Source organism: Hordeum vulgare, chromosome 5H (genome assembly GCF_904849725.1).
Source record: "Hordeum vulgare subsp. vulgare chromosome 5H, MorexV3_pseudomolecules_assembly, whole genome shotgun sequence".
Classification (NCBI taxonomy): domain Eukaryota; kingdom Viridiplantae; phylum Streptophyta; class Magnoliopsida; order Poales; family Poaceae; genus Hordeum; species Hordeum vulgare.
This window is the reverse complement of record NC_058522.1, coordinates 135,961,613-136,105,791: the sequence shown is the minus strand read 5'-3', so window position 1 is coordinate 136,105,791 and position 144,179 is coordinate 135,961,613. Positions and strand designations below refer to the sequence as shown.

At 44.4% G+C, this 144,179-nt stretch overlaps 2 protein-coding genes across 2 annotated transcripts; one reads left to right on the top strand and one right to left on the bottom strand.

Annotated features, from left to right (window-relative positions):
* The first annotated feature begins 47,112 nt into the window (after nucleotides 1-47,112).
* On the top strand, nucleotides 47,113-87,534 carry LOC123396419 (far upstream element-binding protein 1-like). The gene is made up of 8 exons (XM_045091358.1): nucleotides 47,113-47,250; nucleotides 50,380-50,438; nucleotides 72,154-72,248; nucleotides 75,034-75,047; nucleotides 75,163-75,348; nucleotides 75,437-75,532; nucleotides 76,070-76,178; nucleotides 85,983-87,534. The coding sequence occupies exons 1-7, from the start codon at nucleotides 47,113-47,115 to the stop codon at nucleotides 76,175-76,177; spliced, it is 696 nt and encodes a 231-aa protein (XP_044947293.1). The 3' UTR covers nucleotide 76,178; nucleotides 85,983-87,534.
* Nucleotides 87,535-91,737: 4,203 nt separating this feature from the next.
* LOC123396418 (classical arabinogalactan protein 9-like) lies at nucleotides 91,738-94,313 on the bottom strand. Its single transcript, XM_045091357.1, has 4 exons — nucleotides 94,290-94,313; nucleotides 93,636-94,244; nucleotides 93,046-93,542; nucleotides 91,738-92,778 (listed from the first exon to the last, which is right to left on the bottom strand). Exons 1-3 carry the CDS (start codon nucleotides 94,311-94,313, stop codon nucleotides 93,456-93,458), a joined length of 720 nt encoding a protein of 239 aa, XP_044947292.1. The 3' UTR covers nucleotides 91,738-92,778; nucleotides 93,046-93,455.
* Between the last annotated feature and the right edge of the window lie 49,866 nt (nucleotides 94,314-144,179).

Below are 144,179 nucleotides of genomic sequence, written 5' to 3'. Positions count from 1 at the left end.
CCCCTCTCCGACAGGGTACTGGAACATCTCCAAATTGTTTTTTGTTTATACAGTGAGTTGCGGCGATATAGCGGAACTTCTCTCTTTATTTCTAGAGTTTCTTGTATATATAGGATTTTTTAGTGTTAGAATCATGCCGAACGGAGCCATGTGGGCACCAGAAGCTATCAGGGTGCAACCTAAGGTGTGTGTGCCCTGTTAGCTTGTGGCCCATAGGTGGCTCTTCTCCGGCGGTTCTTCGCTCAAATATTTCTTATTTCCACCAAGAAAATTATAAAAAAGTTTTGGGAGATTCTGAGAACTTTCATTTTCTACACAAAACAACACCGCGGTAATTTGTTGAAAACAACATCACTCCGGGTTAGTTCTAAATAAATCACGAAAAGTGCATCAAAGCCATAAATTTTTTTGTAAACATAGGTGAAAATGCATGAATACTTCACAAATTATCGATACGTTGGAGATGTATCAGTTACCAACCCATCTCCGTACCCTCGCCGCCTTGAATTTCTTAGATGGCGCGTGCTAAACACCCCCTTCCTTGTAGATCCCATCCCCCACAACAGACCATCGCAACCTAATCCGTGTCAGACTTCCACGGCAGCTCGAGGAGTGAATGGCCAAAAGGAGGTATATCACGGCATGGCCACTGGACGATGTCGAGGTGACCGTTGAGGTCACCGGGGAAGTTGCCTACGGTGAATAGGTGGCCTCCAAAGCTTGTCGGGAATCTAACGATGTCATGTCTGCAAGACAGCGGGCTCCCATATGGATTCATATTGACGCTGCCAGCGACGACATCAAGTTCATCAACCGTGACGGCTTAACGCAGGCTATCTCGTAGGTTAAGTGTCCCACCCAAAACCCTCGGATTCAAACCCTGTCGACCTCATGCAAGGCCCAGCCGTTGATCACCTCTGCTTCACTCTCAAGAATTTGCCTTCCTTTATCGCCATGGAGCCTCTTTCTTCATGTCTGAAGGACACGTTCTATGGCGGTAGCTCGGCATCGTCAGCTGACAAGTCAGTCCTCATCGACTACACCAATAAGGGCACCCTATCCATCTCTTCCAAGGGGAAGATCCCATCCATGACAGGGAGGGCACCCTGCAGCCGTGCTCTTCCAAGACGAAGGATCCCATCCGCGACATCAAGGAGGGTACCCTGCATCCATACTCTTCCAAGAGGAAGGAGCACATGTGCGACAACAAGGAGCACACCCAGAATCCGTGCTCTTCTAATGGGAAGGAGCCCATCTATGACAGGTAAGGAAGCCCATGTCATGCTTAATTATTTCACCCATGCTAAATGTATGGACTGTGAAGTTGATTTCATCAATACCTATTTCACTTCTATCACATGTGATGTTCAGTTATACAATTTGATCTTTAAGCACCACCTATGATCTATGCAATTTCAACATTACAATATGAAGGCCTATTTTTGGTTGCTATTAAGCCTGTTGTAGTGAGCACATGTCTTATTTAAATGTTTTTCGTTGCTCGGTTGTTTGTCGTGGGCATATGTCCAAATTCAATTGCTATATAGTATGCCTTGTTTATTTTAGTTATTTCACATTGTGAAGTTCTATATGTGCAAGTATGAACTTTCCAGCCCTATTTCATCGTACCAGTTTCAACCGCCATATGTGGTTCCTGTTAAGCCTGGCGTAGTTAACACCCCCACTGTTTATTTCAGTGTCTCCATAATGTGATGCTCAATGACACAGTTTGATGTTTAAGCACCAATGCCCCCCCCCCCCAATGATTTTAGTTCAAGCTCCGCCACTGGGTGGGAGTACTATATATTTTCCCCAGCTACATTATATCCAATTTTAAGAGTACCATTATGATTGACTATATTTCTTGTTGTTAAGCTTGTTTTAGTGAGCATATGCCTTTCCATTTTTATGTAACAATAACTAGTGTGCTTCCTAGTTTGAATGACTATATTTTGTTATTGTTAAATGTTAAGCCTATTGTAGTTAACACACCTCTCCACTTCTTATTGGCTTAGCTAGCATGCTTAAACCTACACGCTGAAGCTATCATATTGTGATCATGTTGTTTACCATGCATATATTTGGTTGATGTTTAGATTGTCTTACTTAACATGCCTTTCGATGTACTTACCCAGTACAATGTTGGGAACGACTCTTGTTCTCCATCGAAGTTAGTTTCATCACATGGTTTATATATACTCCCTCGACCCCATAGTATAAATACATCAAATATGTGAGTATTTTGGATGTAATAAGATCTTACATACTGGGAAAAGGAATACTCTACTACATCATTGTGCAATTTCAGTTTACCTTCTAATATTAACTTGTTGCTTGTAGGTACGTATGTTAGTGGTAAGATCCACGCGTTGACCTTTTTTGCGTATGGGGTAGTGAGATATTCATGAACCAGCCTCAAGTGAGGAAACTAACAAAGATTGTTAATAAAATGGTACAAAATTGGCCAATTAAACTATTTATGTATACCTTATCCAAGACAACAGTAAACTGCAGGATGGTAACTAAGAACTCTCTACCCTTCTTTTACTATCCATAATGAGTCATCACCTTCCAAATTTACAATGTCTGAAACTTTTTTGTTTGTAGTGGTACCCAAAGCAGTTTACTCAAGATTACCTCTTAAGCTACATGATTAGTGGACGTGTACAATTTAAAGTATATCTACCACGCCACGATAACTATCGAGATGTCCTCATCAATATAGTGAAGGATGGGCGGTCCAACATCACAAGGGGCTGGCCTCGAGTGGTGTATGCATTCTGCATGGTTGAGTACACAATATAGGCATTCCGCTTCACCATGTATAGCTCCGAGAATGTCTTTCGCCTCTTTTTTTACCATATTTAATACAAGTATGCAACAGAGGTTCATCATTCTTTATTTGGTTATCACGTAGTTAATATTTCTTAATGTAATTCTTGAACATATGTACTTGTGAATGGAATAATGCATTGGTTGTTGAACCTATATCTACATCAGATGGATATGAAAAAAATTTATAGACTCTTTCTGTCACACCATTTTTTCACATCACTTTGTCTCTGTTGTCTTCTTTCAAAAATTGGTATAAATTAAAAAACTTGAAGTACATGTCATGAGTGCCTTGATTGTCATTGTTTGTATGTGTGTTTGTGAGTAGATCTCTAAAAACAGTTTTTATAAAATATTATTTCCATAAAAATCATTTTTAATTATTTTTAATAACCCAAATTAAAACCTTGCTTTGGGATTGCACTACAAGTCCGTGAATAAAAGCGGGTGCTTTCACCCAAAGATTGTATTTTGTTTCTAATATTAAAATAACTCTTCAAAATCATAAAATATTATTTTATAAGTTATTCTTCTATTTTATTTATATGTCCTTTTCTAAGGCCAGGAATGGTATTTCTGGGTGAAAATTTATTTTTCTACCTTAGAAAATCTATGAAAACTTGGGAATACTCGCAGGACATATATTTTCCATACAGAAGAGTTTCAACCCTTAGTCTTGTTCTAAATATTAGAGCAAAGCCTTGAAAACCAATTCTATGAGTTTTGACATTTTGAAATATTTACAAAGGAATTATTCTCAATAAATTTCCAGAAAATTCTAGCATGTCCCACATGCTATATTTGGTGACTATGCCAAGTTTCACCTCCATCCAATGTGATTTGATTCACCAAATAATCTAGAAACCCTCTCTGATCACAATCAAGTTGGACCAACTCTACATTGCCAAGTTTGTCCATTTGGTATCAAACTTTGCAGGAGTGCTCCATACCAAAAATAAGGAGATCATGCCAAGATTTGGATTTGTGGGAGTTGATTTGCTCACATCTTCTCACAAGATGGCAGGTCTACCGATTTGGAGGTATTTTCAAGTTTACATTGTAAAACTTGTCCAATGGAGCTCAAATTTGGTAGAGCCTCCTAATTATATCCAAAACTAAATCATGTTAATTTTCAAAGCCATTGGAGGAGGTTAACTTCCCCAAACCAGCATCAAACACCTTCTCCCAGAATTGAAAACCAACACCTAGCACCCTCTAGGCTTACTCCCTTCACTCCAAACTCTTGACACACACTTCCTGTGACCCCCCTTAGCTGCAGACGAGAGGCCCAACATTGGTTCAATGAGAGGGAGACAAAGTCCCCATTTCAGCTCCTCGATGAAGACTGACTGCATCAGTTTATCTCTCTCTCTCTCTCTTTGGCCAGCTTGATTCCTCTCGGTCCCTAGCATCGAAGGAGCATCTCCCCCATCTCCAAGAAACCCCCAGGCACGGCCAAGATGCGCTAGAGCTCGCTAGCATGTCGTGGCAGGCCAAAACTTCACTCTAGACGCGCTACAGGGCGCACACGTGTCCAAGGGGGGCAGCGCCGGCCAGATCATGCCTCCCCCCGTTGCCCCTCCTTCACCACACCAACGACCAAGCTCAGGGCAGCGTCGGGCACAGCTGCCCCCGCTCCTCCCGAAGATGTTGCACAGTCCTAAACCACGTTCTCAAAACCCCGGTTTCACTCCCGAGCCCTCTCTCCCTCTCCTTCCGCCGTAGCAAAACCACCGGCTCACCACCACTCGGTGACTCGTCTCCAGCCTATAAATAGGGCACCCCCGACTCTCCCATCACATCAAGCCTCTCCCTCCTACCTCCAATCGACCACCCGAGTGCCCCATTTGAGCTAAGAGAGCCCGGGTACTCGAGATTGACCGAGGCGCCGCCGCGTCGAGGCTCCGTCGATCTCGGGCTACAGGCACGCTCCAAAGCCCCATTCAAACCCCTTGTGACCGCAAAGACCTCCCGAGCCTTCTCCACCACTCCCCCATCCTTCTCCCTTCTCGGAGCACCGATTCCTACACCTTCCCGAAAGGTTTTCATCGCGGCTTCGTCGTCGCCGACAACACAGGCCACCTCTGTCGTCCCTTCGACCATCATCTGGTAGGCGGAGGAGCCATGAGTCCATTCCCATACTAGTCTGACCTCGAGAGCCTTGGAGGTGTCGCCGGTGAGCTTTCCCTCCTCTTTGCCCATAGGTAGAAGACGACCCCGACACGGGGACCCCACCTGTCGGCGGCTGTCTCGTCCCTCTCTGTCTCCCCACACATGCTGGCCACACGGCCCCGCGCGTCAGGTTTAAACCTGACGGCACCCGCCGAGCCAGGCCAGTGAGCTGGTCTTTTCCCATTTATGTTCTTCTGGATTTTAAAATAAATCCACACGATAAATTCTTCATCCAAATTTAAATATTTTTCCATCATAGTTCTTGTATAATTATGTAGTATTTAACAGTACTGTTTGTGGAATTTTTATAACAACTTTTATGCATAGATTTATTTTAAAACCTAGTTTAAGTATTTTTAACTTTTGTTAAGAAGACTTTAAAAATACTTTTTCACTCCAAAACCAGAAACAAATAGTTTTATAAATAATAATTGGATCTTACAGAATAGGGTAACATTTTTCATGTGAGTTGTACTCTGTTTTGGTTGTGGTCCTTATTATTATTATTATTATTATTATTATTATTATTATTATTATTATTATTATTGCTATTACGACGATAGGTCACATGTTTGACAAAGGACTTAGACCCGAAGACCTCGAAGACCCCAGATACCTAGCTGATCAAGGCAAGCAGCCCTTTCACCATGTCTCAGAAAATATTTTTGCATGCCATGTTGATTACTTTAGTCTGATACGTGTGATCATGATTAATCGGTAATCCTTCGAGGCGGTGTGACCCATGGCTCCTCTGGTGCACTTGCATTTTAGCATAACCTTACCACCTATGAGGGTCATGCAAATGAAAGTTGACAAGCAGTAGTAGTGCTACGTATAGGATGAGCATATGCATGGTGATGGTAACACAGAGGAGATATGGATGACCACTAATACCCGTCGGGTGCCACTAATACCCGAGGGTGATGGTGTTGAGCTGGATGACCACTTGAGAAAGAAGTGGTGTGCGAGGAAAGGTTTTGTGTGAGTGGTTTCGGAAATGGGATTAGATTTAAGATTTGTCGACCGTCCCAACCTTACATGTGACACCACGATACCTTTTTTATGGGACGGGGCTTTGTTGATTACTGCGGTCGTGCTAGCAATGAGCACGCATTACTAGTGGCGGGAGTGATATAGTCACTCTCATGACGGGGTCGTGCCAGGTAGGGCGACTATGCCGTTTTTATGTGTTCCAGGCACACTATTGGTCCTTGCATGGATGATACGGTCTAGAGTTAGTGCTCGTAAGACATACATCATGTGGGATGGTACCAATCGAGTGGACTCTTTGTTTAGCTTCGTTAGGGGAAAGACAACGATCCGATAGTTACCTCGGGTATGTTATATACCGCGAGTCGTGGATGACACGGAAGTTTCCCGGATCTCATGGGTACAACATACAACCTCTGTAGAGTGTAAAACTATTCGCATAGTCGTGTCCATGGTCAAGGACAGTTGGGTGGTGCTGCTTAAACTACGTCTAGTAGTTTCCACATAAACCAAGTGTGTGTGTGTATAAAGGTGTTAGATGAGAAAATGATTACCTGGGTCAAGTCTGGTGACTTGGCATGGAGGGTGAACATGAGGTGTTCAGCCCTCGGAATTTTCGTGTTGATGCTTGTAACCTATTTTCGTGGTTACTTCATGCCTAGGAATGTGTGACCATCTAAACACTTGACCATGTTCATGCATTAATAAAATATGCTTTCCCCAAAGGCTACATTATACTTCATATTGCACTCTATTACATAATCCAAAATATGGGCTGTTTGCGAGTACATTCAAAGCACTCATTGGCTTGCCACTGGTTATTTTATTGACCAGACATGGAGGAACCAAAATATGGAGAATAATTTGTCGTCGGAGACAGACACGCGAACTAGGATGCTTCCTAGTCAGAATGCCTATTGGTTAAGGCTGATGGCATGGGTTCACATTTCTACCAAGATTTCCGCTAGTAGTTGAGTTGGTGTGATTAGCCTTCATGGCCCTATCTTTGTAAGACTTGACCATAATGGTCCTTGTTTCTATCAAACATTATTCATGGATGTAAGACTCTTGTTATTCAGTATTTGTGTGTTCATTGAGCATTGATCTCTAGGATCACTGTACACGTTCATTCCGCGATCTCGACTCGTAAGTCGGGGTCCCCAAAGAGCTGGTATCAGAGGCATCCTGAATGTAAGAAGCCTTAGGTAGCATGGATGCTAGCCGGGACGAATAGCACACTTAGTCCTTACACTTGGGATTTTATACACCCTTACTACCTTTCCATACCATTCACAACTTTCTGACCCTCTCCTAAAACCTTGTAGATGGTCGTCGTACCTAAGACACTCTTGGAAACTGCCTTTCCCCTCCTTTTGGGGGACAACTTGGAGAAGTGTCGAGTACGCCGAACCCCCGTTTACCTCTACCACGAGTAGTGGGTCAATGCCAGCACAAAAGAATATCACGTGGATGTGATTGTGAAGGCAAATGACTCTCCAACTAGTTGGTTCTTTGAAGGGCCACAAATGGAGACTCTGGTATTGGCAGTTGAGACGGCAACACGAGAGGCGCTCGTTCACCTCCGTGACTTCCTTCCAGAGATTGCCGACGAGCCGGCTACCCACCACCTGCCTTTTGTTAAGGATGAGGCTGATGAGATTTGGACGCTAGATCCATCTCCAAACGAAGGGACGCCACTTAGGTTTCAGACCTAATTCAGCCTTTGTGCTGAAAGCCTAGCTCACAACCTGAGTAAGGACTTAGTGATGCTTCGCCAAGAACTCCATCATGTCCAAGAGATGTTATGCCAAGATAATATGAAGACAAGCAAGATCAAGAAGGAAGGAGCAATCAGTGGACAGACTGCTATCACATACAGAGGAGGAATACCACCACTTAAGGTCACCCCTCTTCGGAGTCGCCACATGACCGCCGAGGAGTATAGGGAACTCCTCACTGCTTCTCCGACGAAGCGTCGTCATAATGGACCTCTTTGTTCCCCCACACCCTTCACAAGAGATGATGCTGGTACAGATGACGATGAGGAGGAAGACCCTGAGGAGCGTGAGTATGAGACCGAGCAGTCCGCCACTTAGGATGGACGTCTTAGGGAAAGTTAGGAGTCCTTGTGCGAAGTCGAGTCTGTGTAATGGTTCACATGAAACCATGCGTTCTTGTTGTGTGTCTTTCTGTTTGTGTCTCGATGCAAACCGTGCTTTCGCCTTAGGCAACATTTAAGCGACTACATCGCATCTTAAGTAATGTATTTTCCTAGGGTTCTTCGACCCTTCTTATTTGACACACTTGCACCATACCCCAAAACCCCCTATGTAGGGACGTTTTCCCCTTTTATACTTTTCTCTCTACCATTTTGGAGTATTGACCTAACTGCTCCAAACAGGATGGTGGCTGCTACTCGCACCATTACCTTCGGCAACCCCGGCACCGGCGAATCTAGCCAGTAGCCAGGAGTCGGTGAGTCTGCCCAAGCTAGAGTTCACCAGGAGCCGCAGCAAGGCGACATTCCCCCGCCACTGCCTCCTTTGGAGAACCTGACTGTGGATTAGTTCATCCAGGCTCTCTGGGAGGAACGCCAAGCCAACAACGCTGCTATCTAGCAGATAGCTCATGCCTTAGTGAACAACCCGCCGCAGGGCAGAAATGGCAATGGTCGCTCTACGCTATCGGAGTTCATGATGACTACGCCTCCAATATTCACTGAGACAACTAAGCCCATGGATGTCGATGACTCGATCCACACCATTGAAGACCTCTTCGCACTGGTTAATTGCACTGACGACCATGGAAAGGTTCTCTATGCCTCTCACTGTCTTGGAGGCACTACCAGGGCTTGGTGGGACAGATTCCAGATTATGTAAGGGGCAGAGGTTATCACTTGGGCTGCCTTCAAGGACAAGTTCTGCGCTCACATTCCCCCAGGGATGATGACTATCAAGAAGAGGTAGTTTCGTGCACTTAAGAAAGGCATCGGCTGTTGGAGAACGTCGCATGGGAAACAAAACTTTTCCTACGCACACGAAGACCTATCGTGGTGATGTCCTTCTACGAGAGGAGATTAGATCTACGTACCTTTGTAGATTGCTAAGCGGGAAGCGTCAAAAACGCTGTTGATGTAGTGGTGCGGCTTCGTGATTCAAATCACCTTCGTCCCATGATCCGTCCCACGATCTGTTCCGATCTAGCGCTGAATGAATGTCACCTCCGCGTTCAGCACACGTACAGCTCGATGACAATCTCGGCCTTCTTGATCTAGCAAGAGAGACGGAGAAGTAGATGAGTTCTCCGGCAGCATGACGGCGCTCCGGTGGTGGTGATGATCTACTCCTGCAGGGCTCCGCCCGAGCTCCGCAGAAATCCGATCTAGAGGTAAAACTGCGTGGTATAGGTTTGAGTTGTACGTGGCAAAGTTGTGTCTCAAAAACCCTAAAAACCACCAGTATATATAGGAGGAGGGGAGGCGCTAGCCTTGGGGCTCAAGGATCCCCTTGGTGCGCCGTCCGAAGTGGAGAGGAGGACTCCTACTCTAATTCGGTTTGGGGAAGGAGGAGTCCTCCTCTCCCTTCCCACCTCCCTCTTTCCATTTTTTTCTTTCCTTTGGTGTTTTCCACTTGTGGCGCCAGGGCCGTATTTGGCTGGCCTCAACAGCCTACTAAGGGATGGTGCGCCACCCTAGGGTCACTGGTCTCACTCCTGGGTGGGTGGGCCCCTCCCGGTGAACACCCGGAACCCATTCGTCACACCTGGTACACTGCCGCAAATGCCCGAAACTTTCTAGTGACCAAATGAAACCATCCTATATATCAATCTTCGTTTCCGGACCATTCCAGAAACCCTCGTGATGTCCGTGATCTCATCCGGTACTCCGAACAACATTCGGTAACCACACATATAACTCAACTATACTAAAACATCGAACCTTAAGTGTGCAAACCCTGCGGGTTCGAGAACTATGTAGACATGACCCGAGACACTCCTCGGTCAATATCCAATAGCGGGACCTAGATGCCCATATTGGATCCTACATATTCTCTGAAGATCTTATCGGTTGAACCTCACTGCCAAGGATTCATATAATCTCGTATGTCATTACCTTTGTCCTTTGGTATGTAACTTGCCCGAGATTCGATCGTCGGTATCCGCATACCTATTTCAATCTCTTTACCGTCAAGTATCTTTACTCGTTCCGTAATACAAGATCCCGTGACTTACACTTAGTCATATTGCTTGCTAGGCTTGTGTGTGATGTTGTATTACCGAGTGGGCCCCGAGATACCTCTCCGTCACACGGAATGACAAATCCCAGTCTTGATCCATACTAACTCAACGGACACCTTCGGAGATACCTGTAGAGCACCTTTATAGTCACCCAGTTACGTTGCGACGTTTGATACACACAAGGTATTCCTCCGGTGCAAGTGAGTTATATGATCTCATGGTCATAGGAATAAATACTTGACACGCGGAAAACAATAGCAACAAAATGACACGATCACATGCTATGTTCAAAGTTTGGGTCTAGTCCATCACATGATTCTCCTAATGATGTGATCTAGTTATCAAGCGATAACACTTGCATATAGTGAGAAAACCTTGACTATCCTTGATCAATTAGCTAACCAACTAGAGGATTGCTAGGGACATTGTTTTGTCTATATATCCACACGTGTATCTATGTTTTCATTCAGTACAATTATAGCATGGATAATAAATGATTATCTTGAAATAGGAAATATAATAATAACTATTTTATCATTGCCTCTAGGGCATATTACCAACAGTCTCCCACTTGCACTAGAGTCAATAATCTAGTCTTCACATCGCCATGCGATTTACATTGTAATAAATCCAACACCCATACAGTTCTCGTGTTGATCATGTTTTCCCCGTGGAAGAGGTTTAGTCAGCGGATCTGCTACATTCAGATTCGTGTGCACTTTGCAAATATTTACGACCTCTCCTTCGACGTAGTCATGGATGAGGTTGAAGCGACGTTTGATGTGCGTGGTCTTCTTGTGAAACCTTGGTTCCTTTGCTAAAGCAATGGCACCAGTGTTGTCACAGAACAGAGTTACTGGATTTAGTGCGCTCGGCACAACTCCAAGATCCGCCATCAACTACTTCAACCAGACACCCTCCTTTGCTGCCTCCGAGGCAACCATGTACTCCGCTTCACATGTAGAATCTGCTACGACGCTTTGCTTGGAACTGCATCGGCTTACCGCACCCCCATTAAGAATAAATACATATCCGGTTTGAGACTTAGAGTCATCCGGATCAGGTACAAAGCTTGTGTCGACGTAACCCTTTACGACGAGCTCTTCGTCACCTCCATAAATGAGAAACATTTCCTTAGTCCTTTTCATGTACTTCAGAATATTCTTGACCGTCGTCCAGTGATCCACTCCTGGATTACTTTGAAACAAGCCTGCCATACTTATGGCCAAGCTGACGTCTGGTCTAGTGCACAACATTGCATACATGATAGAACCTATGGCTGAAGCATAGGGGACGGAACTCATTTGTTCTCTATCTTCCGCAATTGCTGGGCACTGAGTCTTACTCAATTTTATACCTTGTAACACTGGCAAGAACCCTTTCTTGGATTGTTCCATTTTGAACTTCTTCAAAACTTTATTAAGGTATGTGCTTTGTCAAAGTCCTATCAGGCGTCTCGATCTATCCCTATAGATCTTAATGCCTAGTATGTAAGCAGTTTCTCCTAGGTCCTTCATAGAGAAACTTTTATTCAAGTAATCCTTTACGCTCTCCAAAAACTCCACGTTGTTTCCAATCAGCAATATGCCATCCACATATAATATTAGAAATGCCACAGAGCTCCCACTCACTTTCTTGTAAATACAAGATTCTCCAACCACTTGTATAAACCCAAATGCTTTGATCACCTCATCAAAGCACTTATTCCAACTCCGAGATGCTTGCACTAGTCCATAAATGGATCGCTGGAGCTTGCATACTTTGTTAGCATTCTTTGGATCGACAAAACCTTCGGGTTCCATCATATACAACTATTCCTTCAGAAAACTGTTACGGAATGCCGTTTTGACATCCATCTGCCAGATTTCATAATCGAAAAATGCAGCTATTACTAACATGATTCGGACGGACTTAAGCATCGCTACCGGTGAGAACGTCTCATCATAGTCAACTCCTTGAACTTGTGAAAAACCCTTTGCCACAAGTCGAGCTTTATAAACGGTCACATTACCGTCCGCGTCCGTCTTCTTCTTAAAGATCCATTTGTTCTGAATAGCCTTGCGGCCTTTAGGTAATACTTCCAAAGACCACACATTGTTTTCATATATAGATCCTATCTCGGACTTCATGGCCTCCAGCCATTTGTTAGAATCTGGGCCCACCATTGCTTCTTCATAATTTGCAGGTTCATTGTTGTCTAACAACATGATTGATAAGACAGGATTAACGTACCACTCAGGAGTAGTACGTGATCTTGTCGACCTACGAGGTCCGATAGGAACTTGATCCGAAGTTTCATGATCATCATCATTAAGTTCCTCCTCAACCAGCATCACTTCGACAGAGGTTTGCCCCTGCCCTGCGCCACCATCTAGAGGGATTAGAGGTTCGACAACCTCATCAAGTTCTATCTTCCTCCCACTCAATTCTTTCGAGAGAAACTCCTTCTCAAGAAAAGCTCTGTTCTTACAAACAAACACTTTGCCCTCGGATTTTGATAGAAGGTGTACCCAACTGTCTCCTTTGGGTAACCTATGAAGATGCACTTTTCCGCTTTGGGTTCTAGATTTTCAGGCTGAAGCTTTTTGACATAAGCATCACATCCCCAAACTTTAAGAAACAACAACTTTGGTCTTTTGCCATACCACAGCTCGTATGGCGTCATCTCAACGGATTTTGATGGTGCCCTTTTTAAAGTGAATGCAACTGTCTCTAATGCATAACCCCAAAACGATAACGACAAATCGGTAAGAGACATCATAGATCGCACCATTTCTAACAAAGTATGATTACGATGTTTGGACACACCATTATGTTGTGGTGTTCCAGGCGGTGTTAACTGTGAAACAAATCCACATTGTCTTAAGTGAGCACTAAACTTGAAACTCAGATACTCACCTCCACGATCAGAACGTAGGAACTTGATCTTCTTGTTACAATGATTTTCAACTTCACTCTGAAATTTCCTGAACTTTTCACACGTTTAAGACTTGTGCTTCATCAGTTAGATATATCCATACCTACTCAAATCGTCAGTGAAGGTGAGAAAATAACGATATCCGCCGCACGCCTCCACACTCATCGGACTGCACACATCGGTATGTATGATTTCCAACAAGTCACTTGCATGCTCCATTGTTCTGGAGAACGGAGTCTTAGTCATCTTGCCCATGAGGCATGGTTCGCACGTGTCAAGTGATTCAAAATCAAGTGACTCCAAAAGCCCATCGGAATGGAGTTTCTTCATGCGCTTTACACTAATATGACCTAAGCGGCAGTACTACAAAAACATGGCGCTATCATTGTTAACTCTACATCTTTTGGTCTCAATGTTATGTATATGTGTATCATCGCTATCAAGATTCAATATGAACAATCCTCTCACATTGGGTGTATGACCATAAAAGATATTACTCATAGAAATAGAATAACCATTATTCTCTGACTTAAACGAGTAACCGTCTCGCAATAAACAGGATCCAGATATAATGTTCATGCTTAACGCACGCACTAAATAACAATTATTTAAGTTCATAACTAATCCTGATGGTAACTAAAGTGAGACTGTGTCGACGGCGATTGCGTCAACCTTGGAACCATTTCCCACGTGCATCGTCACTTCATCCTTCGCCAGCCTTCGTTTATTCCGCAGTTCCTGCTTCGAGTTGCAAATATGAGCAACAGAGCCGGTATCGAATACCCACGCACTAGTACGAGAGTTGGTTAAGTACACATCAATAACATGTATATCAAATATACCTGATTTTTCCTTGGCCGCCTTCTTATCAGCCAAATACTTGGGGCAGTTGTGCTTCTAGTAACCCAGTCCCTTGCAATAACAACACTTTGTTTCAGGCTTAGGTCCAGCCTTGGGTTTCTTCGTCGGCTTGGCAACAGGCTTGCCGCACTTCTTGGAGTTACCCTTCTTGCCTTTGCCGTTTCTCTTGAAACCAGTGGTCTTATTGACCATCAACACTTTATGCTCTTTCTGGAGTTCTGACTCTGCGATTTTCGGCATCGTGAATAACTCGTCGGGTGACTTGTTCATCCCTTGCATGTTATAGTTCAACACAAAGATCTTTTTTTGACCGGCTACTGTAGGGAAAACCCCGCCACAGCCTTTTTAATTTTATTCCCATATGCAAGAGCTATATGTACAAGAAGAGGTTAGAATGTACAAAGGGGTTGGGTAGCTGTGGATACAAACCTCAAGGAGGCAAAAAGGAAATCCATTTAAGGAGATCATCCCTGAAACTAGCCTTATTTCTATGAGCTAACAAGGAAATGTCATGGATGAAGCTGGATCTCCATTTTCTGAACCTTGGCTGCTCCTGGTGAAACACCTTGGCATTCCTGATAGTCCAGATGTTCCAACATGCAGTGAAGACCACCTCAGCAAAAAAGGGGTTGTGGAAGTCTCTCTTAGCAGCTAAAGCAGAGCTCCACATGGATTGACCCTGCCATGTGATTTGCAGGTAGGTCCAAACCCTGGTGCTGAAAAGACAGTTGAAAAATAAGTGATCTCTGTCTTCTTTAACTCTGGCATGGCATAGAACACAGAGATTAGAGTCTGAAACATTCCAGTGACGCCGTTCAAGCATGTCTTGGGTGTTAAGCCTATCCATGATAAGCATCCAGGCAAACATCTTGATCTTCATTGTACAACAGCTCTTCCAGATCCAATTCAGCAAGGGGTTTGGGGTAATAGTGTTGTGAATATGAGTATAGTATCTCTTGGCTGTGTAGGCCTTAGCATCTTTACCCCATACCCATCTATCACAGGCCTGGGGATTGATTTCCAGGTCTTGAATCAGGGAGTTGACCGAAAGTAGCTCCTGGTAAGCTTATCACAGAGGGGCAAGTGGAACATGGAGAGCATACTTTCATCGTGAAAGCTTTAAAAACCTCCTCAGCTGTGCAGAAAGGATCAGTAACAAAGGAGAATAGCCTTTGGTATCTAGCAGTCAGAGGCCTAGTAGAGTTTCCAACCAACCAGGAGTCAGACCAAAACAAGAAAGTGTCACCCTTGTTAGGCTGAACATATGTAACTGATCTGAACTTGTCAAGCCTTTTGCAGATATCCTTCCACCAAAATGAACCACAAAGAGCAGTTCCCTGAGGGATTGTGTTATGGTAGTAAGAGTTCCAGATTAAGTGAACCCATGGGATATCAGCTTGATTCAGGAATTTATCAACATTCTTGAGCAGCAGGGCTTCATTCTGGATTGCCAGATTCATAATGCCTAAACCCCCTTTATGTTTGGGTCTGCACACCAGATCCCAGGCAGCAAGAGAGGGTGCATGATCTTGCCCATTTTTCCACCAGAGGCATTGCCTCTGAATTCTTTCTAGCTGTTTTAGTATGCCTGGTGGGATATCCAAACTGCATAGAAAGAAAATAGGAACAGATGACAGTGTTGAGTTTAAATATTATAACCTTCCCCCTGGGCCAGGAAAGATGAACTAGCACTTAGTCTTCTTTCCATGTTGTCTACCAGTGGCATGAGATCAATAATTCTTGGTTTAGTTGTCCCAACTGGAAGGCCAAGGTATGTGAAGGGCAAAGATCCTACTTTACGGCCAATGGAGTCAGCTAGGTCTTGGAGATGCTGTGGAGAAATGTTGACAGGCAGAAGGGCAGATTTATGATAATTCACTTGTAGTCCAGTGGATTGGGAGAAGAGCAAGAGCATTTTCTTGAACTGCAACAGCTGAGTTTCATCAGCAGGGAGGATGGTAAGGGTACCATCAGGATATTGGACTATAGGGAAATCCTTATCATGGCAAGGGATGGGCAGCTGACCAGTCCCTCCACCAGCAGCTTGTTAACCAAGGTCTGCAAAAAATCAGCAGCAATTGCAAAAAGCAGTGGGGACATGGGATCTCCCTACCTGACCCCTTTCTTGCACATAAATTTCTTTCCAGGCACACCATTGACCAGGACAAAAGAAGAGCCAGAAGTTAGGAGCTGTTGTACCCAAAGTATCCATTTATCATTGAATCCTTTGTGTTTGAGAATCTGAAAGATGAACTCATGTTCCATAGAATCAAATTCCTTTTCAAAATCCAGCTTGAGTATAACTATAGGTTTCTTGGATTGATGACATTAATGCAGGTATTCCAGAGTCCAGCCAACACAATCTTGAATGGTTCTAGACTTGATAAAGCCATACTGATTCTTCTGAATACACTTCATGATCTACAACTGCAACCTGTTGGGTATCATTTTAGACAGAAACTTGAGGCCCATCCCAGTGAGGGAGATGGGTCTATAGTCTCCCACTTGCGCAGGTGATCTCTTTTTGGGAATTAGAGTAATATATGAAGAATTCATGTTCTCCAGTTTAGCAGTACCAGCATCAAAGGCAGCAGCAAGTTGATAAAACTTAGGACAAATAATAGACCAGCATTTCTTAAAGAAAAGGCAGTTGAAACCATCAGGTCCAGGAGCTTTGTGAATGGGCATTTCCTGAACAGTTCTGTCCATTTCAGACTTAGAAAAAGGTTGTGTGAGAACATCAAGACCATCCACCTTCTGAATCAGAGATTGTAACTCAAAGGCCATGTTAATTACAAGGGAAGTTCCCATTCTATCCTTAAAGGATGCCCAAAAGCATGCAGCAATTTGATCATGGTCAGATATGATGGATCCATCATTTAACTTGAGAGAGGCAATGGAGTTCCTCCTATATCTGTCAGTTGCCATAGCATGGAAAAATCTGGTGTTTTCCTCACCAACTTTGACAAATCTGATAGTGGCTCTCTTTTTCCAGTACAGGAACTTAAGATGCAATAGGTGCTCCAGGTGCAACTTAATAATGCTCCTGAAGTTAGCTTCAGGTCTGAAAAGGGGCCTTAATTCCTCAAGTTCATCCAAACATAACACAGCTTGATTGCATCTGGAGATGAAAATCTTCAGCTGGGATAAGTTTGTCTGCCATCTCTTCAGAGCTGCCTGAGATGTTTCATCTTATGCATAATGACAGCAGTAATATGGGCCTTCTTAGAAGGAAAGACCCAGGACTGTTGGACACAGTCCATGAAGCCCTCCATTTCAACCCAGTAGTTTTCAAAACGAAAGATGTTGCACTTAGGGATGGAAGTGTTGACAGTGACCACACATGGAACATCATCAGAAGCTATCTTTGCAAGGGGGAGCACTTGTGTAAGAGGATATGAAGAGATCCAGTTGGCAGATGTGAAGAACCAGTCAAGTTGCTCAAGAAGAGGGGAATCTTGCATATTGGACCAAGCGAAAGATCTGCCCTTAATGGGTAGTTCCAGTAAGCCGAGATGACCAATAATTTCAGTGAAGATGAACATATCATTTACATCAGCCCCAGGGAGGTTTCTGTTGTCAGGTGATCTAATGAAATTAAAGTATCCAAGAAGCAACCAGTTAGCATCAGCAGGTATATGGAGATTATATAGCCAGCTAATAAAGAGATCTCTAGCTTCACCCTGACAAGGACCATAGACATTCATCAAAGTCCAGGATTCTCCAGTATGATTTGAGGTGAATGAGATGATTAATCCAAAAGGTGTGCATTCCACTAACAGACCAGTAAGAATGGATGAGTTCCAGAGTGTGATAAACCCCCAGATGCTCCCTTGGAGGGGGAGTAAGCAAATTGATCAAAACGTTTAGGACAGAAACACTTGACTGTCCGGAAATCAATGGACTGCATTTTGGTTTCTTGCAAGCACATGACAGCAGCCAGGTTCTCATCAATCTTGTTACGAACTGCACACTGTCTATGGTCAGAATTTAGGCCACGCACATTCCAACACAGCACACGCCAACTTCTCATAGAACGACTATCCATTGGACGATATATATAAAGCAAAAGCAGGGATATGTAATAGCCCTTGCAACCGAGGTTCAGTTATCCAAAAGACAGAGCAAACAGTAGTCTGACGGTACATGGAGCTAGTACAGCAACAAATAAACATAAGAAGACTAAACATCTGCAGATGATGGCTTGGAATCAGCTCGATCATCCATAAGACGATCCACAGTCAGCTTCTCAGGGGCGATGCGAAGCGTCTGACCGACAGCCTGAATCACCGGTATAGGAGTGGCAGGAGAAATTTGCTATTGTGGATCAGCAGACTCCTGCGCCGGAGAAGGCATTGATTTAAGAATTATGTCAGTGATAGCCTCTTGCGGGAGTTCAATCCCCAGCTCAGCTAGATGGTTTGAGTACCCAGACATTTTGAGCACATGTTCACTGACAGACGAATTCACCTCCATCTTGTAAGCATAGAATTTATCGGAGGTCTCATACCTCTCGATCCGGGCGTTCTTCTGAAAGATAAACTTCAATTCCTGGAACATCTCATATGCTCCATGACGCTCAAAGCGACGTTGAAGTCCCGGTTCCAAGCCATACAAGACTGCACATTGAACAACTGAGTAGTCCTCCTTACGTGTTAACCAGGCGTTCAAAACATCTTGGCTAGACGTAGCGGGTGGTTCATCTCCTAGCGCAGAATTATGGACATAATCCTTCTTCCCATCTTGCAGGAGCAGCTTTAGATTATGAGCCCAGTCTACAAAGTTGCTTCCATCATCTTTCAACTTAGCTTTCTCTAGGAACGTATTAAAATTCAAGGATGCTACTGCGTGAGCCATTGATCTACAACACAAATATTGCAAAGTGGACTTAGACTATGTTTAAGATAATTAGATTTTAACTAGTCAAATTACTGATAAACTCCCACTCAAAAAGTACATCTCTCTAGTCATTTGAGTGGTACAAGATCCAAATTCACTAACTCAAGTCTGATCATCACGTGAGTTGAGAATAGTTTCAGTGGTAAGCATCTCTATGCTAATCATATCAACTATACGATTCATGCTCGACCTTTCTGTCTCATGTGTACCGAGGCCATGTCTGGACATTCTAGGCTCGTCAAGTTTAACACCAGTGTTCCACGTGTGCAACTGTTTTGCACCCGTTGTATGTGAACGTTGAGTCTATCACACCCTATCATCACTTGGTGTCTCGAAACGACGAACTGTCACAACGGTGCACAGTTGGGGAGAACACAATTTCATCTTGAAATTTTAGTGAGAGATCACCTTATAATGCTACCATCATTCTAAGAAAAATAAGGTGCATAAAAGGATTAACATCACATGCAATTCACAAGTGACATGATATGTCCATCATCTTGTGCTTCTTGATCTCCATCACCAAAGCACCGGCATGATCTTCTTGTCACCAGCGCCACACCATGATCTCCATCATCGTGCCGCCATCGAGGTTGTCATGCTATCTATGCTATTACTACTAAAGCTACGACCTAGCAATATAGTAAACACATCTGCAAACACAAACGTTAGTTTAATGACAACCCTATGGCTCCTGCCGGTTGCCGTAGCATTGACGTGCAAGTTGGTATTAACTATTACAACATGATCATCTCATACATGCAATATATCACATCACGTCATTGGCCATATCATATCACAAGCATACCCTGCAAAAACAAGTTAGACGTCCTCTAATTTGTTGTTGCATGTTTTACGTGGCTCCTATGGGTATCTAGTATGATCGCATCTTACTTACAGAAAAACTACAACGGAGATGTGCAAATTGCTATTTAACCTCTCTCCAAGGACCGCCTTGGTCAAAACCAATTCAACTAAAGTTGAAGAAACCGACACCCGCCAGTCATCTTTATGCAACGAGTTGCATGTCAGTCGATGAACCCAGTCTCTCGTAAGCGTACGAGTAATGTTAGTCCGGGATGATTCAATCCAACAATACCCGCGAATTGAGAAAAGACTAAGGAGGGCAGCAAATTGAACATCAACGTCCACAAAACCTTTTGTGTTCTACTCAAGATAACATCTACGCATGAACCTAGCTCATGATGCACTGTTGGGGAACGTTGCATGGGAAACAAAAAAATTCCTACGCACACGAATACCTATCATGGTGATGTCCATCTACGAGAGGAGATTAGATCTACGTACCCTTGTAGATCGCTAAGTGGGAAGCATTAAGAAACGCAGTTGATGTAGTGGTACAGCTTCGTGATTCAAATCCCAGTCGTCCCACCATCCGTTCCGATCTAGTGCCGAACGGACGGCACCTCCGCGTTCAACACACGTACAGCTCGATGACGATCTCAGCCTTCTTGATCCAGCAAGAGAGACGAAGAAGTAGATGAGTTCTCCGGCAACGTGACGGCGCTCCGGTGGTGGTGATGATCTACTCCTGCAGGGCTCCGCCCGAGCTCCGCAGAAATCCGATCTAGAGGTAAAACTGTGTGGTATAGGTTTGAGTTGTACGTGGCAAACTTGTGTATCAAAAACCTTAAAACCACCAGTATATATAGGAGGAGGGGAGGGGCTAGCCTTGGGGCTCAAGGAGCCCCTTGGTGCGCCGGCCGAAGTGGAGAGGAGGACTCCTACTCCAATTTGGTTTGGGGAAGGAGTACTCCTCTCCCTTCCCACCTCCCTCTTTCCTTTTTTTTCTTTCCTTTGGTGTTTTCCACTTGTGGCGCCATGGCCCTATTGGGATGGCCTCACCAGCCCACTAAGGGATGGTGTGCCAAACTAGGGCCACTGGTATTACTCCCGGGTGGGTGGGACCCTCCCGGTGAACACCAGGAACCCATTCGTCACACCCGGTACACTGCCGGAAATTCCCAAAACTTTCCGGTGACCAAATGAAACCATCCCATATATCAATATTTGTTTCTGGACCATTCTGGAAACCCTCGTGACATCCGTGATCTCATCCGGGAGTCCAAACAACATTAGCTAACCACACATATAACTCAACTATACTAAAACATCATCGAACCTTAAGTGTGCAGACCGTGTGGGTTCGAGAACTATGTAGACATGACCCGAGACACTCCTCGGTCAATATCCAATAGCAGGACCTGGATGCCCATATTGGATCCTACATATTCTCCGAAGATCTTATCGGTTGAACCTCGGTGCAAAGGATTCATATAATCCCGTATGTCATTCCCTTTGTCCTTCGGTATGTTACTTGCCCGAGATTCGATCGTCGGTATCCGCATACCTATTTCAATCTCGTAACCAGCAAGTCTCTTTACTCGTTCCGTAATACAAGATCCCGTGACTTACACTTAGTCATATTGCTTGCAAGGCTTGTGTGTGATGTTGTATTACCGAGTGGGCCCTGAGATACCTCTCCGTCACATGGAGTGACAAATCCTAGTCTTGATCCATACTAACTCAACGGACACCTTCGGAGATACCTTTAGAGCACCTTTATAGTCACCCAGTTACGTTGCGACATTTGATACTTGACACGCAGAAAACAATAGCAACAAAATGACACGATCACATGCTATGTTCATAGTTTGGGTCTAGTCCATCACATGATTCTCCTAATGATGTGATCCAGTTATCTAGTGACAACACTTGCATATAGTCAGAAAACCTTGACTATCCTTGATCAACTGGCTAGCCAACTAAAGGCTTGCTAGGGACATTGTTTTGTCCATGTATCAACACATGTATGTATGTTTTCATTCAATACAATTATAGCATGGATAATAATCGATTATCTTGAAACGGGAAATATAATAATAACTATTTTATCATTGCCACTAGGGCATATTTCCAACAGTGGCATAGTCAAGGAGTACTTGCAGAAGTTTAACATCTTGTCGAGATATGCGTTGGATGATGTGAGGACTGAAGCCGCTAAGGTGGAACGCTTCATGGAAGGGCTTCAGCAGTTGCTGCAATATGAGTTTGTTGTCTATGACTGCGGACCATCTATGATCTTGTGAATAAGGCTCTCATGCTTGAAGACAAGCGTCGTGCTATGGATGATACTCACAAGCGCAAGCTGATGGGCAATGGTAGTTCCAGCAATCAGAAGGCTCGTCTGTGGCAGACGGCCCCGGCAAGGCCCAACTACCAGCAGCAGCAGTATAAAACTCATGCAACTTGGCCAAGCTTTCAGTGTCAGCAGTATGTCAACCCCAAACCGGGGAACAACCCACCCAACAACAGTGGGGGAAAGCCCAACAACCCTGGGAGGGTCACCTGCTTTGGGTGTGGTCAGCCTGGGCACTAATCCACGCAATGCCCCAACAAGAAGCCCAATACACCGCGCCCCAATGCGCCAAATCCAGGACAAGGTCTTAGAGAACCAAACAAGAATCAAGCTTTCCGCAACCAGCAATACCACAGCAGGGGACGCGTGAATCACATCTCCGCTGAGGAAGCCCAGGAAGACCCGGACTGCATTCTGGGTACGTTCCTCGTCAACTCCACTCCAGCAACAATATTGTTTGATTGTGGTGCTTCACATTCTTTTGTCACCCAAAATTTTGCTACAAAGAGTGGGTTGAAACCTACATTCCTAAATGGTCAAATGGCGGTACAGACCCCGGGTGCAGTATCAAGGACCAACATAGGATGTAGGGGGTTGGAATCAGCATTAACGGAGTAGACTTCATAGCAGATCTCATCGTTCTTATGTCGCAAGGCTTGGACGTGATCCTTGGCATGGACTAGTTGGCTAAGCACCAGAGCATACTGGACTACGCTAATAGGGCTATCTCCATGACCAGTGACCAAGGAATCAAAGTCAAGTATGTCCCTGAGCCTACCTCCGCTCAAATCCCTCAGGTTAACTGCTTTTTGGGAAATGGGTTGGACCAAGTACTAGTGGTATGTGAATATCCAGAAGTCTTTCCTGATGAACTGCCTGGGATACCACCTGATAGAGACATCGAGTTCATCACTGAACTCATGCCTAGATCAAGGCCTATCTATAAGAAGCCCTGTAGGATGGGATCCAACGAATTGGCAGAGTTCAAGAAGCAGCTAGCCGAGCAGCTCAGGAAGGGATTCATTCGTTCTAGTGCCTCTCCTTGGGGATCACCTGTTCTATTTATGTCCAAGAAGGATGGAACTATCAGGCTCTGTGTTGATTTCCATTTCCTCAATGAAGTCACAATAAAGAACAAGTATTCAGTCCCCAAGATTGAAGACTTATTCGACTAGTTGAATGGTGCCAAGGTAGTCTCCAAGATCAATCTCAGATCTGGGTACTACCAACAAAAGATTCGGCCCGAAGACATACCCAAGATGGCATTCGTGACCAGGTATGGCCTGTACGAGTGCACAATCATGTCATTTGGGTTAACCAATGCCCTAGACTACTTCATGTACCTCACGAACAAAGTCTTCATGGAATACCTGGACAAGTTTGTCGTCGTCTTGATCGACGACATACTCATCTTCTCCAAATCCGAAGAAGAGCATGAGCAACACTTGAGGATGGTGTTAGAAAAACTTCAAGAGCACCAACTTTATGCCAAGTTTATCAAGTGTGAATTTTGGCTACACGAAGTTGGATTATTGCGTCATACCATGACGGCAGATGGATTGGCCGTCGATCCCGCCAAGATTACTAAGGTAAACAACTGGGAGTCGCCAATCGATGTGAAGGAAGTTAGAATCTTTCTTGGACTCGCCGGATACTTTCGGAAGTTTGTGGAGGGGTTCTCCCGCATCGCCCGACCAATGACTCGGCTCCTGAAGAAGGGCAAAAAGTTTGAATGGACGCCGGAGTGCTAAGAAAGCTTCCAAGAACTGAAGAAGAGGTTAACCACAACGCCAGTACTGGCTACTCCAGATATCAACAAGGAGTTTGTGATATACTGTGACGCATCCAAGATCGGGCTCAGTGGCGTTCTGATGCAAGATGGCAGGGTCGTGGCTTATCTGTCACGGCGACTGTGCCCTCATGAAGAGAACTACACCACTCATGACCTCAAGTTGGCAGCCGTAGTTCATGCCTTGAAGACATGGCGGTATTACCTTTCGGGGAAGCGATGCAAAATATACACCGACCACAAGAGTGTGAAGTGTATTATTACCCAGAAGGAATTGAATATGAGGCAACAAATGTGGTTAGAATTGATTAAAGACTACGACATCAGCATTCAATACCATCCCGGTAAGGCCGATGTGGTAGCAGACGCCTTGAGCCGAAAGGCTTGCACCTTGAATGCTACGATCAAGGAAAGGCTACCGACACTATATAAAGAGTTGGAAAGCTTCGGGTTGGAGCTAGTTGAACAAGGATTCCTAGTGAACCTCGAAGACAAACGCACGTTGGTGGACGACATTAAAGATGCCCAGAGGGGACACGAGAGCATCAAAGGCATTAAGAGGAAGATCAAGGAAGGCAAGGCCCCAGGATTCTGAGTGGATGAACAGGGAGTTGTATGGCTTGGGAAACGCATATGCATACCCAACAAGGTGAACTCAAGAACCTAATCTTGCTAGAATCCCATGACACTCCGTACTCAATCCACCCTGGTGGGACCAGGATGTATCAAGACCTCAATGAAATATTCTGGTGGCATCGCATGAAGAGGGAAATAGCTTCATATGTCGCCAAATGCGACATGTGCCAGTGAGTCAAAGTTGAGCACTGGCGACCTGCTGGGCTACTACAACCCCTCGAGGTGTCTGAATGGAAGTGGGATAAAATCAGTATGGACTTCATCACTGGTCAGCCTAAGTCACGCAAGGGACACGACTCCATATGGGTCGTTGTTGACCATCTGATCTAGCTAGCCCACTTCATTCCTGTCATCACCACGTATGCTTGTAGCTAGATGGCCAACCTGTACATCCAGTGTATCGTGAGTCTTCATGGGGTTCCCAAAGAGTTGTGTCCGACCGAGGAACGCAGTTCACCTTGATAACCCACAAGTATAGGGGATCGCAACAGTTTTTGAGGGTAGAGTATTCAACCCAAATTTATTGATTCAACTCAAGGGGAAGCGAAAGAATATTCTCAAGTATTAGCAGTTGAGTTGTCAATTCAACCACACCTGAAAGACTTAGTATCTACATGAAAGTATCAATAGCAAAGTAGGGTGATAGCAGCAGTAGCAACAGTAACCAGTAGCAGCAAAGTAACAACAGTAGCAACAGAGTAACGTAGCAAGGACCAGTAGTAAAAGACTCGTAGGCATTGGATCGGTGATGGATGATTATGCGGGATGTGGTTCATCATGTAACATCTGTAACACGAAGTGATAAGTAACTAGCTCCAGTTCGTCAATCTAATGTAGGCATGTATTCCGTATGTAGTCATACGTGCTTAGGGAAAAGAACTTGCATGACATCTATTGTCCATCCCTCCCGTGGCAGCGGGGTCCTAATGGAAACTACGGGATATTAAGGTTCTCCTTTTAATAAAGAACCGGACCAACGCATTAACACTTGGTGAATACATGAACTCCTCATACTATGGTCATCTCCGGGAGTGGTTCCGGCTATTGTCACTCCGGGGTTGCCGGGTCATAACACATAGTAGGTGACTACAACTTGCAAGATAGGATCTAAAACACACATATATTGGCAAGAACATAATAGGTTCAGATCTGAAATCATGGCACTCGGGCCCTAGTGACAAGCATTAAGCATGGCAAAGTAGTAGCAACATCAATCTCAGAACATAGTGGATACTAGGGATCAATCCCCGTCAAAACTAACTCGATTACATGATAGATATCATCCAACCCATCACCATCCAGCAAGCCTACGATGAGATTACTCACGAACGGTGAAGAGCATCATGGAATTGGCAATGAAGGAAGGTTGATGATGACGATGGCGACGATTTCCCCTCTCCGGAGCCCAAAACGGACTCCAGATCTGCCATCCAGATGAAGAACAGGAGCTGGCGGCGCCTCCGTATCGTAAAACGCGGTGAACTCTTCTCCTTGATTTTTTTCCGAGCGAGACAAACTAAATAGAGCTGGATTTGGAGGCGGTGGAGCAACATGGGCCCCACAAGCCTGCCAGGCGTGGCCAGGGGGGCCGCGCCTGGTCGGCTTGTGGGCTCCACTCTCCACATCCTCCACTGATTCTTGCGCCAGTATTTTTCATTAATTCCAGAAAAATTCTCCGTAAATTTTCAGGTCATTCCGAGAACTTTTATTTCTGCGCAAAAACAGCACCATGGGAATTCTGGTGAAAACAGCGTTAGTCCGGGTTAGTTCCATTCAAATCATGCAAATTAGAGTCCAAAACAAGGGCAAAAGAGTTCGGAAAAGTAGATACGACGGAGACGTATCACACCTCAAGATTCAGGAAGAAGTTCCAAGAATCTCTGGGAACCAGACTCTCCTTCATCACCGCCTTCCACCCGCAGACCGACGGGCAGACAGAACGAGTAAATCTAATACTTGAGGATATGCTCTGCGCCTGTGTATTGGCACACGGAACCAAATGGGAAGACTGTCTGCCTTTCGCTGAGTTCTCTTACAACAACAACTATCAGTCCAGCCTCCAGATGGCCCCATTTGAGGTGTTGTATGGATGTAAGTGCCGCACTCCCCTCAACTGGTCTGAGACTGGTGAAGGATTGATATTTGGGCCATACATCCTGCGTGAAGCCGAGTAGAAGGTGCAACTCATCAAGGAACACCTAAAGGCTGCCAAGTCGCGACAAAAGAGCTACGTGGATTCCCACCGCCGAGAAGTGGTGCTTAACCCTGGAGACCACGTGTACCTCCACATCACGCCTCTCAAGGGGACAAAGCGTTTCCACATCAAGGGAAAACTTTCTCCAATGTACATTGGACCTTTTAAGATCACAAGAAGGCGTGGAGAAGTTGCTTACCAATTGGAGCTACCTCTCGAACTTTTGGGTGTGTAAAACGTCTTCCACATGTCACAACTCCGGAAGTGCCTTCAAGCGCCAAGATGTCCAGATCTTTATAAGGACATCGATCATCGAGCTATTGAACATCAACCAGACCTCACTTATCGCGAGAGACCGATCTGCATTCTCGACGAAGCCGAGCGTTGTACCCAAAGCCGCACCATCAAGTATTTCAAGGTCAAGTGGAACAACCACACCAAGGTGGAAGCAACATGGGAATGTAAGACTACCTTCGATCCGAGTTTCCATACCTTTTTAGCACCTAGCTTAGGAATCTCGGGGATGAGATTCTTGTAAGGGGCGTAGGCATGTCACACCATGTTTCCACATAACTTTGTCTGTGCTCTCTTGTTTTCAAAAATTGGTATAAATTAAAACTTTTTAAGTAAATTCCATAAGTGCCTTGATTGTCATTGTTTGTATGTGTGCTTGTGAGTAGATGTCTAAAAACAGTTTTTATAAAATATTATTTCCACAAAAATCCTTTTTAATTATTTTTAGTAACCCAAAACCTTGCTTTTGGATTGCACTACAAGTCCATAAATAAAAGGGGGTGCTTTCACCCAAAGATTGTATTTTGTTTCTAATATTAAAATAACTCTTCAAAATCATAAAATAATTATTTTATAAGTTATTTTTATATTTTATTTACATGTCCTTTTCTAAGGCTAGGAATGGTATTTCTGTGTGAAAAATTATTTTTCTACCTTATAAAAATATGAGAAAACTTGGGAATACTCACAGGACATATATTTTCCATACATAAGAGTTTCAACCCCTAGTCATGTTCAAAATAGGGAAACACTCCCGTATAGAAGTTTGACCAGAAGCATTGGTCAGACCAGTCCTACATCGTCGATTAGTTATTTATCTCACGGCTGAGAAATGCACTCAAATCATGCAATAGAATCCGACACCTCATGATTTTCTGGCCCATCCCCATAATATCTCATTGAATTAATTTCCTGAAACTACTCTCCACGACTCTCCTGCCCGTTGCGTAGAGATCGCCTAGCTCGCCATGCCCCGCGTTGTTCTTGCTTTCTCCTCTAACTGTATTACCTCGTCCGACAACCCCGTGGGGACTGACCCACCATCTACTCATCGACGGACACGTAAACTCCGTCGTCACCGTGTACTCCACTAGGATCAAGCCTGCTCCATCTGTAATTTTGGCCTTTGATCCGCCTTGCTGGAGGGATTCTCAGTTTGGGATAGGCTCTCATGACACCCAGGAGGGTGACTCTCAGCATCATATGCACAGGTAGGTGATGCGAGTGAAGCATATGTGAGGCCCGATTGATGCATTTACTTAAATCTGGATTACATCGTATCCTTCATTCGTCATGCAATGGAGGAACATTGCTTCTACCGATCCTTTTTTTCATTGGGAGATTTTCATTATTTTAAGCATTATAGATTTCTTCACTGCAGTCGCATGATCATGTCTTAGATTGTAGGAAGCAGAAAACAAGATAGTAAGATGCAGCACGTCTTTCCACAGTCCATGGTGCAGGAGACGATGTTTCGCTTGCGGTTCATGTCACTATCATAGGTGGTGCCGTGCTCCGAGATCACCATGAAAGCAAATTCTCCGTTTAACTGGGACAAAGGTTTCACCGTTGTGGAAACATATCCCCATGCAGTTGAAAATATCTATTTTTCCCCTTTCATGGAAACTAATATATGTTCTTATGGGAGCAATCATTTGATACATAAAATTTAGTATCATAATTATTTGGAAGCAAGATGTATATCTTTGGAAGCAAATCCTCATCATATGCATCATTTTGTTGTATGGAAGAAAATCTTCATTTTTTAGTATGCAAGTGCCAAATTCTTTGGAAACAATTTCCCATTTAGTTTCATGCAAATACCATATTCATTGGAAGCAAATTGCTAATTTAATTTGATTGATGGGAATTCCAAATTCCATGGCATTGCCAGCTTACCCTATGTTGCCGTTGCTGTTGTCAACCTACCTTGCCCAATTCTGGTTGTTGTGATCGTAGAAGCAATTTATTTGAGCTGTCGAACTATTAAATTCTAAATAGATTGAAACAATCACTGCTAACAATGGAAGCAATATTTTATGAACGACTGAAATACGCAAACTCTAACTAGATCGAAGTGATTGCCGGTTACCATGGAAGCACTTTGTGTGATCCATCGAAGCAAAATTTCGACCAGATGGAAGTAATTTCGCGTTGCTTCGGAAGCAAATTATAATCTTCTATTAAGAGCAGTTTGTAACGGAAACTAATTTTAATCTTGTCAAGATCTCTTTTATATGCTACACTCAATATAATTTTCTAGATGCTTGAAACTATTTTTGTTTGCGTACACTGGACACAAATACGATCTAACCAGATCAAAGTGATGGTCAATTGTCGTAGAAGCAAAATTTTCGGCTCACTAAAGCAAACATATCCTAAACTGCTGGAAGCAAAAGTTTCGGCTAACTGAAGCAAAGAAGTTCTAAGCCGATGGAAACAATCTCTATCAGCTTTCCATGGAAACAAATTCACAAGGTGAAAAAAAAGATCATGTATACGAGACGATTAACGTTCAATCTGAAATAAGGATTGGAAACAAATTTATGATAGCAAATCTCCTGCATGAAAAGCATGGAGCCTAATCAATTTCATATTCCCTGATTTACAGGAGTGGATGTTAGGAAACAAATTGATGACAATTAATGTGGAATCACGCAAGAAACATGCAAACTACGTTATAATGCACGGTAATGTATTGCCGGATCCGATGGTCACCGTGCTTTTCATCCTACGGTCAATGACTAGTTTGATACAACACAAGGGATCTATAGTCTGATCCTTAGCGATTCCCTTCAAAATATTAGAGCAAACCCTTGAAAACCAATTGTGTCTGTTTTGACCTTTTGAAATATTTCCAAAGGAAATATTCTCAATAAAGTCCCAGAAATTTCTAGCATGTCCCACTTGCTATATTTGGTGACTATGCCAAGTTTCACCTCCATCCAATGTGATTTCATTCAGCAAATAATCCACAAACCCTCTCTGTCCAGAATCAAGTTGGAGCAACTCTACATTGCCACGTTTTTCCATTTGGCCTCAAACTTTGCAGGAGTGCTCCATACCCTAATTAAGGAGATCATGCCAAGATTTGGATTTGTGGGAGTTGATTTGCTCACATCTTCTCACAAGATGGTAGATTTGCCCATTTGGGGGTATTTTCAATTTTACATTGTCGAACTTGTCCAATAGAGCTCAAATTATGTAGAGCCTCCTAATTATATCCAAAACCAAATCTCTTAATTTTCAAAGCCATTCGAGCAAGTTAACTCCCCCAAACCAGCATCAAACACCTTCTGCCAGAATTGAAAACCAGCACCTAGCACCCTCTACACTTACTCCCTTCAGTCCAAACTCTTGACACAGACTGCCTGTGCCCCCCCCCCTCAACTACAGACGAGAGGCCCAACATTGGTTCTATGAGAGGGAGCCAAAATCCTCATTTTAGCTCATGGATCAAGACTGACAGCTTCACTTTACCTCTCTCTCTTTGGCCAACTTGATTCCTCTCGGTCCCTAGCATCCAAGGAGTATCTCCCCCATCTCCCAAACACCCCAGGCACAGCCAAGACGCGCCAGAGCGCGCCAGCATGTCGTGGCATGCCAAAACCACGCTCTGGACATGCTACAGGGCACACCCGAGTCCAAGGGGGCCAGCGCCAACCAGATCATGCCTCCCTGTTGCCCCTCTTTGACCACATCGACGACCAAGCTCAAGGTAACATCGGGCCCCTCTTCTCCCCCTCTCCTTTGCCCCTGGCAACGCATACCCACGCGCGTCGGAACCGGCCAAAAGAGCTCGGCCCTGTGCTGGGCCAGCAGAGCTACCCCCTCCCCTCCTGAAGATGTTGTGTGGTCCTAAACCACGTCCGCAAACTCCAGTTTCACTCCCGAGCCCTCCCTCCCTCTCCTGCCGCCACAGCAAAACCACCAGCTCACCACCACTCGGTGACTCGTCACCAGTCTATAAATAGGCCACCCTCAACACTCCCAGCACCTCAAGCCTCTCCCTCCTACCTCCAATCGACCACACCAGTTGTAACGACTAAGGTGTGGTCCTTTCTGATTTAGGGAACGAGGCCCCAAAATGGAAAGAAGCGCATCTAAGCGTTTCGCAAGCACGGTAACATAGCACATACATAATAATAGAATGACAAATAGGGAATCATCTGTCATCTCATAGATAATATCAGAGTTTTACATCACACATTTATTCAGACAAGGTAGTTCCTCTACGGACTACATAACATGAGAAAAGGCTATGCTACCTTGCATGCTTGCCCATGATCACGACCACGCCTCAGTCTTCTGGATAGTTCACGTATAGGTTGTCGTTCTCCTCATCGTACTGCCACACCAGCTGCGTGCCGTCAGGAACACCTGTGTCGGGCGTACATGTACCTGTTGGTGTGTTGAAGTAATCTGTGAGTCACGGGGACTCAGCAATCTATGACCTCGGTGCCAGAACTAGTCAAGTTTTTAGGTAAGGAAGGTTCAGTGTTTAGGTTGCAGCATCCTAAGCTTTTATGGTGGCTAACTTACGTAGAACAAGTTATTGATGGTGGTCTATACTAGAGGGAGAAGACTAGCTGATCAATAAGTGATCCTGAACACCTACCTACGTCAATCATAACCCCACCGTGTTTCCGATCGAAGAGAGGTCTTCGAAGGGGACAGTCACGGTTACGCACACAGTTGGAAATTTTATTAGATTTGTTCAAGTTATCTATAATCGGATGTTAACAAATATTCCAAGTTGCCACAGAACCGCGGGCACGGCTTTCCGAAAGATTTAACCCTGTAGGGGTGCTCCAACTAGTCCATCACAAACAGTCACGGGCCGCAAAGTAATCCTCTATCACGAATCTCGTGATCTCGTCGAATTCCTTAGAGGAAAACCTCAACTCTGGGGAGAACCAAAGCCTCACCGAGATTCATATACGCAAGATATATCGCTAAGGAAAGACAACTCTAGCAGGACCTCCCGTCCTGTCGACGACCCCGATAAGAGCCGCGTATCTCAGTCTCAGGACACGACGGATGGAAAAGCCTACAGGAACCAAACCTCAAGTTTCACTGTGGTGGCCCCACAGTCTGTCCACTTTGGACCAACACTCATGAGGAGCACTGGCCCGGGTTGTTGATTAATTCCTCGGGGTATCTATTCCCTATGCAGATTATTATTAAGTGATTAGCAAATTAACACCAATGTTGGGTCCTGCCGGACAAGTCTTAACACTACGCGATTTATCAAGGGGGTCCCCATAACAACCCCGAACGTGTTAGGAGCGATCAGTTATGGAATCAAACACCGGTAGTCGGAAACTGTGGCAGAAATAACGAAACAAAACACCCGGCAAAAGGCTAGGCCTTCCGTTATTTACCAAGTATATAGGTGCATTAATTAATAACAGATTTAACATAATGATAACAAACTCATGTTATCACATGAGACAATTGCACCTGCAACTAGCAACGCTAACATTAGGAGCTGAGCAAAGCCTACTTAGCCATTCAATATTTGCTAGGAAGGGGTAAGTGTTTGGGTTTCGTGGCAATATCAGGAGGCAATTATTTAAGTGGTAGGCAGTGAGCATATGACGAAAGAAATGTGAATCTAGCATAACAAGTCTAGAGATGGAATCAAGGTCATATCATCTTGCCTTTGATGTCCTCAGCTTGGAACTGCTCTTGCTCGTCCTGCACGTACTCTCCCGGATCCATGTAATCGCTCTCCGATCCCAGTGCTACTCAACATAAAAAATTGCATCCAATGAACAACAGCACATCAAGATGCAACAAGCACATGATGCATGAGATGAAAATGAACATGCATCTCTATTCTAGTCACTTGCACATGCATGAGAAGACAATACAAGCTTCTGGATAGAAATGCACTCTAAGCTATCTTAACATGCATGAGAATGACATGAACAGATGCGTCACGCGAAAACGATGCGAAAACATATAAAGAACGTTATAGACGGAGCTACGGATCAACTGGAAACAACAGAACAAGAAATGGAGTCATGTGGATCAAATCCAACACAACACACTCCAATGGCATACTTCTGGTATTCCCAGGTTGCCAAAACACAAAACAACCAAGTATGGATGGGGTGGTGCAAGGAATATCACCACACCATCAACTATGCATTCACAAGCATCAAAACATCAAAACTACACATTCTGTCCTAAACAGCATCATAGCAGTTTGAGAGCTACATGCAAAGCATCTAAAGCCACCCAATTGTGCCAAATAAGATATGTGGCAGAAGCTATTCAAAATCTCTACAAGCATGAGCAAAAAGATAATACAAAGAAGTTTCACACAGAAAGATCTACAACTGCTAACTTGGACAAAAATATCAGTTTTCAGGGACTTAGTGAAAATATCAGATTCTCACTAGTTGTTCATGCTCTGAAGCATTTTGACAGCTCCCAAAACAATATCTACAGGAAGCCAAATGGAATGAAAATTGACAGAGAGCTAGACAAACACAAAATCTACAGCTTCTCAGTTGATTGCAGGGGCTGATTCCCAACACATAAACTTGTACAAGCACAACTACAAGGGAAGAAAATAACAGCAGTTTCTCACACTTAGAGAAAATCACAGATTTTCACTAAACTGAAATTTCCAGCCACATGCCTACTTTGACTAGGCACAACTTGCACATATGAACTCCTAAGCATGAAACAAACACAACATGCTATAGAGGGGTTCACCCTCTACTGCCACAACAAGGAATCAACCTCTTGGGCTCATCACATCACATGGAACCAAGCTCTAAACATTGAACAAAAGAGAAAAAATGACATTCCCAGAAAGTGTTCCAAAGTGGAATCTGATTCCACCATTGGATTCCTGGGATTATTCTACCCCAAAAACATATATAATACATAGGCACTTGCATAGAACAAATGGGCACAAACTTGAAAGGAAAATCTACATGGAATCACATTGAGGTGAATAGTGCATCACCACATGTGCTTTCACTAGATTAACACCTACACATCCACTTGCACACTATCAATACTACAATGGTGCACATGAGGGTTAGACCTCATGTTCATGTGCCTTAGCACACCACCACACACACACTTACATCATGCACACATATAACAAGCACCTACACATGCTAGTCATAACACACACACTATCTTACACTCATATCAAGCATTCCTACACATACAAACTTGCACATGTGCTTATCAAGGCACATCATGCCTTGGGCATGTGTGTGACACACACACACACAAACATCACATGATCATCTATGCACACATCAACAAGTATGTGGGGGGGATCCACACACACATACACACACTTGCACTAATTAGTGCTTGAGTTCATCACTCAAGCATATAAGTAACACACACACACATGCATGGGACATGCACCTACACATACATCCCTAGTGCATCACACACTTACCTACACATACACATACATGAGCTAGCTCACACCTATACACATGCACACAAAGCCTACACATGCATATTTACACTTACTAACAAAATAACTAGGCAACCTGCTGGTTGTGAGCTAAAAATAAATACCACATGAGGTGGCCAAGCATACCATAGCACTATGCAAGCAAACAAATACAAAACAGTAGAAGAAATGCAAAAGAAATAAAAGGGTTGTGGGAGGGATTCGAACCCAAGACCCCCTGGTCACCAACACACAAGCAAACCACTCTGCTACTGTCCACTTGCTCGACAGAACAGGGAATAGGGGTTCCCAGGGTTCCATTTTACTAACTATCATGCCACGAGACGGCCTACAGCTACGGCTCCTCGTTGCGCGGCGGCGCCGGCGACAGAAAGGGGAACGGCGACGAAGCTACGCCCTATGTGGTGGATCTATCGACGGGAAGGAGAAAGGAAGGCTTGGGCTCACCCACTGGACGAGGGCGTCGTGCCTCTCGGCGAGGACGTATAGGAAGGAGTGGAAGAAGCCATGTCGGGGAAGAACGTCGGGGAGGAAGCCGCCGTCGTCGAAGAAGGGGAAGCAGAGCAGACCCGCTTCTCCTAGCTGCGGTAATGGGTTCCTTGGAGGTCCCGCATGCACGCCGAGGGGTTGGAGAGGACGCAGGGGTACGACAGCGACGGCGAGGACCTCCTCAACTTGCGGCCATAGCGAAGGAGCTCATTCCCTTACCTGATGCCGACAAGAGAGAGGGAGGAGGAGATGGGGAAAGAGGTGGCGGCGCAAGGAAGGAACCCTAGCCTTGCACGGACACCAAGGGGGTTTATATGGAGAAGGAGGAGGCGAGGGACGCGCGGCCTCGACGTCCGTGAGACGGCGTTTCTTGTTGGCGCGCTGTCTCTGTCTCTCTGACGAAGTGACGGAGGAGGAGGAAGGGGAACGCCGTCTACAAGAAGGGGCTGCGCGCGAGGGAAGTTGGGCCAGCTTGTGGGAGGAAGCCCACTAGGTGGCGCCAGATAGGAAAAAGAAACCCTCTCGGGTTTTCTAATTTAAAACAAACAGAGAAAAGATATAAAAAATAGGCAAATCTGTTGGAGTTAAAAATAAAACAAAATACCCCTGGTCATAAGGGAATTATGACCCACTTAAATAAAATGGAAAAGGAATATTTGGAGCATATAAATATTTACAGAACAGAATTTAATAGACCTGTTTTGTGAATATTTGCACCACCAAAACATGGTTTCCAAAACAACAAATTCATAGCATCACATCCACCACAAATAATACCAAAGCATGGGCATTTTGAAACAGGGAAGGAGCAATTGAATCTTGAGCTTGAGATAAATAGAGAAAGGGAAAGTTTTGAATTCTATTGCAATCCACATAGTGCTTCCTACTTTCAAACCACACCCACCTCACTTGACATATCAACATCACATCATCACATGACACACCACAACATGGATCACAAGAACAACAAATACAAATAGGCATGGATGAATGGATGCATGAATGCAAAGGAAAACAAGACAAGGTGACACATGAAATAACACATGCATTGATCTCTCATGGCACTGACAAGATGGACCCACATAGAGAAGGTTCCAAATAAGGCAAGTTACACTCTTGGGGCATTACACCAGTGCCCCATTTGAGATAAGAGAGCCCCGGTACTCGAGATCGACCGAAGTGTCGACGCGTCGAGGCTCCGTCGATCTCGGGCTACAGGCATGCTCCAGAGCCCCATTCACTCCCCATGTGACCACAAAGACCTGCCAAGCCTTCTCCACTACTCCCTCGTCCTTCTCCCTGCTCGGAGCACCGACTGCGACACCTTTCCGAAAGGTCTCCGCCGCTGCTTCGTCGTCGCCGGCGACATAGGCCACCTCTGTTGTCCCTTCGACCATCATCTCGTAGGCGGAGGAGCCACGAGTCTGTTCCCGTACTCGCCTAACCTCCAGAGCCCCGGAGCTGCCGCCGGTGAGCTCTCCCTCCTCTCTTTCTAGAGGTAGAAGATGACCCCGACAGGGGGACCCCACCTGTCGGTGGTCGTCTCGTCCCTCTCTCTCTCCCCCACAGTCGTTGGCCACACGGCTGCGCGCGTCAGGTTTAAACCTGACGGCTCGCCCAGAGCCAGGCCAGTGAGTTGGCCTTTCCCCATTTATGTTTTTCTCGATTTTAAAAATAAATCCACACGATAAATTCTTTATCCAAATTATATATTTTTCCACCATAATCTTGTAAAATTATGTAGTATCTAACAGTACTGTTTGTGGAATTTTTATAACAACTTTTATGCATAGGTTTATTTTAAAACCTAGTTTAAGTATTTTTAACTTCTCTTAACAAGACTTTAAAAATACTTTTTCACTCCAAAACCAGAAACAAATATTTTTATAAATAATAATAGTATTTTACAGAATAGGGTAACATTTTTTATGTGAGTTGTACTCTGTTTTGATTGTGGTCATTATTATTATTGCTATTACGATGATAGATCGCGTGTTTGACGAAGGACTTGGACCCGAAGACCTCGAAGACCCCGAGTACCTAGCTGATCAAGGCAAGCAGCCCTTTGACCATGTCTGAGAAAATATTTTTGCATGCCATGTTGATTACTCTACTCCGATGCATCTGATCATGATTAATTAGTAATCCTTCGAGGCGATGTGACTGATGGCTCCTCTCGAGCACTTGCATTTGAGCATGACCTTACCACCTATGAGGGTCATACAAATGAAAGTGGACAAGTAGTAGTAGTGCTACGCATAGGGTGAGCATATGCATGGTGATGGTAACACAAAGGTGATATCAAAGGCTTTTTGAAAACCCCATCGGGTTCCACTAATGCCCGAGGGTGATGGTGTTGACCTGGATGGCCACTTGAGAAAGAAGTGGTGTGCCAAGAAAAGTTTTGTGTGAGTTGTTTTGGAAATGGGATTAGATTTAAGATTTGTCGATTGCCCCAACCTTACATGTGCGACCACGATACCCTTTTTATGGGACCGGGCTTTGTTGATTACTATGGTCGTCCTAGCAAAGAGCTCGCATTACTAGTGGCGGGAGTAATATGGTCACTTTCGTGACGGGGTCGTGCCAGGTAGGGCGAGTATGTCGTTTTAACGTGTTCCGGGCACACCGTTGGTCCGCGCATGGATGATACGGTCTAGAATTGGTGCTCGTAAGACGTACATCATGTGGGATGGGTACCAACCGAGTGTACTCTTTGTTTAGTGTCCTCACAGGAAAGGCAATGATCGGGTACTTACCACGGGTATGTTATATACCGTGAGTCGTGGATGACACGGAAGTTTCCCGGATCCCGTGGGTACAGCGTACAACCTCTGCAGGGTGTAAAACTATTCGAATAGTCGTGTCCACGGTCAAGAACAGTTGGGTGGTGCTGCTTAAACTACGTCTAGCCGTTTCCGCATAAACCAAGTGTGTGGGTATAAAGGTTTTACCTGATAAAATGATTACCTAGGTCAAGTCTGGTGACTTGGAATGTAGGGTGAACATGAGGTGTTCAGCCCTTGGAATATTCGTGTTGATGCGTGTAACCTGTTCCTATGGTTAATTCATGCCTAGTGATGTGTGATCATCTAAACACCTGATCATGTTCATGGATTAAGAAAATCTGCTTTCCGCAAAGGCTGCATTATACTTCATATTGCACTCTATTACATAATCCACATCATGGGCTATTAGCGAGTACATTCAAAGTACTCATTGGCTTGCCACTGGTTATTTTATTGACCAGACATGGAGGAACCGGAATATGGAGAAGAATTCGTCGTTGGAGACGGGCACACGAAGTAGCACGCTTCCTGGTCAGAATGTCGGTTGGTTAAGGCTGATGGCATGGTTTCACATTTCTACCAAGATCTCCGCTAGTAGTTGAGTTGGTGTGATTGACCTTCATGGCCCTATCTATGTAAGACTTGACCATAATGCTCCTTATTTGTATTAGACGTGATTCATGGATGTAAGACTCTTGTTATTCAGTATCTGTGTGTTTAGTGAGCATTGATCTGTGGGATCACCGTACATGTTCATTCGGCGATCTCGACTCATAAGTCGGAGTTCCCACACTTTCAAATTCAAATATGCAAAAATTTAAATTGCGGCGATTAAATTAAGAGGAGAATATGCTCCGAGGTCATTACACCCACACAGTTTATAAAGCAGAACGTGTGTGATATACCTCATGATTTGACACGTTTCAAATAGAAAAATCATGTGCGACAATGCACACAATTGTCATCTACAAAACTGTGTGTGATGTTAAACAATATCAGGAATGCTTAAACTGACCTAAATGTTTGTGATAGTATCCTTATCATACATGCTTTATAATGTTTCACTATTTGTTATGTCATATACATCCTACACAATTACGATAGTTCGACCGTTTGGGAATCTTGGTATATCGCAAATGACATCGTAGGACAAAATGTGTGTGATAGTGTCCTTATCATACACGGCTTACAGTTACAAACTGTTTGTGATGTGGCGCACATCATAAATGGTGCACCACAGAGTAGCGTGTGCGATGGTAATGCGATCTCACATGAGTTGCAAAGATGGGTTGTATGGGAAATATGACATATCTCAAACGGTTGTCTCATAACTCTCATTTTTGATATATGCGGACATCCCATATGTCTAGTTTTGTGAAACATTTACGCCCATAAATCACCATCACCGACGATTTTTCCATGTCGTGTGGGATGGACCCCCCTATCCCTCACACACGCAAGGCGACAGTTTAAAACTACGTCACGGAAAGGGGTTAAAACCCGTTTGTATAGCACATCACTGCACCGGTGTATTAACTCTAGTACGAATATAAGTGAAGAACGAGAGTGCAATTATTTCTTTGAAATATATGCGTTGTGTGCTCTAAAAGATATAAGTGGAGTACTAGAGCAACTGCTAAGCTCGTAAGATATAAGTGAAGCACAAAGAGTACTCTAAGAAATCATGGTGATCTTGTGTCTCTCTCAAGTGGATGTGTCTAGCAAACAATGATTGTAGGGAACTAAATAAGAAAAAATAAAATGAAAGCAAACGAGGCTCCAAGAAAAACTCATATCATGTGATGAATAAAAATACATCTCCAAGTGACATCCCGATGGATCGAGACGAAAAAGGAGACGCCGGGAGGGGCCTGCACATATCAGGGGATCAGCCACCCCCTGGGCGCACCCTTTTGTGTGATGCCTCTCTCCTGCATCCTCTAGTATCCACCTGAAGCTTCCATATCTTCTTTTGGTCTAGAAAAATTGTCAAAAAGTTTTGTGGCAATTGGACTTCGTTTAGTACTAGAACGTGAGAAGCCAAAAACATGCAGAAAACAACAACTGGCACTAAGCACTGGGTTAATAGGTTAGTGCTAAAATATAATATGAATTGGTAAATAAATACCCAAAAATTATCCTAGAATAATAATATTTCAGCATGGAACAATTAAAAATTATTGATACGTTGGAGAGGTATCAGAGCCGCCGCCGCTTGTTGGTTTTTCCTCAGAAGGGCTGATCTGGAGTACGTTTGGGGCTCCAAAGAGGGGGATTCGTTGCCATCGTCATCACCAACCCTTCTCCATCAAGAATTCATTGATTCTCACCATCGTGAGTGACTAATTCCTTTGTAGGCTTGTTGGACGGTGATGGGTTTTTGATGAGATTGATCATGTAATCGAGTTAATTGATAGGGCTTGATCCCTAGTATCCATTATGTTCTGAGATTGATATTGCTATAAATTATCTATGCTTAATGCTTGCACTAGGGCCCGGGTGCCATGATTTCAGATATGAACCTATTATATTTTCTCTGAACCAATATGAAACTTACCCAAAACGAGTGTGTGGGGAAAACTGAGTACGACTAAGGAACCAGGGGCATCTGAATAAAAATCCCTTCTGGTGAAGGTCGTAGTTTGAGGACTTCATGTATTTACCATGTGTTAATGCTTTCTTATAGTTATATATTAAAAGGAGGCCTTAATTTTGCTTAGTTTTCTTATGGACCCCGCTGCCACGGCAGGGTAAGACAAAAGATGTCATACAAGTTCTTACCGGAAGCATGTATGACTATATACGAAATACATTCCTACATTATATTTATGAATTGGAGCTAGTTCTTTGTCACTCTAGTGTGTAACTATTACATGATGAATGTCATCTATATCTATACATCGCTAATCTATGAGCTTACGCTTTACATATACTGAATCTTGCTAAAGTTACTACTACTATTGCTACTGTCACAACTGCTACAAATTGTTGCTATCACTGTTAGAGTTACTACTATTGCTTGTCGTGCTACTAAATCCTTGTGGCACAGAGCTATCCTAGCTGTGGTTGAATTGGCAACTCAATTACTAAGTCTGAAAAATATTCTTTGGCTCCCCTTGTGTCGAATCAATAAATCAGGGTGAAATACTACCTGCGAAGACTGTTGTGATCCCCTATGCTTGTGGGTTATTAGCAGCAAAGAGGAGGCCGGTGGCGAGGGTTTTCTGGGCAGTGGAGAGGAGGTGGGGAGTGGGAAGCCCGAAGCAACGCGAGAGGAAGTAGTGATGTGAGTGCTGAGTGGAGAGGTGGGTGTGTCTTAAACCTGCCCCGTGGAAATTGTACCGGCACAACAGAACACATCATGGGATTGCACTCCACGTATCTATGTAAGCTAGCTGGTAGCACTAGTACAAGTCACTAGTACTACCCCAATGGCATTACACCCATCGTTTCTATCGATAGGTCTTGGGTTAGAGACCCAGGCCAAACTTTTTGTGTTCTGTTTTTTAATTACTTTAGTATATTTTTTAATTAACTGGATATCACATATTCAGTCATTTAGTTTAAACAACTAATATCCAATAATTGAGGCCAAACTTTTTTCTCTTTTAATTATGTTTAATTTAACGGATATTCACAAATTCAGCTAACATCAAAATATCACATTCAGGCATTTAGTTAACATCAAATATGGACATTTGGACATTGCATCAAATCCATTCAAATATATTCAAACCATAGGTTGAGAAAGTGAATGAGCCACTGAATGAACCAAGTTTAAATTTTCAGTTTGCATCAGGCAACTGAATGAGCCACATTTTTAGTTTCAAACACTAAGATAGAAGTGTTTGCCAAAAATCACATAGGCACAAGTGCAAAGGCACTGGTTCATCTAAACTCATCAAACAAGTTCACTCTTTTGTGCTTCCTGGGCACGTACATATCCACGTGGCCCCTTTGATTGCTTACTGTGCTCATCTCTTATTATTTTTGCCTCTTCTTGTTGTTTCTTATTTGCTTCTTGATGTTCTTTCCTCTTCAGTGCTGCAATAGCTATCTTTGCTTCTTGATCTTCTTTTTCTTCAAGGCTGCTTCTGCTCTAGCTAGAATTGCTTCAATTGCACTAGGCTCTTTCTCTTGTTGCAGTGTTGCTTTTCTTCTTGTTGTACCTTCCTGCTTTGCAGTTGTTTCCTCAGCCTTCTTCTCTCTTGGTACTCTAATTGTTCTTGATGTCTACTCAGCTTTCATCATACTGATTTCTTGCCTTGTTGCCTATGCCTCCTCTGCTATCCCATTCAGTGCCTCAAGTGTTGCATCTCTTCTGGCTACCATCTGCCTTTCTTTGTCTCTTTTTATCTTCATCAACTTCATGGTCAGGTTGCCATCATTTTTAGCTATAGATGTTTGTGTTAAAGCTTGAGAGCTTGATGCCCGTGAGATGAAAGATGAATCTGGCACAGTGCCCTCGGCATTTTCTCTAGGAATAAGTCTGGAGAGCGGCATCCTATGAAGCATTGTACATCCAAAGTCATGAACATGTAGAAATCCATTCATCATCTAGTACAATCAGTACATTTTTCAATTTTTAAGTGCAAGTCAAAAGAAAGGGACAAAAGATTAGAATTTTCCTGGAAAATGACTCGTGTATCATAGTCATAATCATCCTGTTGGGCTTGTGCATCATCTTGTGTGACATGGACCTGCTCTTGAGTTACTTGGTCATCATATTGTGTGACATGGGCCTGCTCCTGAGTGAATTGGTCATCATCCAGTGTCACTTGGCCATCATCATCTGACACAGAATCAGGTATAGCCTTTGGCCCCCTTCTAACTTATAGCTTTGGCCTTGGCAAAATGCTAGCTTTTCTCTTGCCACATCCTTTCAAGTTGTGTTCTTGTTCATTGCAGTATGTACATTTTATTGTACCTCCTTGTCTAGTTCGTACCTTTGTTCCATCTTTTTTCTCAATATCGTAAGATTGCATTCTCTTGCTCTTGTTGGAAGGCCTCCCTACCTTTCTTTCATAGAGTGGTGGCTTGATTTCACACCCATTCATCTTCCCCAACTTACTCCTATCTCTATAAGGCTTGATAATGGGTTTGTAAGCTAGCTTGAGAGCTTCTATACTATAACAGGAGTGCACCAAAGTCTCACGTTCAATTCTCTCTTATCTGTAGCATGCAATTGCATGGTGACAAGGAACTCCACTTCATCCCACCTTTTACATGTGCAACTCTCCTCCTTTATGCCAACAATGTATGTCCTATTCTTGTTGTAAACCTGAAAAATGACATCACCAGCCCCTAAAACCATGCACGTAGTTGATAGCTCTATATTGTTTTCTATTATTTTCCTTATTTTTGGGCATATGGTTCCAAGACAGGTCTCTGCCTCTTTTCTCTTGTTGTAGAATCTGACCATTAGCTGGGTTTTGATCTTGTCAATCATTGATCTGAGGTGCATCTCCCTATCCTCAAGAATATATTCGTTGAAAACCTCAAAGTTGTTGTTTAGAAGGATATCACACTTGGGCGAGACTCTACCGAACCCTTTAACCCAAGTGTTTGGTGGAAGTTGCTCAAGCCACCTGTAGGATGCTAAGATGATGGCCTCATTTCTTCCATGTTTGCAGCCCACAGTTCTGATGTTGTGCTCCTTGCACACTTCCATAGTTGGTTCTTAAGCACATCTCCTTTGTGCGTCTGCTGGAAGTTTTGCGAGATATGCCTAACATAGTGTATGTCCTATGCATCAGGAAAGTGTTGCCTCACTCCCATGATAAGTCACTTTTGCTTGTATGACATTATAGTCCATGTCTCTGTATTCAGAATTCTCAAGTCACTCTTCAAAATTGACAAGAACCATTTCTATTTGTTAGTGTTCTCAACCTCCACAAGGGCAAATACTATAAGGTAGATGCAATCATTGGGATCCATCACTACAGCACACAACATAACACCTCCTTACTTGGTCTTCAAGTGGCATCCATCTAAACATATGACAGGCCTGCAAGCTAGCATGAAACCCCTTTTGCACGCATCTAGAGAGAAATAAAAACTTCCAAATATGCCATCATTGACTCTCACATAGAAAGAGTTGCATGGGTTTGATCTTCTAAATTCTTGTGCATAATCACACATACTATTGTACTTCTCTAACTCATCTCCTTCAGTGTCTTTCTTGACTAATCTCTTAGCCCTTTTCACTTTGATCCTTGATGATGTCATATTCAGTCCTAATGAAACACTCTTGAAAAAATCTTCATGTTCATATTTTCATCAGCTCTGAAGGAATCAAGGCATTTTCCAACCATAAAAGGAGCAGTGAATGACCTAACACTCCATTTCTTGATGCATGTATGCTTTGGTTGTATTTCTTGACCATGAATCAATTACTTTCGGTGTCATATGATGCAAACAGAGACCAAGGGCACCCATCTTCACAACTAGCCTCCATTCTTTTCCTATCATTTGTGGGGCACTTAATGTCAACTCTTTCCTGATAGTCGTACTCTCTGATTGCTTTCCTTAGTAACTCAACAGTGCCAAAGGTTTGACCAACTTGGAACTCAGGTTTAGTCAGGTCTTCATTTTTGAAAGATTTGAAATTCGGCTTAACCTTATCTTCATCAGAGTCTTGCAAACACATGTCCCCATCTTCACTAGGATCATCACGTTCTTCTTGGACTGCTTTACCTTTCTCAAAATCAACATTGTTGTCAAACAAGTCATTGTCATCTTGAAGATCAATGTGTGAATCAACAAGCTAGGGGTTATAATCATCATCTCAGTAATGAACTTCGAAATCAAAATATCCATGTTCGAAGCCGTGCAAGTTTTTCTGCCCCTATGCTCAAACTAAAATGAATGGACATAATATCCTTGTTGAAGTGGTCCTGGTATGTAATCATCTTTTGACTCTTCCTCACTTTCACATAGTGCATCTTCCTCACTTGGATCTTGATCACCCTGTTGGTTAGGCTGCTCCTCTTGCTATTTACCAGTGTGTTTCTCTATCTGGTGATGTGACTACTCCTCTTGAACTTGCTCCTTATTTGGTATCATGCCATTGAATTTGACCATAGGAGGATCCTCATCATCAGAATAATCAGGAATAGTACTAAGATATGATCTCAGGTTGTTATCATGATCGAGATAAATCTACTAGAACTGGGTCCCGTTAGAGCACAGTCTTTCATGTTTTCAGTCATAGTGTTATCCCCCATCTTAATATCTCGCAATCCATTCTTGTAGACTATAAATTCTGGAACACACCAGTAAGCCTTGATCCTTCCCTCAAACTCATAACCTATTTCCTCCACTAAACCAACAACAGTAGGTGTCCAGTTATCTATATCACAGTAGTGATATGAAATGGAGTGGCCCTTGTGGTAACCCCTATGCTTGCTTGAACAAAGGAAATAGCCACCATGTATGACTTCAATAGAGAAAAGGTTGATGTTGGCTTCTGCAAAACAGTCACATTGACATTGTTCAAACAAATAAATTACAAGCATATTCACGCGGTAGAATTATGCATTGCAATCTTCAAACATTTCTGACAGTAAAAACAGATAATGCAATCTTCAGACATTTCTGACATTTTCTTGCAAAACTCAATCTTTTGTAGAATAAAAGAGGGGAATTATGTCCTCCACTAGACAAATACATGATGTGTCAGGTCCAACATCAATTTTTTGGGTATCTAAGATGAACAAGAGACATTTGATCAACACAAGGTCGTATTAAAGCGCACATTTTTTGCGAATTTAAAAAGAATTGGCCTTTATCTCGCACTACACCCCTCTTGTTTAACCCTCTACCCCCCCCCCCCCCAAAAAAACCCTAATTTTGATTTGACGCTGCTAAAACCCTACTTGGAACAATCAAGTAGCTAAAACCCTACAAGAAGACAATTCGATCCAGGACGACACAACCAAAACCCTCACATGTGAGCGCAATTGAACCCAACACGGATTCATTCCAGGAGCTAGTATCAAAGGATCTAGCGCACAAGGGTGAGACTACGATGATGTACCGTAAAGGAGCAGGTCAGCATTGCATGGGACGCCATGTTGGAGCAAGAGGGGCGTTCCACAAGGCTCTCCCAAAGGGTGCGGACGGTGGCAGCTCGGCGGCCAATGACGAGCTCATGTCACCGTCGCCGCACGCGGGCACACCGGCAACCTTGAGGCCACCACCTCGGCAATAACAACAAGCAGGGGAGCGAGCGAGGAGGAACAGGGGAGCGAGCAAGGAGTAGCAGGGGAGCTAGCAGGTGCGGTCTAACCAGGTGCATCCGACTAGGTGGGGAGGTATTCTAATTCATCCGATTTTGCAAGAAAAACCATGGTTTACTTGCGTATTGCACCGGTCTAAGGGCCTAGAGCTGACTTGGCAGTAACCGCACACGTGGACACGTGAGTCAACCGCCAAATCAGGGTGTATGTAGACAAAACCGTAGAATGGACCTTATGTGAACTCCCAAGACAAGTTGTGTGTCGTATTTTGGGTATTTCTAACTACGTGGACAAAAGTGACCATCGTGAAAAGTTTGGGGACCTACATTAATCTTTCGTCTTTAGAAAATGTTGTCGATCCACAACAATGGAGGATAAAATCAGTTATTTTCCCTTACGAGGCATTTAACCGAATCACTGAACCGAATAGTAAAGGAAAACTTATCCCCTCCCACAAAAAAATCCTTCCCAATCTCCTAAAATAACCTTCCTCCCTCCACGGCCAAGTAAAAGTGACAGCCTTTCTTTCTCCCACCCTCTCATTGCCTTGTCTCCTACCACCTAGCCATTGTGCTTGACGGTCACCACCGGTGACCATCCCTCCAAACGAAATGGATACCTCGGACCCTTCCCTCGCCCCGCCGACCACTGCCGTTGGCTTGTCGCTGAAGGAAACCACCCACGCGTCGCCGCTTGCGCTGGAGAAAAGTTTGGGCATAAAAATCCACCGGGTTCAAGCTCCGCCTCTAGTCGAGGCAATGGCCTCTAGGGAGGCGACCGCCTCTCCAGCAACCCGCTCTCCTGTCGGAACCAAAATCACAAGAAAACCAATGGAAATGACGAAGACCCTCGTCGAGGAGTTTACGATGAAGACGAAGAAGAATAAGTTGCCGCCCCATCCAAGGTTGGCTCCTCGTGCAGCTACTATGACGGCCACTATAGCCACTGCTCCGATACTAGCGGCGGTAGCGGCCGACAATAAGTGTCACGGCTGCCAAGTGTTCGATGAAATTCCCACTCGATAAACTTCTAATCTTTTTTTAAATTGGGCAATGATTGTTGGTGGCCGATGGTGATGTAGTTTGTTTAGTTTCTTATAGTTGTGTGAATATAAACACAACTAAATTCTTACTATCTTTGGAGTCTTCGGCAACAATGGGACTTGATGAGCTCAACTACGACTCCATTTGGCATTCAAAGGTGGCCCAGGACATGGATCAAGAGGATGTGGCCAAAGAGGAGGAGGTGGTCAAGGAAGAGGAGTACGCCGAGGAGGTGGTGGATGATAAGGAGGTGGGTGATTAAGAGGAGGTTGTGGAGGTGACCAAAGCAAGCACGCGCTCGTCAAGGTCACACACCGCCAACTACAATTACAAACAAGATGTTTCTCTTTAAGATGCTTGGATGAACATCTCCATGGATGCAACAATTGACTCAAACCAAGACTATGTTTTGGGAGAGAATTACGGACCAGTACAACAACTCCATTGACGTGCAATCAAGTCGCACGCGAGATTTTGCAATAAGACATGTACGGGGTTTGGATATCTTAGAGAAATAAACAATGTATAGATCACTTCTACGGAAACCAGTAAAGACGATTTTATGATCGTCGCTGCAAAACACTTGGCATTCTACTTTCGTAAATAGCACATCGAAACCGAAGTCTGTTAGTCTACATAGAGAAAGGAGATTGTAGCCAAGAGATTCAACAAGCATGACATTCTGAATGGAACTATCATGAGATACGACCACCTTACCAAGACCAAGTACCTTACCCTTGGAGTTATTTCCAAAAGTTACATACCTTTGAGGTCCACGATTCAGTGTGATCTCATGGAACATGTCTTTATCTCGAGTCATGTGTGCATCCACTATCGAGAACCCACTCCTTATCACCGGCCATGTAGTCTCTAAGGTTTGCCATAAGTCTAAGGTTCCTCATGGTCTTATCATACTCGATATCAAAGTCACCATCTTCATTGTAGTAGCCACGCTCCACATAGTCATCATCGGATGAAGTTCCCTCATAAGAAACAAGAGTTTCATCGGAAATTTGACTATGACAATGTTCATGTTTATGCACTTGAATGGCTTCAACAATGATATTGTTAATAGTAATGACATCTCCTTTGTCACGCATGAGGTCACGAAGCTCAAATAGGCATTTATCAAAATTAGGATAAGCTGACTTCATTTTGTGAAAAAGCAATGTATTTGTGGACAAGGATATCAAGATTTTTCAAGGAATAATGTGGATATCTTTTCTATAGGTCTTTCCACAAGGTATGAGCACACTCAAAGTTTTGCAACTGATTAAGCACATTTCTTGGTAAACCTCTAATGATTAGATTGATAGTGTTAAGGTTACCAAGCATATCAACTTCATCATCATGAGAAGGATGTATGGGATCAATGGGAGGCGCATAGGGATATTCAACATACTTGCACAAATGTAACTCATCAAATATATCAAGCATTTCATTTTCCCATTGTCTAAAGTACTCCCCATCAAGAATAGGCACTCTACAACTAAAAATCCAGGAACTAGTCACATTCATCTTCCTCCAACGGTGATTAAACCAAGGTTTTGGAGACCTTGCTCTGATACCAGTTGAGGGATCGGTAGAAGATGTGTCTAGAGGGGGTGAATTGACTACTTGTCAAGATAAAATTTCTAGCCTAACCCAATTTCTAGGAGGGCATAAATTCAACAGTTCAAAGAAGTCTAGTACACCCTACACATGCATTTCTAAGAGTATAGCAGCGGAATGTAAAACATGCAAATGTAATGTAGAGGGGTAAGGTAGGGAGATCAAACGCATGAGGTTGACATGGGCATTTTTAGCATGGTGCCGATAGGTGACGCTATCGTACGTCCATGTTAGTGGAGACTTCAACCCACAGAGGGTAACGGTTGCGAGAGTCCATGGAGGGCTCCACCCATGGAGGGTCCACAAAGAAGCAACCTTGTCTATTCCACCATAGCTTCCGTCCACGGAGGACTAGCCTTACTCACGGTAGATCTTCACGAAGTAGGCGATCTCCTTGCCCTTACAAACATCTTGGTTCAACTCCACAACACGAAGTAGGAGGCTCCCAAGCCACCCCTAACCAATCTAGGAGGCACTACCCTCCAAAAGGTAATAGATGTGGTAGATCAATGAACTCCTTGCTCTTGTGCTTCTAAACATAGTCTCCTCAACACTAAATCACTCTCTCACAGAATATGCATGGGTAGGAGAGATTGATTTGGTCGAAAGCAGTTTGGGGACGCTAGAAATCAAGTTTCAAATGATTGGACTGGAATATCTTGGTCTCAACACATGAGTAGGTAGTTCTCTATCAGAAAATGGATCTGGCAGTGAAGTGTGTGTTCAGATTGCTTCTCCCACAAATGTGAGGTGGGTGAATGGGTATATATAGGAAGCACACAAAATCCAATTGTTACACACAAAGTGACAAACTCGGTGACACCAAAGTGAAGAACTCCATGGTACCAATTAGCACAACGGTAGAAAATTTTGAATCTCGGTGAGACCGATATATGAAACTCGGTGGCACCGAAAAGATGGCTAATGGTCAGATGGACAAACTCGGTGGCACCGATACTCAAACTCGGAAATTTCGATTTTGTGTATCGAGGCACACGAAATTTGGTCACCCAAACTCGGTAGCACCGACTTGGTTTCGGTTGCACCGATTTGGTGGGAATGGCTAGGGTTTCTATCTGAGGTCAAACTTGGTGGGCCCGATATGGAAATGTTGGTGACACCGAATTTGTGTATGTGGAATTTGATAGAGTGGATATGTGGGAAAATGACTGAGTATCTTGGTGACTAACTTTGAGCACTTTGAGCAATCAATTCATTTTACTACCTCACCCTTTTTAATAGTATTGGCTTTCCTATGGACTCAAAAGTGATTTCTCACAAATATAAAATGAAGAGTCTTCTAGCTTGAAGCTTGAGCCAATATCATTCCTTTCTTGCATCAAGGGCCATCTCCACGTAAACCTTTAACCATAGCTCTCCATGGACTATTCCTGAAATATCTAGGTAAAAGTGTTAGTCCAAGAGAAAATGTATGTTGTCATGAATTATAAAAATCACCAAGGGAGCATATGTTCTTTCATTCCTTTGTAGGGATCATTAGTTGTTCCCGAGGCATCTTCGGCTTAAACAAAGGTTATCGAGCATTTATCAAAGTATCTGTATTAAATGAAATGGCCAAGTAGCACCTATGGGCTTCCTCAAGAAGTTGTTCAATGTATTTGTTATACCTACTTATTTATGTATACACCTTGACTTAAAAGCATCGATTCTTGCCATTTTATGCAACAATTCAACTTTCGATTTTAGCAATGATGGGTTGCCTCGCTCTTGTGCTTACTCTCTACGTTCCTGATATATTCGGCTACAGGGTGAAGGGAGCATGCTGGGATTGTTACGACCAGTTCACCCGGATATGTACCTCAGATGGTAAATCCAAAAGCTAGCATTTATTGAGATACAAATTGTTTGGCTAAAACGATGCCCATCAACTTTGCAATTTCGCGTCTTAAAACTGCTGGTCGTGTTGCACGGAGAAACAGCCATACCGACTAAAATATGTAGCAACCCGGAAAAAGGAATCCATCAAGGAACAATTTTTTCGAGAAGATGTTTCTTACATCTCGTCATAATATAACATAATCCCCTCGTACATTTTTTTTCTGTTAGTACCATATGGCCGGATAGCCTAGTTATCAGAAATTAATTTCTACCTTCATAGGATACAAAGTATGAAACACTGCCCAGTTGATAACAGGGGAGGTAGAAGTCGATGGCCGGTTAAAGACAAAATTTTCAAAATATGGAGGGAAGTGCCTTAATGCACAAATATCATTACATATGATCACACGCTTGGCGATTGGTCTAGTTGATCTATTATAACATCTAACATGCAGTCCTCCTGCGACACGCGTGCGACGGGCATCACTTGATCGTACACCAGGTGTAGCAGAATCTCCTTCCCATCTGGCCCCGCTGGTCCAACCCGGGCCATGTGCTCGGGATCTAGACGAGTAAAGCGGGTCTTCACCATAGCCCACGCCTCCCGAGCTCCTTCTTGGCAGGTCGAGGTCTTCCACAATTCAAAGCGACTTCGGGCTCCTTTAAAATACTCAACAAGCTCAACCATCCCTTCGGGAGGGTTTTGGTTCGTCCATAAAGCTCGAACCATACTCCACATAGCCTTCTGAGCCCGCTCATGCACAATGGATAGTTCCTTCAATAGGCCCCCAAAGGAATTGGCCTCCTCTTGAGGACGCCCAGTCAGGAGACCCGATAAAAAAGAAGCGCACATTTTCATGATCAACACAATAAAACTTGGATCAGTTACAGGTCACGGGTTTACTTACAGAATAGGCCGCCTTTTAATTTTTGGTTCTCTTCTCGAATTTGCACCAACTTAGTTTCCAAACTCTCAACTTACTCAACTTGTTGTTTATTCTCTTCCTTGAGATTGTTGTTTTCCTCGCGGCATCACTTCAATACGTGATGACCGGCTTCAAGCTGAGATTCGGCATACCGCTGAGACTCTCAAGAGGCATCGAGATCCTTTTGCATTTGGCCTATTGATTCACCTGATATAGCAAAAAAAAATGGTTATGAAAAAATGTTTTACAAAAAATTAGTATATCACAAATAAACTCCCTTACCATGGACTTCTCTGGTGAATTTGTTCACATCTTCCAGCTCGGCCCTACTGGCTTTTAAATCGGCCTTGCTCTATTTGAAATCTTTGGATAATCTTTCATTTTCCTGCTTTAAAGCCTGCAGATTAAAAGGTAATTACAATCGACCCTTAATTTAGCCGCCCTGCCCAAATTAAGGCTCGGGGGCTACTGGGTCCAAACTGTTGTTTGGATATAATGATGTCGATGACCCACCTGGAGATGGGCACACACCTGCCTGACTACTTCTTTAAGACTGGCTCGCGCGACTCTGAGGTATGCACCGGCCGAGTTGAGAGCATTAAACCATTGCTCGGAAAATACAGGATGACGAAGTGACTCCTTCCGCTGCCGATGATTCATTGCACTCTCGTATTCAGATTTAGTTACCGATAGCCCGTCCAAACCCTCTAGGAGCGGGCCCGTGTTTGGGACTCGGGCGAGGAGGGTTGCGCGCGTCTCCTACATTGGTCGGTCAAGGGTCATAAAAGTATAGAAGGACAGTTATTATCGTAAGGGATATAAATTGATTCGTGTACCTTTTGGTTGAAGGAGCAGTGGATGAGGTTTCTCTCACCACCTCTGGCTCGGCAATTCTATCCTTGCTTGACAGTACCCTGCCCGGTCTAGTCTGAGGAGTGGTCTGGCGTGCACTCTGACGACCCCCTAGGCACGACCCCTAGTCAGACAGCCTTTTTCTCTTACTCCTTGAAGGGGGAAGGGACCTGGGGGTTGTCGGCTATATGGTCCACCTTCTGCTCATTGACGCCCTCTTGATAAAACACCCCATCCTCAAAGATGATCGAAAGCTCCAGGTCTTCATGAAACCGGGGATCATCATTACGGGCAAAGTCTTCGGGCTGAGGCGCGGGACAGTTTACCGTCTCGATCCAGTGCTTCCAGGGCTGCGAGGAAGGGGTAGGAGTTATTAATCAAATAATAACGGGCATGAATGCCCAAAACTTTGAACATGAATACACTTACCCATTCGAAGGGGTTGTATGCCTAATTGCCGTCCTTGGGGATGAGGCAGGCAAAATCTTCTTTTCCCCATTGAAGAAATCGACCAAAATGGCCGCTAAGGCCTTTTGGTCGTCCGACCCTTGCCTTCTGGATTGGGTGAAATTGCATGTCCCGCTATAATGCCATAAATGATGTGTGCTCTGTTGGAGCAGTTGGATGCACCAGGTAATCACCGCGGCCATCACATTGATGATAGTTATCCCACTGTGAGTAAGCAGCCTAACCTTGGCGGATAGACGCTTCACTTAAGAGCTCTCCTCTTGGGAAGAGCTCTTCGGCCTCCAACTGAACCACTTCTTTAAAGGATCCATAGAGTATTCGGGAAAGCCTCTTCGAATTGGCTCGAATAGTGGGAGATCCTCAATATAAAACCACTCCGAGGGCCATTCATCAAGCTCCTTCTTCGGTGTCCCAATTGGGTATCATGTGGCGGCTATGCGCCCTACTTCGGCTCCGTCCACTTCCCAAACTGTTGTTCCTCTAGTTCAGGGGAAAATGCAGAAGTACTTTCTCCAAAGATCAAAGTGGGGCTCTCAACCCAAGAACATCTCGCATAAGGCCACGAAGCCTGAGATATGAAGGATGGAATCGAGGGGTGAGATTGTGGAGATGCAGCCCGTAAAACTCCAATAACCCCCTTAAGAAAGGGTGAATGGGGAATCCCACTCCCCGCAGTAGGAAGGAAAAAAAGCAAACCCGTTCTCCCCTTTGTGGGGAACGGAAGCTTTCCGCGAAGGCTTTCCCATCGATGGAAGTCACACCAGCGTGAGTAGGTACGACATCCGATTGGGGAAGATATCCCTGCATTTCAAGCTAACGCATACGGAGTAGGGAAAGGGAGCAACTGGCCCAGTCCCCCGGGAGGGGGCAGAGAGGGCGTGAGGAGGAACCTGCCTTGACCCTTGAGGTGTTGAGAGCTCTAGGGTTTCTTGGCGGGGCTGAGAGGCGATGGAGCCTCAGAACAGATTTTGATCTATTTATAAAGGGCGTTACCCCCTCTTGCTATAGGGAACAGTTTGGTCAGGGATTGCTAAAGGTGTCCGCCTCTACAAAGTCATGTGAGAATCCAGAATTATTATTAATCTTTGTGCAGAGTTAAAAGTTGTGGGCCCCGCGATGTTTCCGTAATCGAGAATTGGCCATGGACGAAATCATCATTTCTTGCTCGGAGGAAACAAAGGAACTCGCCTTGCAAACCGAACACTTTGGGCGTGATCACCCGAAGACCCTACACATCGGCATTGAAGGCTAGTTTGGGGCTACTGAGGGAGTGTGGCATTAAGGGGTGATACGGCTCAAACGTATCTATAATTTTTGCTTGTTCCGTGATCTTTGGGGTGACATTGTTATATGTTTTGCTACACTTTATATCATTTTACACATATTTGGACTAACCTACTAACTCAGTGCACCCAGTGCCAGTTTCTGTGTGCTGATGTCTATTTTGCACGGGGGATTACCCAATTTTCCGAAGCCCGAAAAATTCCAGGAAAAAAAATCAGCGCAACAGAAGCTTCCGGATCACCGAAGATGGGCCAAAGGGGGGCTAGGGGCTGCCCAGTCGACCTGCTGGCGCGACCAGGCCCTAGGCCGCCTGGGTGGGCCCCACCTCCTCCGGTGCCCTCATTTGGCCTATATTTAGAGTCCCAAGAGGAAACCCTTCCACAACTTCTAGAATCACGAAGTTCTCCATCGTTCCGCCGCCGCAGCGCTTCCGAGATCGGGAGCGTCACGAGACCTCTTCCCGGCACCTTGTCGGAGGGAGGATTGACCTCCGAGAGCTTCTCCACCGCCATGGACGCTTCCCGGACGTGCCGTGAGTAGTCCTCCTTGGACCATGAGTCCATGACCAGTAGTTATGTGATGTCTTCTCTCCAATCTTGTGCTTCAATGGTTAGTCGTTGTGAGCTTCCCTACATGATCAAGGCATCTATGTAATTCTCTTGCTATTACTATGCTCAGTTTGTTGGGATTCGATGGATTATGAGATTATGTTCATATTGTTATGAGTTATATATTGGATTATCCTTTTATATTATGTTCCTTAGTTATTCATGCATGTTCTCCGTTGCTATTTATTGCTTTGGTCGAGTAGTAGATTGTAACTACAAGAGGGAGGGTTATGCATGATTGTGGGTTCATGCCCCTCGATGCCTAGCTTGAGTGACAGAAACATGAGACTAGGGGATGTGTTATTGCCACTAGGGAGAAAACAAAGGTGCTTGTGACCACAGTTGCAAGGATTGTTTACCTTATGCATAGTTCGTTAATGCAGTTGTCTCTTGCTTTGAGTTTACACTTTGGGTGGGGCTCACAACTTAATACCGGAGAGATGTTCTGGATAGATATCTCAAGGTGGATGATTAGTAAGTAGATGCTGATGAATAAACCGTCTACTTGTCTTGCGTACTGCCCATTACTATTGAACTTCTAACTATCAAGTAGCATAATTAGCATTGTGGTGCGTTCATAATTCTGTCAATTGCCCAACTGTGATTTGTTTACCCAAGCATAGTTGTTTATCGTCTTTTGGGAGAGAGAGATCACTAGTGAATAGCATGTGACTCTGGTCCATATCACCATCATTGTTTACACCTCCACTATTTACCACTGTCATTTACTTTCCCGTTGCAATCACTATTACCTTCCCGCTTGTGTTCTGATCCTTTGCAAACTACAAGTCCGGAGAGATTGACAACCTCTTTGTACTCATTGGGAGCAAAGTTATTTTTTGTGTGTGCAGGTCCACATCTTCTGCTAGCGCCAGGATGGAAGACACCTGCTTGTTGATCCTAGGAGTCCTCCTGGTTCGATAAACCTTACAGTTCCCGTGTGAGGGAAAACTTGCTGCTCACTACATCTCAACCTTCCACTTGGGGTAACCAACGGGGTGCGAGAAGTATATACATCATCTCATCATCAAGCAAAGTTTTCTGGCGCCGTTGTCGGGGACTCCAGTCTTCAAGATAGGGGAGTTGCACGCTATCCTTTACCTTTGCTTTTAAGTCTTGTTAGTTTCTTTTTAGTTATTGCTTTAGAGTCTTATACCAAAAAAAAACACAAAAATTAGTTGCTTTGCTCTTGCTTGTTGCCGCTGCTATGGGTTCCACTGAGAATACCAAGTTGTGTGACTTCACTAGTCACAACAACAATGACTTTATCTGAACTCCTATTGATGCTCCCGCCACTGGGGCCACGTCCTATGAGATTAAACCTGCTTTACTGAACCTAGTTACGAAAGATCAATTCTTCGGTGATGGAGATGATGCTGCTTTGCACTTGAACAATTTTGTTGAGATTTGTGATATGCAAAAATATAAAGAAGTAGATGGTGATATTTCTGAAATCCAGGGAAAGGTAAAAGATGTCCAGGTTACATTCTCTAAAAGGAATGCAACGGTTGATTTCTTCATCATGGAGCCCAACAAAGGGAATATAGTGCTTGGAAGGGACTTCCTCCGAGCCATGAGAGGCTTCATTGATATAGGTAAAGGACACATATGCTTACATGGGAAAGCGAAAGGTACGTACCCGTTCCCTAGGAAAAATAAGGATGAACTTGTTGGTGATCCGTTTGAAGGTCTTTATAATTCCGATGACCTCGGAGAATCTTGATCCTCCTTCATTATGCCTAGCTCAAAGGCATAAAAGAAAGCGCTTGTTGGGAGGCAACCCAATTTGTTTTTACTTTCTATTTTAGTGGTCTTGATGCTTGTTACTACTATAGCAACATCATTGTATCTTTATTTTTAAGCTTTGTGCCAAGTTATAGCCTCTCATTGCAAGAAAGTTCAAAAGTTGTGACATGTTGTCCAGAAACAGATTATGTCTGCTTGATGGAAAAATTTGCCAAATATCACGAGATCATCCTTTTGATCTGAATTGTTTTGACAGCATGCTCTATATAATTTCCTTTTTGGCATTTGTTCTGAGTTTTTTGATTTGAGTTGCAGAAGTGCCCCTAATAAATTATTTACTACCTTTTTTCTGTTTTTCACAGATTCTGCCATGTTTTGCGTTCCCATTGTTTTGCGAATACTAAGCTTGCTTTTTATTTGCAAAAACCTTTTGGAAATCATGAGAAGCAATAGCTTTTCATGAAAATCTTTATTTCTAGCAGGTAATGAATTATTTTATTAAGGGTACTAACCACTCTAATCAGCTTATGATGAGTTTCGTATGAAGGGAGTTTTCAAGTATGCGATGGGAGATGATGAAAGAAGATACATGAGTGTCAAGCGCTCAAGCTTGGGGATACCCCCATGCACCCCAAGAAATATTCAAGGAGACTCAAGCATCTAAGCTTTGGGATGCCCCCGTCCATCTCCTTCTCTGTCAACAATCATTAGTTCGTCCATCTCCATACTATATTTTTATCACTTCATATGTTATGTGCTATGCTTGGAGCGTCCCGCTATTTGCTTTTTAGTTTGTTTTAGTTTTTATTGCTGTTAATAACAATTCGGAACCTAGCCTACCTTGTTTGGGAGAGAGACACGCTCCATTCCACTCTAGAACACAACATAGGTTTTCATGCTTATCCTTTTTGTGTGTTCTCTATCTTTCCATAGCTATTATCATGCTTAGCTCTTAGTTTTCATGCGTATCTTTTTAAGAGCTTTTATTTAGGTTGGTTTTGGAACTCTCTTGAGTTAGCATGCTTATCTTGTTTAGAGAGTTGGCTCGTTACAGTGAGTTGTGTGTCTTGCATGAGTAGGTAATTGAGGTTGCTATTTAAGTATAGTAGTAACTTGCAATAGTTTTGAGGTATTGATTTGAGTAATGTTTGGACTATTGGTGCCAAGAGCTTGAGCGTATTAGTGATAGGTGTTGTATTTTGGGAAATCCATGTGCTTCTAAAAAACTAAAAAATTAGTTGAGAACTCTAGCTACTAAATTGATCGCTAACCTCTGGAGGGGTTGGAATATATAGAGTACCCTCACGTTACCATGAGTCAAGGATGCGCAAGGATAACCAAACCCCCAAACACTCCTCCTCGGGGTACTTGTTTCTTTGTGAATTTCCTAACTAGATAGAGAGTTACCGATAGTAAGTGTATGAGGTTTCGCCAAGGAAGGGCTTGGGTTCAACCCAAGCACTGTCAAGAAAAGTGCATCTCCTCTCAAGTGTACCACTCCTCTTAAGGAAATATTTGTACCAGAGGGACACACGGAGAAAGGTAAGGTTGTGAGTCGATCAGCCACTAGGGGTTCGTCTACTCACAACAAGACAACCGAATTCATGCCGCCATCCTATGTACTACGCAAATCAAAGGAAGGAGAGGTCTATGCTAAATTCGTTGGTCCTCGTAATGCATTTCGATTCTATGCTATTTGGGTCCCTAAGACTCTTGTAACTAATGTGAAAGGCCCCATGACAAAATGGGTACCTCAAACCAAGTCTTAATTCGTTACAGGTTGTTTTCTCCGGTGGAGCCAAATGGGTGATCGATAGTGGATGCACCAATCATATGACCGGAGATAGTAACTTGCTCTATGACTTCATGCAAGCCATTCGACCATATATGAGCATTGTATTTGGTGGAGGGTCGAAAGGGCAGGTAATTGGGTTGGGCAAGGTGGCAATCACTAATGACATGTCTATTGCAAATGGCATGCTTGTCCAATCTCTTCAATATCATTTACTTTTAGTTCGCCAATTGGCTTCCGTCGGTTATGACACACTATTTGGACTAACGGATGTGAAAGTCTTTAAGAGAGACACTCTTGAAGTGGCTTTTGTTGGAGAGTTGGATGGCAACCTTTACACGGTTGATTTCTCGAAAGAGAGCACTTTCCATACAACTTGTCTAATAGCCAAGGCCGACATGGGATGGCTGTGGCATCGCCGGCTCGCCCATGTTGGCATGAAAAATCTTCAAAATCTCTTAAACGGAAATCACATTCTTGGACTAACAAATGTATCTTTTAAGAAAGATCGTGTGTGCAGTGCATGCATAGCTGGGAAACAACATCAATCAAGACATCCACCCAAGAACATTGTATCCACTTCGAGGCCGTTAGAGCTCCTTCATGTGGATCTATTTGGGCCTCCTTCATGGGCAAGTCTTGGAGGGAAAAAGTATGGCCTCGTCATTGTTGATGATTACTCAAGATATACATTGGTGTTCTTTCTCAAGTCCAAGGACGAGACGAAGATCACTTTCATTGACTTTGCTAAACAAGCCCAGCGAAAGTTTGACAAGGACATCAAGGCAGTAAGAAGTGATAATGGCTCTGAGTTCAAGAACTACACCCTAGAAGAATTTCTTAGTGATGAGGGGATTGAACATCAGTACTCTGCACCTTACACCCTCAACAAAATGGTGTGGCAGAGAGGAAGAACCGGACACTTGTGGAAATGGCAAGGTCCATGTTAGATGAATACAAGTCACCACATAGTTTTTGGGCTGAGGCCGTCAACACAGCATGTCATGCATCAAACCAACTCTTCCTCCGATCAATATTGGAGAAAACTCCATATGAGCTCCTAACTGGGAACAAGCCCAATGTTAAGTACTTTCGTGTGTTTGGATGAAAATGCTTCATCCTCAACAAACGGGAACGGTTAGGGAAATTTCAATCCAAAACAACTGAAGGGATTTTTGTTGGCTATGGGTCAAACTCTCACGCCTACAGAGTCTACAACAAATCCACTGGATGTGTTATAGAAACCTGTGACGTGACGTTTGATGAATTTAACCGCTCCCATGGGGAGCAAGTTGATCTAAATGATGCAGGTGAAGAAGACTCCCCACAAGATATCTTAAACATGGGTGTAGGTGCACTTCTGCCTATGGAACAAAGACCCCATGATGATGATGAAGATGATGAGAGTATCTAGCATCCTCAAGACAGTTCACTGCCTGTACCTCCACAAGATATTAACATACCCATCATGCCAGTTGTTGAGGATCAAGTGGGAGAACATGTCTCTCACCCTGATGACACTCAAGAACAAGTTGATCTTCACGAGGTAGACCAAAATATGGGTATGTTTGATGATGAACCTCAACAGGTGCAACGGGAAGAGGAATATCTACCCCCGCACATAAATGATCCATATGTTGAGGACGTTGATGATGGAAACGAAGTTGAACCTCGTGAAACCTTGACCTCCATCATGCCACGTGTGGCCGGTCGTGTTGATATTGATCAAATCCTCACAGGCGTGTGGGAAGGTAGAGTGACTCGTAAACAATTAACAAACTTTTGTGCTCACTTTTCGTTTGTCTCTAGTACCGTGCCACACAGGGTTCAGGATGCATTATGTGACAATGACTGGCTACTTGCTATGCAAGAGGAGCTAAACAGTTTTACACGCAATGAAGTATGGTCATTGGTAGAACGACCAACTGAGGAACATAATGTCATTGGAACTAAATGGATTTTCAAGAACAAGGAAGATGAGAACGGGACTGTCCTACGCAAAAAGGCAAGGTTAGTAGCACAGGGGTACTCCCAAGTTGAAGGTTTGGACTTTGGTGAAACTTTCGCCCATGTTGCTCGTCTTGAGTCCATTCGCATTTTATTGGCCTATGCTGCTTTCAATGGTTTTACTTTGCATCAAATGGATGTGAAAAGTGCTTTTCTTAATGGTCCTCTACAAGAAGAGGTATATGTATCACAACCACCTTGGTTTTTTGACCCTCATCACAAAGGCCATGTATATAAACTTCACAAGGCACTTTATGGTCTTAAACAAGCACCCCGTGCTTGGTACGATCATCTTAAGAAGTTCCTACTCGATGATGGCTTTGTGGTGGGGGTGATCGATCCCACTCTTTTTACTAAGAGGGGAAATGGTGATTTGATCTTATGCCAAATCTATGTAGATGACATCATCTTTGGCTCTCTTAACATCCATTTGTGCAAGAAGTTTGCGGCCTCCATGACCAAGACCTTTGAGATGTCACTCAACACGGACTTGAAGTTCTTCCTTGGTTTTCAAATACAACAATTTCAAGAAGGGATTTTCCTGTCTCAAACTAAGTATCTCAAGGACATTCTTGAGAAATTTGATATGACAAATGCTAAACCAATGAAGACACCCATGGCCACCGATGTAGTTCTAAATGAAGACTCAAACGGTATTCCTTTTGACCCATCTACTTACCGCTCCATGATTGGTTCGCTGCTTTATCTTTACGCATCTAGATCGGACGTCATGTTAAGTGTAGGAATATGTGCTAGATTTCAAGCTTCCCCTATGGAAAGCCATCACACAACGGTTAAGCATATTCTTAGATACCTTGTTCACACCCCAAAGTTAGGCTTATGGTACCCTAAGGATGCAAAGTTTGATCTTATTGGGTATTCTGATGCGGATTGGGCCGGTGATAAAGTGGGACGGAAATCCACTTCCGGTGCATGTCAATTTCTTGGACGCTCGTTGGTAAGTTGGTCCTCGAAGAAGCAGAACTGTGTTTCTCTCTCCACGGCCGAGGCCGAATATATTGCAGCCGCAAGCTGTGCTACTCAATTGTTATGGATGAGGCAAACACTAAAGGAATATGGTATCACATATCGACACGTTCCCCTTCTCTGTGATAATGAAAGTGCCATAAAGATCTCCGTGAACCCAATTGATCACCCTCGCACAAAACATATTGATATTAGGTATCATTTCTTGAGAGACCATGTGCAAAAGGGTGACACTGATATTACCCATGTGGGTACCGACATGCAGTTAGCCGACATTTTCACCAAGCCACTTAGCATAGCTAGGTTCTGTTAACTTAGGCGTGAACTTGGTATCTTGGAGCTTGACAACATATCTTGAAATCTTGCACACATACATACACTCACTTTATGGTTGTGTCTTGATGTGCGCATATATTTAGGGGAGTGAGTCGTAACTCTATCTTTTAAGCTTACAACGTATGCAATGCTTCTAGGAAAACAGTGTTCATATTTTGTTTGCAATACCATGCAAGTCATCATCATCAAAACAAAAATTATCAGAACTGGCCTCTCCCTTCTCCTCTTTCTCGGACGTCCGGCCACGCTCGGACGTCCGGCGGCACAACCTCCTCCGGTCGTCCGACCAGTGTCGGTCGTCCGACGCCAGAACAACCTCCGGTCGTCCGGCTCCCTCCGGACGTCCGACGCCTCGGGGCCTCTATATAAAGCTGGGCGCGGGGCTGGGCTTTTGCCCTAACCCCCTGCGCCCCTTTTGCCCCAGCCGCTGCCGCCAGCTCGAGGAGCTGCTCGTGGAGCTCCTGCCCAGCGCCGCCATCCTCGAGATCGGGCCGATCTCCTCCGCGGATCTCTCACCTCTTTCTCCGTATTCTTCACGGGATCCAACCTCAGGTCGCTCCTCCGTCTCTCTCCGTGTTGGATTTGATTTCTCCCATGTATCTCCATGTTTCGTTCCTCATTTGGGGATTTTTCATCCGCGTAGGTGTTGCGCTTCATGGGCAAGACCAAGCACACCGCTCGGAAGACCGTGGCCGGCTCATCCTCCCGCACCCCTATGAACGCCGGGTCGGACTCGGTTGAGCCAATCCGTCCTTTCAAACGGACTGCCCGGCGTTCTCTGCCCCGGCGTTTGCCGTCTCCCTCATCGTCTGATGGTGCTGACCCCGACTTCGAGGAGGAGCTTGCCACCGAGGACCTTCCTGAGCACGTCACTCGAAGGTCCAAGCCAAAGCCCGGGACTCGCAGGGCGTCCTACATGCCGCCACCGCCTCATGCCCAGCCTGCAGGTGAAGCTCGCCGCATCTCACTTGAGCCTCCTGCCACGTTAGGTCGTGATATCACAAATTTCACCATACTTGGCGCAGCTTCCTATCTCACTTTCCGCCGCGACATGGATCAATACGAGGTCGTTCGTGATTCTATGGATTCATGTTTCCGCACAAACGTCCAGGCGGACATCTTTACCACTGTCATAGGTCCTAAGGGGTTATCTAATCATCTTTTTATTGATGTTGAGCATATTCGCATGCACCCGGCGAAATATCCGGGTGCCATTGAGCTTATTGAGGCATCGGGGCTTGCCGCCCCGTTTGCTTTTCATTGCGACTATAGTGCTGCTGCCATTCACCAGTTCTATGCCACATGTTATTTTGGCTCCGACAACACTGTCAGCTGGATCACCTCTGACGTTCGCTTCAAAGCCTCTTATGCCACTTTTGTTGTCGCACTGGGTTTCCCCAATTCCGACTACAAAATACATAAGGATGATCCTAACCATGCGCCTAAGACTATTGACGTGTGTGGACATCTTCTCAAGCCACTCCGTGAGCTTGATGCGGATGAGCGCCTGAAGGACCTTAACGAGGTATCCATCTGGCGCTCCCCTTACTTCATTATTTTTCAGTGTCTCATCCGCACCATCTATCCCAAGATGGGTGATAAGGGCTCTTGCAGTGGCTATTGTATCGACATCATGTATCACTTGTTCGAGAACCCCAAGAGCAAAATCAATGTGCCCCATTTCCTATGGCATGAGATTCGGCTTGCTAGCTTTCAGTACAAGCGAGCCTTTCCTCACGCTCCTTTCATCCAGGCACTTATTAACCACGTTGCTGATTTCTTTGTGGCTGCCACTCAACCCATCGCAAGTGGGTCATTCCCGCTCACATGGCGGATGACTTTGCTCCCAAGAAAGCCCCTTCTTCCTCCACATCCACTCGCTGCACTGCTGCACGGGCCGCCACCCCCTCATCTAGCTCCGCTCCTCTCGGTCGCATTGCCAAGTTCCTTGGCAAAGCTCATTCTGCTTTGATGAAGGTTGTCTCCTTTCAGTGTGGTCAAACCCATGACGTGGTTTCCCGCCTAGTTTCCTCCAAGAATGCCCTCAAGGCTCGTCTGAGAGCCTCGGGCGCTCTTGATGTGAGTGATGATGAGGCCCCTCCTACTACTGATTTTGGCTTCCCGTTTGGTCCTGAGTGGTCTGAGTTCTTTGACGAGGCTGGGGGCAGTGGCTTGGCTGATGATGCTGATGATGATGGTGATGAGCTTTGAGTTTGATTCGTGCTGTTGACGGCTCCCTTTTTGGTACTTGGTGCCAAAGGGGGAGTAATGTATCGTAGTTAAATTTTTATTATCGTCATTTTTAGTCTTTGGAGATTTAATGTAATGGATAAAACTCATGTATGGCTACTTATGAATGGTTGTGACTCGCTATGATATCATCATAGACTATTATGTCTTGCTTCCTTATTTCTATGATGATTTATTATCCTTCCATGTTGATCCATTGGAGCTTCAATTTCTTTATCATGCATATCTTAAGGGGGAGCTCCGTACTAAATATCTCCTAGACTATAACGTATGTTTAATCTTTTTGAGACCTATGTATATGTTGTCATCAACTACCAAAAAGGGGGAGATTGAAAGTGCATGCTATGCCCCTAATTGTCTTTTGGTGTTAATGACAACACATACATAGGAAACTAATCCTATTTGTTGAGTGTATCTCAGGACGGCAAGTACTTTAAGTAGATTGAGATTTATGTGCCAAAGGTTGTCTGAAAAGATTGGTGATTTATATTTCGAGAAGGCTCGGGATTAAGAAGAGATGATGAAGAGTAGTCTTTTTAGTTTACTGATATTGAGTATAGGGATCCCGCACTATTAAGAGGGGATCACAGGTTCTACGATAAACTTGCTCATACTACATCTCTACTATCATACCAAACACCACATACTATCCACTCTGTCTTCAACTCAATGCATGTCCAATTGCCTCGGACATCCGGCTCCCTCCGGATGTCCGAGGGCCGGACGTCCGGCTGGCTTCGGAAATCCGTAGCCAGCCACCAGAAGTTTGTGAGGTATATAACTCGGAAATTCGGCTTCCTCTGGACATCCGAGGGCCAGACGTTCGGCCAAGCTCCGGAAATTCGGAAGTCTTCACCAGTAGAATGTGTGCTCTATATCTCGGAAATCCGGCTACCTCCGGACGTCCGAGCGCCGGACGTCCGACCCCCATCGGAAATCCGGAAGCCACCACCAGTAGAAATTGTGTTGTATAATACGGATTTCCGGGCCACTCCGGACGTCCGTACGCTGATGAATTCAAATATGTTCAGGCGCATCTACAGGCCTCGGACGACCGACCCCTGTCGGACGTCCGGTCGCTGATGAATTCAGAAGAGTTCCAGTCGTGCCTACAGGTCTCGGACGACCGACCCCTGTCAGACGTCCGACATGTGTCGGACGTCCGGACCCTGTGTGACTTATTGCACCTCCAACGGTTGGATTTCAACCCACACTATAAATACTCTTCTCCCACCTCGTGTAAGGGTGTTCAACACAACTAGAATACACCCAAGAACACCTTTCCTCTCACTCACTCTTGTCTACACCAAATCCTAGATCCCAAGAGCATTTGTGAGCCCCTTTGAGTGTTGTTCCAATCAAAAGATAGATCGTCTCCCTCTCCTCCTTCCCACCAAAGTGATTTGTGATTTGAGCAAGTTTTGAGCAATCCCCATGATCTTGTTACTCTTGGAGGTTGGAGACTCCTAGGCGGTAGGAGTCTTCGGAGAGGAATCAAACCATTGTGATATCCCCCGGAAAGTTTGTGAAGGTTTGGAAGCCACCTCAAGGCTTACCACTAGTGGTTGAGAAACGCCTTCATGGAGTTATCTCAAAGGGAGAATAGGGTGAGCCTTCGTGGCGTTGGTGTGCCTTCGTGGTAACATCCGCCCCTCTAACGGTGACGTAGCTTCCCTCCAAGGAAGTGAACATCGGGATACATCCTTGTCTCTCTCGGAGTTTCGGTTATTCCTAACCCTAACTCTCTACTTGTGTTAATCCTTATTACATACTTGTATTTGATTATTGTTTACCACTTGCCTTGCTTCACTCCTAATAGCTTACTCTTTGTCTTAGCAATTATTAGTCTTACACTCATATTCCGCACTTTAGCCTAAAATTGCTAAGTAATTATTAAAATTTGGATTTGTACCTATTCATCCCCCCTCTAGGTCCATCTTGATCCTTTTCACCCACGATCACGACCACGGCCTCAGTCTTCTGGATAGTTCACTTACATGCGGTCGTTCTCCTCATCGTACTACCACGCCAGCTGCGTGCCATCTGGATCACCTGCGTCGGGCGTACCTATACCTGTTGGGGTGTTGAAGTAATCTGTGAGCCACGGGGACTCAGCAATCGATGACCTTGGTACCGAAACTAGTCAAGTTATTAGGTGAGGAAGGGTTGGTGTTTAGGTTGCAGCATCCTAAGCATTTATGGTGGCAAAGTTACGAAGATCAAAGTTATAGATGTGGTGGTCTACGCGAGCGGTCGAAGTCTAGGTGATCACTAAGTGATCCTGAACACCTACTTACGTCAAGCATAACCCCACCATGTTCCCGATCGAAGAGAGGTCTTCGAAGGGGACAGTCACGGTTACTCACACAGCTGGCAGTTTTATTAGAGTTAGTTCAAGTTATCTATAACCGGATGTTAACAAATTATCCATGTTGCCACATAACCGCGGGCACGGCTTTCCGAAAGATTAAACCCTGCAGGGGTGCTCCAACTAGTCCATCACAAACGGCCACGGGCCGCAAAGTAATCCTCTACCACGAATCTCGTGATCTCGTCGGATTCCTTAGAGGAAAACCTCAACTCTGGGGAGAACCAAAGTTTCATCGGGGTTCCTATACGCAAGATATATCGCTAAGGTAAGACAAGACTAGCAGGACATCCTGTCGTGTTGACGACCCCGATAAGAGCCGCGTATCTCAGTCTCAGGACACGACGGATGAGCTAGACGTGGGGATGGCTAAACCACTGGGTGACCAGGGGGGCCCCGGACATCGCTCAGGTGGGACCAACACTCATGAGGAGCACTCGCCCGGGTTGTTGATTAAAATCCTCAGGGTAGCTATTCCCTGTGCAAATTATTATTAGGTGATTAGCAAATTAAAAACCAATGTTGGGTCCTGCCGGACAAGCCTTAACACTATACGATTTATCAAGGGGGTCCCCATAACAACCCCGAACGTGTTAGGAGCGATCAATTATGGAATCAAACACCGGTAGCCGAAACTAAGGCAGCAATAACGGAACAAATCACCCGGCAAAAGGCTAGGCCTTCCTTCATTTACCAAGTATATAGGTGCATTAATTAAATAGTAGTTTAATCATAATGATATCAAAATACTCATGTTATCACATGAGACAGCTGGCACCTGCAACTAGCAAAGCTATCATTAGAAGCTGAGCAAGCCTACTTAGCCAAATAACATTAACTAGGAGGGGAAGGTGTATGGGTTTCATGGCAATATCAGGTGGCAATTACATCAAGTGGTAGGAAGCAAGCATATATCGAAGGAAACGTGATTCTAAGCATAACAAAGCTAGATACGGTATCAAGGTCACCGTCATCTTGCCTGTGATGTCTTCAGCTTGGAACTGCTCTTGTTCGTCCTGCACGTACTCTCCAGAATCCACGTACTCGCTCTCCGATCCTGGTTCTACCCAAGATAAAAATAACAGCCAATGAACACCAACACAACTTGATGCAACAAGCACATGATGCATGAGATGAGAATGAAGCATGCATCTCTATTCTAGTCACTTGCATATGCATGAGAAGAGAAGACAAACTTCTGGCCAGAACTTCACTCTAAGCTATCTTGACATGCATGAAGATGGCATGAACAGGTGCATCACGAGAAAATGATGCAAAAGCATATGAAGAACGTTGAGAACGGAGCTACGGATCAACCGGAAACTACGAAACAAGATATGAAGTTATACGGATCAATTCCACCACAAGCACACTCCAATGGCACTCTTCTGGTATTCCCAGGTTGCCACATGATCAAACAAACAAATATAGGTGGGGTGGTGCAAAGAAACTCACCACACCAGCAACAATACTAACACAAGCTTCAAAACAACTAAAACATGCAATCTATCCTAAACAACATCATAGCAGTTTTGTGAGCAACATGCAAAGTACCTACAACCACCCAAATGTGCCAACCAAGATATGTGGCAAAAGCTATTCAAAAGCTCTACAAGCCTGAGCAAGAAGATAATACAAAGGAGCCACACACACAAAAAGATCTACAGGCACTAACTTGGACAAAAACAACAAATTTTTGGGACTTAGTGAAAATCTCAGATTTTCATGAGCTGCTTATGCTTTGAAGCATTTTGACAGCCTCCAAAATAATATCTACAGGAAATGAAAGTGCATGAAATTTAACAAAGAGCTAGACAAACACAAAAGCTCCAACTCTCTAGTTGATTGCAAGGGCTGATTCCTAACACATGAGCTTTTGCACCCACAACAACAAGGGAAGAAAGTAACAGCAGTATCTCAGACTTAGTGAAAATCACAGATTTTCACCAAGCTGACAATTTCAGCCACATGTCAACTTTGACAAGGCACAACTTGCACATACAAACTCCTAAGCATAAAAAACTACCATGTTGTAGAGGGGTTCACCCACTATTGCCACATCAAGGATTCATCCTCATAGGCCCATCACACCACATGGCACCAAGCTCTAAACATAACATCAAGACAGAAAAATGACATTTTATGAAGTTGCTCCAAAGTAAAATCTGATTCCACCAGTGGATTCCTGGAATGATTCTACCCCAAATCCATATATAATACATGGGTACTTGCATGGAACAACTAGGCACAAAGCTAGCTCAAAAAATCTACATGAAATCAACATAAGCATATACAAGCATCATCACATGTGAAGAACACATACATGGCATTTCTACACCTTCCTATGCACACACACAAGGTTCCACACCACCTACACCATCACAAACAACATAAGGGCAAGCATGAGAGGTGAGCCCTCATGCTCAAGTGCTCATTGCACTCATGCCCACACACACATGCATGAGCATCTACACACCTACACATGCTCCTACACCCTACTCACATACACAAGAGGTGCAACAAGAGGGGTGACCTCTTGCACATGTGCAAATGCCAACACAAGCACACACACATCCTCTCACATAGGTGCACAAGCATCCATGTGCACACACACACACAACTACACATGGTTATGAGCACACACTTTCAAGTGCACCCACACAAAGACATACACACACACATGTATATGCTTACAACCACATACACACACTACTCCTATACCTCTTACACTAGTGCACATATACACAAGCACACATACACACAAACCCACCTACACCCATGCACATATACAAGAACTTGCCTACTCTCCCACATGCACACAAGCAAAAAAAAAGAAGAAAACCTACTTATTTGTGATGAAGCACAAATCAACTTGCTGGCCAAGGCATGCCAAGTGCATTTACATAGCCATATCAGTGCAAAAAAAAGGCAGCCCTGGGATCGAACCTAGGTGCTCCCTGGTGCAACACCAACGCCTGCACCACTACACCATCCCAACCTCTTCGATAGAGAGGAGGAGGAAACAGGGTATGTTTCCTGTCGAGCTACTGATCCAAAACACAACAATTAAAAAAGGGGGCGCCACTGGGATCGAACTCACGACCTACTGTTGCGCCAAAACACCTCCTACCACTCTGCTAGACGTGCGGTACTTAACAGGGAGGGGGGCTTTGCTCTTTTGAGCATCCCCCTCTGGACCTGATACATGACGACGGTGGGCGGAACAGGGGACGGCTGCCGGCGATGCTACGGTCTAAATCAAGGAGTGACTAGTTGTGGGTTGGAAGAGGGACTCACGGCGGATCCATTTCACACCTAAGACCCATGAGAGGGCCACTGCGGCGACCTATCTACGTACACGGCGGCGCCGGCGATAGAGAGGAACCACGGGGCACATCTACGGCTCTAGGCGAGATCCTACTGACAGGGGAATGGGAGGAGATCGACTGCTCACCCACTCGCCGAGGAGGACGCGCTTGACGGAGAGGAAGAAGGGGTCAACGAGGAAGAAGACGTTGCGGAAGCAGTCGTCGGAGCAGAGGAGGAAGAAGGGGTCGTCGTTGACGTCGAGGAAGCAGAGGCGATCGACGTCTCCTAGCTGTGGGAACGGACTCCCCTGGTACTCTGCGTGCTCCTGGATCGATTGGAGAGGAAGAAAATGAACTGCATGGATGGCGGCGACCTCAGCAGGGGTCGGCCATGGCGGAGGAGGAGCTCGGACCGCCTCCTAGCGACGCCAGGGAGAGGGAGGAGGAAGATGGAAAGGAGGTGGCAGCGGCTAGGAGGAACCCTAAAGGCCCAGACGTCGAGGGGCTTTATAGGAGGAGGAGGAGGAGAGGGACGCGCTGTCGGTGCCCATGTGCGTCAAGGAGGAGCATCGGTGAAAAGGGGAATGAGAGAGAGAGGCTGACGCGTGGGGTCGGTGCCTCGCTAGAAAGGAGGAGGATGACGGACACGGGAGTTGGGCTGACTAGCGAGAGGAGAGGGGAGATGGGCCAGCGAGGGGGAGGAAGCCCACTTAGTGGCGCCAGATAGAAGAGAAGAAAACCCTCTGGGTTTTTTATTAAAACAAAATCACAACAGAAAATAAACTCCTAGTTAAATCTAGGCTTGAAAAAAAAATGTCCCTGGTCATAAGGGAAATAAGACCTATTTAAATAAAATGAAAAGAGGATTTTTGGAGCAAAGAAATATTTACAAAACAGAATTATATAATCTGTTTTGTGAATAAATACCCCTCTGAAGATAAGTTTTAAAATCCCTAGACATAGCACCACATCCACGAGGAAATACTCTAAATGGACTACATTTTTCAAACAGGGTTAAAGCAAGTAAAACTTGAACTTAAGGAAAAATAAGAAGAAAAGGTTTAGTTGAAACCTAGCTTTTGGCTAAAAGAGCAAAGTTGGAACCCAAGCTTTCCTCATCACTTCACACACCACATACTCATCACAAACACACATAAAGATCAACACCACAACACACAAACAAGGTATGTATGCTATGGATGCATAAATGCAAAGGGGAAGACAAGGGAAGACCACATGAAATAACACATGAAATGATAACACCATAGAATGACATCATGGATCCAAACATGGCAAGGTCCAAATATGGCAATGTTGCACTTGGGGCATTACAGAGGAGACGATCGAACTGAGATCGATGCACCTCGCCTCAGAAGTGTACTCGATGTATCGAACTCCTATTTGGTGCCCTCGTCGCTAGTTATAGGCTTACCCACAAACTGGTGCACTCGCTCTCTCCGTTTTGGCCTTGACCCTTTTAACTTTCTTTTTCATTTTATTAAAATTCAAAAATAATGCACGAGTTAAGATTCAAAATCCAAACCTCATGTTTTATTTCCAACGGGGGGAGTAACCACCCGGTACATATCACTTGTTGTGCCTACTTCTACTTTTTTCTCTTTTTGTTGTGCACATTATCGGTTCACTTACCCAATGTTTTCTCGGTCTTTTTTGATTTAGTTTTTTCATTTTGTTTTTTTCACGATTTTTTTTAATTTGTTCGTTTTTTTACTTGTGAACTTTTTTAAAATTCGTGAACCATTTTTCCAATCCGCAAACCTTTTGCAAATTCCTGAACTTTTCCAAACTTGTACTTTTTAATTCTTACAAACATTTTAAAATTTGAATGCAGAAAAGACTCACACACATTTTAAAATTCGAATGCAGAAACAATTTTCAAGTTCACAAACATTTTTTCAAACTCGTTGACTTTTTAAATATTCACGAACATTTTAAAATCCAAATACAGAAACAATTTTCAAGTTCACAAACATTTTTTCAAACTCGTGAACTTTTTTCAATTTTGTGATTTTTTTGCAAATCCGTGATATGTTTTCTAAAATTCACTGACCTCCTCCAAATTCTGTGAAGTTTTTTCCTATTTATGAACCTATTTACCTTTTTTGTGATATTTTTCATTTTTGTGAACTTCTTTCAAATAACGAACCTTTTCAAGTTTTGCATTTTTTTCAGTTCTTTGATGTTTTTCATGTTCATGAACTTTTTGAAATCAATGACTTTTTTTTTCAAAATCGATAAACATTTTTCATAGCCACAAACTTTTTTTCAAAATCTGTGAACTTTTTTCATTTTTCATAAACTGCTATAAAAATTTGTTTTTCTAAATTCATGTACTTTTTCAAATTTCACAAACTTTTTCTTAATTTCGTAATATTTTATACCTTTTCATGTACTTTATCGAATTCATATTTTTTTCTCAACGTCACGAAATAATACAATATACTCCCTCCGTCCTAAAATAAATGTCTTAAGCTTAGTATAAATTTATACTAGAACTAGTACAAAGTTGAGACAGTTATTTTAGAACGGAGAAAGTACTATATTACCTACTAAGCAGGCTCTTCTCCGGTGTAATTCCAGTGGTAAGCGATGGACCCCTCCTGGTTGAGACGTGTTTGCCCATTTTTCTTTTTTCCTTTGTTTTTATTATTTCATCTGACTCGGAGATATTACCGTTAGAGGCCATCAAAATATCTCCAGCTGGGCCCCATTATCCACTGTCAATCTTTCGTTCTTTCCTTATTCTTCAGGCGTACAGAGAAAAAACAGAGCACGCCATCCGCCGCCGCCTCCGGCACATCCCTCACAGGCGAGCATCACCCGTTCGTCGCCGACATCCCTCGCTGTCCGTCGTGGACGAACCATCTCTCAGCTGCCCCCCCCCCCCCCCCCCCCCCGATGTGGTGTGTCGCTGCTTTCCTGGAGATGGCCGAGAGGCGACAGTCACCGGAAGTCGGACCGTACGTGGAAGCAGCTGCCCTACCGGCGGTGCACCCACGAGGTCTGCGTCTTAGGGCCCCATCCGTTGTACTGCGCCAGTGGCCGTCTCTCGCGAAACCCGTCAAGTCTTGTGCAGGGGTCGCCCCCGGCGTCCACATACAAGAACACATCATACAGGTCTGCGGTAATGGGCTAATGGCAGACTTGAAGTCCAGCAGGATCCGTTTCCAAAGCCTATTGTGGTGATGCATCGGAGGGTTTCTTCCATGGCGCTCGAGCAGACACAACAAGTGGCAGCTTAGGTGGCGAACAAGCCGAGTTGAGGACTTGAGGTGCGTGAAGTTTTTCTGTGGCTTTATTTGTGTTCATCTCATGCCCCCCTGCTCTTGCTCTTTGGTATAATGCTGAAAATCAGTGCACTCTAATTTAACTTACCAACATGAATGCTATTTCAAAATTTCTCTAAATTTGGTGAATTTCGTTCTGTGTTTCTGTGTTTCTAAGATTCTCCAGGGTATGTTGGTGTGTATCGCAGGAAATAGCAGTTTCGTATTTCATTAATGCTCTGATCAAAATTAGGTGCAACCAAGATGGGTTTCCCCAGTGGATAATAGATTGCAGTTTCCTGGTATCATCTAGAATGCTTTTGTTTAGAATGTTCTGATCTAGAGTAGTTCAACAATCTATTTAAGAAGCTGGAGTTGAGGAATTATTGACCACATTTGCAAAACTAGATGATTATATGTGCACGCTTATGTTTTAGTGGATAGTAGATTGCAGTTTCCTGGTATCATCTAGAATGCTTTTGTTTAGAATGTTCTGATCTAGAGTAGTTCAACAATCTATTTAAGAAGCTGGAGTTGAGGAATTATTGACCACATTTGCAAAACTAGATGATTATATGTGCACGCTTATGTTTTAGTTTTGTAATAACAATATATATGGCAAGGCAAGATCCGCTGTTTTTTGCTTTGCATTTTTAAATTCCTCTTTTTTGGCACACTAGGCTGTATGCATCCACTCTTTTGTGAACCTGAGCTTAGTTTTACAGGTCTAAAATCATGAAAGGCTCAGTGAGACAGCATGTAGAAGTCTGTAACTTAATATGGGCTAAAGGGAACTCAGGAGGTACAAAATAACTTGGCTAATTTTCCTTGCTACATTCTGGGCATGTCTATAGTTATTGGATTAGCTTATATGTTTTTATAAGCATTAGGTTGGACCTGGCTGACTGTTTTCCGTCTGTTCACATATTTTAGTCTGACAAAACAACATAGATGCAATAATGATCAATAGGCTTTTCCTAATTGAACTTTCTTTCTTCCTTCGACTTCATTGGCTGTTCTCGAGTCCATGTGGTAGGTATATATAATGTGGATTTTTGGAACCTATGTCAGGAGTGCATGGCTTTAGTATTGAAATATAGCTTTAGAGGTAACTCCACCATTCACTTGATATGTTAGCTCTTCTCCCTAAAAATAATATTTTTTGGATGGATGGATCTTCTAATCTCATGATCCCTTTACCATCTTTGTTTTTGTTGACATGCAATTTACCTTAAAAAATACTTTCTGATATATGCTGGTCACAATATATCTTTTTTTATGATATTGTGAATGAATTGGTCATGTGAAATTAAACTTGAGAAAACATTGTTTCGTCTGCATTTTTAGTTCAAAAAATATGTAGTGTGGGGTTTTTGAACCAGTGACAGGGCGACATGGTTGCTTCTTGGCTATTCATTTTTCAGACTTTGAGATACATACTCATAGGCACTTCTTTATCTCACACAGTTAACATTTTGTAAATAAAGAAGGCATGAGAAATATTAATTTAGTGAAGGAACTACCTTTCTTTTTGGCGATTACTCGGCCCTTAAATTTTTCATCTCATTAGTGGACAAGTAGTGAAGAAATATCATGTGAGTGTGCAGTTCATCATCTCCTTTTTCTCTCTCCAGCCGCCAAGTGGGCCTTAGCTGTTGAGTACTACTATGCGATTTAGCGATATGTTTAGGAAGCAATGGAAGAAAATAGCCCGCCTAAGTGAAGCTTAACCATACTAGGATCTAGGCAACAAGAAAACGCCCAGCAATTCCTTTATCCTCGCTAGGAAGTTTAGATCTCCATATAATGAGCTCCAATATTATCACGGGCTTATAAGGATGGCTAGTAGAGTTTGTTAATAATTCTGGCAAATATATCTTGTGTAGATGATCAATAGTATTCATAGTTTGATTCTGCTATATCATGTAATATTTTATTCAATGTCTTGTGGAACTGGCCCCTGTCTGCTAGATGCGACAAATGACAATAGTTTATGTGGTTCCTTTTTAACATGCAAAAAAGGGTAACATACTGCATTGATGATTGTCTATCGGCACAGAGCCAAATATTTGATTATCTCATGTAGTACATAAATGATGTGATTTCCAGTAATATTTTCAGTCAGCTCTGAATGTTATTAGTTTATTATTTATGTACTGACATTATTGTCCTATTTTATGTTGTTCACATGAAGCTTGTTCTTCTCACTCAACAGATCTGCAACTATCAGTAATATAATGAGTTGTTGTTTTGTTTCCACGCCATGGTTCTTCCATCCCACCCTTATCTTCTCAAGGAAACACACATCAGTATTCTTCTTATGGTGATTGATACCAGAGTGGTAGTACAACAAAAAAGATTGATATCCCAAATGGAAGGTATGCTACTTGGGAGTTTACTCGTTTGGTTTCTGCGTTCTTGCAGTTGATACAAGGTTGCATGAAGTGTAGTTTTTTTGCTCTGCTAACTGATAATGTTCGTAACTTCTTTTAGGTTGGTGTTATCATTGGAAAAGCTGGAGAAACTATAAAGCATATCCAACTTCAGTCAGGGGCAAAGATCCAAGTAACAAGGGACATGGATTTTCAACCCTGGTCACAGACAAGATTGGTTGATCTTTCGGGCACTCCTGACCACATAAGCAGAGCTGAGCAGTTGATAAGTGATGTTCTTGCAGAGGTACTGTGATATCTTTCTTATGGTCACGACTTCAGATTTAGTTGTGCATCCATTTATTCAACCATACTTGTCATGTGACCTTCTGCAGGCTCATGCTGGCTCATTTGGCACTATCCCTAATTGGAAGTACAATGCACCTCAACCTAGTGTTGAGCAATTCCAGATGCAAATTGCTAACAACAAGGTAAACTGACTGCTTTCTAGAATTGGGTTTGTTTGTCGGACTTCGAAAATCATACGACGCCCCAATATAGCAATGGGGGTTTCTTGTAAGCTTCCCAACTGATATTATTTCACGGATTTCACTTTCTTTGATGGTGAAAACCTTGCCTATTAATTCCATGTCCGACTATTTTTTGGCGAGACAAAAAAAATCAATGCAGGCCAAATCTGGAGCTTGTATACAGGTTTCCTAACATAAATTTGCTGGCTGAACCTGGCATAACTTACCATTGAATTTCCCTAATAACTTAGCACTGTGTAATGTGTTTTTTTGTTTTTTTTTTCATTTTTCTTATGATTTACCAAGTAAATTAACATCCAAGTTCTAATTTTGCTCAACTAGAAGTAGAACTCATGCTCCTTTCATCTTCATAATTATCTATTTTATTATTCTCCCTTTTCTCCTTGTTAGTTAGTATTATATTTCGTATCATCTTCATCATTACCATCGGTAATAACAATAGTAATATTTGATTTGTCCTCAAAAATCCTTCTGCAGGTCATTCCTTTCCATTTCCCTCCTGGTGATACTTCAACTGAAAGAACATTGTATATTGATGGTACTACAGAGCAAATTGAAATAGCAAAGCAGCTTGGTTACGAGTGAGGTCAACTTTCTTTCTCTTTTCACGCACCTCCTAACTGCTGCAGCTATTTGTTATTTCTCAGTGTTGTTAAAATCATGTGGGTTTAATTATCAATTTTTTTATATGTTAATGTATTTTTTGTCTCAGAACTAGTTACTTGACCTTCCTTTTCCATTGTTTGCTTTTGAAACTCTTCTCTTTATTTATGATATACCCTATATTCTTGTCAAATGTACATGTCCAAAACGTTATCTCAATGGGTTGTCTTGTAAAACAAGGTGGTGATGGAGCAGCAGCAGTATGGCTTTGAGATGATTGTATACCTTATACAATTGTGTGCTTGCTTCTGAGATGTTTAGGGACGCACAACCAATCTGAAATTATATTTGTAATTTGCGCGGTCTCTTTGTTTAGCTGCTATGCTCTGTGTAGTTTCTCTGATGAAGGTACTAGAAATATTTGAACAATCATAGTTAAATACTGGCAAATCCATACTTCCAATGGGAGGTTTATATACCCTATCACAACGTCTTCACTACATATTATACCGGTGCTTGTGGTGTTATTGACATATCCTAGACCATACTGTCTGTTGATCATTATCTTGACATAAGACCAAATTAGTGTGAGTAACTAGTTCTGAGGCCTGCACACATCAATCCTGGAGGCAGATTTGTTACTACCTAATTTTAATATACTTGATGCTGATGGATGAAAGATAAAATTATGAACTACTCCCTCTGTTTCGGTATAGAAGTCCCATGTGTATCATTGAAGTATACCATTAGAATATAATACATACATCCAGGAACATGTGTGGTCTTTCTATGTCGGAACAGAAGGAACTAGTCGGTGCAAACCTCTACGCAGGTGATCTCTATTATTAAAGCAGAATCGAACGTGATTATGGTTGGACCACCTCCTCCTATCCATCACCACATGCTGCTGATTTTCTTTCACTACGCCTCCCACTTCCACCTCCGGTTTACAGGAAAAAATTGACCCCCAAACTCCCACAGGTACTGGCATCCACGCCAGAAAGATCGGCGCTAAAATAACCCACGCGTAGAGAAAACGCCTCCACCCACCTATGACCAAAAAAATAAGGACGCTGGTACCCAACGGGCACGCACTGTGCGGTAGGAGCTCGCGGCCGCCCATTTTAGGAAGATGCCCACGTACGCCCCCCCCCCCCCCCCCCCCCCGATCAAAAAAAGGAAGTTTGCCAACAGAAAGAAAAAAAAGAAGAATGACAGTGATCCCTCCCCCACGCACGTGATCTCGCCTACCACCTCGCAGCCAAGCAAAAATCACTGGAGAACGCACGTTCGTCTGCAACTCTGTGTTGCGGATGAGGCCACGCTTTGAAGAAACGACTGCAAGAAATTGTGAGGAGCTGGGAAAATTTCTCCCCCATGAGTCACACCCAGGTAAGGAGCTCCATTACCACTTGAGTAATACAAAGTTCACACACAAAACAGAAGGACCACCATTTTTGGCAAGAGAAACAAAGGCATGGTTGTGTTTAAATTGTGAGCTAGTGAAACTCTCTGTTCCTCCCATATGATGTACTAGTTTGCAAAATGTCTCCTGTACACCCATGAGTTGCAAACTTGATGTGGATGGATCTTGCAAAATTTTTTTTGCATGTTTCTTGCCTCTCCCTCCCATGTTGAACCTGGATGCTAGAGAAGATGCTCAGCGATTTGTGTTGTTTATCATCTTGCCTATTGTATTGCACCTGGCCTTTGTAAAAGAAATGAGAACATATTATTTTGATTATAAAAAATCGGGGAAACAAAATATTGCAGGGTTCAATAGGGAAGAAATGTTCAATACAAAAAACACTAAGTCGCCCAATTGATTTGCAAAAAAAGGTGTTTTCCTTCCCTCCCACTTCATTACTGATTGTCTTCCCCCTGATTCGTACTTTAGAGGTCGGCGACTACCTAGTTTAGAGGTAGGGGACTTCGTGCGTTTGGTGATTGTGTTACTTTGCCCCCTGCCCCACACCACGTTTAGATTGGGCCCAACCCCCCGGGCTTTCGACGTCTTATGTCGGATGGATGTGAGCGACTATGTTGGTAGGCGACTCCATGCCCCCATGAGTTTTGGTCGTGTGCGACTTGGTTAGCTTGGTTAGACTAAATTGGTGAAAGGAAGAAAAGAGAAAAAGTGAGGCGCCTACATAGTGATGAGTAGGCAACTCCATGCGTCGTGGCTGTCCTGGTGTGCCCCCCCCCCTCACACACACACAACAACTCCCTTGTTTTTTCACGACTTGTGCCCGTCACGGTGAGACTTTGCTATGGGATGATGGGCGACTCCATCCACCTATTGAGTTTCGTGGTGTGATGTGAGTATGGTGTTCTTGCTTTAAGAAAAGAAAACCAAGGCGACTATACGTTGTGACCGTATGCGACTATATAGTTTGGACATGAGCGACTTGGTGTGGGCTACTTAGTTGGGTGAGTTTGGTTCATTAGGTGCTTGTAAAAAGAAAATTGGGCAGTGATACGACGGTCGAAAGAAGACGACTGCCTAGTTGAGAGGCATGCGACTCCATACATTGCATGCCTTATGTCGGTATGGATGTGGGCGACTACTTAGTTGGGTGAGTTTGGTTCATTAGGTGCTTGTAAAAAAAATTGGGCAGTGATACGACGGTCGAAAGAAGGCGACTGCCTAGTTTAGAGGCATGCGACTCCATACATTGCATGCCTTATGTCGGTGTGGATGTGGGCGACTATGTTATTGCATGGTAGGCGTCTCCATCTTCTCATGTGTTTTGGTCGCGTGCAACTTGGTAAGCTGGTTAATTTAAGTTTTTTGCTTATTTGTGGAAGGAAGAAAAAGGGAAGAGAAAACGGAAGGCGGCTACATAGTGATTGTAGGCGACTCCGAACGCGCGGTGGCCGTGGGAGACTTAGTTCAAACCGGTCGGCTCGTTCTGTAGGACGGGCATGCGACTATGTATTGGGGTTTAGGCAACTCGATCTGTGGATTAGGCGTGTGGGCAACATGGTGTATTGGATTTGGTCGCGTTGGGCGTGGATGGTAGGTGACTCCGTCCGTTCGGTGGTCGTGGGTGACTAAGTTCAACCCGGTCTGCTTGGTTTGTCGGATGGGTGGGGCGACTACGAATTGAGGTTTAGGCGACTCTGTTCGTGTATTAGATATGTGGGCAACTTAGTGTATTAGATTTGGTCAAGTTGGGCGTGGGTGGTAGGCGATTCATCGTGCGTGTGTTGGCCGTGGGCGACTTAGTTCAACCTGGTCGGCTCAGTTTATAGGAAGCGCAAGGCAACTATGAATTGGGGTTTAAGCGACTTCAGCTGTGGATTAGGGCGTGTGGTCGACTTAGTGATTGGATTTGGCTGAGTTGGGTGTGGGTGCGGTGACTATATGGTTGGATGCTAGGCGACTCCCGTGTGGTCTTGGCCGTGGGCGACTTAGTTCAAACCGGACGGTTCGTTTTGTAGGACGGGCGGGCGACTATGTATTGGGGTTTAGGCAACTCGATCCATATGTGGATTAGGCGTGTGGGCGACTTAATGTATTGGATTTGGTCGAGTTGGGCGTGGATGGTAAGCGACCCCGTCCGTTTGGTGGACGTGGGTGACTAAGTTCAACTCGGTCTGCTTGGTTCATGGGATGGGTTGGGCCACTATGAATTGGGTGTGGGTGCGGTGACTATATGGTTGGATGCTAGGCGACTCCCGTGTGGTCATGGCCGTGGGCGACTTAGTTCAAACCGGACGGTTCGTTTTGTAGGACGGGCGGGCGACTATGTATTGGGGTTTAGGCAACTCGATCCATATGTGGATTAGGCGTGTGGGCGACTTAGTGTATTGGATTTGGTCGAGTTGGGCGTGGATGGTAAGCGACCCCGTCCGTTTGGTGGCCGTGGGTGACTAAGTTCAACTCGGTCTGCTTGGTTCATGGGATGGGTTGGGCCACTATGAATTGAGGCTTAAGCGACTTTGTTTATGTATTACACATGTGGGTGACTTAGCGTATTAGATTTGGTCAAGTTGGGCAAGGGTGGCAGGTGATTCCTCATGTGTGTGTTGCGACTTAGTTCAGCCTGGTCGGCTCAGTTTGCAGGAAGTGCGAGGCAACTATGAATTGTGGTTTAAGCGACTTCATGTGTGGATTAGGCATGTGGGCGACTTGTGCTTGATTTGGTCGAGTTGGGCATGGGTGCGTCAACTATATAATGGAGTGTTAGTCGACTCCATACATTTGGTGGTCGTTGGTGACTTGGTTCAACCTGGTCAGCTTGTGTGTGGGACGGACCGGGCGACTATTAATTAGGGTTTAGGGGACTATTTGTGGATTAGGCATGTGGCCGACTTAGTGATTGGATTTGGCTGAGTTGGATGTGGGTGTGCTGACTACATGGTGGGGTGGTAGGCGACTCTCGTGTCTGAGGTGGTCGTGGGCGAGTTGGTTCAAACCGGTCAGCTCATTTTCTAGGATGGGCGGGCGACTATGTATTGGGGTTTAGGAGACTTCATCTATGGATTAGGCATGTGGAAGACCTAGTGTATTGGATTTATTCGCGTTGGGCGTGGATGATAGGCGACTTCGTCCGTTCGGTGGTCGTGGGTGACTAAGTTCAACACGGTCTGCTTGGTTTGTGGGATGGGTGGGGCGACTATGAATTGAGGTTTAGGCGACTCCGTTCGTGTATTAGACATGTGGGCGACTTAGTGTATTAAATTTGGTCAAGTTGGGCATGGGTGGTAGGCGATTCCTCATGGGTGCATTGGCCATGGGCGACTTAGTTCAACCCGATCGGCTCAGTTTGTAGGAAGTGCAAGTCAACTATGAATTGGGGTTTAAGCGACTTCATCTCTGGATTAGCATGTGGGCAACTAAGTGTATTGGATTTGGTCGAGTTGGGTGTGGGGTGTGGCGACTATATAATGGAGTGGTAGCCGACTCCATGCATTTGGTGATCACGGGTGACTTGGTTTAATCAGGTTAGCTTGGTGTGTGGGACGGGCGTGGCGAGTATTAATTAGGGTTTAGGGGACTCCATTTGTGGACTAGGCATGTTGTCGACTTAGTGATTGGATTTGGCTGAGTTGGGCGTGGTTGTGGTGACTATATGGTGGGATGGTAGTCGACTCCCACGTGTATGGTGGTTGTGGGTGTCTTAGTTCAACCCGGTTGGCTTGGTTTGTGGGATGTGCGGGGCAACTATGAATCGGGGGTTTAGGCGACTCCATCCATGGGTTAGGCATGTGGACAACCTAGTGTAGTGGATTTTGCAGTGTTGGGTACGGATGCGGTGACTACATAATGGGATGATAGACGACTTTGGCGTTCGGTGGCCAAACTAGCCCAATATTAAGCGAAAAATGCCCGAGAGACATCCTTCCTCGCTTTCCCGTCACCACTATAGTCTCCCTAAACAACATTAACACATGGCCAAAAACTAGTGAAAAAGATCCAGCATCCACTGGCCGAAACCATGGAGGTGACTCACCTTGTGATATCCAAGATCCAGCATCCTTTTGCTCCATAGTTTTTTTGTGCACACGGTCGACCATCACGCCGTGCACGCATTTGTTTCCTCTGTTGCGCCTGTCGATGCATACAGAGCAGAAGTGATCGCGGGTGACTTGGTTTAACCAGGTTAGCTTGGTGTGTGGGACGGGCGTGGCGACTATTAATTAGGGTTTAGGGGACTCCATTTGTGGACTAGGCATGTTGTCGACTTAGTGATTGGATTTGGCTGAGTTGGGCGTGGTTGTGGTTACTATATGGTGGGATGGTAGTCGACTCCCACGTGTATGGTGGTCGTGGGTGTCTTAGTTCAACCCGGTTGGCTTGGTTTGTGTGATGTGCGGGGCAACTATGAATCGGGGGTTTAGGCGACTCCATCCATGGATTAGGCATGTGGACAACCTAGTGTAGTGGATTTGGCAGTGTTGGGTACGAATGCGGTGACTACATAATGGGATGATAGACGACTTTGGCGTTCGGTGGCCAAACTAGCCAAATATTAAGCGAAAAATGCCCGAGAGACATCCTTCCTCGCTTTCCCGTCACCACTATAGTCTCCCTAAACAACATTAACACATGGCCAAAAACTAGTGAAAAAGATCCAGCATCCACTGGCCGAAACCATGGAGGTGACTCACCTTGTGATATCCAAGATCCAGCATCTTTTTGCTCCACAGTTTTTTTGTGCACACGGTCGACCATCACGCCGTGCACGCATTTGTTTCCTCTGTTGCGCATGTCGATGCATACAGAGCAGAAGTGATGCATAGAGAACATAATGTTTCACGTTTTTTACTTCGGTGTTTGCCTCCTTGGGCGGCTGCTCGTATGTCTAGTTTTGAAAATAAGAAAAAAACAGTAGAAAATGACTTCTCTGTCTAGCGCGTAATTGCCTGACTGATGCATGTAAGATTGCAAGCAAATTTCAAATATTTTTTTCCCCGTATGATGACTGAAAATGCTCCTGCTATATTACCCCTGGGCTGATTAGCTGATATGTCATTTACAAAGTCATCTCATCTTGACAGGAAAATATCATCTATTTAGTATACATAATTGCCTTAACTGATGCATGTAAAATTGCCAGATAAAATCAATAAAATAGTTCTTGCATGATAAACAAAAAAATGTTTATTCGTTGCATGCAAAAATGTCTTATCTCTTAATCCTCCCATGAATCCACATGGTTACACCCTGTCTGAATTCCCCACAAAATTGCCCAGCCCACCACAAAATCCCCTCTGATGGATCGGTAACTCGCCTCTCAATCCTTCCCGTGGATCCACGTAATTGACTAGCTACGTGAATGCCCCTCAAATTTGCCAGCAATGCAAACAAAATCTGCAGTGATGGATATGAAAAATTGCCTCTCAATCTCCACATGAATCCACATAACTCCCTAGCCCCTGGTTTTTGTTGGGACTTACCTTGCGACTGTTGATTATAAGCGGCTTAGCTTTGTCGCCGCGCGGACTTGCCTCCTCCCCTGCCGCGGGCGCTCGAGCTGCTGGCGGCGAGCTCCGTCACCACGCGGATGCGTCTCCTCCCCTGCGCGGTAGCGCGGCGACCTCCTCCGCTACAACTATCGATATCGAGCGGCCGACAACCCGCCGTGGATCCACCTCGACTCCTCCATACCTCATCACTGCCGCATCAACACCGATATGCGGCGAAAATCTTACCACTGTGGCGGAAAGAGGAAAAGGGCTGGAGGAGGAGGACGAACAGATGGGTGGGGAAAATGGAGTTTCAGAAGGAAAAAATCCCAAGGAAAACGACAAACCCTGCCGTTTGGGTAACTGCTGTATCACGTCGCGCTTGTTTGTCTCGTACAGATCCTACGACTCTCGTGCAGCCGCTCGGAGCAGAAGGATCGCGCACGCGCACTCCTTAGGACTTGGGAAAAAATAAATCAAAAAGGAGAACCGCCACACACGTCCACTGGTCCATGTCACCCATATTTCCCAAGCCCCTGACTCCCATTCCCTCGCAGCCGCCTCGAGCCCTTGACCCCGTACTCTTTAGCGCACCACCTCGATCCGCCGCCGTTCGCCTCATGGTCCGCCTCGTGGTCGCGGTGGCCGTGGATCTCGTCGTGGACGATGCCACCCCAGCGCCACTCTCCTCTGCACGCCGATCCGCGCTTCTCCACCGCAATCACGATGTCGACGTCTAGGTTTCCGTCGCGCCACCCATCGGAGGCTCGTCGCCATCACCAATTCACCATCACTTTTCTGTATGTCGTGCCGTCCCTGTACGCCCTGCTCGCGTTCGCCTCCGCCGCGCGCACCTCTACTGCTATCGTGGCAGCTTGATGGATTTCTACTCCGACGATGACCCACACCCAGAGTTCGAGGAAGGTCTCCGAGAGGACCTCAAACTGGTCCACTTCCCCTGTATCATCACGAGCGCAACATCGACGCTGCTCTCGCACATGTCTCCTCCTACCTCGCTGCCGGTAGGCAATTTTGGCTTTCTGAGTTTCTTCAGCAATGTTAGACGCATGGTTAAGCATGTGATTTTGGTTCTGGCTAGCTTGATCACCTGTCATGTGTGATGATGCACAACGCCCAATGGAGTGCCTCTACTTGTCAATATGTTTTTTGGAAGTTAATTTCGCAGGCGCCCCTAATTTCTTGCTTAGTGTGATCAATTAGTTTTTGTTGTATGTTACTTAATGTTATTTCCTCGCGATTTTCACTGCAAAAATTACTTCTCTATGAATGTGGTTTAGCCGTGGTCAGGTCCATGTGCTATGGATGCTAAATCTTGAGTTGTGATTTCAACATGTTTATTAGGCGGATGCCGTGATAGTTGCCCGTACTATGACGGTGATCATTGATCCGTGTAACTGATACTAAGACGGTGTATGGTTCTTGAGGTGTGTCCTTTGTCCCCAGTGTAGGCTTGTAGGGGCGTCCCAAACTCGCTGACAGCAATAAGTTGCTAAGTGAAGTGATTATGTTCTCTTTCAAGAGACGGGCTCCTTCTTATGTCTCTTAATGGGCAGGTTATGTTGGATTTGGTGCTGATTGGTGGAGATTTAGCATCTGTGTGTTTAATAGTGTGGTTGTTTTTGTCTTTCACTCCAACAACTCGTGTTGTGCCCTTTGTATCTGATTTATTGACTGAATTTTCTAATTAATTAGAAAATCTTCCTTGCCCCTTTCAAGGTGCTATATGAAAAAAATCGAAATATATTTCAATAGTTTTATAGACCTTCTAAATTACAGGGATGTTCAATCGATATTTGTATGTCTAATTTTATTTGCCCGTGGCAACACATGGGCATTCAACTAGTCAGTCTACACACTTCAACGATGGATCGTGCACTGTAGTAGCTGGTATTTAGGCTATTGATATTTTTGCTCATTCAGGGGATAATTCTTGATGCTTAATTTTCAGACCATTCTATCTGTTGCTAACACCACCCTCTGGGAGCAACATGTAACAAATAAGAATGTTACAGTTTATTGACTGGGCAAGGAAGTTTGTATGTGCTATGTATAGTTTGGAAAGATTATGCAGGATATTTCGCATGAATCTATTATCTTTGGTTTGTTTGTATATATTTTCTCCCTCTGTTGACTCTTCAGGTTACCATGACCAAAAGCTTCCTTACACTTTGCTTAAATATTTCCTTTGGCGTTCTTCTGTTCACCTATAATATATTTTTTGGAGAGACTTGCCGAAAGAACTGCTGTTGGGTATGTTGTGTCATTTAGCAATATAAGTGGATGTTGCACAAAATTATGGATCACTCTGTCACCATCCGTTATTGCTGATTTATCAACATCTACAAACTCGCAAGGCAATCTTTTATTGCTATTCAATATATACGTGTGTCTATCTAGCTGCCCGATCTTCATTAGGTCCCATAGTTCTGCACATGGTAGACGCTAGATGGGCATCACCAATGTTACTTGAGAATCTTGCTTCATGAGTTGATCCCTCCATTTTTCTTGGTGGTTCTGAAATTACTGTATACTAGTTAGCTGCCCGTGCGTTGCCACGGAATAAAGTATATAATAATAATATACAATTTTTTTTAATTCAGCAACTACCGGATAATTCAAAATAATGTAGTTTTATTTGTTTATTTGAATAGTTTGTAGTACATGGCAATCATCTTGCAATCCACAAAGCAAGTGTCCTAATTTTATCTATTTATTTGAATAGTTTGTATATTTTATCTATTTATTTGAATAGTTTGTACGTGATACGTGGCTTATTTCTATTATTGCAATAAATATGATCTTGCGCTTAGCTTTCATTTAAGGTGATATCTTACGCTATGTATGTCTGCAGATCATTATCAAAGCGCACAAGATAAAAAGAAAAAAGAAAAATTATCAGTACAGTGCTCCTCACATCTGGCATCTTTAGCATTGATTACTACAGAATCACCGAACAAGCATACATATATAGTGAACGACGGGAAGGCATATTAGAGAATTTTCACCACATGAAGCCATGCAAGGTCCACAACAAACAAACAATACTTAAGAATAGAATGACATTTTCTAAATATTTCCCGTGTTTCAATTTATAAGATGTTCTAACATCTTTCTGATTCAGATGTATATAGACGCATTTTAGTGTGCTTCATTCAGTTCAGTCTGTATGTAGTCCATATTAACATATCCAAAACATTTTGTAATTTAGAACGAATGTACTGTAATTTATTTTATATTCATAACCATACTACTTTTTTTATACATGTATGTCCATAAAATTCTTGGTAAATTACCACTATGTACTACACACTCTACTGCATGAATCTCTATGATCGATCTTCTTTTTATGTTTTCTCCAAGACATCGATCTATTTCTGAACGTGCTCGACTCGAAATAAGTCAACCTTTTTGGAAAAGGAAAATATTGTAATTAATACCTACGTCCATAAGAAATTTAGAATCCAACACAAACAAGATGCACATTCTATTAATCCAGTTAGGAGTCATAGGAATTTGCCAGCGTAGGAAATTTGAGTGGAGGCGTAAACAAAACAATCTACCCATTGAATGTAATGTCAGCATAGGAATTAAGTTGTGTAACGATGGGCAAGAGTAATAAATGACATGGCATATTCAAAACTCTTTTGTTACAATATTTCCGTTAAACAATCCTGAAGGCTATCTCGTCAGCCTCCATGGTGACTCACTCTGATCTAAGATTCTACATAATCAGACGATAAAGGACAAAGTAAATAGTTGAATTGGACTAACGTCCGCCATATGTTGCTCCATTTCTTCATATCCAAGCTGCTCCATTTCTTCATATCCAAGCGCATCTCAGGCTGTGTAGAAACATATCCAAGGACTCAGGGGTGATAGTCAATAAGGCAATTATCCATGTTAACCACTGTAGAAAACTTTATCTCACAGAGTCACATTTGCAGGGACAACCATAGTCTTGAACCTCCTCCATTTATCACAAGATAAATTCCTTCTCTGAAACATAAGTAATGGAGGCAATATCTCAGAATAATCCCAAACATAATCAAGATGCATGCGTGATGATTTATAAAATGGTTTCTATAAACCTCCAAGTTCCTAATTTTTTACGATGGGAGCAGATGCTCGACCAAGTACTCTTATTCCCGTTCTACGCCTCGCCTTGGTCGCTGCTCGTAGATTTTGATTGGAGACGGTGCTACATGCCAAAAATGCTAAAGTTGCCTTTCATGACTTAGAAAAGGAACACCAAAGCCAGTTGCTTACATGAAACCCATGCTCATACTTGAAGAACCTTAGTTTTCATTCTTAACCCTTCTGCTAAAAAACGACATCATGGTGTAAATATACTGGGAGAATCAGCTGTTTAATATTTACAAAGTACAAATTAAGACAAAATAAAATAAAAAAAGTTATACATGAAAGAAGATGCTCCAGTTTTACTGTTTCCCTCATCGTAGTTGGGACGTTCAGAGACAATGCGAATGTTCAATATTCAGATGGACAAAGAAGATAAGATTCAGCTTCTGGGAAATGGGGAGTACTGTCATCCACAACAAAATAAAGATAATGAACAATAATGAAACATAAAAAATAATAACAGCGCCATGTTCCAAGGAAGCAACTTCAGAAGACCACAAAACAGACGTGTTGTGAGCAAATGTTCTCATAGGCAGGCAGATGGGCATATTTAATGACTTTGAGAACTCTCCTGTGGTACAATGGTAGGCATAGGCACACACATAGGACTCGCTTCTACCAAACCACATTAAGTTGAAGGAGGGAGCTTCCCCCTTTAACCGTGTTTCTTTCTCATATTTATTGATTTGTAAGCAAGTATGAGATTATTTCTGAATACAAAGCCTGAAAGATTATGATCCATTTTCTAGTTGGCATTCAAACTGACAATCATTAAGTTTTTATTGACAAATAGATGTTTATTTCATTTATGTACCAGTAAGAAAACCACGCATTACTACTACATAGTGAAGGTCCTTTTACACACTTTTGTAGACAACTTTTGCTTGAACAGCTACAGTGTACATACGTGAATAGGTTGTGCCAGTAAGCTTTAACAAATGCATATTACTACTACATAGTGGACTTCCTTTCCTCAAGTTTACAATCACCTAACATAACATAACACAACACAAGAATTGAGAGTATAGGAGAGATGGAAATCTCATAAACCTAGTTTTCTGTACAAGGAAGTGGAAGAGGGAGGATGCAGGTATACTTACAAGAGAGAACAATGCATCCGCCATCACAGTCGATCATGTCACTGATGGGTTGTGTATAGAAATGGGTAGGTGGGCGGCATCGTACGTCTCGGCTCAAAACAAGTATTAAGCTTGTAGTATAGATATGGTCAAAACAAATAAATTTGGAGTCGATATGAAAATCGAAAACACAATGATTCGCCTCTCCATATATGGGGGCATAATATATCTAAATTCAAATAACTAAATTATGTATGAAATGTAAGCAAATTCGAGCATCTATTTACCATGGGAGAATAAATTGACACATACTCATGTAAATCAATGGAGAGGGGCTCTTGTGGTGAATACATGGTTGCTGATCGCCGTGGTGGGAGGAGATGCAAACCACATTGAGAAACATGCCAACGACCACCGTAACCTGATGCCGATGAACACCGATGACACTACATGACTGCTCTGCCCTGCTGCGAACCCCCATTGTAGTGTAAAAATTGGAGGGGTCCAAAAAAATACTAATATCTACAGAAAAGCTAACTAAATCAATTCCTCATAGGTGCGTTTGTTGAATCAACAAGCCTAAAGTCCAAACCAAGTCAAACAAATATTGTTAATTAATTTCAAAACATGTAAAAAGTTGAATGATTTACCTTAGGCCTAGCGGACTAAAACAAAACTGCAAATCTTCATCATGGACCAAGAACTTAGCACTTTAAACCACAAACCAAATATTCTTCCAATCACCTTACTTCTACCTAACAAAATCTTAGCCATTACGTAGCATTGGATGATTCCAATCACAGAGCACAATTTTTTTACACAAGCGCTGCTCCATCTCAGCATGGACTGATTGACTGGAACAGACGGCAGATAGAAAATTCCCAGTCTAAAAGGACATACGCCCAAACTACTTGGAGATGGAAAACAACAAGAATCAGATTACTTCTTCTGTCAGGACGTACACTCTAGTGATCTGTCCGGTCTGCAGCCTCCGCAAAAAGTGAACACCAATTTAACAATCTGGGAAGAACAAGGCGAAGCAAAACAAAGTGAAAATTGACTGAAGCTGAAAGGATTAGGATCGGGGATGCTCACTTTCAAGAGTGCTTAGTGATAATGATGCTGCTGCAGGCAACCCACCCACATCTACAAGAGAAGAGCATACCACATGTGAGCATGGGGGATTAGAGAGAGAAATGGAGAAGGGAAGACGGACCTTGTCGAGCACACTGAAGAGCTGCATCCGGGAGGCGGCGGCTCGTGTTCCTCCTGCCAAGCGCCGGCAGTTAGGAGGAGGAGAAGGGGCCTGGATGCGCGAAGCGCAGGCCTCCACCACCCACAGCATCTCCTGGTACGCCCCCGCCTCCGCCGCCACCTCCATCGCCGCCGCCGTGCGCATCCAACGGCGAGGGGAAGCAATGTTTTTAATTCTATTATAAACCCACACTTTTCCTGATTGACATAGATTGCAATACGACTATACGGAGCACGTGATGGCTGATGAGAATGAGTGTGGAAGAAAGTTAAGCAACCCTACTAACTGGTTTATGCAGTCAGCACATGAGCCCTCAGACGAGAGACTGAATCCTGAACCATCCAATCATGAGGGACGGGCAATGAAACTACATAGAAAGAAATGAGGATCTGATATTGCATATAGATTAAGGAAAAAATATACTTGGAAGTGCACAACAATATACAACAAATAAATGACATCAAGCAGAGAATAAAACATGTACAGTTATATATGCAACCAGACAGTTCTGACAGTAAAAATGTATCACTGTATGTATTATCTTGTCTACTCCCTTACATTAGGTCTCATCAAGCATATGTTTCAATCAGATAGTTCATCAAGCTTGCAAGGCACAACCACAATCAGATTTACTCATAACGAAATAATAACAAGAAAGAGCTATTAACAGCACGCATGAGATCAAATCAATCAAAACAATAACAAATTCATAATCACAAGTAGACTTAATTCAAGGCAAAAAGAAGAGAGAAATTAGCTGATTAGGTCAAATGTGCAAGGCGGGTATTACCTCTCCAGCAACATCGACATTATCCAATGCAAATCCCATAGCTGCCCTTATCTGACTTCTCTCTAATGTTAATGCACGCAGCATGTCCTCAAATTCATCATGTTGTGCCTCAGTCAATGTGCGTTCCACTTCAACACGGCGGAGAATGGAACACAAATTAATTGTGTAATAGACACCATCTAAAAGATGGCAAAGTAAAAAAGAGCATGTGACAAGGTCTGACTAAACCTTACCCTGGTTCTACCAGCTGCAAAAGTAGATCCTTTTTTACGATCAGGACTTCGACTGGATGGCAAAGCAGGTGGAACCCATCTAAAATGACACATTTAATACAAAATTGTCAGATCATCGATAAACATGGTTACAAACACATAACTGCACTGTGCACCGCTATTACCTTCCACTTCCTATAATCATGATAAATGGTTCTGTTCGCCATCGTTGTAAAGTATCGCCCTGCGTTCCAATGTACAGTGAAGCAATCAATCATGTCATGTGATGTGTTCTAGACAAATCATTCGGTAATTTTATTTGAGAAGTTAAGTTGGAATCTATTATTGACAAGATTAACTGTCATCAACACCAAGAATTCCAATTTCATTGTCCGTTGAGTGCAACAATTAACTACACAAACAAGGCTAATTGGTGGTGACTGTTGTTTTAGCAGCAGACACATACCGACATACAAATCTAGAAGGAGGGAGAGCAACCAGCTTACCAGGGGCAATGTGGAGGAGCAGCAAAGAACAACATCCCACTCTTTCTGTACAATCCAATGGCCCTTTTCTTCCTGCACATCTACAAGAGAAGAGCATACCACATGTGAGCATGGGGGATTAGAGAGAGAAATGGGGAAGGTAAGTAAATCTTCCTTTCATTGAACCAAAATTATCATTTAAACAGAAAAGTAAATCGGCACCTCGAGCACGTCCAGCGTGAAGGCGTCCTGCCTGCACAAAGAGCCAAAACAGAAACCCCAAGCTTCTTCGCGTCAGGCGCCGGCCAAGGCGAGAGCAATGGAGGCGCCCAGGGAAGGGGGCGGGTGAGAGAGAGAGGGAGGGGATCGGCCCGGCCGTACCTGACGGCGAGGTTGGTGATGTAGACGACGGAGGGGGTGTTGTCCTTGAAGAGGCGCACGGTGGCGAGCTCGTCGGCCTGCAGCTTCCACGGCGTGGCGATGACGAACGCGGATGCGCGCCCGACGTCCCCGAGGATCAGCGTGCCTCCTTCCTCGCCGCGCCCTCCCCGCTCGCCCGCCCGCCGCGCCCGCGCCGGCCGGCCCCCTCGCGCCCCCCCCCCCTCGGTGACGCGGCCCGCCTAGGACATCCTAATAAAACCGCACTCAAAAGCTCACCAAGTTGGTTTTGCACAGTTGAACCTCGACACTTAGCAGAGGACATCCTAATGTCAAAGTTTGTCTCTAGTTTGACATGATCAGCACTACATTCAGAAAATGGCAAACAATGTCAGACACTGGCTGGGTTATCCGCTTAAGTTATATATACAGAACTGATGGCTCTAGCAGCCTTGGTCAATTTTTTGCGAGCCGTGATGAGCTGCATTTATTTGGAGAAGAACTTCCAGATCTCCTCTCGGGGGCTCGACGACGAGGTGCACACCGTAGGCGCCCTCCTCATCGATCAATGCTCTGAGCTACCGCGCCGAACTGCTGGAGCCAATGTAGCTCTTTTTCGCCGCGAGATACATCACTCCATATGGTGGCTGCAGGCACTGCAAGGGCAGGAACAAACTGAAATGAAGGTCAAAGTTAAGCAGGTTCAGTTTCGATGTAGATGGCGAATCCGCATAATGCGCCCCAGGAAAGTACTCGCTGCCTTTATTGGGCATCTCATGGCAAGAGAGAGTCTTCTCTGACAAAATGACACTGGAGAATAGCATTACAATTTTAGTAACTAACCTTTTTGATGAACGAATGAAGGTTTTGAAGAGAGCTTGCAGAGTAAGGGATCTCATTCAATAACACTATGTCATATCCACCCTCATCTCCTGAATATGCCTCGTTTCCCCTCTCCCATCTGCCAGTGCCTGATAGTTTTGTTGATCGTCTCGATTGGCAGATATTATTCCCATCCTGGCTGCTGTAACCATCCAAAAGATCATCTTCACAGAACCCTAGTCCCACTCCCGAAAATGCGTCCACCTCATCCTCCAGTATCACCGACAGGACCGTGTGAAGCTCCTCCCAATCCCCAGCATAGAAATGAATGTCTTGAGGCAACTGTTGCCAGGATGGTGTAAGAGGGCTTCCGTGTTGATGACTCTGTTTGTCTCGAGCTTGCTCGAGATTTGCGAGCACATTGGGGATTGTTCTTCACCTTATTATTTCAGCACTGGGATCCTGAAAATGCACTGTTGAAGCTCCCTAAAAATTGTTTGGAAGGAGGATATTAGAAAAATAAACAGATTATTTTGTGTTCTTTTTTTCAGAAAGGAAAGGATATTCATTGCAAGTGCATCAGCCAAACAGAGTACAGGTACTATAGTTTTTTGTACATGGACACAACAATAATGAACAGTAATATACCAGATAGATATGTCACCATGGTAAATGACATGGGAGACTGATGGTAAGTGAAATCTGAGGTTACTTTGTTGAAATAATAAATAAAGAGAAAACAAGGATCAGTACCTTCAGGCAAGAAAATATCCCAGGAAGCCCATATCCGCAGCCACGGAAGCAAACAAAATATCTGAATATGGTACAATTTATAGTGAATACTTTCCTGTGTTGTTTTCTGCTTTTTGAAGATCCCATGGATAAAGAATCATCTCCAATTTCTTGTTCATGTGCTTCAAGCTCCACACAAATTCTGAATAAAATCAGATCTCACACAACTGAGGGCCTCCACTACGCGCCGCAACGATGGATCCCAACCCGGCTGGATGCCAAAATATGTCAAAAAACTGTTTATTACAAGCCTCGAACAAATGATGGATCTCTATCATAATAACAAGCAAAGCGTAATGGTTAAATCATGGACTCGATACATGAATAAGATGTATGGATGTATGGATGTATCTCTCTGCTGTGTTTCACGTTCACCACGCTAGCGACAGCAGCAGCGCGGCCATGGCGGCGGTCTGCACGACGATCCCCCAGCGCCCGTACTGCCGGCCGCTCCCGCTCTGCACCAAGAACAAATTCAGAAACGTTCAACTCAGATCACCATTAGTTGCTGCCGCTCTTCTCTAACAAAAAATAAGAGAGTGATGGATTACCAGATCATTGGCGGATGGTGCGGGGCCGGAGACGTCCTCCACGGTGGTGGGCTCGGGCGCGATGGGGGTCGGCGGGCTGCGTGGCTCCGGCGCGGGGGCGGGCGACTTCTTCTTGCCGCTCCTCTTTCTCTTGTGCTTGTTCTTGCTCTTGGACGGAGCCTTGGCCGGAGGCAGCACGGCGGGTGCCTCGGCCACCGGCGGGGGCGTCGCCATGGGAGGGAGCACCGCGGGCGCCTCGGCCGGTGCGGCCGCCGGCGGGGGAGTCGTCGCGGGCGGAGGTGCGGTGACCGGTGGTGGCGTCACGGGAGGAGGCGCCTTCACGGGCGGTGGTGACACGGGAGGAGGCGTCACGACGAGCGGCGGCGCGGACACGGGCGCGACAACCGGAGGCGGCTTGACCGGCGCGACTGTGGGTGGCGGCTTAGCGGGCGCGACGGGGGTGGCGGTGGGCGCGGGAGTAACGGGGGTGGCGGTGGGCGCGGGAGTAACGGGGGTGGCGGTGGGCGCGGGCATGGCCGGCTCGGGAGGTGACTGAGCGGGCGCCGTTGGCACTGCCACCGGCGTGGGCGTGGCCGGCGCCGCTGCGGCCGTCCCCCACCTCCCGGATCCCTTCTGCCATCATCCTGCATCATGCCCTGATCGGATCGGCGCCACCGCCGTCAGTCGGTCGGTCGGCATGGCCGGCGGCTAGGGTTCCCGTCGGGAGGAGAGATGGAGGATCTAACCGTGGGCTTCGATGCTTGAGAGGATCTACGAGCAGGGAAAGGAGGGGAGGCGGCGCCGGCGGTGGAGTGGAGGCCTCCAGGCCGGGGTTGGGGGAGACCACGGAGGCCGAGAGGAGGGGATCGTGAGAGCGTGGGGGGAGGCAGGTGCGTTCGTGGGTCGCGTCTTTTTTTTTTTTTTTGCCTTTTGACGGTTTGGGTGGACGTGGGTGGACTTCTCTTCTCTCTAACGATAGAAGGGAGGTCGAACCATAGCTAGGTTGAACCATCACGACGTTCGATCCTGCTTTAATAGTAGAGATTACATTGTTTTGTCTTTGGATATGTTTTGTCTGGTTTGCACTTGTTCTGCATGGTACATTGTATGTTGTGTTCTATACCTATTCTGATGTGAAACTATATTTTTGCAGAATCGCGCCAGAAATCCAACAGGGCTACCATCCTCTCTGCCCTCAGGCAAACTGGGCTGCGCCTGATGCACCAGCAACACAACAGCATGTTTACATGCAGCCTGGAGCTTATCCTGGCGCACCACCATAGTATGGCCAGCAACCTTATGGCACAGCAGCTCCCCTTGGCACTGGCTATGACTACTATAACCAACAGCAGCAATCCCAACAACAACAGTCTGCCACTGGAACTGCTGTGCCTGCTGGTGCTAGCAGGTACAATTACAGCCAGCCTGCTACTCATGCTTCACAAGGGTATGGTACTGCACCGAGCTACGGTGGTCCAGGTGGAGCTGGTCAAGCATCTTCAGGGCAGCAAGCTTCAACTCCAGCCACTGGAGGCCAACTGGGTTATCCTAATCAAGCACCTATACTAGTGCTGCTGCATCAAGCTAAACGGCGCAAGGTTTTGCCCCTCAATATGGATACATTGCTCCACAGACACAGCCTGTCTATGATATGCAGCCACCACCACTGGGCACGTATGGCCAGGGTGCTTATGGGTAGCCTCTGCATGCTCAGAAGCCGCCTTCATCTGCTCCGTATGGACAGGCACACTCAGGCTGGTTATGGGCAGTATGGATACAGTCAGCCAGGCTATGGCCAGTAGCAGTCATACTGTGATTGTTATGCTACTGGTAGCTATGGGCAGCCTACAGCGTATTCTACTGAAGTTACAACACCTGCTGCGTCCCAGGATCAATCCACCGCCGGACCTGCGTCTACCACAACAACTGCCATTCCTGCTCCTGCTAATAGTGCCCCCCCCCACACACACAAAAAAAAAAACTCTCCGAATTAAGCTACCTGCTCCTGCTTCAGCTGCATTCTGGTTTCCTTGGCGCAGCCACTTGAAGTAATATCCTCTAGTTTGTCCATATAATCTTGTTTGTTATTGCCTGATTGTGAACTTTATATATTGTTTGATTATTCTGGTTTTGCTGCTCATGTGTGGCTTGTGTGATCGCCCCAATGCAGGTTTAAATCGGCGCGTAAGTGAAGGTGTATTTCTCCTTAATGACTTCGACGCCGACCCCCCTTCCCGGGTGTAGTACTGTTTAATCAGGCAGACTCGTTCTGGCCCACAATACTATTTCTCTTTTTCTAAAATCCAGGGTACTTCCAAAATTCATCTAAAATTTCCCTCTTTCCAATGATACTACTTCCGTAAATTTTCGAGCATTTTGCACATATTGTTTATTGATTGTGTGTTAATTTTATTTTTCCAATCAATAGGAATCATTATCTTTCGTAACATTGAAAGATTCAAGGACGCTCAAGGAATGACCAGAACCATTGAAGACTTTGTTGAGCAAGGCAAGCAAACTACTTTGATCATGTTGAACCCATATTTGCATTACACCTAGAATTATTTTTCATGCATCAAGTATTATTTACTAGTATTTCTATGTTAAGTAAATTAGCTAGGGTTTATCTATGCCCTATGTGCTTGATATTGATGTCGTTGCGAAATCGAGCGAGAGAGGGAGAGTATTTTGCGCTGGATGAAGCTGACAGCTTTTCTGTTCTACATTCTCATCTCTGTCAACTGAAAAACTGAACGCTACTTTGCTACATGCCCTGGCCAACCTGCTGCCGATCCGATTCCGCCGCGCCATCCCACGACGTCCGGATCTCCAGCTTGCCACACCGACCAGGGCCTATCAGAAAAAAGAAACTGAGGGCGAGGTGGATGATAGTGCACGCAGGCACTCCTCCTCCTCCTACTTGCACGCTGCATGAGTCCATCACTACCACGGACATGCAGGTGCTTATTAACAGGAAAAAAATAATCTATACTAGTTGGGTGGAGCTTAGGCTAACAATTGACACCCCTTTCTCATTCTTATGCTAAGTAAATTAGCTAGGGTTTAGCTATGCTTTATGTGCTTGATATTGACACCCTCCTTTGACATTCTTAATACCCCTCCTTTCTAACCATGTAGTGGTGACAGATAAATTTGGGCCATATGTGCAAGTTTAATAGTAACGCTTAGCCATGCTAGTTGCATAAATCATAGGACTTGGGAAGAATCTTTGTTACTCTTATAAGTTTTACAGAAACCCAAGGGTGTCACTAATGCCCATGGGATGATTCTGAAAATAAGGTTTTACAAAATGGAGTGTAGTGGAGATATTCAAAGATGTTCCGTGGGTTATAAAATTTATGTCTAGTAAATGAGCATGGTGGATTTTGATGCATTTATTTAGTTCATTGTGATCTTGAGGAGATAGTCAAAGATGTTTAGTGGATCAATTAGTCTTGGTTAGTTTAGATTTAGTTAGGTGATTGTGATATTGAACCGTATTTCGTGATGGATTATGAGAATTTTTTTTCGAAAAAATGCAAGAGATTTTGCGTTTCGTTGCATTGAACAGATAGAGTTTGATTACAACCCTCCTAGGAGAGCAAGTTCAAGAAGGGACATGAATACGAATTTAATGTACATCCCAGGTGGTAGGCAAGATGACTTTAAGCCCACGAGCACCAGCGCGTGCCCATTGTTCGGCTTTGTCCTTGATCTTAGAGACCAGTACATGGACGAGGGGATTTAGTTACGTGATTTAATCTTGAGAAGATAGTCTAAAATGTTAGGTGGATTACGAGATTTTAGATATGATATATGACCATGGTGATTATTATATTGATGGATAAATAGATCTTTAATTTTGTTTGGAACATTTTGGATTTAGTTAGGTGATTGTGATCTTACATCAAATTTCATGATGGATTACATCAAATTTCATGATGGATTATAAGATTTTGGTTGAATTTAGTTAGGTGATTGTGATCTTGATGAGCTAGTAAAAGATATTTGGTGGATTATGTGAATTTTGGTCTAGCATGTGAACTTGGTAGTTATTATATTGGTTAATAAGTATTTTTTTAGTAATTTGAGAAAAAATGAATTTAGTTAGGCGATTATGGTCTTGAACCAAATTTCATGATGGATTACGAGATTTTAGATGAGTTTAGTTAGTTGATTGTGATCTTGAGAAGATACTCAAAGATATTCGATGAATTAACTAATCTTGCACAATTAGTATTCAGTTAGGTTATTGAGATATTGAAACGAATTTCACGTTGATTTATGATCTTGAGAAGATGCTAAAAGATGTTTGGTGAATTTTAAGATTTTAGGTCTAGTACATAAGCATGGTGACTATTATATTGGTTGATAAACCGACCTTTCATTTAGTTTGAAACAATTTAAATTTAGTTAGGTGATTGTGATCTTTTAACCAAACTCACAGTAGATTTTGATGTTTGGGTTGGATTTAATTAGGTGATTGTGATCTTGAGGAGATAGTCAAACATGTTCGATGGATTATATGAGAATTTATGTCTAGTAGGTGAGCATGGTCGTTATTATATTGATCGATAAATGGATTTTTAGTAAACTTGGCGTAATTTGGTTTTAGTTAGGCGATTATATTGATGGATAAACAGATCTTTAATTTAATGATTATTATATTGATGGATAAACAAATATTTAATTTAGTTTGAAAGAATCTAGATCTAGTTAGGTGGTTGTGATCTTGACGAACTAGTAAAATATGTTTGGTGACTTACGTGGATTTAGGTTTAGTAGGTGAGCATGTTGGTTATTATATTGATAAATAAATGTTCTTCTAATAAATTTGGAAAAAAATGGATTTAGTTAGGGGTTGTGATCTTGAACAAAATTTTATGGTGGTTTATGAGATTTTTGATGGTTTTAGTTATTTGATTGTGATCTTGAGAAAATAGTCAATGATGTTTGGTGGATTAATTAATCTGCACCAATTTGGATTTAATAGGGTGGTTGTGACACTTAACCAAATTTCACGAGGGATCATGAGATTAGGTGGATTTAGTTAGGTGATTATGTCTCGAGAATATAGCCAGTGATGGTTGTTGGACTATGAGATTTTAGGTTTAGGAGATGAAAATGGTGATTATTACATTGGTGCATAAATAGATATTAAATTTAGTTTGAAACAATTTGGATTTACTTAGGTGACTGTGATCTTTAACCAAATTTCTCTTTAATTTATGAGATTTTAGTTGCATTTAGTTAGGTGATCGTGTCTATGAAGATAATTGAATATGTTTGGTGGATTATGAGATTTTAGATCTAATAAATGAGCATGATGATTATTATATTAATGGATAAAAGGATATTTGATTTGGTTTAGAACAATTTGGATTTAGTTCGGTGATTGTGATATTTTAACCTAATTTTACACTGGATTATAAGGTTTTGGTTGGATTTAGTTAGGTGATTATGATTTTGACGAGCTAGTAAAAGATGGCCGGTGGATTATGTGAATCTAGGTTTAGAAGATGAGCATGTTGATTATTATATTGGTGGATAGAGATGAGAGCCACACAAGTGACTCAAGGTGATGATGCCACTACTGAAAATAGCTGATAAACAAGGCAAGAGAGCTGGAGAGACTGGGGATAATGGCAGCAGATGGACTTTATCCAGCATCCCACGTTCCCGTGCATTCTTTGTTCCCCGTTGATCTGGCTTGATGTCCTTGTCCTGTTTGCGGTTTTGTGTCACGCACTTGATTAAGCATCCCACGTTCTCCTACTGTGCGCCCTTGGCCTTGACGATAGGTATCGCGTGTTCTCGGGCGCGTCCCGTGTATAAAATCCAGGTATGCGCCAATTGTCCTAGCTCTTGCTCGCCATTGGTGGTGCTTGAGCGTGCGGTTACGGTGTCGACCAGCAAGGGAACATGGGATGTGGGATCAAGACAGCACACATAGCAACCCGTCATCAAGCAACAGACACACATCCAGATTTACAAGGAGCGGAGGTGGACACAAAAGTGGATGTTGAGTTCCATAGGAGTCTCAATAGTGTGCTCATCAAAGCAGCATGAGTAAGAAGATCCTAGATATACTTCTCTTAGGAAATAAAGAAGCCATTAGAGATAGAAAAAAGCTCAATCTCCAAGAAAGTAGCGACTTCTTTAGTAAACATGGAACAATTTGGATTTAGTTAGGCGATTGTGATCTTGAACAAATTGCATGATGGATCACGAGATTTTTCAATGGATTTAGATGAATGTGATCTTGAGGAGATAGTCAAAAATGTTTTTGGATTAATTGATCTTGAACAATATGGATTTAGTTAGGTGATTATGATATTGAATTATTTTTTTGTGATTTATAAGATTTTAGTTGGATTTAGTTAGGTGATTGTGTCTTGTGATGATAATCAGAGATGTTTGGTGGATTATGAGATTTTAGGTCTAGTAGATGAGCATGATGATTTATATTGGTGGATAAACAGATATTTAATTTAGTTTGAAACAATTTGGATTTAGTTAGGTGATTGTGATCTTTTAACCTAATTTTACGGTGGGTGTTTTGGTTGGTTTTAGTTAGGTGTTTTTGATTTCGATGAGTTAGTAAAATATGTTCGGTGGATTATGTGAATTTAGGTCTAATAGGTGAGCATGTTGATTATATTGGTAAATAAATGAATCTTTAATAAATTTGAAACAATTTGGATTTAATTACACGATTGTGACCTTGAACCAAATTTTATTGTGGATTATGAGATTTTTGATGGATTAGTTAGTTGATGGCCATTTTGAGGAGATACTCTAAATATGTTTGGTGGATTAATTAATCTTGGACAATTTGAATTTACTTAGGTGGTCGTGATAGTAAACCGAATTTCATGCTGGATTATGAGATTTTACATGGATTTAGTTAGATGATTGTGTCTTGAGAATATAGTCAAAGATGTTTGCTTGACTATGGGAAGATGAGAATGGTGATTTTATATTGGTGGATAAACATATCTTTAATTTAGTTTGGAACAATTTTGATTTAGTTAGGTGATTGTTTTTTTTCAACCAAATTCATGATGGGATTTTGAGGTTTTGTTGGATTCAGTTAGATGACTGTGATCCTAAAGAGATAGTCCGAGATGATTGATGAAATATGCTAATTTAGGTCTAGTAAGGGACCACAGTGGTTATTATATTGGTGGATAAATGGATCTTTAGTAACATGGAGCAATCTGGATGTAGTTAGGCAATTGTGATCTTGAACAAATTTCGCGGTGGATTACGAGATTTTCAATGGATTTAGTTAGTAGATTGTGATCTTGGGGAGATGTCAAAGTTGTTCGGTGGATTAACTAATTTTGAACAATTTGGATTTAGTTAGGTGATCGCGACATTGCGCCAAATTTCTCGGTGATTTATGAGATTTTAGTTGGATTTAGTTAGGTGGTTGTGTCTTCAGAAGATAGTCGAGGAAGTTTGGTGGATTATGAGATTTTTGGTCTACAAGATAAGCATGAGGATTATTATATTGATGGATAAACAAATATTTAATTTAATTAGGAAAAAAATGGATTTAGTTAGTTGATTGTCATATTTTGACATAATTTTATGATGGATTATGTGGTTTTGCTTGGATTTAGTTGGGTGATTGGGATCTTGACGAGCTTGTAAAAGATATTGACACCCTCCTTTGACTTTCTTAATACCCCTCCTTCCTAACCATGTAGTGGTCGCAAATAAATATGGTTCATATGTCCAAGTTTAATAGTAATGCTTAGCCATGCTAGTTGTGTAAATCATAGGACTTGGGAAGAATCTTTGTTACTCATAGATGTTTTATAAAAACTCAAGGGTGTCACTAATGCCCATGGGATGATTCTGAAAATAAGGTTTTACAAAATGGAGATGAAGTGGAGATTTAGTTAGGTGATTGTGATCTTGACGAGATAGTCAAAGATGTTCGGTGGATTATGAAAATTTATGTCTAGTAAATGAGCATGGTGGTTACTATATTGATGGATAAATGGATCTTTAATAAACTTGAAGCAGTTTGGATTTAGTTAGGCAATTGTGATCTTGGACCAAATTTCATGGCGGATTACGAGATTTTGATGCATTTATTTAGTTCATTGTGATCTTGAGGAGATGGTAAAAAATGTTTAGTGGATTAATTCTTGTAAAATTTGGATTTAGTCAGGTGATTGTGATGTTGAACTGTATTTCATGATGAATTATGAGATTTTAGGTGGATTTAGTTACGTGATTTAATCTTGAGAAGATAGTCTAAAATGTTCGGTGGATTATGAGATTTTAGGTATGATAGATGAGCATGGTGATTATTATATTAGTGGATAAACATATCTTTAATTTTGTTTGAAACATTTTGGATTTAGTTAGGTGATTGCAATCTTAAATCAAATTTCATGATGGATTATAAGGTTTTGGTTGGATTTAGTTAGGTGCTTGTGATCTTGACGAGTTAGTATAAGATGTTTGGTGGATTATGTGAATTTAGTTCTACTGGTGAGCTTGGTGGTTATTATATTGGTGAATAAGCAATTTTTTTAATAAACTTAAGAAAATTTAGATTTAGTTAGGCGATTGTGATCTTGAACCAAATTTCATGATGGATTATGAGATTTTAGATGAATATAATCAGTTGATTTTCATCTTGAGTAGATACTCAAAGATATTCGATGGATTAATTAATCTTGAACAATTTGAATTTAGTTAGTCTTTTGCGATATTGAATCGAATTTCATGATGGTTTATGTGGATTTAGATAACTTATTATGATCTTGAGAAGATGGTCAAAGATGTTCGATGGATTTTAAGATTTTAGGCCTAGTACATGAGCATGGTGACTATTATATTGGTGGATAAACCGACCTTTCATTTAGTTTGAAACAATTTGATTTTAGTTAGGTGATTGTGAACTTTTAACGAAATTCACAGTGGATTTTGATGTTTGGGTTGGATTTATTTAGGTGACTATGATCTTGGTGAGGTAGTCAAAGATGTTCGCTAGATTATGTGAGAATTTATGTCTAGTAAGTGAGCATGGTCGTTATTATATTGATGGACAAATGATTTTTTAGTAAATTTGGCGTAATTTGGTGGATTATGTGAGAATTTATATCTAGTAAGTGAGCATGGTCGTTATTATATTGATGGAAAAATGGATTTTTAGTAAACTTGGCGTAATTTGGATTTAGTTTTTTTTTTCGAGAAAACGCAGAGAGTGCGTTTCTTTGTATTGAAAAGATAGAAAGTCAGTCTCAGAGGAGACGGTTACAACGGATTACACGCAATTCAGTGGACATCCCAGGATGGGGGCAAAACTACCCTAAGCCCCTTGTCCCCAGCTCTAGCCCAACATCTCATCTCATCTTTGATCCCATCCGCGAGCTCGGGGAGCGACGGAGTGGCATGATCAAATACACACGCATTCCTATGTTTCCAGATCATCCATGGGACTAGCAGTGTGGTGGACCTCAGCGCCTTGCGGAGTGATGGTGGTGTTGCATCTCTCGCCCTGATCCACCAGTCCTGAATGGAGATATCCTGCTCCGGTGCGGGGGCTGGTAGGCGCAGCCAGGAAAGAGCCTCATGCCAGGCTTGCCGCGAGAAGGGGCATGCCAGCAGCAGGTGGTGAATGGTCTCTGGCTCCTGATCGCAAAGCAGGCATCGAGTGTGGTGAGGTAGGCCGCGGCGGGCGAGTCTGTCCGCGGTCCAGCATCGGTCTAGGCTCACTAGCCAGTGGAAAAACTTGACCTTCGGCGGAGTCCATCCCTTCCAGATTAGCTTCCAGGAGTGGCAAGTGAGGGGTCCGTGGAAGGTGGCCTGATAGCATGATTGCGCCGAGTAGTCTCCATTAGCAGTCCATTTCCAGACGAGCCTGTCTGGCTCGGCGGACAAGGCAGTGTGCGTGACGCGCTGCCATGTCGTCAAGTATTGGCCAATCTCTTGCAGCCCCACTACACCGCGGATGTCTCGAGCCCACGCGTTGCCGGCGAGGCCATCTGCCAGCGTCCGCACCCTCTTCCTGTTCTTGGGAATGCATCGGTACAGCATGGGTGCTAGCTCGCGGATCGACTGCCCATGCAGCCATCTGTCTTCCCAGAACAGCGCTGTGTGGCCATCGCCTAGCACCATGAAGGTGGAGGCATAGAAGAGGTTGAGCTCCTCACTGGAGAACTGCAGGTCCATACCTTTCCAGGCCCTGTCGGCGTCCGTCTTAGATAGGCAGAGCCACCGCAGCCTAAGTGCTAGCCCAGTCCGCTCCAAATCTCGGATGCCCAGCCCTCCCAGAGCGAGAGGCCGGCTGACCGTGTGCCAGTTAACATGACAGTGCCCTCCCTGAGCAGCCGCACGGCCAGCCCAGAGGAAGCCGCGCTGTATCTTCTCTAGTTGTTTCAGGGTCTTCTTCGGTGGTGTCAGGGTGAGCATCTGGTGGATTGGGATCGCGCTGAGGACCGATCTGACCAATGCCAACCTCCCAGCTTTGTTCATGAGCCATGCTTTCCATGTCGGGAGGCGGCCAGCCACAGCATCGACTAGCGGCTGCATCTGAGCTGGTGTGGGTCGTCGGGTGGTGAGCGGTATGCCCAGGTAGGTGATGGGCAGTGTCGCCGCCTGGCAGCCCAATGCCTCTATCAGGGCATCGCTCTCCTCGTCGCCGTGTATGGTCGTGGCCGAGCTCTTGCCATAGTTAACCCGCAAGCCCGACGCGGCCTCGAAGATACCTAGGATGCCCTTCACCGCGAGCACCTCATCCATCTCAGCATGGCAAAACAGCATCACGTCATCGGCGTAGAGCGAAACGGCCGGAACAGTACGTCGGGGGTGCAGCTGCCGGAGTATGCCGGCCTGGAGAGCCCGATGCATGAGGCGGCCCAGCGCGTCGACAGCGAGGACGAATAGCTGCGGTGATGTGGAGTCCCCTTGACGCAGCCCGCGACAGTGCCAAATCGGGGGGCCAGGCACGCCATTGAGCATGACCCGCGTGCTGGCCGAGGAGAGTAGTATGGCTATCCACTCCCTGAACCTGTCCCCAAACCCATATTGGCGCAACATCTCGAAGAGGAACGGCCAAGATATGGAGTCGAAAGCCCGAGTGAGATCGAGCTTGAGCATGATGCACGGGGCGCCCAAGTGGTGAAGCATCCGGAGAGACTGCCTGACTAGCATGAAGTTGTCGTGGAGGGAGCGGCCGGCAATGAATGCGTTCTGGTTGCGGCTGACTAGGCTGTCCAGCTTGGGGGCGATGCGCAATGATAGAACTTTGGCTAATAGCTTGGCCATGATGTGGATCAGGCAAATAGGCCGGTAGTCGCCCAGTTTTTGCGCATCCGCGCGCTTAGGCAGCAGGGTCAGGAGGGCTTGGTTGAGCTTAGCAAACCCTCTCCCATGCAGCAGGAATAGCTGGTCAAAAACATCCAGGATATTCTGCCTAATAACGCCCCAACAGGCCTGTAAGAACTCAGTGGAGAACCCGTCTGGCCCTGGTGCCTTATGCGCCGGCATGTGCTGCACCGCAGCCCAGATCTCCTCCGGGGTGAAGGGTGCATCCAGGCTGCCAAGGTCATCAGCCGTGACGAGCTGCTCGAGGTCCAGAGTGTGCTCACGGTCCACAGCAGTGCCCAGCAGCCCGTCAAAGTGCCTGAATGTCGCGTGGGCCATCTCGTCATGCTCACATAGCACATGTCCGTCAACTAGGAGGCTGTGCACGCGGTTTTTCTGACGCCTGAACGTACACTGCTTGTGGAAGAAGCTCGTGTTGGCGTCGTCCTCGGCCAGGAAGGAAATGCGGGCACGCTGCCGCGCGATGGTGCGCTCCAGAGAAGCCAGCCCAAGGTACGCCACCTTGAGCTGCTTGCGCAGCCAGTCCTCTGCCGGGGCGAGCAGGCGACTCTCCATCGCGTGGTCGAAGCGGGCGATCAGCTCTCGGCATATGGCCAGTTTGTCCCGGACATTGCCCGTGGACCTAGCACTCCAACTCGTCAGGGCGCGGGCGGTGGCCTGCAGTCGTCGGACCAGCCGCTGGAAGGGGTCGGGGTCATCCACCGAGCTCCAGGCTGTGGCGACCGTGTCCTGAAATCCATCGCGGCTGGGCCAGAAGGCCTCGAAACGGAAGCGTCTGCGGGCCGTGGGCATGGGGGAGCAGTCCAACAGCAGGGGGCAATGATCCGACACGACAGATGCAAGGCATCTGAGGTGGCACTCTCCGTGGTAATCCTCCCAGTCTGAGGTGCAGAGAACTCGATCGAGGTGCACAAGCGTCGGCGGGGTCTGCTCATTAGACCAAGTGAAGCGGCGCCCATTCAGGTATACCTCCTTCAGGGCAAGATCGTTAATGGCGCGACGGAACCTTCCCATCATGCGGCGGTTCAGGGTACCGGCGCTCTTGTCGGCGTCCTGGTAGATGAGGTTGAAATCGCTGCATAGCATCCAAGGGCCCGGGCAAGCAGCCCGGATGTCCCGCAGCTCTTGCAGGAATAGTATCTTGTCTGGGTCGCTTTGAGGGCCACACACCGTGGTAAGCCACCACGGTGCACCACTAGGTGCGCACACTTTAACCGTGATCGCGTTTTGGGTGAATAGGGGATCGGAGATGGTGACAGCCCTACTCTTCCATGCGATGAGAATGCCGCCGCGGGTGCCGTCGGCAGGGAGATAAGTAGAGCCATCGAACTCAGACCCGAGGGTGTCTAGCACAATCAACGAGCAGACCAGCGTCATTTTAGTTTCCTGGAGGCATACAATGGACGCACTGGTGGTACATATCAGAGAGCGTATGGCGCAGCGCCTAGCGCGCGAGTTCAAGCCCCTGACATTCCAAACCACTATCTGGGGTCCTGGATACATGAGCACGAGGTCGACAACAGGCACCACCAGCCTAGCGCGCGCAAGCCATGGCATCACCAGCCGGCATAGACAGGCCTGCAGGGATCGCACGGTCTACGAGGGTGGCTATGGCATGCAGCGCTGGAAGCTTGATCGGCGCGGCGAACATGTCGTCGTATGCTTTCATCTCGACGGGGGTGATCTGCTGATGCGCGCCGACGATCCCTAGAGTGCGAAGAATCTGCACCACCGCCCTCCTGTCCGTAGTGCAGGCCGCGGGTGCCGGAGCAATGACGGCGGCGGAACGCCCCCTCCTGGGGCTGAAGTTGAGAGGGGGCCGCTGGCGTTTCCCGGGAGATGGCAGCATCGCATCAAGCTGCTTAGTGGCTGATTTAGTTAGGCGATTGTGTCTTGAGAAAGTCAAAATGTTGGTGGATTATGAGATTTTAGGTATGAAAATGAGCATGGTGATTATTATATTGGTAGATAATCAAATATTTAATTTAGTTCGGATCAATTTAGATTTAGTTAGGTGTTGTGATCTTTAACCTAAATATAGGATGGATTATGAGATTTTAGCTGGATTTACTTAGGTGATTGTGATCTTGATAAGATATTCAAAGATGTTCGATGAATTAATATCTCTAGTAAGCTAGCATGAAGAATATTATATTGGTGGATAAGTGGATCTCTAATAAACTTGATGCAATTTGTATTTAGTTATGATTGTGATCTTGAACCAAATTTCATGGTGGATTACGATGTTATGGATGGATTTGATTAGTTGATTGCGGTCTTGACGATTCGGTGGATTAATTAATCTTGAATAATTTGGATTTAGTTTGGTGATTGTGATATTGAACCAAATTTTTCAATGCTTTATGAGATTTTAGGTGGATTTAGTTAGGTGATTTAATCTTGAGAAGATAGTAAAACATGCTTGGTGGATTATGAGATTTCTAGGTATGGTAAATGGGCATGGTGATTATTATATTGATGGATAAACAGATCTTTAATTTAGTTTGAAAGAATTTAGATGTAGTTAGGTGGTTGTGATCTTGACGAGCTAGTAAAAGATGTTTGGTGACTTACGTGGATTTAGGTTTAGTAGGTGAGCATGTTGGTTATTATATTGATAAATAAATGTTCTTCTAATAAAGTTGGAAAAAATTGGATTTAGTTAGGCGGTTGTGATCTTGAACAAAATTTTATGGTGGTTTATGAGATTTTTGATGGTTTTAGTTATTTGTTTGTGATCTTGAGAAAATAGTCAACGATGGTTGGTGGATTAATTAATCTGCACCAGTTTGGATTTAATAAGGTGGTTGTGACACTGAACCAAATTTCACGAGGGATCATGAGATTAGGTGGATTTAGTTAGGTGATTATGTCTTGAGAATATAGCCAGTGATGGTTGTTGGACTATGAGATTTTAGGTTTAGTAGATGAAAATGGTGATTATTACATTGGTGCATAAATAGATATTTAATTTAGTTTGAAACAATTTGGATTTACTTAGGTGACTGTGATCTTGAACCAAATTTCTCTTTGATTTATGAGATTTTAGTTGCATTTAGTTAGGTGATTGTGTCTATGAAGATAATCGAATATGTTGGTGGATTATGAGATTTTAGGTCTAATAAATGAGCATGATGATTATTATATTGATGGATAAAAATATATTTGATTTGGTTTAGAACAGTTTGGATTTAGTTCGGTGATTGTGATCTTTTAACCTAATTTTACAGTGGATTATAAGGTTTTGGTTGGATTTAGTTAGGTGATTATGATTTTGACGAGCTAGTAAAAGATGGCCGGTGGATTATGTGAATCTAGGTTTAGTAGATGAGCATGTTGATTATTATATTGGTGGATAGAGATGAGAGCCACACAAGTGACTCAAGGCGATGATGCCACTACTGAAAATAGCTGATAAACAAGGCAAGAGAGGTGGAGAGACTGGGGATAATGGCAGCAGATGGACTTTATCCAACATCCCACGTTCCCGTGCATTCTTTGTTCCCCGTTGATCCGGCTTGATGTCCTTGTCCTGTTTGCGGTTTTGTGTCACGCACTTGATTAAGCATCCCACGTTCTCCTACTGTGCGCCCTTGGCCTTGACGATAGGTATCGCGTGTTCTCGGGCGCGTCCCGTGTATAAAATCCAGGTATGCGCCAATTGTCCTAGCTCTTGCTCGCCATTGGTGGTGCTTGAGCGTGCGGTTACAGTGTCGACCAGGAAGGGAACACTGGATGTGGGATCAAGACAGCACACATAGCAACCCGCCACCAGGCAACGGATACACATCCGGATTTACAAGGAGCTCCATAGGAGTCTCAATAGTGTGCTCATCAAAGCGGCATGAGTAAGAAGATCCTAGATATACTTCTCTTACGAAATAAAGAAGACATTAGAGATAGAAAAAACCTCAATCTCCAAGAAAGTAGCGACTTCTTTAGTAAACATGGAACAATTTGGATTTAGTTAGGCGATTGTGATCTTGAACAAATTGCATGATGGATTACGAGATTTTTCAATGGATTTAGGTGATTGTGATCTTGAGGAGATAGTCAAAAATGTTTGGTGGACTAATTGATCTTCAACAATATGGATTTAGTTAGGTGATTGTGATATTGGATTATTTTTCTGTGATTGATGAGATTTTATTTGGATTTAGTTATGTGATTGTGTCTTGAGATGATAATCAGAGATGTTTGGTGGATTATGAGATTTTAGGACTAGTAGATGGGCATGATGATTATTATATTGGTGGATAAATAGATATTTAATTTAGTTTGAAATAATTTGGATTTAGTTAGGTGATTGTGATCTTTTAACCTAATTTTACGGTGGGTGTTTTGGTTGGTTTTAGTTAGGTGTTTCTGATTTCGATGAGTTAGTAAAATACGTTTGGTGGATTATGTGAATTTAGGTCTAATAGGTGAGCATGTTGATTATTATATTGGTAAATAAATGAATCTTTAATAAATTTGAAACAATTTGGATTTAATTAGGCGATTGTGGCCTTGAACCAAATTTTATTGTGGATTATGAGATATTTGATGGATTAGTTAGTTGATGGCGATTTTGAGGAGATATTCTAAAGATGTTTGGTGGATTAATTAATCTTGGAAAATTTGAATTTACTTAGGTGGTCGTGATAGTAAACCGAATTTCACGCTGGATTATGAGATTTTACATGGATTTAGTTAGATGATTATGTCTTGAGAATATAGTCAAAGATGTTTGCTTGACTATGGGATTTTAGATATAGAAGATGAGAATGGTGATTTTATATTGGTGGATAAACAGATCTTTAATTTAGTTTGGAACAATTTTGATTTAGTTAGGTGATTGTTTTTTTACAACCAAATTCATGATGGGATTTTCAGGTTTTGTTGGATCTAGTTAGATGACTGTGATCCTAAAGAGATAGTCCGAGATGATTGATGAAATATGCTAATTTAGGTCTAGTAAGGGACCACGGTGGTTATTATATTGATGGATAAATGGATATTTAGTAAACATGGAGCAATCTGGATGTAATTAGGCAATTGTGATCTTGAACAAATTTCGCGGTGGATTACAAGATTTTCAATGGATTTAGTTAGTATATTGTGATCTTGGGGAGATGTCAAAGTTGTTCGGTGGATTAACTAATTTTGAACAATTTGGATTTAGTTAGGTGATCGCGACATTGAGCCAAATTTCTCGGTGATTTATGAGATTTTAGTTGGATCTAGTTAGGTGATTGTGTCTTCAGAAGATAGTCGAGGAAGTTTGGTGGATTATGAGATTTTTGGTCTACAAGATAAGCATGAGGATTATTATATTGGTGGATAAACAAATATTTAATTTAATTAGGAAAAAATGGATTTAGTTAGGAGATTGTCATATTTTGACCTAATTTTATGATGGATTATGAGGTTTTGCTTGGATTTAGTTGAGTGATTGGGATCTTGACGAGCTTGTAAAAGATATTGACACCCTCCTTTGACTTTCTTAATACCCCTCCTTCCTAACCATGCAGTGGTCGCAAATAAATTTGGTTCATATGTCCAAGTTTAATAGTAATGCTTAGCCATGCTAGTCGTGTAAATCATAGGACTTGGGAATAATCTTTGTTACTCATAGATGTTTTATAAAAACTCAAGGGTGTCACTAATGCCCATGGGATGATTCTGAAAATTAGGTTTTACAAAATGAAGATGAAGTGGAGATTTAGTTATGTGATTGTGATCTTGACGAGATAGTCAAAGATCTTCGGTGGATTATGAAAGTTTATGTCTAGTAAATGAGCATGGTGGTTACTGTATTGGTGGATAAATGGATCTTTAATAAACTTGAAGCAGTTTGGACTTAGTTAGGCAATTGTGATATTGGACCAAATTTCATGGCGGATTACGAGATTTTGATGCATTTATTTAGCTCATTGTGATCTTGAGGAGATGGTAAAAAATGTTTAGTGGATTAATTCTTGGAAAATTTGTATTTAGTTAGGTGATTGTGATATTGAACTGTATTTCATGATGAATTATGAGATTTTAGGTGGATTTAGTTACGTGATTTAATCTTGAGAAGATAGTCTATGTTGAACTAGTATGGCCCAGCCCATCCAGTTATCTCTTAGGGCCCAGGCCCATGTAGTGGGACTGACCTAAAAAGAGGCTCCCAGCCATCCCGTTCCCAGTCTGAGCCGCCACACACAAACACACGAGCTGGAGGTACTTCTCTCTTCCTCCCGTTTCTACATGGTATCAGAGGCCAGGTCCGGCAAGGCCTGACGGACGGCGGCGCCGGCCGGCGTGGCTGCGGGGTCCGGTGGGGATCGATGGCGACACTGCGCGCTGGAGAGGAGGCGGCTGTGCGCAGGCTGTGCGTGCGCACGAGGAGGAGAAGCGGCTGCGCGGGCGACAGGGCGACGGCTGGTGCTGGTTCCTTCCTGCCCTGGCTCTCTTATCTCTCTCTGTTCTGCTGTGTTTCTGGAGGTGGAAGGGAGAAGGAGAGAGGAGGAAGCGAAAGAAGGGCAGCTGCTGGAGTTTGCTGTTGTGGCTGCATCTGGGGTTGCGGCTGCTGCTGTTTGCCCGAGAAGGAGGTTGCAGCTGCTATTGCTGGTGGTGGTGGTGTGTACTAAGGGGAGACCGGGAGCTGGGTGCTGCTGCTAGAGGAGAAGGTGTTGGTGGTGGTCTGTTCCTGGAGCTGCTGTTGTGCTGTTAGTGGAGTTGTTGTTGTGTTGTTCCTGCTGCTGTGCATCTGAGTTGCTGTTTTGCTGCTGCTGTGTTGGTTCTGCTGTGGAGAAGAAGTGAGGCTGTGGTGCTGCTGGAACACCAAAGATGGCTGAACCAAATGCTCTCGCTGCTGCTTTCGAGAAGCTCGCTAAGATCCTCGCGGAGTCCAACTCCAACTCTGGGGCCATCGTTCCTTGACAGGAAGTGGCTCAGAAGCTCGAAATGTGACCCCTCGACATGAAGCTAGAGGGAGCCACAAATTATTTGAGCTGGTCCAGAAGGGCATTGCTGGCTGTGGAACAGAAGAAACTTGATGGGCACTTATTGGGTGCGGTTGATGAACCTGGAGACAAGACTAACGCGGAGGGAAAGCGGTGGAAGGTCATAAACTCTGTGCTTGTTGGCTGGTTGTTGAACTCAGTGGTGCCCTCCATTGGTCGCTCTGTGGAGGGACTATCCACGTCCGCCGAGATATGGAAGACTCTATCCACCCAATACTCAGACAAGGGTAATTTCATGCTAATTGCTCAGATTGAGGGTAAGATCAGTCGGCTGCGCCAAGGCGATGACATGTCAGTGATGGCATATGTAGCAGAGCTGCAGGCTTTGTGGGCGGAGCAGGATAACTGTGATCCTTTGGAACTCTATGATGCGGCGTGCATCGAGTCAGGGCGCAAGTGGATTGCACGCAGGCATGTGTTGAAACTGTTGGAAGGCCTCAGAGGTTGCTTTCATGGCAGGGGAGCTTCCCTGTTGCACCAACCTCTCCTGCTAACTATTGAGGAGACTATTGCAGCAATGTCTCAAGAGGAGGTGAGGCTATCTCTTGAGCATGCAAACGTGAAGTTTGTGCCGGCTTCGACATTTGCAGTCACTGAGCGCATGGAGTGGGGTGATCCCAACAAATGTCATATTTGTGGGGAGGTAGGTCATTGGAAGAGGGAATGTCCAACTCGTGGTAGAGGCAGGGGATACAACATAGGGGGCACTGGCAGAGGCGGGTATGCTCGAGGCAGGGGTGGATACCCATGGAACTCAGGGGGTCAACTTTCTAGGGGCAGAGGTGGCTACTCAGGAAACTCAGGGGGCAGGGCGCATATGGTAGTTGAAGAGGACACTCGGACGTCATAGGGCAAGGGAGTTGATGAGGCTGCCTATGGAGACTTTGCTCACTGGGCCTCCACTGATGAAGGTAATTCGATGAAGGCATTTCTTACTCCTAATGAGAGTGCTTCAGAGTGGGTCTTAGACTCTGGAGCATCTAAGCATGTTGCGGGTAATTCCTGTGTGTTTGAGTCTTACCATAAGCATGCTCCTATTCACAAGGACACTATACAAACTGCCGATGGTACCAATCAGCCTGTCGTAGGGGTTGGCAAGTCAAATGCACTTCAGCCATCTCCTTATCGTCAGTTTTGCATGTGCCAGCTTTTCCTGTCAATTTGGTCTCTTTCAGTGCTCTCATTGATCAAATAGACTGTTGTGTGATCCTTGACAAGTTCGGTTGCTTGATTCAGGAGCGACAGACGAGCCAGACGGTTGGGACTGGCACCAGGCGTAGGGGGCTCTGGTACATGGACCAGGAGGTGCAACCGGACTTGGTGTGTGCTGCGACCATGGAGGACAAGGAGAAGCAGGCGATGATCCATCATTGTAGAATGGGTCATATATCTTTTTATAAGACGAGCAGAGTCTTTCCGGATGTTATGTGTGGAATAGGCAAGGGCAAGTTGACATGTGATGCTTGCGAATATGCAAAACACACACGAGCCTCATATGTGAGTAAGGGGCTTAGGAGCATATCTCCTTTTATGCTCATTCATTCGGATGTATGGACTAGCCCGGTAGTGTCAATGAATGGAAAGAAGTATTTTGTTACCTTTATTGACTGCTATTCTCGTATGACTTGGATTTACTTGATGCGTCACAAGGATGAGGTGTTTAGCTGTTTTCAGAACCAGTTTCAGGTGCAGGTCAACGTGCTCAGGACTGACAATGGTACAGTGTATGTGAACAATATTTTTGGGGATTTCATGGCTAACCAAGGGATACTTCATTAAACTTCATGTCCGGACACCCCACTCAGAATGGAGTGGCCGAAAGGAAGAATCGTCATATTCTTGAGGTTGCTCGGTCAATATGTTTACCATGAATGTGCCTAAGTTCTTATGGGATGAAGCAGTTATGACAGCCACCTGATCAACCGGACACCTTCCAGGATGTTTGGTATGAAATCTCCATCTGAGTTGCTCATTGGAGATAATAAGTTTGTTGTTTCCCCAAAGTTGTTTGGCACTACTTGCTTTGTTCGTGATCACCGACCATCTGTTGGAAAGCTTGATCCTCGGGCAGTGAAGTGTGTCTTCCTGGGATACTCTTCTAGTCAGCAGGGGTATAAATGTTGGTCTCCCTCTGAAAAACGCAGGTTTGTGAGTATGGATGTTACCTTCAGGAAGTCTGAGTCATTCTATGGTACGCCGACTGATATCAGTCAGCTATTTGCAGAGCTTGACCACCTACATCATGTGCAAGATGGTCAAGAGGGGGAGAAGGATGTGTCTCATACTCAGGGTGATTTTGTGGGCAATAACACTGCTAATGATGTGCAAGTTCAGGTCCAACCAATAGTGGGGACAATTCCGGTTAGTACTCTCACTAATGATGATGTGCAGGTTCATGTCGAGCCAACCGTCGATACACTTAAGATTGGTGCTCTTCGGGTTCCTGTTCGGGATCGATGGCAGACGAACACCCTAGTGTACTCTCGACGGCAACCACACGTGCAAGGGGAGCAACAAGGCAATGAGATAAGAGTGCAAGGGGAGCAGCAAGGCAATGAGGCAAGAGTGCAGGGGGAGCAACAAGACAGTGAGACGAGCTCATCTGACACAGTGGAGCTGCCCATTGCATTGCGAAAGGCTACACGTGAAGCGGCAAGAAAGGGTGAAGTAGCAAGGAAGGCTCTACCGAAGGATGATGCTTGTGATGACCTTGATATTGGCAATTTTGTGTCTTATAAGGCTTTGTCACCCACATATAAGGCGTTTGTTGCCACCCTTCAAACTGTGTCAATTCCAAAGGATTGGAAGGCTGCAAAGCAAGATCCGAGGTGGCGTGAAGCGATGATAGAAGAGTTGGAAGCACTAAGGAAAAACAAGACATGGGTGACCACATTGCCGGCAGAAAAGGAAGCAGTGAGTTGTAAGTGGATCTATACAGTGAAGCAGAATCCTGAAGGGAAGGTGGAACGGTATAAGGCCAGATTGGTTGCCAGAGGATATAGCCAAACTTATGGAATTGACTATGATGAGACGTTTGCTCCCGTGGCAAAGATGAACGCAGTAAGGATATTGGTCTCCTGTGCTGCAAACTTTGGGTGAAAGTTGCATCAATTAGATGTCAAGAATGCCTTCTTGCATGGTGAGTTGCAGGAAGAAGTGTACATGGAAATACCACCAGGTTTTGGTACTTCAGAGACTACGGGGAAGGTATGCGGGCTGAAGAAATCCTTGTATGGACTGAAGCAATCACCAAGGACCTGGTTTGATAGGTTCAGACGTGCTGTCCGTGGTATGGGGTATGGTCAGTGTAACGGTGACCACACGATGTTCTACAAGCACTCTGATCGGAAGATCACCATTCTTGCTGTTTATGTGGATGACATTATCATCACTGGAGATGATGAGGAGGAAATAGAGAGATTGAAGGGTTGTTTGAGCAAGGAGTTTGAGGTAAAGGATCTGGGTAACCTAAAATACTTTCTTGGCATTGAAGTGGCTTGGACAGAGAAGGGAATCTCTTTGTGCCAACGAAAATACACCTTGAATCTCTTGAGTGACGTGGGCATGATGGGATGTCGTACTACCCCTACTCCGATTGAACAAAATCACCAAGTGACAGCACAATTAGGAGAGCTAGTGAATAAGGAAGAGTATCAGAAACTGGTTGGAAGGTTGTTGTACTTGTGTCATACCAGGCCTGACATTACGTATGCTAGGGGGGTGGTGAGCAGATACATGCATGAACCAAGGAGTGGGCATCTTGATATTGTGCACAGAATCCTGAGATATTTGAAGGGGACTCCGGGTAAAGGGTTGTGGTTTGGAAAGAGTGGACATCTTGAGGTGGATGGCTATAGTGACTCTGACTAGGCCAGTTGTCAAGATGATAGAAGATCAACTTCTGGCTACTGCGTGTTTGTGGGAGGAAATTTGGTATCATGGAGAAGCAAGAAACAGCCGGTTGTGTCTAGATCAACAGCAGAAGCTGAGTATAGAGCATTATCTCAAGGGTTGTGTGAGATGCTCTGGGTGAAGTACCTACTGAGCGAGTTGAAACTTCTGAGGAAGGGGCCCTTGAAGGTGTGGTGTGACAATCAGTCAGCTATAGCCATCGCTAATTACCCGGTTCAACATGATAGGACAAAGCATGTGGAAATTGATCGGTTCTTCATTAAGAAGAAGCTTGATGCCGGGGTCATCAGCCTTACTCATGTCAGTTCTGGACAGCAGTTTGCAGATTGTTTGACAAAGGGTTTGGGAACAAAGGATTGTAAGTTGGCATGTGACAAGATGGGAATGATAGATATCTACCACCCATCTTGAGGGGGAGTGTTGAACCGGTATGGCCTAGCCCATCCAGTTATCTCTTAGGGCCCAGGCCCATGTAGTGGGACTGACCTAAAAAGAGGCTCCCAGCCATCCCGTTCCCAGTCTGAGCTGCCACACACAAACACACGAGCTGGAGGTACTCTCTTCCTCCCGTTTCTACAGTCTAAAATCTCATACCAAGGTAGGTGAGCTTGGTGGTTATTATATTGGTGAATAAGCAATTTTTTAATAAACTTGAGAAATTTTGGATTTAGGTAGGCGATTGTGATCTTGATCCAAATTTCATGATGGATTATGAGATTTTAGATGAATATAGTGAGTTGATTTTCATCTTGAGAAGATACTCAAAGATATTCAATGGATATCTACCACCCATCTTGAGGGGGAGTGTTGAACCGATATGGCCTAGCCCATCCAATTATCTCTTAGGGCCCAGGCCCATGTAGTGGGACTGACCTAAAAAGAGGCTCCCAGCCATCCCGTTCCCAGTCTGAGCCGCCACACACAAACACACGAGCTGGAGGTACTCCTCTCTTCCTCCCGTTTCTACAGTCTAAAATCTCATACCAAGGTAGGTGAGCTTGGTGGTTATTATATTGGTGAATAAGCAATATTTTAATAAACTTGAGAAATTTTGGATTTAGGTAGGCGATTGTGATCTTGATCCAAATTTCATGATGGATTATGAGATTTTAGATGAATATAGTCAGTTGATTTTCATCTTGAGAAGATACTCAAAGATATTCAATGAATTAATTAATCTTGAACAATTTGAATTTAGTTAGGTTTTTCCAATATTGAATAGAATTTCATGATGATTTATGTGGATTTAGATAACTTATTATGATCTTGAGAAGATGGTCAAAGATGTTCGGTGGATTTTAAGATTTTAGGCCTAGTACATGAGCATGGTGACTATTATATTGCACCCTCGAGAACCAATTGATGATCGGGATCGCATGCAATCGTTGTTCACGTAGTAGTACGAGTACGGACCGACGACGACCAACAGTATCCAAATTGACCACCACCAACAACTCTCTACTGATGCTGATTAATCCAGATACTACGTACTACTTTTTTCGAGAAAACGCAAAGAGCCTTGTGTTTCTTTGTATTGAAGAGAAGGGGGATTACAACCTCCTAAGAGGCAATTACAACATTGTTACAAGAGGATTAGTGAACATCCCAGGATGGGGGCATGACTACCCTAAGCCCTATGGACCCGGCTCTCGCCCAACACCTAGTCTCATCTTTGATCCTATCCAAGAGCTCGTCGAGCGATGGAGTGATATGGTCAAAGACACACGCATTCCTGTGTTTCCATATCATCCAGGGCACCAGGAGCGCGGCTGACCTTAGCGCCTTGCGTAGCGATGGTGGTGTGGCATCCCTCGCCCTCATCCACCAGTCCTGGAGTGAGGCATCATGCTCCGGCGACGGGGCCGTTAGGCGCAGCCAGGATAGGGTCTCGTGCCAAGCCTGCCTCGCGAAAGGGCAAGTGAGCAGCAGGTGCCTGATGGTCTCCGGCTCTTGATCGCATAGTAGGCAGCGGGTGTGATGAGGAAGGCCTCGACGAGCGAGCCTTTCTGCGGTCCAGCATCGGTCCATGTTGGCAAGCCAGTGGAAGAACTTGACCTTCGGCGGAGCCCATTCCTTCCAGATGAGCTGCCAGGAACGGCATGTCGACGAACCGTGGAAGGTGACCTGGTAGCAGGACCTCGCCGAGTAGACACCATTGGTCGTCCATTTCCAAACGAGCTTGTCCGGCTCGGTGGACAGTATAGTGTGCGCCACAAGCTGCCATGTCCTCAGGTATTGGCCGATCTCTTGCAGACCCACAACTCCGCGAATGTCCCGGGCCCAGGCATTGCCGGCGATGCCCTCCGCCACCGTCCGCGCTCTTCGTTTGTTCTTGGGGTATGCATAGGTATAGCAGAGGCGCGAGCTCACGTATAGACTGACCGTGCAGCCAGCGATCTTCCCAGAATAGGGCAGTCAGGCCATCTCCAACCATCATGGAGGTGGAGGCATAGAAAAGGCCAAGCTCCTCATGTGAGAACTGCAGGTCGAGGCCTTGCCATGCACGGTCAGCGTCCGTCCTCGATAGCCAAAGCTATCGGAGTCTGAGTGCAAGCCCCGTGCGCTCGAGGTCTCGGATGCCCAGCTCGTCATACGCGATCGGCCGGCAGACCGTGCGCCAGTTCACGTGGCAATGCCCTCCAAGCGCAACCTCGTGGCCAGCCCAGAGGAAGCCGCGCTGGATCTTCTCTAGTTGCTTTAGAGTTTTCTTCGGGGGCGCTAAAGCAAGATACTACGTACTACTCACTAGCTTGTCCTGAGAAAAGAAATGCTGCTTAAATTGATTGTTTTTTAAAATCCCATAAATTGACAGTTAAAGTCCACTACAATGCTTTAAGATATTCATTTTAACATGTTCTGGGTATCCCACGTAGATTCCATGTTGATTAAATTTACCCATTCTCTACGTACAATTGGCAATTCCTTGTTCACATCTTTGTTATACAAGCTCATCATGTTCTTGGAAGGGAATTTCTTTTCATTTTGGGTGCTTAACATTTTGCATGTTTGATGGATGTTTACTCCTTTGGTATAATATGGTTACCTGAATCTCCCGTACTAGACTACCAGTGGTGTAGATTTTTGATATTGAGGTTCAGAAAATTAACTTTGGTTAGCTAACTTATGGAGGGTTGTTTTTGGAGGAAAAGAAGACAAAGATCGACGGATCACCGCATACAGCCTGCTAGATAGCACAGCTGGGACAAACCTGATGATGAACATCACTATTTTCCTGAGAAGGTTATTCGTCATTCGCTGCTTACTATATTGCATATGTGATGTTGACACTTAATATTATTATTCATGACAGATGTGCTTGTCCAGGATCCAGCGTGTTGAACCGAAAAAAGATGGTACTATAATTGGCCAGTGACTAAGTTGTACCATTCCTTGAACAAACTTATATTCGCTCGCGATAAGATGTCTATGGCTCATCTACAAGATGGGAACAAAAGGAACAGCTTCAGCATAGTATGCTATCTTAACTGCCACTGCACCTATCAAGCATATAAACTAATTTGAAGAATGCAGGCCACTGAAAAATTAAGCCTCTGTAACATAGGGAGTCTCAGTGATGAACCTTTGTGTGTTCTCGATTTTTATTTTGAGAGTGTTGTTTATTTGAAATGACAGTGGAGTTCTTGCTCCTCCCCATTCCCAAACTCCTCATGTAACTGTATGCTACTCTCTGTAACTGCTTGATGCTGTGATAATATATGTTCAGGCTGGCGTAAGCCTACCGTTGTGATAACTGCTCTATATTATTCTTATTCAGTCAGAAACTGTAATTAGGAGTCATAAACTGTAGCTACTACACTGCTCACATCGATCTTCCTATTTGGTTTCCTTGTGTATATTCAGTTTTGATGTACAGAAACTACAGCGAACCATATTCAATTTTGATGTTCAGGTGCCTACTAATTTCACGAGGCTGATCTTCAGGTGCCTACTAATTTCACGAGGCAGTGTAACTACCATGTGCCTAAAACTGACCCTGCATAGTTTTTTTATTGCTCAACTAATCTAATTTTATTTTGTTGTTCCTTGTTTTCTATTTTTATTTCAATCACTCGCTGATTACAGTCTTAATTAGTGGGATGAGGAGAAAGTGGAAGCAAATGATTGTTGGTACATTCTTCTGCAATCGGCACCGCGCTATTCCGAATAAGGAGATGCGTCAAGTTTAAAGCAACAAATGCATGTCTATATATAAAAGCAACCCAGGTTATGAATTAATAAGGTAATTTTGTTGCTATCTGTTCCAATGAAATCTTGGCAAAGATTTGCTTTCACATACACAACCAATCATGAATGTAAGCATACCCATCTTTATAGCCCTACATAATTATTTATTTTCTGTTGTTGGGCAAAGTTCTCTACAAAATCATGCTACTATATACCACATGTTTTAATTTTCTTGTAGATGGTAGGTAGGTCCATGCATTGAGTGTCTATCTGGTTTTGGAGTACACTACTACAGGAGATGATGAGATTAGAGCAGCAGGAGATGATGGAATTTTCTTAAAGTTGTAGACTGAGATATAGATTACTAAATTTATCTTAATTGATTACTTCAGTTTTGCAGATTTGGATACCGTATATGTTTGATTGAATCAGTGCTCATATCGTCCATCTCATTTTGAAGCAGGTAAATGTGCATTAGTTACAGTTTTGTTATCGTCGATATGCAAATCAATCAGACTTTAGGTTGAGTCGTTCATATGATTTTCTATTTCACCTTTCGATCATAGATTCCTTGCTTTTCTGTATTACAATCACATAGTATCAATTGGCCCACCAAAGAAGCCATTATAGCTGTTACTAGGTTACAAATATACCAAGTTAATAGGGAACAATTATTCATAGTTGTTCAGCTACAACATATGCCATGAGCTGACTTAGTGAAATCCGTTTATTTTGGGGTACTTAATTAAACCATGATTAGTAATGGAAGGATAGATATGGTTGTGTTGCCACACCAGCTTGAGGAAAAAATTGCGGCTGGAAGAGGGGACATCAAGGGGACCAGAAGCTACAGCGTATGATGCTGGATATGCTGGCCTGCGGCAGCGCGACTATGCCATGTACCATCCACACTCGAAGGGATCTAAAAATGGTACGATCCAGTCAAGCCTCTTTTACTTTCAGCCCAAGCTTCAAGTGCAAGCCAGCAGTTTTTCTTATTTACTATCCAGCTGAGTGGGAGGTGTTCTGAACTAACGATTGCAGTTTCAATCAGACTGGGTGGCCGCTGGCATCCATGAGGCTGCGACTAAAGGAACTATGGCGGGTTGTTGTTGAACCTACTGACATCTTTGATATTCGTTGACAGTCCTTCCTAGGCCCACTCAGCAGGCAAGTAATTCCACATCCTTAAATTTATAGCCTGACCTACTCATATAACTATCTCTAATACCCTATCCTAAACGTTGATGTTACATCCAAACTTCGTAAAGCTAGATATTTTGTGAGTGAAGAACGTACTGAAATAAATTTGGATGGATTAACTCGAGTTTTTCAATCAAGTTATTTTACTATAAATCTTCAGTATAGAACCGTACAACAGTTCTGAACCGTATGTAGTTCTAAATTTTTTGGCGAGAAATATGTAGTTTCTAATTTTCATATGCCTGAAATATGTACAGTAGACATCATGGTTCGAGTCGACTAATGCCATTGCACAAGTTTGGTTGTAGCATGTCGATAGTCAAGATGGTGGCAGCATGCTGGGTCAAGCCATCGGCATGAACGACCAAGACTGTGCACATGCACAAGGACTCTACATTGATATTTTTGAGCTGTTCGTGCGCTGGCAGTTCTGTCGACGCTTCACATGGTTGCATCTTACAGGTTATGACCGTCTCGTCGAAGATGCAACTATCCTCCCGTTGCATTGGTGTGGACATTGCCTCCTTTCAATGCTTTGGATGTCAAATTGCAGTAGTGATTTGCTTTCAGGGGAAAATTAGTATATGCTCGACTAATTCATCTTTCGCCTCAGGCAAACAAAAAGGTCAAATCTTTTGAAGACTGTAAGAAATAGTTTCAGAGTAACACTGGTCATAATATATATGTGGCTATTTGCTGATTTGACTAAGTAAAGTTCTACTCAACATATTCACTTGTGCCTTTGCAGAATCATGCATACCAGGCATGTTAATCTACTTCATATTATCTACTGCTTACAAAATTAGTATACACTCGGATGGAGCCCATATTAGAGCCCAAAAATAGTACCATGCCAACAGCACCTAATATATTGCCTTTCGGAAAAATCACACACAAGTATATGATTGATCAGGTTCAAAATAAGGTCACATTAAATACTACTCCCTCCGTCCCAAAATAAGTGTCTTAAGCTTACAGTTGAGACAGTTATTTTAGGACGGAGGGAGTATGTATTATCCCTCACAAAAAAAACATGTATTTCTCTCCACACCGATTATTGCCGACTCAAGGTCATCCTCCTTAGATTCGTTAGGCCGTGCTCAAGTAGGACTAAACTCTTCTGGTCATCTCAGGCTATTTGTTTCTGCAAGAGATTGACCAATACCTGACGACATGGCAGCGCGTCGCGCACACTACCTTGTCCGCTGAGCCAGACAAGCTTGTCTGGAAATGGACGGCCAATGGAGTATACTCGGCGAGATCCTGCTATCAGGCAACCTTCCACGGATCCTTCACTTGCCATTCTTGGCAGTTAATCTCGAAGGGATGGGCTCCGCCGAAGGTCAAGTTCTTCCACTGGCTTGTGAACCTGGACCGGTGCTGGACCGCGGACAGACTTGCTCGCCGTGGCCTCGCCCATCACGCCCGCTGCCTGCTTTGCGACCAAGAGCCGGAGACCATCCGGCACCTGCTACTAGCCTGCCCCTTCGCGCGGCAAACTTGGCACGAGGCTCTTTCCTGGCTGCGCCTACCAGCCCCCACGCCGGAGCAGGATATCTTCATTCAGGATTGGTGGATAAGGGCGAGAGATGCCACACCACCATCGCTCCGCAAGGCGTTGAGGTCCACCACGCTGCTAGTTCCATGGATGATTTGGAAACATAGGAATGCGTGTGTATTTGATCATGTCACTCCGTCGCTCTCCGAGCTCTCGGATAGGATCAAAGATGAGATGAGGTGTTGGGCTAGAGCCGGGGACAAGGGGCTTAGGGTAGTCTTGCCCCCATCCTGGGATGTCCATTGAACTACTTGTAACCTGCTGGGCTTAGGGTAGTCTTGCCCCCATCCTGGGATGTCCATTGAACTACTTGTAACCTGCTGTAATCGTCTCCTCGGAGGCTGACTTTCCCTCTTTTCAATACAAAGAAACGCATATCTCTGCGTTTTCTCGAAAAGAGAGAGAGAGAGTCCCACCTGAGAGGATCCTCCCTCCCTCGATTGGGGCCGTCGTTGCTGGTCTCCTCCTTGGCGGACAGGGGCAAGTTGGGGCCGAGGCGGACGGGGGCGAGCTAGGGTCGAGGCGCGGCGAGGAGATGGCGGACGGGGGTGAGCTGGGGTCAAGGCGCGGCGAGAAGGAAGTGGCAGGGGGCGGACGACGGCCGGCGGGCGGGGAGCGGGCAGACCTTCGGGGTGGTAGGGCCCGCTGGTCTTTTTGCCATCAGCCTGGCACTTCTTTGTCGTCCGCTACACACTGATGGCAAACAATATATTTGTCATCAGTACGTTCTATGCCGTCCGTTTTTCTGGCAGCTGGCAAAGAGTTTTTCTTTGTCATCTGCCAGCAGACGACAAAGATGAGGCTGATAGCAAATTCTCTAATTCCAGTAGTGTTTCACTCTTTTGTCAGATTAACAATTTTCATTGACCTTTTGTTGCACCTTTGATTGTAATTAACATCGAATGGTTGTCTGGCTATGCTTTGCATTATTACAGATCGTATATGCTGCTGCTACTTAATTATGCTCCCATGTAATCATGCAATTGCATTCATTTTTTAATGTTTCCTAGTGATGGAAAAGCGCCGACTGATATGAAGCTAAGAGGAAGAAAAATAAGAGGCAACTGAACATGCTTTCCTCGACAGAAATAATTTAAAGGCCTAAGTAGGAAACTGGATTAGGCTGACTAATCTTACCTGACTAGCTTAGCTCATGTTGGAGTGGCCTGATTCACAAGGGGTGCAGTTTCACAGTAAGGCGGAGAACATGATGTTTCTGAATAACTACAAAATCTGTACAAGCTATAGTGGTGGCCGTTTTTTTTGTCATAGATAGTTGAATACGCTGCTTATGTGGTGCAAACTGGAAACTTGCAGGTGACTCAGACATTCATTCAGCCATAATGATTCACTCATATTCAGTTAGTTTACAAATCTAGAGATCATAATTTCTCTCTAAAAATGGTACTTCTATCTTTTATTCAGAGGGCCCGGTCATAGATGACAATTTTTCTGGACTGTGGTGAAATACTTTTGTTTTCTGGAAAACATGTGCTCTAACTCAAGAGTGTAAATAAGCATGCTTCCCAGACATTTTGGCACTCAGTTCAACTCAACTCACAATATGTAACCCCTGTGTTTAACTCTCCTAACTGAACTAACTTATCTCAAAATTAGGACCAATTAATTTTTTCGTGAATGCTTGTGATGCTTGATGTGATGTTTGCTTGCTTGCCTATTGCTTGTGTTTGAATTCAATGCTCCTGCTACTCTCCAAACTCAGCTCCTTAACCCAAACCTTTGCCTAATGATCATGTCATGTGTGTAGGACCAAAAACTATTTTTACCAAACCTTATTTTCACCAAAAGGCATTTTCTTGATTTAAGCTTTCAAAAACCCCCTGAGTTGGAATTTGTACTACAAGTCCTCAAATTAGGAAAGTTATTTTGCACAAATTATTTTACTTGAAACCCATTATCAAAATGTATTCCCAAAACCATAATATTATTATTTTAATAGTTATTTTACTATTTTATTTAAATACCTTTCTGAGAGGCCAGAAATGGTCCCTTATGAAAGAAAGTTACTTTATTGTTTTCAAAATATTTGAATTTTTTTAGGGAAACTCAGTGGACATATATATTCCATATATATGAGTTTCAACACATGGTCATGTTCAAAATATTGGGCAAAATCTTTCAAAACCTTCCTGCCTATTTCAAGCTTTTGGAATATTTCTTATTCCAGTAAAATTCTAGAATGTCACATATGATATATGTGATGATCTTGCCAAGTTTCATCTCAAGCCAAGTTGATTTGATTCCCCTAATTATTCTAAAACCCTATCTGTCCAGATCCAAATTTAAGCAACTCTACATTGCCAAATATTTCCAATTGTGTTCAAATTTGGTGGACATGTTCTGAAACTCCAATAATGCATCCACACCAAGTGGTGCATTAATGAGAATAGAAGAACTTGTCCCAAGCCCCTCAAAATCCTCTCGTTGATTTCTGACTTTGGGAAACTTTACATTATAAAGTTTCTCCAATTGATCCCAAACTTTTTCGACATGCTTTAATGCTCAAATAACCCCCCCCCCCCCCCACACACACACCAAATATTGGATTTGTGGGAATTGATTTGAATAGTGTTGTAAGCAGAAGGTCATTTTTGTCCATTTCAAGGGTTTTCCAAGTCTACATTCGAAACTTTGTCCACCAAATCCCAAATTTGGTGTCCAGGCTTATTTTCATCTATTATGAGATCCTGTTAAGTTTCATATCAATTGGAATCCATCTGTTAGACCTAACATCCATCAAACACCTTGTGTGTGCACTCACGAAAATTGCTACTTTGGCCCCTTCCACTATTTCCGTTGAGCTTAAACTTTTACCACAACTCTGTATAGTTACATTTTACCTCAAGTAACTTTGCCACGACCACTGGTCAATTATTGGAGGATGACTCCATGTATCTACCTTTCAATTTCTACCTTGGCAGCATCATATTTACCCCTCTTCCTATACTTATGCTTAACCCAAAGCCCCCACATTCTTCCAGGGCATCTCTAGCATGCTAATGCACCATTTCATATCAAAATATAGCATGCTCATGTGGGAAAAATGAGCAGCACATCTGAAACTTGATTTCTGGCAGAACTGTAGCTTTGAACTACAACTGATAGCTAGACTCATCCCACTGAGCTGAAAATTTGTAGGATAGTAGTTCTTCCATGCTAAGACTACTAGACATTGTTTCACCCCATTAGCTCTCCAGTAAGTGCCCTCATCATTAGCCCTAAGTTTCCTGCTGCAAACTAAACTACAGTCAAAACCAATTCAAATCAGCTCCATTCGAGGCCAAACTCCACCATCAGCTTCCTGCAGGCATGCCCTGCATGTTTCACACCTTGGCCTGGCCAACGGACGCCTATGGACACGTAGTGGGGTGGTGACCACCTCCCTGGCGTGCACAAACGACGCTCTACGCCTTGTCCCCTTCCCGCAGCCCGTCTTAGGCGGCAACAACACGTCTCAGTGCGCCACTAGACCCCCTTTGACCAGTCCAGCCCCTGCCTGACGTGAGCTCACCTCCAAAACGCCCTAGGGACGCGTGCCCTCCCGTGCCAGAGCGTGCCCGCCATGCAGCCGAGCTCCTCCTCGTCGGCCCCCTCCTTTTGAACGTGCCCCCGAGTCTCTGCTGCCTCTTGTCTCCTTCCCCCTCTCCTCGGAACCCCCCGAGCTCATTCCCCCTCTTCTCCCGCACCCCATTCCCCTCCTACATCCGCCATGGCTCCGCTTCGGCCTTGCTCGCATTCGAGCTCTCTCGGCTCCCTCCTTCCCTTCTGGCACTTCCCAGAGCTCGCCAGGCCCTCCGCAGGATCCTCCCTGCGCTCCCTTCCTTTCCCCGACAGCCGGAGTGCCCTAGCCGCGTCCAGCCCACCGCAGCCGCTGCCACGGCCTTGGCCGTCTCCCCATGGTGCTCCCCGGCCAAGCTAGCCTCCCTAGAGGGGTGCGGCAGTCGCCCCGCGGTCGTTGGTGGCCGGGCCGTCGCTGGAAGTTGCTGGAGCAGCCGGAGCCAGCCCCTTCACCGGCTGGCCCTGCCTCCCCTGCCTGCTCTCAGATCGAGCGGGAGGAAGAGGAAGGACCCGACAGGCGGCCCCCCTGGTCAGCTTCATATCGGTCGAGCCCCCTGTTTTAAGTGGTAGTGCCCTGGCTGGTGGGCGTCTCCCTCGCGCAGAGGCGTATGCGGAGGAATACGCCTTTGGCGTAGCAAGTTGCTTGCGGCTGGAGCCGTTGGGCCGACCCATCTGCTTATCTTGCGCCCTAAGCGCACTATAAGCCCCTGGTAAAGCCTCTTTTCATTTTTCAGAAACTTCATAAATCCATCAAAAATTCATCTGAGCTCCAAATCTGATGATTCAAAATCCTGCAGGTTCCTAAAATCAAGGTCCATCCAAAGATGTGCTTTATACGTTTTTACAAACAAATTTTATATGGTATTAATATTCAAATGCATATTTGAATATATTTAGCCCCACCTTGCAAAAATCCTATGGGGTTCAAATCAACTCCAAATGGAGTGGTTCCAATTTCGAGAGTCTCCTAATATCTTGCACTATTTTTGAAGCCTTAGTCAACATTGCTATTTGGCATGATTCTATTGCATTAAATAAATAGCTTCCTTTTGCTATTTATCTAGTATTAGAAAATCCCTAGAATATTCATATCAACTTCAAATCCAGTGAAACAACTTCCTAAATGTTTCTAAAATTACGCTATGTTAAATGAGTGCCTCCAGTCATTTTTATCAAAATGTCTTCTGTAGGCTTCTTTAAGGATCACCTATTCCTCCTTTCGTCCATTCAAAAATCCCCGATGGTGCAAATCTCCTAGGGCAAGCTTCGGGCATTTTTCTTATGACTAAAGGGGTCCAAGAAAAATAGAAGTTCCATTTATGTAGCAATTGTTTTTCTGCTTACTGTGTGGCTTACTATGATTGTTTCGACGATAGATGATGGGTAGACGGGATACTCGGAGTTGAACCAGAGTTTCCGATAGCTCCTCTGGAGCACTTGCATTGAGCATGACCCTATCATCTATGAGGGTCATGCTGATAATATATTGGCAAGTAGACAGTAGTGCTACGCACAGAAACAACATGTGCATGATGATGGTAACACAAAGTTGATATCAAAGGTTTTACAAAAACCCCGTCGGGTGCCACTAATGCCCGAGGGTGATGATGTTGAGTTAGGTGACCACTTGTGAAAGAAGTGGTGCAACGGGAATGTTTTGTGTGAGTGGTTTCAAAAATGGTATTAGATTTATGATGTGTCGACCGTCCCAACCTTATATGTGCGACCACGATACCCCTTTATGGAACATGGCTTTATTGATTACTTTGGTCGGTGCTAGCAAAGGGCCACATTACTAGCGGCGGGAGTGATATGTGGTCACTCTCGTGATGGGGTCGTACCAGGTAGGTCGACAATGTCGTTTTTACGTGTTCCAGGCATACCGTTGGTCCCCGCATGGATGATATGGTCTAGAATCGGTGCTCGTAAGACGTACATCATGTGGGTTGGGTACCAACCGAGTGAACTCTTTGTATTTTATCATCAGGGGAAAGGCAATGATCGGGTACTTACCTCTAGTATGTTATATACCGTGAGTCGTGGATGACACAGAAGTTTCCCGAATCTCGTGGGTGCAGCGTACAACCTCTGCAGAGTGTAAAACTATTCGAATATCCGTGTCCACGGTCAAGGACAGTTGGGTAATCCTGCTTAAACTACGTCCATTTGTTTTCACATAAACAAAGTGTGAGTGTGTATGTTTAAAGGTGTTTTCTCCGGAAGATGATATGACAAGTTCGGTGACTTGGCATATAGGGTGAACCTGTGGTGTTCAACCCTCAACATATATGTTGATATCTGTGACCTGTTCTCTTGAATACCATCTAGCTTATGATGCATGTCCATTCAAGCAATTGATCATGTTTATTTACAAACAAAACCTGCTTTCCGCAAAGGCTTCATATTACTTTATTATCGTACTAACTGCACTATCCATATCATGAAGAGTACATTCAAAGTACTCATTGGCTTGCCACTGGTTATTTCATTGACCAGCCATGAGAGAGCAGGGAATGGTGAAGAGTAACTTGGTGACGTTCCTGCGAGCTAGGACGCTTCCCAGTCAGAATGCCTATAGGTTAAGGCTGATGGCATGGGTTGACGCATATCTCCGCTATTGGTCAAGTTTGGTGTGCGGGCCTTCAAGGCCCTATATATGTAAGACTTGACCGAAATGGTCATTTATTGTATCAAACAATATGTATGGATGTAAGACTCTTGTTATTCAATTTCTGTGTGTTCGGTGAGCAATGATCTCTGGGATCACTGAGCGCGTTCATTTGGCGATCTTGACTCGTAAGTCAAGGTCCCCACACTATAGTTTTCATTTAGTTTAGTTCAAGTTTAGTTTTGAGTGCCATTCAGTCAATTCTGGGCAATAATTGTCATTTAAGTCGGCTCAACTCAACTCTAGGTAATAGTTGCCATTTAGTTCAGTTCAAGTTAAGTTTTGTATGCCATTTAGTTAAGTGGTAGGAGCAACAAGTGGAATCCAGTTCAGTTTTATTCTTAATTCTGCATAAGTTGTTCTGTTCGATTCTGAAATGCTCAAAGCTTACCAGAACACTCATTGGACACCCATCTAGTCATAACGTTCAAGCAAACACTGGAACATTTTACCACATATACAGGTAGCAACTCGAACTCTTATTAAATCATAACATTCAACCAGAACTACAATATTATTTATCTTAATCTTCCCCTCCATATTCAGTTAACATGAGTGACTCAGTTGAATGCTGCCTGCACTTTGCAGCATTTTGGCATGATTTTTTATGCTAACCCACTCAAGTCTGCTCAGAACACAAACCGTAGGATGCGTCGAGGTAGCCTTGTCTTCCGGCTCCCTGCGATGCCACTAGTGTACGACGACGGAGCCTTGGCTGGTGATGACGAGTTGATGGATATACTTCTCACCCCTCGTTGGTTACCCCAAGTGGAAGGTGGAGATGTAGTTAGCAGCAAATTTCCCTTACACGGGGACTGTAAGGTTTATTGAACCAGGAGGACTCCGAGGATCAACAAGTAGGTCTCCGCTGCTCTAGCGCTAGCAAAAGACGTGGACCTGCACACACAACAAATAACTTTGCTCCCAACGAGTACAAAGAGGTTGTCAATCTCTCCGGCCTTGTAGTTTGCAAAGGATCAAAACAGAAGCGGGAATAGAGATAGTGATTGCAACGGAAAAGTAAATGAAAACGGGAAATGGTGGAGGTGTAAACAATGGTGGTAATATGGACCTCGGTCCCATGATGTTCACTAGTGATGTCTCTCTCCCAAAAGACGATAAACAACTATGTTGGGTAAACAAATTACAGTTGGGTAATTAACAGAATTATAAACGCATCGGAATGCTAATCATGCTACTAGAAAGTTAGAGGCTCAAAAGTAATGGGCAGTACGCCAAGACAAGTAGACCGTTTATTCACCAACATCTACTTACTAAGCATCCACCTTGAGATATCTATCCAGAACATCTCGCTGGTATTAAGTTGCGAGCCCCACCAAAGTGTAAACTCAAAGCAACGGTCAACTACATTAACGAACTTTGCGTAAGGTAAACAATCCTTGCAACCGTGGCCATAAGCACCGTTGTTTTCTCCCTGGTGGCAATAACACATCCCCTAGTCTCATGTTTTTGTAACTCAAGCTAGAAATCAGGGGGCATGAACCCACAATCATGCATAACACTCCCTCTTGGAGTTACAATCTACTACTCGGCCAAAGCAATAAAAAGCAACGGAGAACATGCATGAATTACCTAAGAACATAATATAAAAGAATAACCAAATATATAATTCATCACAATCTGAACATAATCTCATAATCCATCGGATCCCAGCAAACCAAGCATAACAATAGCAGGAAAATTACATAGATGCCTTGATCATGTAGGGCAGCTCACAAGGGCTAAACATTGAAGCACATGATTGGAGAGAAGACATCACATAGCTACTGGTCATGGACTCATGGTCCAAGGAGGACTACTCACAACATGTTCGGGAAGCGTCCATGGCGCTTGAGAAGCTCCCGGAGGTCAATCCTCCCTCCGGCAAGGTGCCGGGAAGAGGTCTCCTGGTGTTCCCGATCTCGGGAGCGTTGTAGCAGCGGAACGACGGAGAAACTCGTGATTCTCGATCTCCTGGAAGGGTTTCCTATCGAAGAGGTAAATATAGGCCGAAGGAGGGCATGAGAGGAGGTGCCCCCCCCCCGGCGACCTGGTGGCGCGACCAGGAGGGGGGACGCGCAAGGGGGCCGCCTGGGCTGGCCCTGGCTCCCCTTTGGCCCATCTTTGTGCTTCGTGAAGCTTCAGTTATGCTGATTTTTATATATTTTTCTCGGGATTTTTGGGGCTATGTATATTTGGGTAAAAGTCCCTGCAAAAAAGACATCAGCAGAGAGAAACTGACACTGGGTACACTGATTTAGTAGGTTAGTCCAAATATTGGTAAAAAGGTATGAACGTGTAGCAAAACATATAACAATGTCATTCAAAAGATCATGGAACAAACATAAATTATATATTCGTTTGGGACATATCAGCTGGTGACTGTTGTCATGAGACCTTGAAACTGGACATGAGCAGTGTGTTCCAGGGTGGTGGCGGCATAGAGGATGAGTACGATGGCCCTGAAGTCGGGTGCAGTCTGTGAATGAAGATATGTCAAAAGACACTACATCTCTTGAAGCTCACCGATAAGTGGAGACCGTAGGCCGTAGCCAAAACTAAGGTTAGTGACCTAAATTGTTGTCACATGAAGAAACCTAGAGCAGGAAAATGTAAATGTAATAATCAACTCGGGGTGGCAAACACTACCAGCCGGAAACATTTTAAGGGTTGGTTCGTTGCAGCAAGGTATGCGACATTATAATGCTAAGCTACTCACTTGGACAATGAGATCATGAATCCAGCTCTTATGAACACTAGATGACCTGTTGCGCCGATGGCGTAAAGGGCGAGAGCAAACCAAGAATTCAAATGATGCAGATAAAAATATTTAGACACCGATAGAAGCATAAGTAAATATATGTTTAGGTATGATGTCGATATAGAGCGTAATAACAAAGCCATGAGATCAGTTCATGATACCTTATTTACATTGCTTTTATCAAGCGAGATCAGATTATGATAGCTTTTTTACATTGCTTTTATCAAGCAGGCTACATTGGTAGAGATGCATCATATAGATAGCTCTAGTCATTTAGCTTATGGTGAGTAAGGTGTGCACCATGAATATCGGGTAGGGTCAAGCGAGTTGAGTGGTAGAAATGAAAACAACCTATAATACTACATATGAACTTTAAACTGTAACCGAGTCGTAGACATTATAGTACATTGATGTAGGCAACAATATATCGCTTCTAATATGCTAATCTTTGAATCAATATTTGAAAGAGAGAAAAAAATTGGGTGTAAGAATAAATAAACATGAAAGTAGACTGTCCATTGAACGTGCATGGGAAAGGCATCGTACCATATTTATCTATGGCATGCCAATATCTATATATATTAAGTAGAACATATTATCTCTTTTGTCCGTGGAAAAGATAAGACCATTTGATACTGATACTGAAGTTATTAGATATTGTGCACCTAATTCTATATTGGCTTACAATCTCTATATCCCCTTATCCTGGTGTCTAAACTCTATCTCTACCCATATGTTAGATGGCCTAAGCAAACACACTGCGGTACCAATGGCCTATGTAGATAGCTGGGCAGTGCCAGCGCATAACTAATTTGAAAGCTCACGGAAAATCAGGTAACACCAAAATAACTAATAGCTTAGCAGCATTACATGATACTCCATCATCATCTTGTTCCCTTGATCTGCACCCGAAGTTTCCGACTGGATTGTACTGTTAGAGTATATATAATATAGCCATGTACCCCTTCGTACTTATCCCATTGTATAAGGGGTTTCCTGCATATAGACCACACCTGTACATGTATGTATATCGACCTATGGCCTCATGGGAATACAAGTTGCATATTCCTAACATGGTATTAGAGCCCTAGGTTTTTTTGCACGCGCAACTCGTGTTTTTCCTCCTAGCCGACGCTCGAGCTGCAGCTTCTCTCGCCGACGCTCGCGCTTAGCTACCTTGGGCTAGCCCTTTATTCGTCCCGACCGTGTCGTGCTCGTGCTGCAGCCTCGGCATCTTCAGGTCAAAGCTTGCCTCGTCTCCAGCTCATGGCCACGTCGGCTCCTCCTAGTCTCGGCGTCTTTCGAAGCCGGATCGAGGCTCTGCTCCCGCCCTCGCCCTCCACCTCGGCTGCGTTGGCTCCTCCCAGTCTCGGCGTCTCCCACCGATGGATCGAGGCTCTGCTCCCGCCCCCGCCCTCCACCCTGGCCGCGTCGTGCTCTCCAGATCGAAGCTAGGATCGCGGCTCCTCCCAGTCTTGGCGCCTTCAGATTGGATCAGCACTCCAGCCAGGCCGCTTTCTGCTCTCCAGATCGAAGATTCCCGCATCGCGCGGCCTTCTGCACTACGAATCGGATCGGGTGTTCACCTGATCGTTGACCTAAAAAAATGTCTGCAGTATCTGGCTATGTTGCTGTTCCTCGCCGTTCGGTGATTTTTTATGGCACCAACTACACCGAGTTCATTGGCTTTATGCGCATTCATATGCGTGGCATCTGTCTATGGGGTGTTCTTTCTGGCGAGGTGTGTTGTCCGCCACGTCCGGTTCCTCCTCTGGACCCTACTCCGCCGACTCCACCAGTTCTTCCTGTGGATGCTAATCAGGCCGCAAAGGATGCGACTAAGCTTGCTGATGAGGCTGTTGTTTGTGCTTATGATGAGAAGTTTTTGACTTATGAGGAGGCTCTTCAGGCGTATCATGGTGCACTATCTATTTACACCTAGTGGCTTGATGATGATGCTCGTGCTGTAGCTCTTCTCACTGCTAGTGTCCTGCCCTAGTTTGCCTCTGAGTTTCTGGGCCTTCCTACTGTCTTTGAGATGTGGACCCGTCTTCGTCAGTGCTGTGAGCCCTCTGGTGATGTCTTATACCTCTCTGTGGTCCGTCAGGAGCATGCTCTTCAGCAGGGTGACTCCACTGTTGATGATTTCTATGCACAGAGTTCTGCTATCTGGCGCCAGCTTGATTCTCTCCGCAGTGCTGGTTGTCGTACTTTCCCATGTTGCCAGGCCGTACAGGCCAATTTGGAGTTTCATCGTGTCTACGAGTTTTTGTCTCGGCTCCGTAAGGAGTTTGACCGCCGGCGTGCTGAGTTGTTTGCTTGTCGTCGTATTTCTCTCATGGAGGCACTTTCTGAGATCCGTGCTGAGGAGACTCGCTTGCGTGGTGCTGGTTTACTAGAGATTCCCTCTATGCTCGCTGCTCGAGCTCGTGCTACGCCACATGCTGCACCGACTTTGGCTTGCTCGAGTGCTCCGTCACTCTTGCCCACTACTCCTGGCGGCACAGGACGCCCCCGTTCACATTGCGGCTACTACAACCTGAATGGTCATGTCGAGTTTCAGTGCTTCCAGAAGAATAAACACTTGCGTAAGGCGTGATCATCATCTTCAGGGACTTCGTCTATTACCTTGACATCTTTAGCCACCGCTTTGACTGAGCAGGATATTCTCAGACTTAAGCGTCTACTTGCTGCTTCAGGTTCTTCCTCGATGGGTACTACTGGTTCTGTGACTCATGCTTCCCGCACTGAGCAACCACCTTCTACACAGTCAGGTACATCCCCATGGGTTTTGGACTCCGGAACTTCTTTTCATATGTCTTCTCATTCTTCCACTTTGTCCTCTCTTCGATCGCTTGATTTTCCTGTTCATATCCTCACTACTTATGGTACTCCTCTTTATGTTGCTAGTAGAGGCAATCTTACCACTCCTTCTTATTCTGTCCCTGATGTTCCTCATGTTCCTCGACTTACCATGAATCTGTTTTCTGCTGGTCAACTTACTGATTCTGGTTGTCGCGTCATCCTTGACATTGACTCTTGTTCTATCCAGGACCGTCGCACGCACAATCTGGTTGGGGTTGGCCCTTGCCGCCGTGATTCTCAGGGTCTTTGGGAGTTAGGCTGGCTTCATGTTCCTTCCACTGCCACCACTATCGCCAGTTCCTCCGCTTCGGTCGCCTCCGCTATCGGTTCCTTCCAGAAGTGGCATCATTGACTTGGTCATCTTTGTGGTTCTCGTTTGTCGTATTTAGTTCGTCGAAGTCTTCTGGGGTCTGTCTCAGGAGATGTCTCTTTAGAATGTCAGGGTTGTTGTCTTGGCAAACAGATTCAGTTACCATATTCACATAGTGAGTTAGTGTCTAAGCGTCCTTTTGATTTAGTCCATTCTGATGTATGGGGTCCGGCTCCCTTCACTTCGAAAGGGGGTCATCGATACTATATTATTTTCAAAGATGATTTCTCTCGTTATACATGGCTTTATTTTATGACTTCTCGTAGTGAGGTGTTGTCTATTTATATGCATTTTTCTGCCATGGTTCACACTCATTTCTCTTTGCCCATTCGTGTGTTTCGTGCTGACTCCGTTGGCGAGTATATTCCTAAAATGTTGCGTGGTGTTCTTGCTGAGAAAGGGACTCTTTCTCAGTTCTCTTGTCCTCGTGCTCATGCTCAGATTGGTGTGGCTGAGCGCAAGCATCGTCACCTTCTTGATACGGCTCGTGCGTTGATGATTGTTGCCTCTCTCCCACCTCATTTTTGGGTTGAGGCTGTCTCCACCTCCACCTATCTCATCAATCTATAACCTTCTGCTGCTCTACAGGGTGGTGTTCCTTTCGAGCATCTTTTTGATTGTTCTCCCGATTATTCGAAGCTTTGCTTGTTTTGTTGTGTTTTCTATGTTCTTCTTGCCCCTCGAGAACGCACCAAACTGACCGCTCATTCTGTTGAGTGTGTCTTCTTAGGCTATAGTGATGATCATAGGGGCTATCATTGTTGGGATCCTATCGGTCGTCGGATGTGTATCTCTCGGGATGTGACTTTTGATGAGTCTCGTCCCTTCTACCCGCGCCCATCTTCCTCGACCTTTTTAGTGGAGGATATATCTTTTCTCACTTTTCCTGACACACCTCTCACCCCCATCGAGCCTTTCTCTATTAGTTCTGCCACCTCTGCTTCTCCACCTCTTGCCGATTTGCCACCACCATCTCCCACAGTTTCCTCCCCTAGCATGTCAGCAGATTCTGCACCTTCATCTCCGGTGACTTCTTCGTCTTCACCCCCCGATTCTACCTTCGTGATCCCTCCTTGCATTGTTCAATCTTTTCCTCAGTGTTACACTCGTCGTTCATGTTATGTGGATGCCTCTACAGATGTGTCATCATCCTCGTCTTAGCCTACCTATGGCTTGCATTCTCGTCCTCATCCACCTGTTGATCGCCTTGGATTTCCCATCGCTGGTGCTGCTATTCTTGAGCCGACTTCCTATCGTCAGGCTATTGTTCATCCTGAATGGCAGTTTGCGATGGCAGCGAAAATTGCTGCTCTTGAACGCAGTGGTACATGGGATCTTGTTTCCCTCCCCCCCGGTGTCTGTACCATCACTTGTAAGTGGGTCTACAAGGTTAAGACTCCCTCTGATGGTTCTCTTGAGCGTTATAAAGCTCGTCTTGTGACTAGTGGCTTTCAGCAGGAGCATGGTCGTGATTACGACGATACTTTTGCTACTGTGTCCCATATGACCACTATTCGTACACTTCTTGTCGTGGCCTCTCCACGCCATTGGTCTGTATCTCACCTTGATGTTAAGAATGCCTTTCTTAATGGTGAGCTACGTGAGGAGGTGTACATGCAGCCACCACCTGGGTATTCTGTTCCTGATGGCATGGTATGTCGTCTTCGTCGCTCTCTCTATGGCCTTAAGCAAGCCGCCCGCGCCTGGTTTGAGCGTTTTGCCTCTGTGGTAACTGCCGTTGGTTTTTCAGCCAGTGCTCACGATCCAGCATTGTTTGTCCACCTTTCTCATCGTGGCCGGACTCTTCTTCTTCTCTATGTTGATGACATGATCATCACTGGTGATGACCCCAAGTTTATTTCCTTTGTAAAGGCCCGTCTTAATGAGCAGTTTCTTATCTCTGATCTTGGACCTCTTCGCTACTTTCTTGGGGTTGAAGTCTCTTCTACCTCTGATACCTTTTTTATATCCCAGGAAAAGTATATCCAGGATCTTCTTTGCTCGTGCTGCTCTTACTGACGAGCGCATTGTTGAGACTCCCATGGAGCTCAATGTTCACCTCCGTGATACTGATGGTGACCCCCTGTCTGACCCGGCGCGTTATCGTCATCTTGTTGGCAGTCTTGTCTATCTAGCTGTCACTCGTCCGGATATCTCTTATCCGGTTCATATACTAAGTCAGTTTGTCTCTGCTCCCACCTCGGTTCACTATAGACACATCCTTCGTGTTCTCCGATATCTTCGGGGCATGATCTCTCACCGTCTATCCTTTCCTTGCTCCATTTCTTTACACCTTCAGGCCTATTCGGATGCTACGTGGGCTAGTGATCCTTCAGATCGCCGTTCACTTTCTGCTTACTGTGTTTTTCATGGTGGTTCTCCCATTGCCTGGAAGACGAAGAAATAGACCACAGTTTCACGTCCGAGTGCAAAGGCTGAGTTGCGAGTGATGGCTCTTTTGACGGCAGAGGTGACTTGGTTATGGTGGTTACTTCAGGATTTTGGTGTTTCTGTCACTACACCGACTCTGCTCTTATCTGACAGTATAGGTGCTATCAGCATTGCGCATGATCTTATGAAGCATGAGCTCACCAAGCACATTGGTGTTTATGCTTTCTATGTGTGTGCTAGTGTGCAGGATCAGGTTATTGCTCTTCAGTATGTGCCTTCCGAGTTACAGTTGGAGGATTTCCTGACGAAGGTCGAGACTAGAGCACAACATGGCTTCTATCTCTCCAAACCCAGTGTTGTTCATCCACCATGAGTTTGAGGGGGGTGTTAGAGTATATATAGTATAGCCATGTACCACTTCGTACTTATCCCATTGTATAAGGGGTTTCCTGCATATAGTCCACACATGTACATGTATATATATCGGCCTATGGCCTCATGGGAATACAAGTTGCATATTCCTAACATGTAGCACGTCCGTTAGTTGTGCTGGTTAAAGTACGTGTATGTGGTAAATAGCATGTTTGGGAAGAATTTAGCTCAAATAGAAGATGAAATGTAATGTATATCAAAATAGCCAAGCAAATGTATAGAAAGACCTTAGTATAAAAGCACCAATTAATTAAGGTTGTGACTCCTCAAAATGAAGGTTTCTGTAACAGTTCTATCAATGGATCATCATCATATATCACAACTACTAATAAAGGGTTAGTGTTGAGTTCTCTACGAAATATTTTCCAACAAAAGGTTAAAAGAAAGAGTGCTCTCCAAACATAGAATGAATCTGAATAATAGACTCCTATCAAGTCCACTCTATGGTAGTGTCCAAAGTGGGAAATGTTGCGAGAAGGATGACGCTTTTTTAGTCGATCATGTTTACGGTTCTAGTAGTAGGTAATCATATATTAATTTTCTAAACTGGGATGTTAGAAAAAGTACTTCCATCCAGTAGAGTTGAATACTGTCGAGTAGTAGTACCAGAGGAAACAAAAATCATCATGAAAAGTACTTTGCTATTTTGATCTCTTAACAAATACTCCCTCTATCCCAAAATAAGTAGCGTTGGTCTAGTACAAAATTTGTACTAATTTAGTATTAAATCCGTGACACTTATTTTGGGATAGAGGGGGTATTATATAGAGACTTCCAATAAGCACATGCTATTATAAATTAATATTCACAACATGTACATCATATCCACCTGATGGTATAGTAATAGATCAGGAACCTGTCATGGCGATGGTGCATATTTTCTTATCAAAACTATGCATATAACCTAGAACCTTGATGCATATGTCCCTAACCTGCATATGAAGCTTTTCTGATTAGGAACTATATGGAAAAGAAACATACTTTACCTGATTGAAGCTCAAATGTGACCAAACTGGACCATATTCTAAATCGATCAAAAGTGACCAAATTGGAGCATATCCAAAATCTATAACTTATGTGCCGGTACAGGTGTGCACACGATCACCTATGGGACCTTTGGTCACCTTTGTGGTTCGATGGGGATGTTGTATCGCACAAAGAGTAGAGACTATGAAGCAACGCGATGATGAGACTCGAGGATTTTACCCAGGTCCGGCCCGCTGTGAAGCGTAAAACCCTACCCCTGCTTTTGTGAATTGATTGGGGAAGACAAAGTTTGCATGAAGCTATACCCCGGCAAGGATTGCCGGCGAGAGCTAGCACATGCGTGCACTTACACTTGGCCTTAATCCCCTAGGGACCTAAACTACCAAGTGTCGAATCTCCAAGTGTTAGAATACCCAAAGATCTGAATTGCTTGCTAGGTTGCCTCGGGCCTCCTTTTATAGCTCAAGGGGCATCCACAGTGGCAACTGACATGATCAGATAGACAATAGTGCTATCATACCTAACTCTGGCACTTAAGACAGAGCGCCATAAATGTGGCCTTAGGTGGCGAGCGGGGGTGCGTCCCCGGCAGGCTTCTGCCATGTATGAGCTGGCCATGGCTTGGGGTCTTGATACGCCTTTGGATGGGTGTCAACAGGTTGTAACCTGTCTTCCGTCACGCCGCCATGTAGCCAGCAAGAGACACCTAGCCATCTGCGAGCTCGGCACCTCATCGATAAGTGACTGGTGTAGTGATGTGGTGGAGCTGTGGCAGGTTGGCCAACGCTTGCCGGGGAGGCGCCTTGCCGGGTCTTGGTGAGGATGGTTGCACCTTCGCCCCCGGCAAGTGCCAGGGGTTCTTGGCATGTCTTGGGCTTTTGGCACTGGTCTTGCCGGCGTCTGGTTCCGGCTCTTCGCTTGGGTTGGAGGTTGCTCTTGAGGGGCTACGCCCTCAACGCATGTGCACAAGTGAGGGGCACTAAGTCCCCAATTACTAGTGCACCGACACAAGCCCCCGGGCCTGGCACATACATGCTTGCCTAGCGATGTTGGGTTAGGGCCAAAGTTCATGCACGGACATGAAATTCGCAACGAGGTAACCGCCATCCCACTGCTCCGCGCCGTCCACCACTTCAGGCCATTTCCGCCACATGCACCGCATGCATTGCGCGAATCTCGCGGAGGGTGCGCGTGGCTTAAAGTCCTCGTCATGATAGAATCCGCAGCGTCGTGGATTGGATTGATGGGGCGGTTACCTGTTCGCCCGTGATGGTGGGCAACGACATAAGTGGAGATGGGCGGCGACCCTTGGAGCGTAGGAGAGCCAGCCCCTAGCGCCCTCCCTATAAAAGCAGGAGGGGTGCGGTAGACGATGCTCATCCATCGTTATCATCTTCTCCAACCTAGGGTTACCCGGTTTGCTCTTCTCTTTTGGTCCTTTGAGGTGGCTTCCGTTCTTGGCCATGGTGGAGAAGCGTGGGGACAACAAGAGCTTCCCGTTCGGATCATGCAACCGCTTCAGTCGTGGTGCCGGAGGTTGGCACCAGTGCTCGAGGCGGGGGCGCTGGAAGGGCCCGGGGCCGTCGAGGAGCTCATTATGTGATCCGGTCATAGGTGGAGGAGTGATTCATATTTCAGGAGCCATGACCCGTCACATCACTCACACCCCCTTACTTGTACGATGCTGCAGAGCTACTATCGAGTACCGAGGGTGACACCTCGTTACGTACTCCTATGTTAGCGTTGTAGTCTAGTTGACTGACGGTGGTTCTCGGAGGCTGATTCCTCCTTGACCACCTCCGATAACGACTCTATCATACAACCCATCAAGTGTGGTCCAGAAAGGGTGATTCCTCACTGACCACCTTGACGGTTACATCATTCAGAATCCATCGAGGGTGATACCTCGGATCCCTCTGATGTACAACCACAAAGCTACTTGACCTGGTTACTGGGAACTTGATGAATGTTGTGTTGCGGGTGGATTCTCGTGTGGATGAGATGATGAGTTAATTAAAATGGTAATGGATTTGGGTATTCGTTCTGAGTTGGTCAGGAGACCTTTATGCACTAACCTTCACGTGGGAGAAGTTATGGGTACTTGACGTCGTAGTATCAGCTGAAGCTCTTCAGACGTCGGAAATGGAGCGGCGCGCGCCCGAGTGGCCCGGATAAGCATCATTCTTGTATAAGAGGTGCCATGACTGACATCGGCCGCCCACGCATCATGCAAGAGCGCAAAGGGTTATGGGCCCATGACCCCTGCGCGCTTAGGATTTAGACCGGCGGGCTGGTGATACGTCCATTTTGCATCATGCTTTTATGTTGATATTTATCGCTTTATGGACTGTTATTACACTTCACGGTACAATACTTATGCCTTTTCTCTCTTATTTTATAAGGTTTACATGAAGAGGGAGAATGCCAGCAGCTGGAATTCTGGTCTGAAAAGGGAGCAAGTTTGAGTTACCTATTCTGCGCAACTCCAGAAGCCGTGAAAATCAATGGGGAATTATTTTGGATTTTATGAAAAATACTGGGCGGAAGAAGTACCAGAGGGGCGCCACCAGGAGGCCACAAGCCTGCCAGGCCGGGCTACCCCCCTGGCCGGGCCTGGGTGGCTTGTGGGCCCCCTGTTGCCCCTTCGGCGCTCATCTTTTGCTATATGAAGGGTTTCGTTCCATAAAAAATCATAAGGAAGCTTTCGGGAGGAGCCACCGCCGCCACGAGGCGGAACTTGAGCAGAACCAATCTAGAGCTTCGGCAGGGTTGTCTTGCCGGGGAAATTTCCCTCTCGGAGGGGGAAATCACCGCCATCGTCATCACCAACACTCCTCTCATCGGAGGGGACTCGTCACCATCAACATCTTCATCAACACCATCTCCTCTCTAAACCCTAGTTCATCTCTTGTAACCAATCTCTGTCTCGCAACTCCGATTGGTACTTGTAAGGTTGCTAGTAGTGTTAATTACTCTTTGTAGCTGATGCTAGTTGGATTGCTTGGTGGAAGATTATATGTTCATATCTTTGTTGCTACTCATTACCTATCTGGTCATGAATATAATTATGGTTTGTGAGTAGTCACTTTTGTTCCTGAGGACATGGGATAAGTCTTGCTATAAGTAGTCATGTGAATTTGGTATTCGTTCGATATTTTGATGCGTTGTATGTTGTTTTTCCTCTAGTGGTGTTATGTGAACGTAGACTACATAACACTTCACCATTATTTGGGCCTAGAGGAAGGCATTGGGAAGTAATAAGTAGATGATGGGTTGCTAGAGTGACAGAAGCTTAAACCCTAGTTTATGCGTTGCTTCGTAAGGGGCTGATTTGGATCCACTATTTTAATGCTATGGTTAGACTTTGTCTTAATTCTTCTTTCGTAGTTGCGGATGGTTGCGAGAGGGGTTAATCATAAGTGGGAGGTTTGTCGAAGTAAGGGAAGCACCCAAGCACCGGTCCACCCACATATAAAACTATCAAAGTAGCGAACGCGAATCACATGAACATGATGAAAACTAGCTTGACAGAAATCCCCATGTGTCCTCGGGAGCGCTTTACCTCCTATAAGAGTTTTTCCAGGCTTGTCCCTTGCTACAAAAGGGATTGGGGCACTTTGCTGCACCGTTGTTACTATTGTTACTTGCTACCCGCTACGAATCATCTTATCACACAACTATCTGTTACCGATAATTTCAGTGCTTGCAGAGAATACCTTGCTGAAAACCACTTGTGAGATCCTTCTGCTCCTCGTTGGGTTCGACACTCTTACTTATCGAAAGGACTATGATAGATCCCTTACACTTGTGGGTCATTAGCTGATCTCTTTGTTGAGCCTTGGTAGGGTTGCGATGTGTTGATGTTCCGAGGCCGAGCATGACCCAGGAAAGTGTGTCCGCCAGAGTTTATCAAGCGTGTTGGGTACTGTGGTGCACCCCTGCGGGGATGAAAGTTAACTATTCGAATAGTTGTGCCCACAGTTACACGATGATTTGGAGTTGTCGCCTGATCTTATACAACTTGAACTATTACTTAACTGGAATGTTTGCTCCGGGATTGCTTCCTCACACGGAGTCGAGGAAGAATCTCTCGATGTGAATTTAATTAATATTGCTGCAACAATATGACTATTAATTGTGTTACTTCCTCTACTCTCGTCTATTGCTGCAAGACCCCTCAATATGCTAGTCTTCGATAGGACTAGTCCCCTCTCTCTATTCTCGCATTGTTGTAGACCGTCCACGTATAACCCCTTCCTTTGATACTGATGCATACTTATCATAGTTCTGATGTCAGTCTTACGAGTACTTTGGATGAGTACTCACGATTTCTTTGCTCCCCCTTTTCCCCTTGATCCGTTGCTGTGACCACATGATGGATCCTAGAAGATGGCGTATCCCGCCGATGATGTCTACTACCCCGACGGTGCCTACTACTATGTGGAGGCCGTTGAAGACCAGGAGTAGTTTAGGAGGTTCCCACGCAGGAGGCCTCGCCTCGTTCGATCGTTGTATCTTTTGTGTTAGCCTTCTCTAAGGCATTATCATGTTTCATGTCTCTACTCAGATATTTCTTGGTTCCGCTGACTCGTGTTTTTTTTGAGCTTCTGTATTCTAGCCTTCGAGCCCCCTGGCTTGTAATACGAAGCTTGTATGTTTTATATGTGTCTAGAATTGTGTTGTGACATCTTCTCTTGAGTCCTTGAGCTTGGTCGTACACATTTGCGTGTATGATTAGCGTATGATCAAACTAAGGGCGTCACAAGTTGGTATCAGAGCCGACTGCCTATAGGTAGCCCCCTTTCCAACTCCTTGGCCGAAGTTGAGTCTAGTATTTGGAAAACTTACTAACATTGTTGTGTGGCTTACGGGCCCACATCTCAATCGGGTGGTATTAGTATCTTCTACTCCTTTTCTATACTCTTGGTTCTACTCTCTCTTCTCTTTCGGGTTAAAGATTTTGCTAACTCTAACATTAGGTTCTCATAATCACATCGACCCGGAGACCTGGATTATATATTGTTGTTCTTCTCAGAATATGTTACACGCACTGTCACTTGACGTGCTTGATGTTTCCTTTTCAGATGCGTCCCGCAAGGCAGATTGTATGCCTGACTATGGCTGTCGATGCGACTGGGTTCCCAGCCATTCTAGTCGACCTCTTCACCAGGCTGTGATATCGCTAGTACCCCGAGTATACTGTGTATGAGGACTTCCGCAAGTTCAACCAGTACCAGTACCAGGCTGAAGTTCGCATCTTTGATCGGACGGTCACCTCCACCCACGACCTCCACACCTTCTACGGTGTTG

Excerpts from the sequence above, each read along its gene's own strand:
- LOC123396419 (XM_045091358.1), top strand. The coding sequence starts at position 47,113 with ATGGGACTTGATGAGCTCAACTACGACTCCATTTGGCATTCAAAGGTG. Across the intron at positions 75,349-75,436 it reads TAAGTGATGTTCTTGCAGAG|GCTCATGCTGGCTCATTTGG; the intron begins GTACTGTGATAT and ends GACCTTCTGCAG. Across the intron at positions 75,533-76,069 it reads TGCAAATTGCTAACAACAAG|GTCATTCCTTTCCATTTCCC; the intron begins GTAAACTGACTG and ends ATCCTTCTGCAG.
- LOC123396418 (XM_045091357.1), bottom strand. The coding sequence starts at position 94,313 with ATGCCGACCGACCGACTGACGGCG. Across the intron at positions 94,245-94,289 it reads CGACCGACCGACTGACGGCG|GGATCCGGGAGGTGGGGGAC; the intron begins GTGGCGCCGATC and ends TGATGGCAGAAG. Across the intron at positions 93,543-93,635 it reads CACCATCCGCCAATGATCTG|AGCGGGAGCGGCCGGCAGTA; the intron begins GTAATCCATCAC and ends TTCTTGGTGCAG.